The sequence below is a fragment of the Drosophila suzukii genome (genome assembly GCF_043229965.1).
Source record: "Drosophila suzukii chromosome 2 unlocalized genomic scaffold, CBGP_Dsuzu_IsoJpt1.0 scf_2c, whole genome shotgun sequence".
Taxonomy (NCBI): Eukaryota; Metazoa; Arthropoda; class Insecta; order Diptera; family Drosophilidae; genus Drosophila; species Drosophila suzukii.
Genome location: NW_027255896.1, coordinates 16,429,140 through 16,569,986, shown reverse-complemented (window position 1 = coordinate 16,569,986; position 140,847 = coordinate 16,429,140). Strand labels below are relative to the sequence as shown.

General features: G+C 42.2%; 1 protein-coding gene and 5 long non-coding RNA genes across 29 annotated transcripts; 3 read left to right on the top strand and 3 right to left on the bottom strand.

Annotated features, from left to right (window-relative positions):
• Window positions 1–20,708: 20,708 nt before the first annotated feature.
• On the bottom strand, window positions 20,709–93,131 carry LOC139354217 (uncharacterized). 23 transcript variants are annotated; one of them, XR_011605357.1, is made up of 20 exons: window positions 64,666–64,835; window positions 63,665–64,605; window positions 60,010–61,282; window positions 59,802–59,944; window positions 58,954–59,738; window positions 38,214–39,388; window positions 35,140–35,284; window positions 34,913–35,083; window positions 34,064–34,852; window positions 31,612–31,756; window positions 31,385–31,555; window positions 30,541–31,329; window positions 28,073–28,217; window positions 27,846–28,016; window positions 26,997–27,785; window positions 24,438–24,582; window positions 24,211–24,381; window positions 22,556–24,150; window positions 22,329–22,499; window positions 20,709–22,268 (listed from the first exon to the last, which is right to left on the bottom strand). It is a non-coding gene; the product is annotated as an uncharacterized lncRNA (long non-coding RNA). The 23 variants fall into 23 exon arrangements; XR_011605341.1 differs by lacking the exons at window positions 63,665–64,605; window positions 64,666–64,835 and adding an exon at window positions 61,343–62,433 and having other exon boundaries at window positions 20,709–21,574; window positions 21,635–22,268; XR_011605347.1 differs by lacking the exons at window positions 63,665–64,605; window positions 64,666–64,835 and adding an exon at window positions 61,343–62,429 and having other exon boundaries at window positions 58,954–59,118; window positions 59,163–59,738.
• On the bottom strand, window positions 46,153–50,363 carry LOC139354216 (uncharacterized). Of its 2 annotated transcripts, none has more exons than XM_070998466.1 (2): window positions 48,558–50,363; window positions 46,153–48,499 (listed from the first exon to the last, which is right to left on the bottom strand). In XM_070998466.1, the coding sequence occupies exon 1, from the start codon at window positions 49,913–49,915 to the stop codon at window positions 48,971–48,973; it is 945 nt and encodes a 314-aa protein (XP_070854567.1). In that variant the 5' UTR covers window positions 49,916–50,363; the 3' UTR covers window positions 46,153–48,499; window positions 48,558–48,970. The 2 variants fall into 2 exon arrangements, with proteins under 2 accessions (XP_070854567.1, XP_070854566.1); XM_070998465.1 differs by having other exon boundaries at window positions 46,383–48,502.
• Window positions 65,119–66,847, top strand: LOC139354219 (uncharacterized). The gene is made up of 3 exons (XR_011605363.1): window positions 65,119–66,470; window positions 66,537–66,626; window positions 66,681–66,847. It is a non-coding gene; the product is annotated as an uncharacterized lncRNA (long non-coding RNA).
• LOC139354218 (uncharacterized) lies at window positions 72,216–73,532 on the top strand. Its single transcript, XR_011605361.1, has 2 exons — window positions 72,216–73,049; window positions 73,106–73,532. It is a non-coding gene; the product is annotated as an uncharacterized lncRNA (long non-coding RNA).
• A 7,101-nt stretch (window positions 93,132–100,232) lies between the features above and the next one.
• Window positions 100,233–104,356, top strand: LOC139354181 (uncharacterized). The gene is made up of 2 exons (XR_011605268.1): window positions 100,233–104,208; window positions 104,262–104,356. It is a non-coding gene; the product is annotated as an uncharacterized lncRNA (long non-coding RNA).
• Window positions 104,357–112,454: 8,098 nt separating this feature from the next.
• LOC136117685 (uncharacterized) lies at window positions 112,455–114,012 on the bottom strand. Its single transcript, XR_011605362.1, has 2 exons — window positions 113,588–114,012; window positions 112,455–113,532 (listed from the first exon to the last, which is right to left on the bottom strand). It is a non-coding gene; the product is annotated as an uncharacterized lncRNA (long non-coding RNA).
• Between the last annotated feature and the right edge of the window lie 26,835 nt (window positions 114,013–140,847).

The following is a 140,847-nucleotide window of genomic DNA, read 5'->3' as shown; positions in this document are numbered from 1 at the left end:
AGACAGACAGACAGACAGACAGACAGACAGACAGACAGACAGACAGACAGACAGACAGACAGACAGACAGACAGACAGACAGACAGACAGACAGACAGACAGACAGACAGACAGACAGACAGACAGACAGACAGACAGACAGACAGACAGACAGACAGACAGACAGACAGACAGACAGACAGACAGACAGACAGACAGACAGACAGACAGACAGACAGACAGACAGACAGACAGACAGACAGACAGACAGACAGACAGACAGACAGACAGACAGACAGACAGACAGACAGACAGACAGACAGACAGACAGACAGACAGACAGACAGACAGACAGACAGACAGACAGACAGACAGACAGACAGACAGACAGACAGACAGACAGACAGACAGACAGACAGACAGACAGACAGACAGACAGACAGACAGACAGACAGACAGACAGACAGACAGACAGACAGACAGACAGACAGACAGACAGACAGACAGACAGACAGACAGACAGACAGACAGACAGACAGACAGACAGACAGACAGACAGACAGACAGACAGACAGACAGACAGACAGACAGACAGACAGACAGACAGACAGACAGACAGACAGACAGACAGACAGACAGACAGACAGACAGACAGACAGACAGACAGACAGACAGACAGACAGACAGACAGACAGACAGACAGACAGACAGACAGACAGACAGACAGACAGACAGACAGACAGACAGACAGACAGACAGACAGACAGACAGACAGACAGACAGACAGACAGACAGACAGACAGACAGACAGACAGACAGACAGACAGACAGACAGACAGACAGACAGACAGACAGACAGACAGACAGACAGACAGACAGACAGACAGACAGACAGACAGACAGACAGACAGACAGACAGACAGACAGACAGACAGACAGACAGACAGACAGACAGACAGACAGACAGACAGACAGACAGACAGACAGACAGACAGACAGACAGACAGACAGACAGACAGACAGACAGACAGACAGACAGACAGACAGACAGACAGACAGACAGACAGACAGACAGACAGACAGACAGACAGACAGACAGACAGACAGACAGACAGACAGACAGACAGACAGACAGACAGACAGACAGACAGACAGACAGACAGACAGACAGACAGACAGACAGACAGACAGACAGACAGACAGACAGACAGACAGACAGACAGACAGACAGACAGACAGACAGACAGACAGACAGACAGACAGACAGACAGACAGACAGACAGACAGACAGACAGACAGACAGACAGACAGACAGACAGACAGACAGACAGACAGACAGACAGACAGACAGACAGACAGACAGACAGACAGACAGACAGACAGACAGACAGACAGACAGACAGACAGACAGACAGACAGACAGACAGACAGACAGACAGACAGACAGACAGACAGACAGACAGACAGACAGACAGACAGACAGACAGACAGACAGACAGACAGACAGACAGACAGACAGACAGACAGACAGACAGACAGACAGACAGACAGACAGACAGACAGACAGACAGACAGACAGACAGACAGACAGACAGACAGACAGACAGACAGACAGACAGACAGACAGACAGACAGACAGACAGACAGACAGACAGACAGACAGACAGACAGACAGACAGACAGACAGACAGACAGACAGACAGACAGACAGACAGACAGACAGACAGACAGACAGACAGACAGACAGACAGACAGACAGACAGACAGACAGACAGACAGACAGACAGACAGACAGACAGACAGACAGACAGACAGACAGACAGACAGACAGACAGACAGACAGACAGACAGACAGACAGACAGACAGACAGACAGACAGACAGACAGACAGACAGACAGACAGACAGACAGACAGACAGACAGACAGACAGACAGACAGACAGACAGACAGACAGACAGACAGACAGACAGACAGACAGACAGACAGACAGACAGACAGACAGACAGACAGACAGACAGACAGACAGACAGACAGACAGACAGACAGACAGACAGACAGACAGACAGACAGACAGACAGACAGACAGACAGACAGACAGACAGACAGACAGACAGACAGACAGACAGACAGACAGACAGACAGACAGACAGACAGACAGACAGACAGACAGACAGACAGACAGACAGACAGACAGACAGACAGACAGACAGACAGACAGACAGACAGACAGACAGACAGACAGACAGACAGACAGACAGACAGACAGACAGACAGACAGACAGACAGACAGACAGACAGACAGACAGACAGACAGACAGACAGACAGACAGACAGACAGACAGACAGACAGACAGACAGACAGACAGACAGACAGACAGACAGACAGACAGACAGACAGACAGACAGACAGACAGACAGACAGACAGACAGACAGACAGACAGACAGACAGACAGACAGACAGACAGACAGACAGACAGACAGACAGACAGACAGACAGACAGACAGACAGACAGACAGACAGACAGACAGACAGACAGACAGACAGACAGACAGACAGACAGACAGACAGACAGACAGACAGACAGACAGACAGACAGACAGACAGACAGACAGACAGACAGACAGACAGACAGACAGACAGACAGACAGACAGACAGACAGACAGACAGACAGACAGACAGACAGACAGACAGACAGACAGACAGACAGACAGACAGACAGACAGACAGACAGACAGACAGACAGACAGACAGACAGACAGACAGACAGACAGACAGACAGACAGACAGACAGACAGACAGACAGACAGACAGACAGACAGACAGACAGACAGACAGACAGACAGACAGACAGACAGACAGACAGACAGACAGACAGACAGACAGACAGACAGACAGACAGACAGACAGACAGACAGACAGACAGACAGACAGACAGACAGACAGACAGACAGACAGACAGACAGACAGACAGACAGACAGACAGACAGACAGACAGACAGACAGACAGACAGACAGACAGACAGACAGACAGACAGACAGACAGACAGACAGACAGACAGACAGACAGACAGACAGACAGACAGACAGACAGACAGACAGACAGACAGACAGACAGACAGACAGACAGACAGACAGACAGACAGACAGACAGACAGACAGACAGACAGACAGACAGACAGACAGACAGACAGACAGACAGACAGACAGACAGACAGACAGACAGACAGACAGACAGACAGACAGACAGACAGACAGACAGACAGACAGACAGACAGACAGACAGACAGACAGACAGACAGACAGACAGACAGACAGACAGACAGACAGACAGACAGACAGACAGACAGACAGACAGACAGACAGACAGACAGACAGACAGACAGACAGACAGACAGACAGACAGACAGACAGACAGACAGACAGACAGACAGACAGACAGACAGACAGACAGACAGACAGACAGACAGACAGACAGACAGACAGACAGACAGACAGACAGACAGACAGACAGACAGACAGACAGACAGACAGACAGACAGACAGACAGACAGACAGACAGACAGACAGACAGACAGACAGACAGACAGACAGACAGACAGACAGACAGACAGACAGACAGACAGACAGACAGACAGACAGACAGACAGACAGACAGACAGACAGACAGACAGACAGACAGACAGACAGACAGACAGACAGACAGACAGACAGACAGACAGACAGACAGACAGACAGACAGACAGACAGACAGACAGACAGACAGACAGACAGACAGACAGACAGACAGACAGACAGACAGACAGACAGACAGACAGACAGACAGACAGACAGACAGACAGACAGACAGACAGACAGACAGACAGACAGACAGACAGACAGACAGACAGACAGACAGACAGACAGACAGACAGACAGACAGACAGACAGACAGACAGACAGACAGACAGACAGACAGACAGACAGACAGACAGACAGACAGACAGACAGACAGACAGACAGACAGACAGACAGACAGACAGACAGACAGACAGACAGACAGACAGACAGACAGACAGACAGACAGACAGACAGACAGACAGACAGACAGACAGACAGACAGACAGACAGACAGACAGACAGACAGACAGACAGACAGACAGACAGACAGACAGACAGACAGACAGACAGACAGACAGACAGACAGACAGACAGACAGACAGACAGACAGACAGACAGACAGACAGACAGACAGACAGACAGACAGACAGACAGACAGACAGACAGACAGACAGACAGACAGACAGACAGACAGACAGACAGACAGACAGACAGACAGACAGACAGACAGACAGACAGACAGACAGACAGACAGACAGACAGACAGACAGACAGACAGACAGACAGACAGACAGACAGACAGACAGACAGACAGACAGACAGACAGACAGACAGACAGACAGACAGACAGACAGACAGACAGACAGACAGACAGACAGACAGACAGACAGACAGACAGACAGACAGACAGACAGACAGACAGACAGACAGACAGACAGACAGACAGACAGACAGACAGACAGACAGACAGACAGACAGACAGACAGACAGACAGACAGACAGACAGACAGACAGACAGACAGACAGACAGACAGACAGACAGACAGACAGACAGACAGACAGACAGACAGACAGACAGACAGACAGACAGACAGACAGACAGACAGACAGACAGACAGACAGACAGACAGACAGACAGACAGACAGACAGACAGACAGACAGACAGACAGACAGACAGACAGACAGACAGACAGACAGACAGACAGACAGACAGACAGACAGACAGACAGACAGACAGACAGACAGACAGACAGACAGACAGACAGACAGACAGACAGACAGACAGACAGACAGACAGACAGACAGACAGACAGACAGACAGACAGACAGACAGACAGACAGACAGACAGACAGACAGACAGACAGACAGACAGACAGACAGACAGACAGACAGACAGACAGACAGACAGACAGACAGACAGACAGACAGACAGACAGACAGACAGACAGACAGACAGACAGACAGACAGACAGACAGACAGACAGACAGACAGACAGACAGACAGACAGACAGACAGACAGACAGACAGACAGACAGACAGACAGACAGACAGACAGACAGACAGACAGACAGACAGACAGACAGACAGACAGACAGACAGACAGACAGACAGACAGACAGACAGACAGACAGACAGACAGACAGACAGACAGACAGACAGACAGACAGACAGACAGACAGACAGACAGACAGACAGACAGACAGACAGACAGACAGACAGACAGACAGACAGACAGACAGACAGACAGACAGACAGACAGACAGACAGACAGACAGACAGACAGACAGACAGACAGACAGACAGACAGACAGACAGACAGACAGACAGACAGACAGACAGACAGACAGACAGACAGACAGACAGACAGACAGACAGACAGACAGACAGACAGACAGACAGACAGACAGACAGACAGACAGACAGACAGACAGACAGACAGACAGACAGACAGACAGACAGACAGACAGACAGACAGACAGACAGACAGACAGACAGACAGACAGACAGACAGACAGACAGACAGACAGACAGACAGACAGACAGACAGACAGACAGACAGACAGACAGACAGACAGACAGACAGACAGACAGACAGACAGACAGACAGACAGACAGACAGACAGACAGACAGACAGACAGACAGACAGACAGACAGACAGACAGACAGACAGACAGACAGACAGACAGACAGACAGACAGACAGACAGACAGACAGACAGACAGACAGACAGACAGACAGACAGACAGACAGACAGACAGACAGACAGACAGACAGACAGACAGACAGACAGACAGACAGACAGACAGACAGACAGACAGACAGACAGACAGACAGACAGACAGACAGACAGACAGACAGACAGACAGACAGACAGACAGACAGACAGACAGACAGACAGACAGACAGACAGACAGACAGACAGACAGACAGACAGACAGACAGACAGACAGACAGACAGACAGACAGACAGACAGACAGACAGACAGACAGACAGACAGACAGACAGACAGACAGACAGACAGACAGACAGACAGACAGACAGACAGACAGACAGACAGACAGACAGACAGACAGACAGACAGACAGACAGACAGACAGACAGACAGACAGACAGACAGACAGACAGACAGACAGACAGACAGACAGACAGACAGACAGACAGACAGACAGACAGACAGACAGACAGACAGACAGACAGACAGACAGACAGACAGACAGACAGACAGACAGACAGACAGACAGACAGACAGACAGACAGACAGACAGACAGACAGACAGACAGACAGACAGACAGACAGACAGACAGACAGACAGACAGACAGACAGACAGACAGACAGACAGACAGACAGACAGACAGACAGACAGACAGACAGACAGACAGACAGACAGACAGACAGACAGACAGACAGACAGACAGACAGACAGACAGACAGACAGACAGACAGACAGACAGACAGACAGACAGACAGACAGACAGACAGACAGACAGACAGACAGACAGACAGACAGACAGACAGACAGACAGACAGACAGACAGACAGACAGACAGACAGACAGACAGACAGACAGACAGACAGACAGACAGACAGACAGACAGACAGACAGACAGACAGACAGACAGACAGACAGACAGACAGACAGACAGACAGACAGACAGACAGACAGACAGACAGACAGACAGACAGACAGACAGACAGACAGACAGACAGACAGACAGACAGACAGACAGACAGACAGACAGACAGACAGACAGACAGACAGACAGACAGACAGACAGACAGACAGACAGACAGACAGACAGACAGACAGACAGACAGACAGACAGACAGACAGACAGACAGACAGACAGACAGACAGACAGACAGACAGACAGACAGACAGACAGACAGACAGACAGACAGACAGACAGACAGACAGACAGACAGACAGACAGACAGACAGACAGACAGACAGACAGACAGACAGACAGACAGACAGACAGACAGACAGACAGACAGACAGACAGACAGACAGACAGACAGACAGACAGACAGACAGACAGACAGACAGACAGACAGACAGACAGACAGACAGACAGACAGACAGACAGACAGACAGACAGACAGACAGACAGACAGACAGACAGACAGACAGACAGACAGACAGACAGACAGACAGACAGACAGACAGACAGACAGACAGACAGACAGACAGACAGACAGACAGACAGACAGACAGACAGACAGACAGACAGACAGACAGACAGACAGACAGACAGACAGACAGACAGACAGACAGACAGACAGACAGACAGACAGACAGACAGACAGACAGACAGACAGACAGACAGACAGACAGACAGACAGACAGACAGACAGACAGACAGACAGACAGACAGACAGACAGACAGACAGACAGACAGACAGACAGACAGACAGACAGACAGACAGACAGACAGACAGACAGACAGACAGACAGACAGACAGACAGACAGACAGACAGACAGACAGACAGACAGACAGACAGACAGACAGACAGACAGACAGACAGACAGACAGACAGACAGACAGACAGACAGACAGACAGACAGACAGACAGACAGACAGACAGACAGACAGACAGACAGACAGACAGACAGACAGACAGACAGACAGACAGACAGACAGACAGACAGACAGACAGACAGACAGACAGACAGACAGACAGACAGACAGACAGACAGACAGACAGACAGACAGACAGACAGACAGACAGACAGACAGACAGACAGACAGACAGACAGACAGACAGACAGACAGACAGACAGACAGACAGACAGACAGACAGACAGACAGACAGACAGACAGACAGACAGACAGACAGACAGACAGACAGACAGACAGACAGACAGACAGACAGACAGACAGACAGACAGACAGACAGACAGACAGACAGACAGACAGACAGACAGACAGACAGACAGACAGACAGACAGACAGACAGACAGACAGACAGACAGACAGACAGACAGACAGACAGACAGACAGACAGACAGACAGACAGACAGACAGACAGACAGACAGACAGACAGACAGACAGACAGACAGACAGACAGACAGACAGACAGACAGACAGACAGACAGACAGACAGACAGACAGACAGACAGACAGACAGACAGACAGACAGACAGACAGACAGACAGACAGACAGACAGACAGACAGACAGACAGACAGACAGACAGACAGACAGACAGACAGACAGACAGACAGACAGACAGACAGACAGACAGACAGACAGACAGACAGACAGACAGACAGACAGACAGACAGACAGACAGACAGACAGACAGACAGACAGACAGACAGACAGACAGACAGACAGACAGACAGACAGACAGACAGACAGACAGACAGACAGACAGACAGACAGACAGACAGACAGACAGACAGACAGACAGACAGACAGACAGACAGACAGACAGACAGACAGACAGACAGACAGACAGACAGACAGACAGACAGACAGACAGACAGACAGACAGACAGACAGACAGACAGACAGACAGACAGACAGACAGACAGACAGACAGACAGACAGACAGACAGACAGACAGACAGACAGACAGACAGACAGACAGACAGACAGACAGACAGACAGACAGACAGACAGACAGACAGACAGACAGACAGACAGACAGACAGACAGACAGACAGACAGACAGACAGACAGACAGACAGACAGACAGACAGACAGACAGACAGACAGACAGACAGACAGACAGACAGACAGACAGACAGACAGACAGACAGACAGACAGACAGACAGACAGACAGACAGACAGACAGACAGACAGACAGACAGACAGACAGACAGACAGACAGACAGACAGACAGACAGACAGACAGACAGACAGACAGACAGACAGACAGACAGACAGACAGACAGACAGACAGACAGACAGACAGACAGACAGACAGACAGACAGACAGACAGACAGACAGACAGACAGACAGACAGACAGACAGACAGACAGACAGACAGACAGACAGACAGACAGACAGACAGACAGACAGACAGACAGACAGACAGACAGACAGACAGACAGACAGACAGACAGACAGACAGACAGACAGACAGACAGACAGACAGACAGACAGACAGACAGACAGACAGACAGACAGACAGACAGACAGACAGACAGACAGACAGACAGACAGACAGACAGACAGACAGACAGACAGACAGACAGACAGACAGACAGACAGACAGACAGACAGACAGACAGACAGACAGACAGACAGACAGACAGACAGACAGACAGACAGACAGACAGACAGACAGACAGACAGACAGACAGACAGACAGACAGACAGACAGACAGACAGACAGACAGACAGACAGACAGACAGACAGACAGACAGACAGACAGACAGACAGACAGACAGACAGACAGACAGACAGACAGACAGACAGACAGACAGACAGACAGACAGACAGACAGACAGACAGACAGACAGACAGACAGACAGACAGACAGACAGACAGACAGACAGACAGACAGACAGACAGACAGACAGACAGACAGACAGACAGACAGACAGACAGACAGACAGACAGACAGACAGACAGACAGACAGACAGACAGACAGACAGACAGACAGACAGACAGACAGACAGACAGACAGACAGACAGACAGACAGACAGACAGACAGACAGACAGACAGACAGACAGACAGACAGACAGACAGACAGACAGACAGACAGACAGACAGACAGACAGACAGACAGACAGACAGACAGACAGACAGACAGACAGACAGACAGACAGACAGACAGACAGACAGACAGACAGACAGACAGACAGACAGACAGACAGACAGACAGACAGACAGACAGACAGACAGACAGACAGACAGACAGACAGACAGACAGACAGACAGACAGACAGACAGACAGACAGACAGACAGACAGACAGACAGACAGACAGACAGACAGACAGACAGACAGACAGACAGACAGACAGACAGACAGACAGACAGACAGACAGACAGACAGACAGACAGACAGACAGACAGACAGACAGACAGACAGACAGACAGACAGACAGACAGACAGACAGACAGACAGACAGACAGACAGACAGACAGACAGACAGACAGACAGACAGACAGACAGACAGACAGACAGACAGACAGACAGACAGACAGACAGACAGACAGACAGACAGACAGACAGACAGACAGACAGACAGACAGACAGACAGACAGACAGACAGACAGACAGACAGACAGACAGACAGACAGACAGACAGACAGACAGACAGACAGACAGACAGACAGACAGACAGACAGACAGACAGACAGACAGACAGACAGACAGACAGACAGACAGACAGACAGACAGACAGACAGACAGACAGACAGACAGACAGACAGACAGACAGACAGACAGACAGACAGACAGACAGACAGACAGACAGACAGACAGACAGACAGACAGACAGACAGACAGACAGACAGACAGACAGACAGACAGACAGACAGACAGACAGACAGACAGACAGACAGACAGACAGACAGACAGACAGACAGACAGACAGACAGACAGACAGACAGACAGACAGACAGACAGACAGACAGACAGACAGACAGACAGACAGACAGACAGACAGACAGACAGACAGACAGACAGACAGACAGACAGACAGACAGACAGACAGACAGACAGACAGACAGACAGACAGACAGACAGACAGACAGACAGACAGACAGACAGACAGACAGACAGACAGACAGACAGACAGACAGACAGACAGACAGACAGACAGACAGACAGACAGACAGACAGACAGACAGACAGACAGACAGACAGACAGACAGACAGACAGACAGACAGACAGACAGACAGACAGACAGACAGACAGACAGACAGACAGACAGACAGACAGACAGACAGACAGACAGACAGACAGACAGACAGACAGACAGACAGACAGACAGACAGACAGACAGACAGACAGACAGACAGACAGACAGACAGACAGACAGACAGACAGACAGACAGACAGACAGACAGACAGACAGACAGACAGACAGACAGACAGACAGACAGACAGACAGACAGACAGACAGACAGACAGACAGACAGACAGACAGACAGACAGACAGACAGACAGACAGACAGACAGACAGACAGACAGACAGACAGACAGACAGACAGACAGACAGACAGACAGACAGACAGACAGACAGACAGACAGACAGACAGACAGACAGACAGACAGACAGACAGACAGACAGACAGACAGACAGACAGACAGACAGACAGACAGACAGACAGACAGACAGACAGACAGACAGACAGACAGACAGACAGACAGACAGACAGACAGACAGACAGACAGACAGACAGACAGACAGACAGACAGACAGACAGACAGACAGACAGACAGACAGACAGACAGACAGACAGACAGACAGACAGACAGACAGACAGACAGACAGACAGACAGACAGACAGACAGACAGACAGACAGACAGACAGACAGACAGACAGACAGACAGACAGACAGACAGACAGACAGACAGACAGACAGACAGACAGACAGACAGACAGACAGACAGACAGACAGACAGACAGACAGACAGACAGACAGACAGACAGACAGACAGACAGACAGACAGACAGACAGACAGACAGACAGACAGACAGACAGACAGACAGACAGACAGACAGACAGACAGACAGACAGACAGACAGACAGACAGACAGACAGACAGACAGACAGACAGACAGACAGACAGACAGACAGACAGACAGACAGACAGACAGACAGACAGACAGACAGACAGACAGACAGACAGACAGACAGACAGACAGACAGACAGACAGACAGACAGACAGACAGACAGACAGACAGACAGACAGACAGACAGACAGACAGACAGACAGACAGACAGACAGACAGACAGACAGACAGACAGACAGACAGACAGACAGACAGACAGACAGACAGACAGACAGACAGACAGACAGACAGACAGACAGACAGACAGACAGACAGACAGACAGACAGACAGACAGACAGACAGACAGACAGACAGACAGACAGACAGACAGACAGACAGACAGACAGACAGACAGACAGACAGACAGACAGACAGACAGACAGACAGACAGACAGACAGACAGACAGACAGACAGACAGACAGACAGACAGACAGACAGACAGACAGACAGACAGACAGACAGACAGACAGACAGACAGACAGACAGACAGACAGACAGACAGACAGACAGACAGACAGACAGACAGACAGACAGACAGACAGACAGACAGACAGACAGACAGACAGACAGACAGACAGACAGACAGACAGACAGACAGACAGACAGACAGACAGACAGACAGACAGACAGACAGACAGACAGACAGACAGACAGACAGACAGACAGACAGACAGACAGACAGACAGACAGACAGACAGACAGACAGACAGACAGACAGACAGACAGACAGACAGACAGACAGACAGACAGACAGACAGACAGACAGACAGACAGACAGACAGACAGACAGACAGACAGACAGACAGACAGACAGACAGACAGACAGACAGACAGACAGACAGACAGACAGACAGACAGACAGACAGACAGACAGACAGACAGACAGACAGACAGACAGACAGACAGACAGACAGACAGACAGACAGACAGACAGACAGACAGACAGACAGACAGACAGACAGACAGACAGACAGACAGACAGACAGACAGACAGACAGACAGACAGACAGACAGACAGACAGACAGACAGACAGACAGACAGACAGACAGACAGACAGACAGACAGACAGACAGACAGACAGACAGACAGACAGACAGACAGACAGACAGACAGACAGACAGACAGACAGACAGACAGACAGACAGACAGACAGACAGACAGACAGACAGACAGACAGACAGACAGACAGACAGACAGACAGACAGACAGACAGACAGACAGACAGACAGACAGACAGACAGACAGACAGACAGACAGACAGACAGACAGACAGACAGACAGACAGACAGACAGACAGACAGACAGACAGACAGACAGACAGACAGACAGACAGACAGACAGACAGACAGACAGACAGACAGACAGACAGACAGACAGACAGACAGACAGACAGACAGACAGACAGACAGACAGACAGACAGACAGACAGACAGACAGACAGACAGACAGACAGACAGACAGACAGACAGACAGACAGACAGACAGACAGACAGACAGACAGACAGACAGACAGACAGACAGACAGACAGACAGACAGACAGACAGACAGACAGACAGACAGACAGACAGACAGACAGACAGACAGACAGACAGACAGACAGACAGACAGACAGACAGACAGACAGACAGACAGACAGACAGACAGACAGACAGACAGACAGACAGACAGACAGACAGACAGACAGACAGACAGACAGACAGACAGACAGACAGACAGACAGACAGACAGACAGACAGACAGACAGACAGACAGACAGACAGACAGACAGACAGACAGACAGACAGACAGACAGACAGACAGACAGACAGACAGACAGACAGACAGACAGACAGACAGACAGACAGACAGACAGACAGACAGACAGACAGACAGACAGACAGACAGACAGACAGACAGACAGACAGACAGACAGACAGACAGACAGACAGACAGACAGACAGACAGACAGACAGACAGACAGACAGACAGACAGACAGACAGACAGACAGACAGACAGACAGACAGACAGACAGACAGACAGACAGACAGACAGACAGACAGACAGACAGACAGACAGACAGACAGACAGACAGACAGACAGACAGACAGACAGACAGACAGACAGACAGACAGACAGACAGACAGACAGACAGACAGACAGACAGACAGACAGACAGACAGACAGACAGACAGACAGACAGACAGACAGACAGACAGACAGACAGACAGACAGACAGACAGACAGACAGACAGACAGACAGACAGACAGACAGACAGACAGACAGACAGACAGACAGACAGACAGACAGACAGACAGACAGACAGACAGACAGACAGACAGACAGACAGACAGACAGACAGACAGACAGACAGACAGACAGACAGACAGACAGACAGACAGACAGACAGACAGACAGACAGACAGACAGACAGACAGACAGACAGACAGACAGACAGACAGACAGACAGACAGACAGACAGACAGACAGACAGACAGACAGACAGACAGACAGACAGACAGACAGACAGACAGACAGACAGACAGACAGACAGACAGACAGACAGACAGACAGACAGACAGACAGACAGACAGACAGACAGACAGACAGACAGACAGACAGACAGACAGACAGACAGACAGACAGACAGACAGACAGACAGACAGACAGACAGACAGACAGACAGACAGACAGACAGACAGACAGACAGACAGACAGACAGACAGACAGACAGACAGACAGACAGACAGACAGACAGACAGACAGACAGACAGACAGACAGACAGACAGACAGACAGACAGACAGACAGACAGACAGACAGACAGACAGACAGACAGACAGACAGACAGACAGACAGACAGACAGACAGACAGACAGACAGACAGACAGACAGACAGACAGACAGACAGACAGACAGACAGACAGACAGACAGACAGACAGACCTATCGATTAATCCAAAAAAAAATTTGCCACGCCCACTCTAACGCCCATAACGCTTAAATCTGTATACCGCCGGTAGGTGGAGCACTTTAATCTCGCTTTGCTGCTTGCATATCTCCATTTAGCTGAGTAACGGGTATCTGATAGTCGAGGTACTCGACTATAGCGTTCTCCCTTGATTTTATTATACCAGTTACTCGTAGAGTAAAAAGGTATACTAGATTCGTCGGAAAGTATGTAACAGGCAGAAGGAAGCGTTTCCGACCCCATAAAGTATATATATTCTTGATCAGGATCACTAGCCGAGTCGATCTAGCCATGTCCGTCTGTCCGTCTGTCCGTCTGTCTGTCCGGATGAACGCTGAGATCTCGGAAACTATGAGAGCTAGGGTATTGAGATTTGGTGTGAAGATTCCTGAGCTTCTTACGCAGCGCAAGTTTATTTCAGTAGAACGCCACGCCAACTCTAACGCCCACAAACCGCCCGAAACTGTAACTCCTTCAGTTTTGATGCTAGATAGAAAATTTTAACTGAAATGTATTGTTCTCATCAATACCTATCGATTGACCTAAAAAAAAGTTTGCCACGCCCACTTAAACGCCCACAAAGCGCGAAAACCTGTGACGCCCACAATTTGCATGCTAGATAAAAAATTTTAACTGAAATGTATTGGTTTCGTCAATACCTATCGATTAATCCAAAAATAAATTTGCCACGCCCACTCTAACGCCCATAACGCTTAAATCTGTCTACCGCCGGTAGGTGGCGCATTTTAATCTCGCTTTGCTGCTTACAAATCTCCATTTCCCTTTGAGTAACGGGTATCTGATAGTCGAGGTACTCGACTATAGCGTTCTTCCTTGTTATTTTTAATTTTTATGGCGCTGCGCAAGAAGCTCTGGAATCTGCATGATAAATCCCAATATTCTAGCTCTTATAGTTTCCGAGATTGCAGCGTTGATCCGACGGACATGGCTAGATCGACTCGGCTCGACTCAAACTTTTTTTTGGGTCCATCGGGTATTGATGAGAACAATACATTTCAGTTAAAATGTTTATTCTACCATCGAAACTGTAGGAGCCACAGTTTTGGCGGCTTGTGTGCGTTAGAGTGGGCGTAGCACCCTGCTGAATCAAACTTGCGCTGCGCAAGAAGCTCAAGAATCTGCATGCCAAATCCCAATATCCTAGCTCTTATAGTATCCGAAATTGCAGAGTTCATCCGACGGACATGGCTAGATCGACTCGGCTGGTGATCCTGATTAAGAATATATATACTTTATGGGTTCGAAACAAATTCCTTCTACCTGTTACATACTTTCCGACGAATCTAGTATACCATTTTACTCTGCGAGTAACGGGTTTAAAAGGGGTTGCAGGTATTTGCTGGTATGCCTTGGGATCGTGAAAAGCACATTTTAAAACCACTTTGTCAAAATGTATAACAGAGGAATTGCAAAAAAAGAATATTGTAAAAAAAATTAATAGAATTTTGGAACAGTTCGGGGTCGTCTATTGTACCAATTTATACTTATTGTAAAATGATTAAAATGAGAAATGGTACATATGGTATTTTGTTAGTATGCGGTCACACTTAACGTCTTGGCTATATCCATATGCCAGAGAGGATGAAAATTATGAGCGCTACAGGTTTAGGCGGCTTGTGGGCGTGGCCTATTTGGGAAACAAACTTGCGCTTCGCACAAGGCTACGGAATCTTTAATCTGAAGTTTCAATTCTCTATCTTTGATAGTTTCCGAGATATCCGCGTTCATAGTTGAGATTTTTTGAAGTTTGTGGGCGTTAAAGGGGGCGTGGCAAACTTTTATTTTGGGTCCACCGAAAGAAATTGATAAGAGCAATACATTTCAGTTAAAATGCTTATTCTACCATCGAAACTGTAGGAGCCACAGTTTTGGGCGGCTTGTGTGCGTTAGAGTGGGCGTGACACCCAGTTGAAACAAACTTGCGCTGCGCAAGAAGCTCAGGAATCTGCATGCCAAATCCCAATATCCTAGCTCTTACAGTTTCCGAGATTGCAGCGTTCATCCGACGGACAGACAGACGAACAGACGGACATGGCTATATTGACTCGGCTGGTGATCCTGATTAAGAATATATATACTATATGGGTTCGAAACAAATTCCTTCTACCTGTTACATACTTTCCGACGAATCTAGTACACCACTTTACTCTGCGAGTAACGGGTTTAAAAGGGCTTGCAGGTATTTGCTGGTATGCCTTGGGATCGTGAAAAGCACATTTTAAAACCACTTTGTCAAAATGTATAACAGAGGAATTGCAAAAAAAGAATATTGTAAAAAAAATTAATAGAATTTTGGAGCAGTTTGGGGTCGTCTATTGTACCAATTTATACTTATTGTAAAATGATTAAAATGAGAAATGGTACATATGGTATTTTGAAGTATGCGGTCAAACTTAACGTCTTAGCTATATCCATATGCCAGAGAGGATGAAAATTATGAGAGCTACAGGTTTAGGCGGCTTGTGGGCGTCGCATATTTGGGAAACAAACTTTCGCTGCGCACAAGGCTACGGAATCTTTAATCTGAAGTCCCAATTCTCTATCTTTGATAGTTTCCGAGATATCCGCGTTCATACTTGCGATTTTTTTAAGTTTGTGTGCTTTAAAGGGGGCGTGGCAAACTTTTTTTTTGGGTCCATAGAGAGGTATTGATGAGAACAATACATTTCAGTTAAAATGTTTATTCTACCATCGAAACTATGGGAGCCACAGTTTTGGGCGGCTTGTGTGCGTTAGAGTGGGCGTGACACCCAGTTGAAACAAACTTGCGCTGCGCAAGAAGCTCAGGAATCTGCATGCCAAATCCCAATATCCTAGCTCTTATAGTATCCGAAATTGCTGAGTTCATCCGACGGACATGGCTAGATCGACTCGGCTGGTGATCCTGATTAAGAATATATATACTTTATGGGTTCGAAACAAATTCCTTCTACCTGTAACATACTTTCCGATGAATCTAGTATACCATTTTACTCTGCGAGTAACGGGTTTAAAAGGGCTTGCAGGTATTTGCTGGTATGCCTTGGGATCGTGAAAAGCACATTTTAAAACCACTTTGTCAAAATGTATAACAGAGTGTTGGGGCGGTGCGGCTTGATCGATGAAATAATTGAAGCCCCAAGATTGAGTGGTACGCATAAAATTACGCGGGTACTTTTGGGTTTTTACGCGACGTGCGTAGGTGTTTATTAGCACACTTTGAAACATTAACTGCTTAAGCCTAACTTAACTTAAGGGAGAGATGGAGAGGGAGAGCGGACGGCAGTGCGAGCGCGCGAGATATAGAAATCTGGATAAAACTGCCGCTCGACACTGCCTCCTGAAATTAAACGCCCTTTTGGCGTGAACATTCTCCCCCCCCTTGCGAGGACACCCGTAGCAAGAACCTCAGGTTAGTAGGCTCAGGAATATGTTGGAAGTGTAGATCGGTCGTCCGTATGTAGGAGAGTGTGGTGGGCCTTTCCACACTTGTGGCAGTGATGACCACTGCGGCAGGAGTCCTTGGAATGATTGTGAGCCAAGCAATTGGAGCAGTACTTCTGGATATGTACTTCCTGAAGCCGATTCTGGGGGCTTAGCCGTAGAAAGTGGTGGCACTTCCGTAGAGGATGGATCTTTTGGCAGACTCGGCATTGGTAGGATTTAATACCTCGAGTACGTCTGCCATCCAAGGCGGGGTATGGAACCCAATATTCGGATGGAGTATTCTTAGGAGGAACTTTTTGTACGGAAACTTGCGTTGAATAGGACGAAATGATGTGTGGAACTGAGGCGGATACTGGCCTTGGAGGGTCGGATGGAATCGTCGGAGTAGTAGGACCGCTGTTTCGATGCAGCAATGTGTGATGCCGATCTTGGCAAGTGAGACAGTTGTGAGCGCTTGTGCAATCCCGGAATTGATGGCTACTTGCAAAGCAATTGGAGCACAACTGCTTCCTTTGGATATAGGCTAAGCGATCTTCTACCGTCATCTGTAGGAAGCGTGGACATATACGCACGGGGTGGTTCTTCTTCGAACACAGATCGCAGCCTTTGGTTATCGGAACTAACCTTGTGTTGAAGGAATTTATTTTTGGAAATTCTGCCTCTCGATTTGTGTCTTTGGACTGGACGTGGTGGAAATTGGCAGATCGGAAGCTATCGACGGCCTCAAGAGTTAGATGGCGCTCCGTCAAATATGAATCAAGCTCAAGCCACGTAGGAATTTCGGCTTTATTTTGGATGGATTGCTCCCATAATGAGAGAGTGAGCTTTGGTAGTTTTGTCGAGCACATATAAACCAGGATAGGGTCCCAATTCTCAATATTAACACCGGAAAATTTTAAGGAAGTTAAGCAACCTTGAAAAGTGCGTTGAAGTTCCTTTAAGGCTGCTCCCGACTCCTGTGCTATGGATTGCACATTGAAAAGTGTTTTCAAGTGACTGTTTACCTGCAATCTCTTATTTTCGAAACGCTCAGTTAGGTTATTGCAGGCTGAGCGAAAGCCATCATTGGTGAGTGGGGATCTTGAAACTATGGAATGAGCTTCGCCACTTGTTTTTGAATTTAAGTGGAATAATTTTTCAACGGGCTTTAGACTCGGATTGTCTATGTATATTGCCGTGAAAAGGTCCCGGAAAGTCGGCCAGCGAAGATAATCGCCAGAGAAAAGCTCTGTGTCGATAGGAGGGAGCCGACAGCCATAAGACGTGAAATTTTGGGACGGAGTTACTGGAGCTCGAGGTATTTGGGAGAAGCCCTTTTGGATTTGTTCCATCAGCTGCGCGGCAAATATTTCGTAAGTGGAGTACGTTTGGTAATACTTGGACTTTAGTATGGATTTTGTGTCTGCGGCGCTCTCGCCTGCAGCTATAATGCAGTCGGAGCATATGTCGTATGCTGCCTTTACCGATTGCCACAAGGAATGGAGGTGATCGCGTCGGATGTTACAGGCGGATAACGTTGGTGTAGGAGCACCTGGAGCGTTCACAGTGGCCTCAAAGTGGATCAGACAGTCAGCTGTGGCCATAAATCGGGTTAAAGCGGATTTTACTGATGTTGCCATGACGTTAAATAATTTCGAATTTTAATTCAGATGTAAGGAAACGGATTGGAATCAAATTGGAATTTAGGAACCAATTAAGATTGTAAATATATACGGTCACACTGTAGGATAGGCAGAGTCAATAAATATTTATTGTATCGGATTGTCGGACTTATGTAAAGAATTACGGACTTTAATATTGTATGTTTGGAAGGAACATTTATTGTGAGCTCTTGACCCACTGTGCACTGGCGAAGGTATCGATATACGTATGTATGTGTGTACATATGTGGATTGCGAGTAGCAGAATAACGTTGCGGGAATGGGAAAGACTTCGCTTATGTTTGTATGTCGGTGCGTTTGTTTGTCACCTGCACAACTAAATTGCAAACGATTTGCTGGAGTAAATTTGTGGAATTTGTAACTTTGTTCTTAATATTGGAAATAGATTAGCCGTATTTGTAGGTCGAGAAAAGTAGTTGGAGTGGACTGTATTAGAAAGAGTAGTTAGAGTGGACTGTATTAGAATATTTATGTAAATATACACACGCAGCTGGAACACAGTAAAAAATAAAGAGTGCAAATCTTAAGGAAAAATTTTATGACCGGGAATTTTTTACTGCGGCTGAGTTATATTTTACACACGATTGGAATTGAAAATATATTTGACAAATATTTTCGTTGAATAGTAGCACTGAAATATTTACTGGAATTGTTTCAAGTGTCCAACTGTGGGCAAAGGAAACTGGAATATTGTCGGGCACAAGTAACGGAATTGAAATACATATATTAAATGCCGTTGCGTCGGATTAATCTCTTTTGGATTTAGACAATATCTCATACAGAAAGTTAGTCGAAATAGGGTTCGAAAAACTGGCTGGGTTTTGGGTTTTTACGCGACGTGCGTAGGTGTTTATTAGCACACTTTGAAACATGAACTGCTTAAGCCTAACTTAACTTAAGCGCTCCAGAGCAGAGCGGAGACTTAAGGGAGAGATGGAGAGGGAGAGCAGACGGCAGTGCGAGCGCGCGAGATATAGAAATCTGGATAAAACTGCCGCTCGACACTGCCTCCTGAAATTAAACGCCCTTTTGGCGTGAACACAGAGGAATTGCAAAAAAAGAATATTGTAAAAAAAATTAATAGAATTTTGGAGCAGTTTGGGGTCGTCTATTGTACCAATTTATACTTATTGTAAAATGATTAAAATGAGAAATGGTACATATGGTATTTTGTTAGTATGCGGTCACACTTAACGTCTTGGCTATATCAATATGCCAGAGAGGATGAAAATTATGATCGCTACAGGTTTAGGCGGCTTGTGGGCGTGGCCTATTTGGGAAACAAACTTGCGCTTCGCACAAGGCTACGGAATCTTTAATCTGAAGTCCCAATTCTCCATCTTTGATAGTTTCCGAGATATCCGCGTTCATATTTGAGATTTTTTGAAGTTTGTGGGCGTTAAAGGGGGCGTGGCAAACTTTTATTTTGGGTCCACCGAAAGAAATTGATAAGAGCAATACATTTCAGTTAAAATGTTTATTCTACCATCGAAACTGTAGGAGCCACAGTTTTGGGCGGCTTGTGTGCGTTAGAGTGGGCGTAGCACCCTGCTGAATCAAACTTGCGCTGCGCAAGAAGCTCAAGAATCTGCATGCCAAATCCCAATATCGTAGCTCTTATAGTATCCGAAATTGCAGAGTTCATCCGACGGACATGGCTAGATCGACTCGGCTGGTGATCCTGATTAAGAATATATATACTTTATGGGTTCGAAACAAATTCCTTCTACCTGTTACATACTTTCCGACGAATCTAGTATACCACTTTACTCTGCGAGTAACGGGTTTAAAAGGGCTTGCAGGTATTTGCTGGTATGCCTTGGGATCGTGAAAAGCACATTTTAAAACCACTTTGTCAAAATGTATAACAGAGGAATTGCAAAAAAAGAATATTGTAAAAAAAATTAATAGAATTTTGGAGCAGTTTGGGGTCGTCTATTGTACCAATTTATACTTATTGTAAAATGATTAAAATGAGAAATGGTACATATGGTATTTTGTTAGTATGCGGTCACACTTAACGTCTTGGCTATATCCATATGCCAGAGGGGATGAAAATTATGAGCGCTACAGGTTTAGGCGGCTTGTGGGCGTGGCATATTTGGGAAACAAACTTTCGCTGCGCACAAGGCCACGGAATCTTTAATCTGAAGTCCCAATTCTCTATCTTTGATAGTTTCCGAGATATCCGCGTTCATATTTGAGATTTTTTGAAGTTTGTGGGCGTTAAAGGGGGCGTGGAAAACTTTTTTTGGGTCCATCGGGTAGTGATGAGAACAATACACTTCAGTTAAAATGTTTGTTCTAGGTCTTATAGTTGCCGAAATTGCAGAGTTCATCCGATGGACATGGCTAGATCGACTCGGCTGGTGATCCTGATTAAGAATATATATACTTTATGGGTTCGAAACAGATTCCTTCTACCTGTTACATACTTTCCGACGAATCTAGTATACCAATTGTTCCTTAGCGGGCGCCCTATTTTCTTCCTCCCTATAGAAGCCAGAGGGTCCCCCAGCTCCGCCTAAGCTGCCAAGTAGCTGGTGGTGGTGATGTCCGGAGTCCTAATGGAGAGGTCGTCGGAGATCGTATTACTGGTGGTTCTGCTAAAAAGATACTTATATTTGTACAACGCAACCAAATTCTTTTGGCCAGATCTTACTTTCTTTTCGAGGACGCGCCCGGCAGGATGTCCATGTAGAGATTTGAGTCCCACTCGGCATGTTCCTTCCCACTGGGATTCTCTAGTGGATCTCCAACAGCACTTCACCTATTTTGCGAATTTGACCCTTTTGCGGAATTGCTTCCTGTCGGTTAAATCCCACAATAAAGGGCATAAGCTTGGATTTGGCGTCATATTTCATCTGTACTTTTTTTTATTATACCCGTTACTCGTAGAGTAAAAAGGTATACTAGATTCGTCGGATAGTATGTAACAGGCAGAAGGAAGCGTTTCCGACCCCATAAAGTATATATATTCTTGATCAGGATCACTAGCCGGTTTAGGCGGCTTGTGGGCGTCGCATATTTGGGAAACAAACTTTCGCTACGCACAAGGCTACGGAATCTTTAATCTGAAGTCCCAATTCTCTATCTTTGATAGTTTCCGAGATATCCGCGTTCATACTTGCGATTTTTTGAAGTTTGTGTGCTTTAAAGGGGGCGTGGCAAACTTTTTTTTTGGGTCCATCGAGAGGTATTGATGAGAACAATACATTTCAGTTAAAATGTTTATTCTACCATCGAAACTATGGGAGCCACAGTTTTGGGCGGCTTGTGTGCGTTAGAGTGGGCGTGACACCCAGTTGAATCAAACTTGCGCTGCGCAAGAAGCTCAGGAATCTGCATGCCAAATCCCAATATCCTAGCTCTTATAGTATCCGAAATTGCAGAGTTCATCCGACGGACATGGCTAGATCGACTCGGCTGGTGATCCTGATTAAGAATATATATACTTTATGGGTTCGAAACAAATTCCTTCTACCTGTAACATACTTTCCGATGAATCTAGTATACCATTTTACTCTGCGAGTAACGGGTTTAAAAGGGCTTGCAGGTATTTGCTGGTATGCCTTGGGATCGTAAAAAGCACATTTTAAAACCACTTTGTCAAAATGTATAACAGAGGAATTGCAAAAAAAGAATATTGTAAAAAAAATTAATAGAATTTTGGAGCAGTTTGGGGTCGTCTATTGTACCAATTTATACTTATTGTAAAATGATTAAAATGAGAAATGGTACATATGGTATTTTGTTAGTATGCGGTCACACTTAACGTCTTGGCTATATCAATATGCCAGAGAGGATGAAAATTATGAGCGCTACAGGTTTAGGCGGCTTGTGGGCGTGGCATATTTGCGAAACAAACTTGCGCTTCGCACAAGGCTACGGAATCTTTAATCTGAAGTCCCAATTCTCCATCTTTGATAGTTTCCGAGATATCCGCGTTCATATTTGAGATTTTTTGAAGTTTGTGGGCGTTAAAGGGGGCGTGGAAAACTTTTTTTGGGTCCATCGGGTAGTGATGAGAACAATACATTTCAGTTAAAATGTTTGTTCTAGCTTCGAAACTGTGCGAGCCACAGTTTTGGGCGGCTTGTGTGCGTTAGAGTGGGCGTGGCACCCTGCTGAATCAAACTTGCGCTGCGCAAGAAGCTCAGGAATCTGCATGTCAAATCCCAGTATCCTAGGTCTTATAGTTGCCGAAATTGCAGAGTTCATCCGACGGACATGGCTAGATCGACTCGGCTGGTGATCCTGATTAAGAATATATATACTTTATGGGTTCGAAACAGATTCCTTCTACCTGTTACATACTTTCCGACGAATCTAGTATACCAATTGTTCCTTAGCGGGCGCCCTATTTTCCTCCTCCCTATAGAAGCCAGAGGGTCCCCCAGCTCCGCCTAAGCTGCCAAGTAGCTGGTGGTGGTGATGTCCGGAGTCCTAATGGAGAGGTCGTCGGAGATCGTATTACTGGTGGTTCTGCTAAAAAGATACTTATATTTGTACAACGCAACCAAATTCTTTTGGCCAGATCTTACTTTCTTTTCGAGGACGCGCCCGGCAGGATGTCCATGTAGAGATTTGAGTCCCACTCGGCATGTTCCTTCCCACTGGGATTCTCTAGTGGATCTCCAACAGCACTTCACCTATTTTGCGAATTTGACCCTTTTGCGGAATTGCTTCCTGTCGGTTAAATCCCACAATAAAGGGCATAAGCTTGGATTTGGCGTCATATTTCATCTGTACTTTTTTTTATTATACCCGTTACTCGTAGAGTAAAAAGGTATACTAGATTCGTCGGATAGTATGTAACAGGCAGAAGGAAGCGTTTCCGACCCCATAAAGTATATATATTCTTGATCAGGATCACTAGCCGAGTCCGGATGAACGCTGAGATCTCGGAAACTATGAGAGCTAGGGTATTGAGATTTGGTGTAAAGATTCCTGAGCTTCTTACGCAGCGCAAGTTTATTTCAGTAGACTGCCACGCCCACACTAACGCCCACAAACCGCCGAAACTTTAACTCCTACAGTTTTGATGCTAGATAAAAAATTTTAACTGATATGTATTGTTCTCATCAATACCTATCGATTGACCTAAAAAAAAATTGCCACGCCCACTTAAACGCCCACAAACCGCGAAAACCTGTGACGCCCACAATTTGCATGCTAGATTAATTTTAACTGAAATGTATTGGTGTTGTCAATACCTATCGATTGATCCAAATATAAATTTGCCACGCCCACTCTAACGCCCATAACGCTTAAATCTGTCTACCGCCGGTAGGTGGCGCACTTTAATCTCGCTTTGTTGCTTGCATATCTCCATTTCCCTTTGAGTAACGGGTATCTGATAGTCGAGGTACTCGACTATAGCGTTCTTCCTTGTTTTTATTTTTATTTTTTATTGCGCTGCGCAAGAAGCTCTGGAATCTGCATGATAAATCCCAATATTCTAGCTCTTATAGTTTCCGAGATTGCAGCGTTGATCCGACGGACATGCCTAGATCGACTCGGCTGGTGATCCTGATTAAGAATATATATACTTTATGGGGTCGGAAACGCTTCCTTCTGCCTGTTACATACTTTCCGACGAATCTAGTATACCATTTTAATCTGCGAGTAACGGGTATAAAAGGGCTTGCAGGTATTTGCTGGTATGCCTTGGGATCGTGAATAGCACATTTAAAAACCACTTTGGGGTCGTCTATTGTACCAATTTATACTTATTGTAAAATGGATAAAATAAGAATGGTACATGTGGTATTTGTTAGTATGCGGTCACACTTAACGTCTTGGTTATATCCATATGCCAGAGAGGATGCAAATTATGGGCGCTACAGGTTTAGGCGGCTTGTGGGCGTGGCACATTTGCGAAACAAACTTGCGCTGCGCACAAGGCTACGGAATCTTTAATCTGAAGTCCCAATTCTCTATCTTTGATAGTTTCCGAGATATCCGCGTTCATACTTGCGATTTTTAAAGCTTGTGGGCGTTAAAGGGGCGTGGCAAACTTTTTTTGGGTCCATCGGGTATTGATGAGAACAATACATTTCAGTTAAAATGTTTATTCTAGCATCGAAACTGCGAGTAACGGGTATAAAAGGGTTTGCAGGTATTTGCTGGTATGCCTTGGGATCGTTAAAGCCTAGTACTCAGATCGGCTAAGAGTTTCACTAGTCGAAAAATCTTATTCTTTGTAGTGTGACCGAAGTTTTCAAAGTTCACCCGCAATGCATATAGCATGGTTTTACTGTCAAGCAGCTGGGTTTGTTGCCAAACGGAAAAGAAATCAATTGGAGAAATTTAAAAAGGAGGAGTCTGCTGGTACACAAAAAAATTTAAATAAAAACAAGGAAGAACGCTATAGTCGAGTACCTCGACTATCAGATACCCGTTACTCAAAGGGAAATGGAGATTTGTAAGCAGCAAAGCGAGATTAAAATGCGCCACCTACCGGCGGTAGACAGATTTAAGCGTTATGGGCGTTAGAGTGGGCGTGGCAAATTTATTTTTGGTTCAATCGATAGGTATTGACGACACCAATACATTTCAGTTAAAATTTTTTATCTAGCATGCAAGTTGTGGGCGTCACAGGTTTTCGCGGTTTGTGGGCGTTTAAGTGGGCGTGGCAAACTTTTTTTTAATTCAATCGATAGGTATTGATGAGAACAATACATTTCAGTTAAAATTTTCTATCTAGCATCAAAACTGTAGGAGTTACAGTTTTGGGCGGTTTGTGGGCGTTAGAGTGGGCGTGGCAGTCTACTGAAATAAACTTGCGCTGCGTAAGAAGCTCAGGAATCTGTACGCCAAATCTCAATAGCCTAGCTCTCATAGTTTCCGAGATCTCAGCGTTCATCCGGACAGACAGACGGACATGGCTAGATCGACTCGGCTAGTGATCCTGATCAAGAATATATATACTTTATGGGGTCGGAAACGCTTCCTTCTGCCTGTTACATACTTTCCGACGAATCTAGTATACCCTTTTACTCTACGAGTAACGGGTATAGTTAATAGAATTTTGGAGCAGTTTGGGGTCGTCTATTGTACCAATTTATACTTATTGTAAAATGTTGAAATAAGACTCGTACATGTGGTATTTTGTTAGAATGCGGTCACACTTAACGTCTTGGTTATATCCATATGCCAGAGAGGATGAAAATTATGGGCGCTACAGGTTTAGGCGGCTTGTGGGCGTGGCATATTTGCGAAACAAACTTGCGCTGCGCACAAGGCTACTGAATCTTTAATCTGAAGTCCCAATTCTCTATCTTTGATAGTTTCCGAGATATCCGCGTTCATACTTCCGATTTTTGAAGTTTGTGGGCGTTAAAGGGGCGTGGCAAACTTTTTTTTTGGGTCCATCGGGTATTGATGAGAACAATACATTTCAGTTAAAATGTTTATTCTAGCTTCGAAACTGTTGGAGCCACAGTTTTGGGCGGCTTGTGTGCGTTAGAGTGGGCGTGGCACCCTGCTGAAACAAACTTGCGCTGCTCAAGAAGCTCAGGAATCTGCAAGCCAAATCCCAATATCCTAGCTCTTATAGTTTCCGAGACTGCAGCGTTAATCCGACGGACATGGCTAGATCGACTCGGCTCGACTCAAACTTTTTTTTGGGTCCATCGGGTATTGATGAGAACAATACATTTCAGTTAAAATGTTTATTCTAGCTTCGAAACTGTGGGAGCCACAGTTTTGGGCGGCTTGTGTGCGTTAGAGTGGGCGTGGCACCCTGCTGAAACAAACTTGCGCTGCTCAAGAACCTCAAGAATCTGCATGCCAAATCCCAATATCCTAGCTCGTACTGTTTCCGAAATTGCAGAGTTCATCCGACGGACAGGCAGACGGACATGGCTAGATCGACTCGGCTGGTGATCCTGATTAAGAATATATATACTTTATGGGTTCGAAACAGATTCCTTCTACCTGTTACATACTTTCCGACGAATCTAGTATACCAATTGTTCCTTAGCGGGCGCCCTATTTTCCTCCTCCCTATAGAAGCCAGAGGGTCCCCCAGCTCCGCCTAAGCTGCCAAGTAGCTGGTGGTGGTGATGTCCGGAGTCCTAATGGAGAGGTCGTCGGAGATCGTATTACTGGTGGTTCTGCTAAAAAGATACTTCTATTAGTAAAACGCAACCAAATTCTTTTGGCCAGATCTTACTTTCTTTTCGAGGACGCGCCCGGCAGGATGTCCATGTAGAGATTTGAGTCCCACTCGGCATGTTCCTTCCCACTGGGATTCTCTAGTGGATCTCCAACAGCACTTCACCTATTTTGCGAATTTGACCCTTTTGCGGAATTGCTTCCTGTCGGTTAAATCCCACAATAAAGGGCATAAGCTTGGATTTGGCGTCATATTTCATCTGTACTTTTTATACCCGTTACTCGTAGAGTAAAAGGGTATACTAGATTCGTCGGAAAGTATGTAACAGGCAGAAGGAAGCGTTTCCGACCCCATAAAGTATATATATTCTTGATCAGGATCACTAGCCGAGTCGATCTAGCCATGTCCGTCTGTCCGTCTGTCCGTCTGTCCGGATGAACGCTGTAATCTCGGAAACTATGGGAGCTAGGCTATTGAGATTTGGCGTGCAGATTCCTGATCTTCCTACGCAGCGCAAGTTTGTTTCAGTAGACTGCCACGCCCACTCTAACGCCCACAAACCGCCCAAAACTGTGGCTCCTACAGTTTTGATGCTAGATAGAAAATTTTAACTGAAATGTATTGGTCTCGTCAATACCTATCGATTAATCCAAAAAAAAATTTGCCACGCCCACTCTAACGCCCATAACGCTTAAATCTGTCTACCGCCGGTAGGTGGCGCACTTTAATCTCGCTTTGTTGCTTGCATATCTCCATTTCCCTTTGAGTAACGGGTATCTGATAGTCGAGGTACTCGACTATAGCGTTCTTCCTTGTTTTTATTTTTATTTTTTATTGCGCTGCGCAAGAAGCTCTGGAATCTGCATGATAAATCCCAATATTCTAGCTCTTATAGTTTCCGAGATTGCAGCGTTGATCCGGACATGCCTAGATCGACTCGGCTGGTGATCCTGATTAAGAATATATATACTTTATGGGGTCGGAAACGCTTCCTTCTGCCTGTTACATACTTTTCGACGAATCTAGTATACCATTTTAATCTGCGAGTAACGGGTATAAAAGGGCTTGCAGGTATTTGCTGGTATGCCTTGGGATCGTGAATAGCACATTTAAAAACCACTTTGGGGTCGTCTATTGTACCAATTTATACTTATTGTAAAATGGATAAAATAAGAATGGTACATGTGGTATTTGTTAGTATGCGGTCACACTTAACGTCTTGGTTATATCCATATGCCAGAGAGGATGCAAATTATGGGCGCTACAGGTTTAGGCGGCTTGTGGGCGTGGCATATTTGCGAAACAAACTTGCGCTGCGCACAAGGCTACTGAATCTTTAATCTGAAGTCCCAATTCTCTATCTTTGATAGTTTCCGAGATATCCGCGTTCATACTTCCGATTTTTGAAGTTTGTGGGCGTTAAAGGGGCGTGGCAAACTTTTTTTTTGGGTCCATCGGGTATTGATGAGAACAATACATTTCAGTTAAAATGTTTATTCTAGCATCGAAACTGCGAGTAACGGGTATAAAAGGGTTTGCAGGTATTTGCTGGTATGCCTTGGGATCGTTAAAGCCTAGTACTCAGATCGGCTAAGAGTTTCACTAGTCGAAAAATCTTATTCTTTGTAGTGTGACCGAAGTTTTCAAAGTTCACCCGCAATGCATATAGCATGGTTTTACTGTCAAGCAGCTGGGTTTGTTGCCAAACGGAAAAGAAATCAATTGGAGAAATTTAAAAAGGAGGAGTCTGCTGGTACACAAAAAAATTTAAATAAAAACAAGGAAGAACGCTATAGTCGAGTACCTCGACTATCAGATACCCGTTACTCAAAGGGAAATGGAGATTTGTAAGCAGCAAAGCGAGATTAAAATGCGCCACCTACCGGCGGTAGACAGATTTAAGCGTTATGGGCGTTAGAGTTTTATTTATTTTTATTTATTTTTGGATTAATCGATAGGTATTGACGACACCAATACATTTCAGTTAAAATTTTTTATCTAGCATGCAAATTGTGGGCGTCACAGGTTTTCGCGGTTTGTGGGCGTTTAAGTGGGCGTGGCAAACTTTTTTTTAATTCAATCGATAGGTATTGATGAGAACAATACATTTCAGTTAAAATTTTCTATCTAGCATCAAAACTGTAGGAGTTACAGTTTTGGGCGGTTTGTGGGCGTTAGAGTGGGCGTGGCAGTCTACTGAAATAAACTTGCGCTGCGTAAGAAGCTCAGGAATCTGTACGCCAAATCTCAATAGCCTAGCTCTCATAGTTTCCGAGATCTCAGCGTTCATCCGGACAGACAGACGGACATGGCTAGATCGACTCGGCTAGTGATCCTGATCAAGAATATATATACTTTATGGGGTCGGAAACGCTTCCTTCTGCCTGTTACATACTTTCCGACGAATCTAGTATACCCTTTTACTCTACGAGTAACGGGTATAATTAAAAGAATTTTGGAGCAGTTTGGGGTCGTCTATTGTACCAATTTATACTTATTGTAAAATGTTGAAATAAGACTCGTACATGTGGTATTTTGTTAGAATGCGGTCACACTTAACGTCTTGGTTATATCCATATGCCAGAGAGGATGAAAATTATGGGCGCTACAGGTTTAGGCGGCTTGTGGGCGTGGCATATTTGCGAAACAAACTTGCGCTGCGCACAAGGCTACTGAATCTTTAATCTGAAGTCCCAATTCTCTATCTTTAATAGTTTCCGAGATATCCGCGTTCATACTTCCGATTTTTGAAGTTTGTGGGCGTTAAAGGGGCGTGGCAAACTTTTTTTTTGGGTCCATCGGGTATTGATGAGAACAATACATTTCAGTTAAAATGTTTATTCTAGCTTCGAAACTGTTGGAGCCACAGTTTTGGGCGGCTTGTGTGCGTTAGAGTGGGCGTGGCACCCTGCTGAAACAAACTTGCGCTGCTCAAGAAGCTCAGGAATCTGCAAGCCAAATCCCAATATCCTAGCTCTTATAGTTTCCGAGACTGCAGCGTTAATCCGACGGACATGGCTAGATCGACTCGGCTCGACTCAAACTTTTTTTTGGGTCCATCGGGTATTGATGAGAACAATACATTTCAGTTAAAATGTTTATTCTAGCTTCGAAACTGTGGGAGCCACAGTTTTGGGCGGCTTGTGTGCGTTAGAGTGGGCGTGGCACCCTGCTGAAACAAACTTGCGCTGCTCAAGAACCTCAAGAATCTGCATGCCAAATCCCAATATCCTAGCTCGTACTGTTTCCGAAATTGCAGAGTTCATCCGACGGACAGGCAGACGGACATGGCTAGATCGACTCGGCTGGTGATCCTGATTAAGAATATATATACTTTATGGAAACAGATTCCTTCTACCTGTTACATACTTTCCGACGAATCTAGTATACCAATTGTTCCTTAGCGGGCGCCCTATTTTCCTCCTCCCTATAGAAGCCAGAGGGTCCCCCAGCTCCGCCTAAGCTGCCAAGTAGCTGGTGGTGGTGATGTCCGGAGTCCTAATGGAGAGGTCGTCGGAGATCATATTACTGGTGGTTCTGCTAAAAAGATACTTCTATTAGTAAAACGCAACCAAATTCTTTTGGCCAGATCTTACTTTCTTTTCGAGGACGCGCCCGGCAGGATGTCCATGTAGAGATTTGAGTCCCACTCGGCATGTTCCTTCCCACTGGGATTCTCTAGTGGATCTCCAACAGCACTTCACCTATTTTGCGAATTTGACCCTTTTGCGGAATTGCTTCCTGTCGGTTAAATCCCACAATAAAGGGCATAAGCTTGGATTTGGCGTCATATTTCATCTGTACTTTTTATACCCGTTACTCGTAGAGTAAAAGGGTATACTAGATTCGTCGGAAAGTATGTAACAGGCAGAAGGAAGCGTTTCCGACCCCATAAAGTATATATATTCTTGATCAGGATCACTAGCCGAGTCGATCTAGCCATGTCCGTCTGTCCGGATGAACGCTGTAATCTCGGAAACTATGGGAGCTAGGCTATTGAGATTTGGCGTGCAGATTCCTGATCTTCCTACGCAGCGCAAGTTTGTTTCAGTAGACTGCCACGCCCACTCTAACGCCCACAAACCGCCCAAAACTGTGGCTCCTACAGTTTTGATGCTAGATAGAAAATTTTAACTGAAATGTATTGGTCTCGTCAATACCTATCGATTAATCCAAAAAAAAATTTGCCACGCCCACTCTAACGCCCATAACGCTTAAATCTGTCTACCGCCGGTAGGTGGCGCACTTTAATCTCGCTTTGTTGCTTGCATATCTCCATTTCCCTTTGAGTAACGGGTATCTGATAGTCGAGGTACTCGACTATAGCGTTCTTCCTTGTTTTTATTTTTATTTTTTATTGCGCTGCGCAAGAAGCTCTGGAATCTGCATGATAAATCCCAATATTCTAGCTCTTATAGTTTCCGAGATTGCAGCGTTGATCCGGACATGCCTAGATCGACTCGGCTGGTGATCCTGATTAAGAATATATATACTTTATGGGGTCGGAAACGCTTCCTTCTGCCTGTTACATACTTTTCGACGAATCTAGTATACCATTTTAATCTGCGAGTAACGGGTATAAAAGGGCTTGCAGGTATTTGCTGGTATGCCTTGGGATCGTGAATAGCACATTTAAAAACCACTTTGGGGTCGTCTATTGTACCAATTTATACTTATTGTAAAATGGATAAAATAAGAATGGTACATGTGGTATTTGTTAGTATGCGGTCACACTTAACGTCTTGGTTATATCCATATGCCAGAGAGGATGCAAATTATGGGCGCTACAGGTTTAGGCGGCTTGTGGGCGTGGCATATTTGCGAAACAAACTTGCGCTGCGCACAAGGCTACTGAATCTTTAATCTGAAGTCCCAATTCTCTATCTTTGATAGTTTCCGAGATATCCGCGTTCATACTTCCGATTTTTGAAGTTTGTGGGCGTTAAAGGGGCGTGGCAAACTTTTTTTTTGGGTCCATCGGGTATTGATGAGAACAATACATTTCAGTTAAAATGTTTATTCTAGCATCGAAACTGCGAGTAACGGGTATAAAAGGGTTTGCAGGTATTTGCTGGTATGCCTTGGGATCGTTAAAGCCTAGTACTCAGATCGGCTAAGAGTTTCACTAGTCGAAAAATCTTATTCTTTGTAGTGTGACCGAAGTTTTCAAAGTTCACCCGCAATGCATATAGCATGGTTTTACTGTCAAGCAGCTGGGTTTGTTGCCAAACGGAAAAGAAATCAATTGGAGAAATTTAAAAAGGAGGAGTCTGCTGGTACACAAAAAAATTTAAATAAAAACAAGGAAGAACGCTATAGCCGAGTACCTCGACTATCAGATACCCGTTACTCAAAGGGAAATGGAGATTTGTAAGCAGCAAAGCGAGATTAAAATGCGCCACCTACCGGCGGTAGACAGATTTAAGCGTTATGGGCGTTAGAGTTTTATTTATTTTTATTTATTTTTGGATTAATCGATAGGTATTGACGACACCAATACATTTCAGTTAAAATTTTTTATCTAGCATGCAAATTGTGGGCGTCACAGGTTTTCGCGGTTTGTGGGCGTTTAAGTGGGCGTGGCAAACTTTTTTTTAATTCAATCGATAGGTATTGATGAGAACAATACATTTCAGTTAAAATTTTCTATCTAGCATCAAAACTGTAGGAGTTACAGTTTTGGGCGGTTTGTGGGCGTTAGAGTGGGCGTGGCAGTCTACTGAAATAAACTTGCGCTGCGTAAGAAGCTCAGGAATCTGTACGCCAAATCTCAATAGCCTAGCTCTCATAGTTTCCGAGATCTCAGCGTTCATCCGGACAGACAGACGGACATGGCTAGATCGACTCGGCTAGTGATCCTGATCAAGAATATATATACTTTATGGGGTCGGAAACGCTTCCTTCTGCCTGTTACATACTTTCCGACGAATCTAGTATACCCTTTTACTCTACGAGTAACGGGTATAATTAAAAGAATTTTGGAGCAGTTTAGGATCGTCTATTGTACCAATTTATACTTATTGTAAAATGTTGAAATAAGAATCGTACATGTGGTATTTTGTTAGAATGCGGTCACACTTAACGTCTTGGTTATATCCATATTCCAGAGAGGATGAAAATTATGGGCGCTACAGGTTTAGGCGGCTTGTGGGCGTGGCATATTTGCGAAACAAACTTGCGCTGCGCACAAGGCTACTGAATCTTTAATCTGAAGTCCCAATTCTCTATCTTTGATAGTTTCCGAGATATCCGCGTTCATACTTCCGATTTTTGAAGTTTGTGGGCGTTAAAGGGGCGTGGCAAACTTTTTTTTTGGGTCCATCGGGTATTGATGAGAACAATACATTTCAGTTAAAATGTTTATTCTAGCTTCGAAACTGTGGGAGCCACAGTTTTGGGCGGCTTGTGTGCGTTAGAGTGGGCGTGGCACCCTGCTGAAACAAACTTGCGCTGCTCAAGAAGCTCAGGAATCTGCAAGCCAAATCCCAATATCCTAGCTCTTATAGTTTCCGAGACTGCAGCGTTAATCCGACGGACATGGCTAGATCGACTCGGCTCGACTCAAACTTTTTTTTGGGTCCATCGGGTATTGATGAGAACAATACATTTCAGTTAAAATGTTTATTCTAGCTTCGAAACTGTGGGAGCCACAGTTTTGGGCGGCTTGTGTGCGTTAGAGTGGGCGTGGCACCCTGCTGAAACAAACTTGCGCTGCTCAAGAACCTCAAGAATCTGCATGCCAAATCCCAATATCCTAGCTCGTACTGTTTCCGAAATTGCAGAGTTCATCCGACGGACAGGCAGACGGACATGGCTAGATCGACTCGGCTGGTGATCCTGATTAAGAATATATATACTTTATGGGTTCGAAACAGATTCCTTCTACCTGTTACATACTTTCCGACGAATCTAGTATACCAATTGTTCCTTAGCGGGCGCCCTATTTTCCTCCTCCCTATAGAAGCCAGAGGGTCCCCCAGCTCCGCCTAAGCTGCCAAGTAGCTGGTGGTGGTGATGTCCGGAGTCCTAATGGAGAGGTCGTCGGAGATCGTATTACTGGTGGTTCTGCTAAAAAGATACTTCTATTAGTAAAACGCAACCAAATTCTTTTGGCCAGATCTTACTTTCTTTTCGAGGACGCGCCCGGCAGGATGTCCATGTAGAGATTTGAGTCCCACTCGGCATGTTCCTTCCCACTGGGATTCTCTAGTGGATCTCCAACAGCACTTCACCTATTTTGCGAATTTGACCCTTTTGCGGAATTGCTTCCTGTCGGTTAAATCCCACAATAAAGGGCATAAGCTTGGATTTGGCGTCATATTTCATCTGTACTTTTTATACCCGTTACTCGTAGAGTAAAAGGGTATACTAGATTCGTCGGAAAGTATGTAACAGGCAGATGGAAGCGTTTCTGACCCCATAAAGTATATATATTCTTGATCAGGATCACTAGCCGAGTCGATCTAGCCATGTCCGTCTGTCCGGATGAACGCTGTAATCTCGGAAACTATGGGAGCTAGGCTACTGAGATTTGGCGTGCAGATTCCTGATCTTCCTACGCAGCGCAAGTTTGTTTCAGTAGACTGCCACGCCCACTCTAACGCCCACAAACCGCCCAAAACTGTGGCTCCTACAGTTTTGATGCTAGATAGAAAATTTTAACTGAAATGTATTGTTCTCAACAATACCTATCGATTGACCTAAAAAAAAGTTTGCCACGCCCACTTAAACGCCCACAAACCGCGAAAGCCTGTGACGCCCACAATTTGCATGCTAGATAAGAAATTTTAACTGAAATGTATTGGTGTCGTCAATACCTATCGATTGATCCAAAAATAAATTCCACGCCCACTCTAACGCCTATAACGCTTAAATCTGTCTACCGCCGGTAGGTGGCGCATTTTAATCTCGCTTTGCTGCTTGCATATCTCCATTTCCCTTTGAGTAACGGGTATCTGATAGTCGAGGTACTCGACTATAGCGTTCTTCCTTGTTTTTATTATACCCGTTACTCGTAGAGTAAAAAGGTAAACTAGATTCGTCGGAAAGTATGTAACAGGCAGAAGGAAGCGTTTCCGACCCCATAAAGTATATATATTCTTGATCAGGATCACTAGCCGAGTCGATCTAGCCATGTCCGTCTGTCCGTCTGTCCGTCTGTCTGTCCGGATGAACGCTGAGATCTCGGAAACTATGAGAGCTAGGGTATTGAGATTTGGTGTGAAGATTCCTGAGCTTCTTACGCAGCGCAAGTTTATTTCAGTAGAACGCCACGCCCACTCTAACGCCCACAAACCGCCCGAAACTGTAACTCCTTCAGTTTTGATGCTAGATAGAAAATTTTAACTGAAATGTATTGTTCTCATCAATACCTATCGATTGACCTAAAAAAAAGTTTGCCACGCCCACTTAAACGCCCACAAACCGCGAAAACCTGTGACGCCCACAATTTGCATGCCAAATAAAAAATATTAACTGAAATGTATTGGTGTCGTCAATACCTATCGATTGATCCAAAAATAAATTTTCCACGCCCACTCTAACGCCCATAACGCTTAAATCTGTCTACCGCCGGTAGGTGGCGCATTTTAATCTCGCTTTGCTGCTTACAAATCTCCATTTCCCTTTGAGTAACGGGTATCTGATAGTCGAGGTACTCGACTATAGCGTTCTTCCTTGTTATTTTTATTTTTTATGGCGCTGCGCAAGAAGCTCTGGAATCTGCATGATAAATCCCAATATTCTAGCTCTTATAGTTTCCGAGATTGCAGCGTTGATCCGACGGACATGGCTAGATCGACTCGGCTCGACTCAAACTTTTTTTTGGGTCTATCGGGTATTGATGAGAACAATACATTTCAGTTAAAATGTTTATTCTAGCATCGAAACTGTGGGAGCCACAGTTTTGGGCGGCTTGTGTGCGTTAGAGTGGGCGTGGCACCCTGCTGAAACAAACTTGCGCTGCTCAAGAAGCTCAGGAATCTGCAAGCCAAATCCCAATATCCTAGCTCTTATAGTTTCCGAGACTGCAGCCTTAATCCGACGGACATGGCTAGATCGACTCGGCTGGTGATCCTGATTAAGAATATATATACCTTATGGGGTTGAAACAGATTCCTTCTAGCTGTTACATACTTTCCGACGAATCTAGTATACCATTTTTATCTGCGAGTAACGGGTATAAAAGGGCTTACAGGTATTTGCTGGTATGCCTTGGGATCGTGAATAGCACATTTAAAAACCACTTTGTCAAAATTTATAACAGAGAAATTGCAAAAAAAGAATATTGTAAAAAAAATTAATAGAATTTTGGAGCAGTTTGGGGTCGTCTATTGTACCAATTTATACTTATTGTAAAATGTTGAAATAAGAATCGTACATGTGGTATTTTGTTAGTATGCGGTCACACTTAACGTCTTGGTTATATCCATATGCCAGAGAGGATGAAAATTATGGGCGCTACAGGTTTAGGCGGCTTGTGGGCGTGGCATATTTGCGAAACAAACTTGCGCTGCGCACAAGGCTACTGAATCTTTAATCTGAAGTCCCAATTCTCTATCTTTGATAGTTTCCGAGATATCCGCGTTCATACTTCCGATTTTTGAAGTTTGTGGGCGTTAAAGGGGCGTGGCAAACTTTTTTTTTGGGTCCATCGGGTATTGATGAGAACAATACATTTCAGTTAAAATGTTTATTCTAGCTTCGAAACTGTGGGAGCCACAGTTTTGGGCGGCTTGTGTGCGTTAGAGTGGGCGTGGCACCCTGCTGAAACAAACTTGCGCTGCTCAAGAAGCTCAGGAATCTGCAAGCCAAATCCCAATATCCTAGCTCTTATAGTTTCCGAGACTGCAGCGTTAATCCGACGGACATGGCTAAATCGACTCGGCTGGTGATCCAGATTAAGAATATATATACTTTATGGGGTTGAAACAGATTCCTTCTACCTGTTACATACTTTCCGACGAATCTAGTATACCATTTTTATCTGCGAGTAACGGGTATAAAAGGGCTTGCAGGTATTTGCTGGTATGCCTTGGGATCGTGAATAGCACATTTAGAAACCACTATGTCAAAACTTATAACAGAGAAATTGCAAAAAAAGAATATTGTAAAAAAAATTAATAGAATTTTGGAGCAGTTGGGGTCGTCTATTGTACCAATTTATACTTATTGTAAAATGTTGAAATAAGAATGGTACATGTGGTATTTTGTTAGAATGCGGTCACACTTAACGTCTTGGTTATATCCATATGCCAGAGAGGATGAAAATTATGGGCGCTACAGGTTTAGGCGGCTTGTGGGCGTGGCATATTTGCGAAACAAACTTGCGCTGCGCACAAGGCTACTGAATCTTTAATCTGAAGTCCCAATTCTCTATATTTGATAGTTTCCGAGATATCCGAGTTCATACTTCCGATTTTTGAAGTTTGTGGGCGTTAAAGGGGCGTGGCAAACTTTTTTTTGGGTCCATCGGGTATTGATGAGAACAATACATTTCAGTTAAAATGTTTATTCTTGCTTCGAAACTGTGGGAGCCACAGTTTTGGGCGGCTTGTGTGCGTTAGAGTGGGCGTGGCACCCTGCTGAAACAAACTTGCGCTGCTCAAGAAGCTCAAGAATCTGCATGCCAAATCCTAATATCCTAGCTCGTACTGTTTCCGAAATTGCAGAGTTCATCCGACGGACAGGCAGACGGACATGGCTAGATCGACTCGGCTGGTGATCCTGATGAAGAATATATATACTTTATGGGTTCGAAACAGATTCCTTCTACCTGTTACATACTTTCCGACGAATCTACTATACCCTTTTACTCTGCGAGTAACGGGTATTAAAGGGCTTGTAGGTATTTCCTGGTATGCCTTGGGATCGTGAACAGCACATTTTAAAACCACTTTGTCAAAATTTATAACAGAGAAATTACAAATAAAAGAATATTGTAAAAACAATTAATGGAATTTTGGAAAAGTTTGGGGTCGTCTATTATACCAATTTATACTTATTGTGAAATGATTAAAATAAGAAATGGTACATGTGGTATTTTGTTAGTATGCGGTCACACTTAACGTCTTGGTTATATCCATATGCCAGAGAGGATGAAAATTATGGGCGCTACAGGTTTAGGCGGCTTGTGGGCGTGGCATATTTGCGAAACAAACTTGCGCTGCCCACAAGGCTACTGAATCTTTAATCTGAAGTCCCAATTCTCTATCTTTGATAGTTTCCGAGATATCAGCGTTCATATTTGCGATGATCCTGATCAAGATTATATAAGATAAAGATCGGAGGGTTTTTCCCGCGTAGTCCTGCGTCTGCGCTGTACATCTCTGTGTCCTGCTGCTTCTCCTGATGTATCTCGTCCTAGACCAGGTGCTGGAACGACGATTAGGTTGGCGGTAAACTTTACCGCTATAGCTGGCCTTAAGCTCAGTCAATAATAAAAGATATATTTTAACGGCTTTGCCGGAGTATGTAATTTATTCAGACAAGTGTATTGTCGTATTGTTCGTACAAGACTGACAATCAGAGTTTACAATAGGAACCTTAAAGCCAAGCAGCAATGCATCACCGACTCAGCATTCCATACAGCGCAGCACTCCACTTCGAATATGAAGTGTCAGCATATCACTGTTGGTCGTTCTTAGCGCAGAGCGCTGAACTCGAATGTGGCGCATCAGCATTACTCAGGAAAGCTTATTGATAACTAGAGTTATACATTGTGCAATATTATACTTGACTTTTGGAAAGGCTATTAATATATGAATTATGTTTTCGGACTGAAGGACTCTTATTTTGGAAACTTCTATCAAACTAACTATTGGAATGTCTTGTTCGATTAGTGATTTCAAATCAGCGTGATCAAGAATAGTAGAATAGTATTTTGCCAAAGTAATAGTGAGAATTAAATTTTGAATTTCTGTGCTTAGCATCCTATTTCTTACCAAAAGTGCTTTGAATAGATGTGGGGTGTCAACCAAATCGTTCTTACGGGCTTTTATAATATTGTTGATGGTGTCCGTTAGTTTGTTTATCTGTTTCTGAGTTTCGGAATTTATGGCAATCTGTCTAGAATTGGAATCTACTAGTTGCGCCTCGGTGATTCTGATCTTCAAGAAATCTGCTGCATCAGGTGTGCCTGCAACCACATTTAGTGCAGTACCCAAGAAGTCTAAGCTTTTAGCAACTCTATGGTGTATTTTGAGAACGGACACAAGGGTTCTTAGATGGTCTGTATCGACGTCTTTTACGGTTGCTTTTTCACCGTAGCCCTCAGGATTAGCTCTACCGTATCATTGACTTTCTTGTCCAGCTTTAAACATCTAGCGATTTCTGCCAATCGGTCAAAAAGATATCAATGTGCAACTTTTCGCCGGTGCAACTTGGGATAGGTGTTACCCCGAGCTCTTGTCTTTTAGGGTGCCTGTCATAATTTGCTTTGGTACAGACTCGGCAGTTTGTAACCACTTCCTTGGCTACCTTGTTCATATTAGGAAAATAATAGTCGCGAAGGACTTGTTTCACATTTTCCTTTACCGCTTTGTGCGCACGATTGTGCTCAGCTGTGATAAGCTCTATCTGATCATTTTTATCAGTTTTATCTTGCACGAAATTTTTGCAGTACCGAAATTGGGTGTTCGGGAAGTGGGAGATTAGCTCGTGCTGAAAACTTGCTAAATTAGGCAGGTCGCAGTGCACAGCGTTAACGACGTCTGTGTTCACGTGCTCTTTAAGAGAATTTAAAATGCTGCCTTTGTCGGTGAAATTGATAAAATGACGAGTTTTGCTGCGAAACATCACCAGATTCCGATTTAACGGGAAACGTGCTTCTTCAAGAACAATCTGGTTCCTAAACCGGCTTAGTGGTTTGTCGGTAGCCTCGATTGTGTAGGTCAGAGAGATTTCGCTGTGAACGGTCGCAGCGTCCGACTTAGGCTCATCTTGCAGAGCGTTAAGATTTTGTCTGGACAAGGCATCAGCAACAATATTTTCTTTGCCTGGTTTGTAGAAAACTTTGGCATTGTGCTGGTCTATGTATGTTTCTTGTCAGCTACCGCGAATGTGAGCGGCTGGTGATCAGTGAAAATGTTAATTTCCCTGGCCCCATACAGAAAATTCTGAAATGTTCCCAAAGCCCAAACAATTGCTAACAATTCTCTTTCATTAGTTGCAAAGTTTAACTCTGCCTGTTTTAGTGTACGGGAAATCATTGTTATTGGTCTACCCTCTTGAGATAGTATCGCGCCAATGCCGCTAGCCGAGGCATCAGTAGTAAGGTCAAAAGGCTTTTTAAAATCTGGGTACATAAGTACAACATCTTCTGATGCCAAAATGTTGCGAAGTCGCTCGAACGCATTACGTTGCGTTTCATTGAACTCGACAAAGATTTTTTTGACATGTGTTTACTGACCGAACCATTTTCGCCTTTTAGTATATATGTTATTGGCCGAGCTATAGCGGCAAGGTCCTTAATAAAAACCCTGTAGTAACTTGCAAGTCCTATGTGTGGGAGTCAGTATTTTCGGCTAAGTTGGCATTCCTAGTTAAGACATTACCCATGGTAATTAACATAGATAGCCCAGACGCAACCCTTCAGTAGCAAGGATCCGATCCTCGCTAGAATACCAAGAATACCAGTTTTATGGATTTTGGGGATTTTGGGCATCCTACATCCACTCTAGACGCCATGATTTCCTCCTCTTTGTCGCAAGCTTCTTCCGAGATCGGTTCGTTCCCTGCAAAAAGTGCTATAATTTTCAAACCCGTTCGCATCCACACATCCGCGTGTGAAACTGTAGGAATTTTGGTTGAGCAGTACGACCTGTTATCACTCCCAATATTGGTGGTAAGATTATTCGACGATTAATGTAATTCCCGGAAAACAGCAGTGACCAGAGACACGTGCAAATTCTCGGAATTGACAGAAGTTTTACAGTCCTCCCTCTGCGCACAGCAAGGAGCAGGTGCCGCGTGCAGCGATTCATCAGCGGAACCATACATTTCTTCAGCGCCAGGCCATAATCGCCATTTGGGGATTCTAATACCGCACACCGCGTGAAAGGAATCTGTCTTCTTTGCCACACCTGGATTAATTTCATCATCGGCAAACCATAAGCGGCTTCAAGGATCGCCGCAGTCAACCCGCGTGAGGTTTTGACCTTGCCAAGTCCGCACGACGATCTACAAGTCAGATCACGTTGCAGTTCGGGCGAAAAACGCACCGGCGCCGATTCGGCGTAATTCAGGCACGACAGCGGGGGCGGACACCGCATCCCAATTGGAATTTGAGTTCCAATTCTGGTTTCCAATTAATTTTGGCCGGGACTGCCAACTCGTTTTTGTATCGCTAAAGCGATTGTAGTTTAATTTTCTTATTCTAAATATTTGTACGACGAGTTTCTAATTTAATTTACGATTCCTATTTAGCTATTATACTTGCGTGTGTGCTTACGACATAGTATGACATATATACACCTATTAAATTATCCTACAGCGCACATCGATCGTCATCAGGCCTGCTGACTTCGTTGGAGAGTTCGTAAGTACGGCATAGCCGTAAATCATTTACATTCCTACATATATATTCATTCTTGTCTGAGCCCGCGCACTTTTGGTACCAATATATACATGTAATTTTTCCACATTCGCGTGTTGATATAAATATTAAATAAGAATCGTTTGCACTTATATAATTTAACGTAATCCGCCTAAGTGATTTCATGTAATTTTTTAATAAGCTTGCCGCATATCGATAAAATATGTAATCAGTTTCGTGATAATTTAACGTAAACAAAATATCCATTTCTTTTCCTATTTGATAATCTTGTACTGACACTCGATCATATAGAGAGTCTTTTGGCGTAAAGAACGCTTAGGCTTAAGGCTTTAGTGTTAGGATTTGTAGTATTAAGAACCATGAGCCATATTATCGTATTTGCCGTATTAAATGAAATTTAAGATGAATTAATTTGTGATCTTTTGAGGGCACCTTAGAGGATGTAGCGCAGCGGTTGTTTTAAGGGTGGAGTCTAATGAGACTTCACAGGTAGGGTGGCCAATAACATCTGGGCCTCCGTCTTCGATAGGGACAGTCTCTCGTCCGAATCTTAGCCGATGGGTTAAAAATCCTTATCGTTACCGTCTCTCTGTCTACTATTGTTAGTTCTGTGACACTCTTGTTTCATCTTAACACAAACCCACACCCATCTCCCTGAGCAGGCCGGTCAAAGCGTAGACAGAGGTGTTAGGGTGGACAACGCTCATAGAGTGTGTTCGTTACATATGAAAGATCTGACACTGTACACATTTTTGGGTTCAGGGTATTTTCGAATGGCTTTTACCTTTTGAGGGTCGGATTTTGCTCCGTCCTTGCTTACAATGAAGCCTAGGTATTCTTCGCTGTCTTTGAAGAAACTAGTCTTCTCTTGGCTTACTCTCATGTTAGCATCGATAAGACACTTGAGTACAGCATCGATGTGGCGAACATGGTCTGCCTCATTGTTTGAAAAAATTATGACGTCATTTATATAGACGTAGCATATTTTTCCAATATGTTCCCTGAGAACATCGTCCAACGCCCTTTGAAAAATGCTGCTTGCATTTTTTAGGATGAAGGGCAGATGGCAAAATTCGTATTTGCCGCTGTTAACTGAGAATGATGTCTTTTCGCAATCGTGCTCTGCCAGGTAAATCTGGTGATACCCTGATTTTAAATCTAGGGTAGTAAAAAATTGCGCTTTCCCAAGGTTCGCTAGAATCATGGGAATGCTGGGCATTGGGTAACGGTCTGGAATAGTCTGTTCGTTCAGTTTCCTGAAATCGATGACTAACCACTTCTTCGGGTTACCATAGTCGTCAGTACCTTTCTTGTCAACAACCCAAGTTGGACTGTTGTAGGGCGACCTCGAGGGCCTGATAATGCCATCTTTTAGCATTTGTTTGACTTCACTGTTCACAAAGTCGGAAACGCCCATAAGGTTTGGGTAGGCTCTGGAGTTCGTTTGTTATTGTCTGAATTGTGGCAATAACTGCGGTGTTAAAAGGGAGAGCTTCGTTGGCTGATGAAAAAGCTTTTTTTCTTTTTAGTATCATACTCCTAAACTCTTTCTTAACGGAGGTAGGAACCACGATGTCATTAACATCGGTGAAATTTACGTCAGCGCAGTTATGATACTGAAGTTTTTCGGAGGGGCCCTTATATTCCAGAACGTTTTTTTCTAAGTTCAGCTTAACCCCGGCCTGTGTTAACAAGTCGAAGCCTATGATAGCGTCGAACGAGCTGAGAGTGTCTAATAAAAAAAATGGTGACGTGTGCTTGAAAATGTTCATAAAGCACTTTTGCTTAATTTCGGTAGAACCGTGAATCGAATTCACCGAAAACGTTTTGGTGACTGGTTAGCTCCTTTATGGGCTTGACATAATTTTTTGCCGCACCAGTGTCTGTAAACATTTTTAATGTTCTTCCAGCCAACCGTCGCACGATGAACGGCAACCGGGAGTGTTCCCTAAAAAATGAACTGAGTCGTCATCCGGAGCGAACTCGTTGTCACTTTCAATTTCCTCAACTTCCTCCTTTGCCGCCTTTTCGTAGTTAGCTTTATCTTCTTTTGAGTCCTCTTGAACTACATAATTGAGTCGCTGGCGTCTTGGGCCTGTCGCACGATCGGACGAGTTTCGTCGCTTCGCGGCGTTGGAGTCATTAGATTTACGTTTGCTGTACTCGGTACGCTGCTTAAACTTAGAGGAGGAATCAATCTCCATAGGTTGTGGGGCCTGCGATTGGTTGTCCCTGTTAGTCTGCTCTTGAGAGTTGCCCTTTGGGCGCTTGACAAAATGGGGGTTTCTATCCTGATTTTGGTCTTCTTTGTTATACCTGCCTGGCTTGCCATAGAAACGGCCCGCGCTTCCACAGCCTTAGCGTAGGAGTTTGCAAACATGCTTCTCTCAATACTAGACTCTGCCTCTCTAGCCAGAGCCAGCGCAGAAGGGAGGTCTTTAAGCTGTGCTGGAAAGACGACGGATCTGGGAGATTTCTTTAAACCCGAAATAAAAGCATGCAAGGCGTCGGCTCTAACTTCTGAGTTGAGCAAATCGGCACCCTCTTGTTCGTGCGTCATGACAATTTTATTGGTTACTAGCGTTAGTTTCTTTTCGACTTCGTCATAGTATTGCATTAAAGGCATGTCGCCTTGCCTGACCATTTCTAGCCCCTGTCTTAGTAAGCGCAGAGATGTCTTGTCCGAGTAGGTGCAATCTAATCTGGCCAATATGGCATCAAAATTCAACACTGTGTTGTGTGAGACAAGTAAGGCTCCTGCTGTGCCTCTGATTTTGTTTCTTATGATGGCGACAGCTTGGTAGTGGGTACTGCTGCCATTGTAAGGCTTGAACAACTCATATGCGTAAATGGCTGATTGCCTCCAAGCTACATATTCATCCTGAGTGCCTGTGAACTCAGGGACGGACTTGATTATGTCTAGCGGAATGTCGCAATTGACCTCTGGTCTAACTGATATTTTTTCATAGGTGACAATTTGAGGTGTTTCCACCTGTAAATTTTCGACCTGAGTGACTAAAGCGTTAATATGGGCCTGTAACATTGTCAATAGGGGTTTGTATCTGATTGGGATCCATGACGTTCTCTGAATGGGCACCAGCTAATGGTTGGTTAACCTCCCAACTGTCGTCGCTGTCGTATTCAACTTTAACGTCCCTATAGGAACCTGCCCAACTCATTGGCTGTTGGCTGGCACCACACAAATATTTTATTGTCGATCGCAACTGATCGGTCGAATAGCGAGCTTTGGTTGCGCAAGAGATTGACTAAGAGGTCACTTAATTTCTTTGGATAAGCACAAAAAAAACATTTGCTTTGGTGAAAGTATGCAAAGCAAGAAAAATTAAAAAAGATTATTTGGGTACGCAATGGAAAAAAATTTTACTGGCAAAAGTATGCAATAAAATAATTTTCTACTGACAAAAGTATGCAACGCAGAAAAAATTTCCTGACAAAAGTATGCAATGAAAATTTTCTACTGACAAAAGTATGCAATATATTTATTACTCTGCAAATATAGTTTTTTGTTTTATGATCACGATAAATTTTATCACCACTCGAGCTTACATGATCCAATTAACAATGTTCGAAACTGAAGTTGGGCGCCAGATAAAGATCGGAGGGTTTGTCCCGCGTAGTCCTGCGTCTGCGCTGTTCAGCTCTGTGTCGTGCTGCTTCTCCTGATGTATCTCGTCCTAGGCCAGGTGCTGGAACGACGATTAGGTTGGCGGTAAACTTTACCGTTATTGCTGGCCTTAAGCTCAGTCAATAATAAAAGATATATTTTAGCGGCTTTGCCGTAGTATGTAATTTATTCAGATAAGTTTATTGTCGTTGTTGATGCATTATATTAATTTGAATTTGATATGTTGATGTTATGTCATTGTGTTATGTAAGAAAAATACAAAACTGTTATGGAAATCTCGCATGTATCACCGAATGAAAGACGGTCACTCTAGTCGGCAAAAAGAGACGCCACTTGCATAAAAAAAAAATTCTTGAAGTACACGAGTTGACGAGCGCAAAAGCTCAAATATATTGCAAAAGATCCAAAAATAAGTGATCAGCATATAACAGGTGTTTTCTTCAAACGAATCTTTCGACGACTACAACGACAGTGTCTTGTCGGTATTTAATCGGTATAACCCTTACCAGGTAATTACCCCAACAAATGGTCCTTCTTAGCCTCCTGAACGGCACATGGATTACGCGAAACTAGAGCGCAATTTCATCAGCCAAAATTTGCAAGTGTATGTACTACCGAGCGTGATCTCGGACATGCACAGAACAGTTGTCACACATACATTGACGACTAGTGTGTGTGTACCTGTAAAATTTGGAACTGGACAAACACAACCTCAAAAAGATGCCTAAGACACGTCTCAAGAAGCAGAAGAATGACGACAATACGCCCAGGGAAATAGAGGACACGCCGCGACCAGGCACCTCTGCGGCGAATCTACTGGAGATTTCAATGGCAACGGTTATGCGAGGGGCAGCATCAACGCAGAAAGTTCCAGAAAGGTTGTAACGAACACACTCTATGAGCGTTGTCCACCCTAACACCTCTGTCTACGCTTTGACCGGCCTGCTCAGGGAGATGGGTGTGGGTTTGTGTTAAGATGAAACAAGAGTGTCACAGAACTAACAATAGTAGACAGAGAGACGGTAACGATAAGGATTTTTAACCTATCGGCTAAGATTCGGACGAGAGACTGTACCTATCGAAGACGGAGGCCCAGATGTTATTGGCCACCTTCTATACCCACCCTACCTGTGAAGTCTCATTAGACTCCACCCTTAAAACAACCGCTGCGCTACATCCTCTAAGGTGCCCTCAAAAGATCACAAATTAGATCATCTTAAATTTCATTTAATACGGCAAACACGATAATATGGTTCATGGTTCTTAATACTACAAATCCTAACACTAAAGCCTTAGAACTAAGCGTTCTTTACGCCAAAAGACTCTCTATATGATCGAGTGTCAGTACAAGATTATCAAATAAGAAAAGAAATGGATATTTTGTTTACGTTAAATTATTACGAAACTGATTACATATTTTATCGATATGCGGCAAGCTTATTCAAAAATTACAGGAAATCACTTAGGCGGATTACGTTAAATTATATAAGTGCAAACGATTCTTATTTAATATTTATATCAATACGCGAATGTGGAAAAATTAAATGTATATATTGGTATCAAAAGTGTTCGGGCTCAGACAAGAATGAATATATATGTAGGAATGTAAATGATTTACGGCTATGCCGTACTTACGAACTCTCCAACGAAGTCAGCAGGCCTGATGACGATCGATGTGCGCTGTAGGATAATTTAATTTAAGTGTATATATGTCATACTATGTCGTAAGCACACACGCAAGTATAAAAGCTAAATAGGAATCGTAAATTAAATTAGAAACTTGTCGTACAAATATTTAGAATAAGAAAATTAACTACAATCGCTTTAGCGATACAAAAACGAGTTGGCAGTCCCGGCCAAAATTAACTGGAAGCAGAATTGGAACTGAAATTCTAATTGGGATGCGGCGTCCGCCTCCGATGTCTTGTCCGAATTACGCCGAATCGGCGCCGGTGCGTTTTTCGCCCGAACTGCAACTTGATCTGACTTGTAGATCGTGGTGCGGGCTTGGCAAGGTCAAAACCTCACGGGGGTTCACTGCGGCGATCCTTGAAGCCGCTTATGGTTTGCCGATGATGAAATTAATCCAGGTGTGGCAAAGAAGACAGATTCCTTTCACGCGGTGTGCGGTATAAGAATCCCAAATGGCGATTATGGCCTGGCGCTGAAGAAATGTATGGTTCCGCTGATGAATCGCTGCACGCGGCATCTGCTCCTTGCTGTGCGCAGAGGGAGGACTGTAAAACTTCCGTCAATTCCGAGAATTTGCACGTGTCTCTGGTCACTGCTGTTTTCCGGGAATTACCATTAGATTTTTCCAATATATCGTCGAATAATCTTACCACCAATATTGGGAGTGATAACAGGTCGTACTGCTCAACCAAAATTCCTAGAATTTCACACGCGGATGTGTGGATGCGAACGGGTTTGAAAATTATAGCACTTTTTGCAGAGAACGAACCGATCTCGGGAGAAGCTTGCGACAAAGAGGAGGAAATCATGGCGTCTAGAGTGGATGTAGGATGCACAAAATCCCCAAAATCCATAAAACTGGTATTTTTGGTATTCTAGCGAGGATCGGATTCTTGCTACTGAAGGGTTGCATCTGGGCTATTTATGTTAATTACCATGGGTAATGTCTTGACTAGGAATGCCAACTTGGCCGAAAATACTGACTCCCACAACCACAGTTTTGATTTTTAGTCCCTGTGACTAATAATAAAAACTGAAAAAGGAGTCAGGAGAAGTCAACGCTTTAAAATTTAGTGCCGCGATAAAATTCTTCGTGGCGGTCACACGCCTTACGCAAAGCTTCCAAAGAAGGGGTGTCAACATGCAGTAACTCAAGTTTCAAGTCTGGCTTAAGATTGTGGCGCACTTCGCTGGCTAGCTCACTATCATGCATGGGTTCTCGGAGGGAATTAGCTATGATAAGCATTGCGTCAAGAAAGTCGTCAAAACTTTCGTTTGAACCCTGCTTACGACGACGCATGGCACTTTTTATTTCACGGTCTGATCTCTGATCTGAGTATCTCTCCTTTAAACGTCTGCATAATACATGCCAGTTCATGTCATCTACCGACCTATGAACACGCCAGTAAAAGGATAGAGCAGGACCTGCAAATAGCAAATTTGCAAACTGCGACAACAAATCGAAATTTCCGTTTAGGCTTTGTGTAGTGAGACAGTTTACTCGGTATATAAAATCCTCAATTGCGATGTCGTCAGCTGACCCACTGAATTTGATTCGCCAGTTGGAAATCACATTTGAAATTCTGTCAGGACGATCCAAAGAAAGCTCGCTGCGATCGCTTCGCACATCCGGAGAGTTCCCAACTCGCTGACTGTTTTGACCCTGATTGTTCTGGAAATCGACTTGTCCTGAATTGTTATGGAATTCGTGCTGCGTATTGTTATCCACAAACGTAGACCTATTCAATTGGCTAAACATCTGAGTCATTTTGTCTGTGATTGTATCTGTCATGGTTACTTGAAATGTTCTCTGGTTCTCTAACATGCTTTTTTGAAATGCTCGCATTTGATTCGCAAGACTTTGCTGATCTGGGTCTTCGGTTACATCTGAGTCAATAGTTTGCCTATTGTCTTGCTGGGGATTCAAGTTGCCATTCTGAGGGACGATAATAATGTTGTGATTATCGGCGTTACGAGACCTAGATCTGGTCATCATTCGATTTTGCATACCGGAATTCTGATTAGATACCGTCTGGGACTGAGAACATGGTTGAGAGCAATTCGAAAACTACTCCATTGCAGAGCGTGCACGTCACTGAGTCATCATCACCTAGAGAAACTAGGTTCTCGTTGCTGTGCCTAACCGACATTTTTAAAACCTAACTAAACAACCAACTAATCTCAAAAACTTAAAAAGAGAAATGGAAGATATACGATATGCGATAGAAATATACGATATGCGATAGATATGTACGATATGCGATAGAAGTATACGATAATCATTCAACAATGACAAGACGAGAAAGATCCTTGAGAAATACGGAATTCGGTAGTATCATAAAAATACGAGGGGCTTATCCTGAGGAGTAATGTAGCAGCAGGTTGATTTTCGTTCGATAGGTACTAATTATTAACTGAAAATGTTTGCGGAATTAATTATATAAAAATAGAATTTTGAGGTCTAACCAATCAAAAGAGGGACAGTCGAATTTTTCCAGCTAGAACAAATCTCGATTTTAATTGGATAGAAGATGTGGTTTGAAAACTGAAAACTTGGTAAAGAACCGACCTTAAATCAGAACTAAAATTCCGAAGTATCAAATAATCAAAATGGAATGTTTTTAACTATAATGTCCGAGTATGACCGAACTGATAGAAAAAACATGTAACAAAAGTATAACATTTCTGCTGGTATGGCTCCGAATCTATCCAGAGTACCATCAAATCCAAGTCAAAAATGAAATACTAACTGAAACTACAATTTTACAAAATTGGATGGATTGAAATATTTTCGGGAAGCTCGGCTGTCAAACGACAGATGCCTGATCAGGCATCGGGCTTGCCCCATTGTTGGGCGCCATTTAATTCTGTAACGAACACACTCTATGAGCGTTGTCCACCCTAACACCTCTGTCTACGCTTTGACCGGCCTGCTCAGGGAGATGGGTGTGGGTTTGTGTTAAGATGAAACAAGAGTGTCACAGAACTAACAATAGTAGACAGAGAGACGGTAACGATAAGGATTTTTAACCTATCGGCTAAGATTCGGACGAGAGACTGTACCTATCGAAGACGGAGGCCCAGATGTTATTGGCCACCTTCTATACCCACCCTACCTGTGAAGTCTCATTAGACTCCACCCTTAAAACAACCGCTGCGCTACATCCTCTAAGGTGCCCTCAAAAGATCACAAATTAGATCATCTTAAATTTCATTTAATACGGCAAACACGATAATATGGTTCATGGTTCTTAATACTACAAATCCTAACACTAAAGCCTTAGAACTAAGCGTTCTTTACGCCAAAAGACTCTCTATATGATCGAGTGTCAGTACAAGATTATCAAATAAGAAAAGAAATGGATATTTTGTTTACGTTAAATTATTACGAAACTGATTACATATTTTATCGATATGCGGCAAGCTTATTCAAAAATTACAGGAAATCACTTAGGCGGATTACGTTAAATTATATAAGTGCAAACGATTCTTATTTAATATTTATATCAATACGCGAATGTGGAAAAATTACATGTATATATTGGTATCAAAAGTGTTCGGGCTCAGACAAGAATGAATATATATGTAGGAATGTAAATGATTTACGGCTATGCCGTACTTACGAACTCTCCAACGAAGTCAGCAGGCCTGATGACGATCGATGTGCGCTGTAGGATAATTTAATTTAAGTGTATATATGTCATACTATGTCGTAAGCACACACGCAAGTATAAAAGCTAAATAGGAATCGTAAATTAAATTAGAAACTTGTCGTACAAATATTTAGAATAAGAAAATTAACTACAATCGCTTTAGCGATACAAAAACGAGTTGGCAGTCCCGGCCAAAATTAACTGGAAGCAGAATTGGAACTGAAATTCCAATTGGGATGCGGCGTCCGCCTCCGATGTCTTGTCCGAATTACGCCGAATCGGCGCCGGTGCGTTTTTCGCCCGAACTGCAACTTGATCTGACTTGTAGATCGTGGTGCGGGCTTGGCAAGGTCAAAACCTCACGGGGGTTCACTGCGGCGATCCTTGAAGCCGCTTATGGTTTGCCGATGATGAAATTAATCCAGGTGTGGCAAAGAAGACAGATTCCTTTCACGCGGTGTGCGGTATAAGAATCCCAAATGGCGATTATGGCCTGGCGCTGAAGAAATGTATGGTTCCGCTGATGAATCGCTGCACGCGGCATCTGCTCCTTGCTGTGCGCAGAGGGAGGACTGTAAAACTTCCGTCAATTCCGAGAATTTGCACGTGTCTCTGGTCACTGCTGTTTTCCGGGAATTACCATTAGATTTTTCCAATATATCGTCGAATAATCTTACCACCAATATTGGGAGTGATAACAGGTCGTACTGCTCAACCAAAATTCCTAGAATTTCACACGCGGATGTGTGGATGCGAACGGGTTTGAAAATTATAGCACTTTTTGCAGAGAACGAACCGATCTCGGGAGAAGCTTGCGACAAAGAGGAGGAAATCATGGCGTCTAGAGTGGATGTAGGATGCACAAAATCCCCAAAATCCATAAAACTGGTATTTTTGGTATTCTAGCGAGGATCGGATTCTTGCTACTGAAGGGTTGCATCTGGGCTATTTATGTTAATTACCATGGGTAATGTCTTGACTAGGAATGCCAACTTGGCCGAAAATACTGACTCCCACAAGGTGGGACGAAGAAACACAGTCTAACCGGAGCCACCAATCTCAACGATCCGTTAAAGCCCAAAAACTTAAACTTCAAATGGAGCATCTACAGAAGCAACAAGAGCTGAAAGCTAAACGGATGCAGCTTGAGTTCGAGGAGAAACAGTTGGAACTGGAGATGCAGATGCAAATGACAGAAATTGAAGAAGACAACAGAAGCCAAGACGACCAAGATGACAACATCGGCGATGAGTACAACAACGGCACCAGGACACGTGAGTGGGTTAAGTCTTCTCAACGAAAGCAAACAGATCAGCCTGATGACATCAATTCAAATGCCATTGTTAGTTTTATGGCTAGGCAAACAATTAAACAGGAACTTCCCTTATTCAGTGGTGACCCTTTAGAATGGCCAATTTTTATTGCCGAGTATGAGAACAGTTCTCAAGTGTGTAAATTCACCGACTACGAAAACATCAATCGCTTGCGAAAAGCACTGACAGGTCGAGCCAAAGAATGTGTACAGTCACTTCTATTACTGCCACAAAATGTAAATGAGATAATTGACATATTTAGAAATCGATTCGGAGACTGTAGTCATGTCGTGAAAATGATGATAGATAAAATTCGAGCTTTTCCTGTAATGAAAGAGGATAAATATGACAGACTCATCACTTTTTATGATATGATTACAAATTTCATTCAAACTTTACTGTCCTTCAATGATATTAATCAGATTCGTAACAATTTGCTGTTTGAGGAAATTCTAGAAAAAATTCAGGTTTCTCAAAGAATCTCATTCATAAAACATTTTCAAAAAATAAAGTCTGACAATCCGAAGATTATACTATTTCACGAGTGGTTAGGTCAAACCATAAAAGCAGCGACATTGCTCGGATTCGGTCAAAATAAATCAAAAGACACAACACTAACAGTCTCAAGTCCAGTCAAGACATTTGAAAAATCCAAATACTATTGTAACTATTGTAAGTCTACTGATCATCACATAACAGATTGTCCAAAATTTAAATCCTTGAGTGTCGACAAGCGTTGGGAATTCACATCTCACAATAAGTTATGTATATCTTGTCTGGGTAGAAATCACATTATGAAAGACTGCAAACGTAAAAAGACTTGTAGGGCAGAAAATTGTAAGTTTAACCACAATTTTTTGTTGCATAAAGACAAAGACAACACAGCAAGCGCTTCCCTTGATATGCCTAGTAATCCTGACCAAAACAAGACAATTCCCGACATGAACTGCAACATTAATTTCAATTGTAACAAAGTATTACTAAAGGTCATTCCAGTCACACTAATAGGTCCACAAAAAGCAATCGAGACATACGCTTTACTTGACGAATCCTCGACAATTTCATTGATCGATGAACAACTAGCGACTGACCTACAACTAGAAGGACCGACTAGTCCTTTAAAGATGTAGTGGACAAATAACGAGGTATATGAACAAGCGAACTCAAAGGTAGTTAGTGTGGGTATCCGAGGTAAGGAACAGACTTCCAAAGTATTTACTCTTCGAAAAGTTAAGACCGTATCATGGTTAAATCTACCCCTTCAAACCCTTTCAATAAGCGACATGTCTGAGACCTACGAGTTTTTGAAAGACTTTTCCTTTTGTTCCTACCAAAACGCGCAAGACAATTGGTCAATCATAGTATCTCGGAAATTGAAATATCAATCATTTCAAGGACCTGTCGCTAGCAAAACGGCGCTGGGTTGGGTTGTACATGGAACAGTGGGAATGATTAGAGAAATTCCAGATAGAAATTATTCATGCCATGTATTTAATTGCGTAGGTTACGACAACCCTAACGATGACCTGGACATTCTACACAATCTGGTTAAATCCTATTGGTCCATTGAGAATGAGTTATTAACACCTCATAACTTTCCGACATCACTTGACTACAGAAGATGTTTGGAAATTGTTGACAAAACCCTCAAACGAATCGATGACAGATTTCAATGTGGTCTATTTTGGAAAAGTGACAACATTAAACTACCTGAAAGTTACAAAAATGCATACTCTAGATTGTTGTTATGCGAAAGAAAAATGGACAAAAACCCGGAGTACGGAAAAAAATATAAACAAACCTTTGACTCCTACATACAAAATGGGTATATGAGGAAATTGACTTCTGCTGAGAAAACTAATATCCCTCCCTTGACCTACTATTTGTTCTAAATAGCAACAAGCCAGACAAACTTAGAATAGTTTTCGACGCTGCCTCCAAAAGCCATGGTTATTGTCTTAATGATTTCCTTTTGCCAGGTCCAGATCTATATAGCCAATTGTCAACAGTTCTAATGAATTTTCGAGAACACAAAATTGCATTTGTCGGAGATATCAAAGAGATGTTTCTCCAAATAAAAGTACAGGAGTCAGACCGTTGCGCACAAAGAATCCTATGGCGAGGCGACAACCGAAAATCCGAACCGGACGTGTACGAAATACAAGTTATATTTTTTGGCGCTAAATGTAGCCCAAGTATCGCCCAACAGGTCAGAAACAGAAACGCCTTAGATTTTCAAAATGACTATGACCAAGCCTGTAAGGACATAATAACAAAACATTACATGGATGACTATTTGGGTGGAGCTCCAGACATTAGTACAGCCGTAAAATTAATTAAGGACGTAACATATGTACACAAGGCAGGTGGATTCGACATGCGAAATTGGATATCTAATTCTCCAGAAGTTTTAAATCAGATAACAGACAACACTCCATCGAAACAAGTCACAGAAAAGAATTTAACCGAAGAGAGAGTTCTAGGTTTGATTTGGGATCATAAAAAAGACATATTCACATACAATTTAAAGTTTTCTAAGTCTTATTTTGAACTTCTTAACAATCTCAGACGACCAACTAAGCGAGAAATATTAAAAATAGCTATGTCCATTTTTGATCCCTTAGGGTTTCTTTCAAACCTTTTGATATCAAATAAAACCCTTCTACAAGCCATTTGGGATAGCGGAATCCATTGGGACGACTACATTACAGACGATCAATTTCAAATATGGAAGGCATTGTGTAACAGCTTAAATAAAATAAACGATTTTTACATTCCAAGGCAGTTGACTACACTTAGCATAAGTCATTGTAATGTTCAGTTACATATATTTTGCGATGCATCAAAATACGCATACGCATCTTGCGCGTACCTACGCTTCCAGTGTAACAGCGAAATAGAAACCACCCTGATTTCAGCTAAGTCGCGAGTAGCGCCACTTAAACCAATGTCAATTCCTAGACTAGAGCTTCAAGGAACCTTACTAGGAGCTAGGCTAAGCAAAGCTATTAAAGAAACGCTCAATCTCAGAATAGACTCAACTTTCATGTGGACAGATTCCGAGATAGTCTTATTCTGGCTGAAAACGAGCAGCAAAAGGTTCAAGACTTTTGTGGCTCAGCGCTTGGGAGAGATACAAGAATTGACAAATTCAAGTGAATGGCGACATGTACCCTCAAAACTGAACCCCGCTGATAAAGCAACAAAGATCTCATCCTTTGACTTCTCATCAAATGAGTTATGGCTGACAGGACCGCCATTCCTTAGAAAAAATCAAGATCAGTGGCCATTGCGTAAAATCCCTCTAAGTCCAGACAGTTCTGATGCTAGCGATAAATAGTTCGTAAATCTCACTACCATTCAAAAGCAGTCATTTATATTACCGGACGTCTCAAGGTTCTCCAATTGGATGAGATTCTTAAGAACAACAGCCTGGGTTTTGAGATACTTGACAAAGCTAAGACCAAATTTGAGAATATCTATCAATAATGAGCTAACAGCCACAGAACTTTTCAAAGCGGAAAAATAAATCTTTCTTAGCATACAACAAGACAGTTATTATCAGGAAATTGGAAAACTTAAATGTAATGAACCTGTATCAACTTCAAGCAGTCTGCATAGTCTACCCCTATTTTTCTCTAGCGATAATCTGTTAAGACTCAGAGGCAGACTAAATAATTTAAGTGAATTAAATAAATTACTCGTTCAGTACTATCACGTCGAAAATTGTCATATGGGAACCGAAACTGTAATTGCCAACATCCGCCAAAGGTTTTGGATTACAAAATGTAGAAGTACAGTAAAGAACATCATTCGAAATTGTCAGCAATGTAAAAACAAAAAAGCCAGGCCGCAACCACCTCTAATGGGTCAGCTTCCAAGTTGCCGTATAAAGGCAACCGAAAGAGCCTTTTTGAAAGTAGGTATTGATTATTTTGGGCCTATAGAAGTTACACAAAATAGAAGCCATGTAAAGCGTTACGGTGTTATTTTCACATGCATGACAACACGAGCAGTTCATCTTGAGATTGCTGAAGACCTATCCTGCAATGCGTTTATGCATGTATTTAGACAATTTGGTTGTAGGCGAGGATTTCCGACAGAATTATATTCAGACAACGGAACCAATTTCAGACGCGCTGACAAGGACATAAAAGAAATCATAGAACAGTGGCCAAATGACAAGTTTACTCAGTTTTTAACCACGAAAGGTTGCACTTGGTACTTTAACCCGCCATTGTCCCCTCACATGGGAGGAGCTTGGGAGAGGCTCATACAGTCAGTCAAGAAATATTTAGGAGTTCTACTAAAAGAGAGATATCCTAGAGAGTACACTTTGAAAACTTTGTTTTGTGAGATGTAGTTTATGATTAACAGTAGACCACTTTTGATTGTTCCTTCAGACTCCATGTCGGAACCATTAACGCCAAATGACTTGTTAATTGGTTCTAATTATCGCGAATCCTTTTACACTAACACCAATGATGGTGATTTGAGACTGTTAAATATGTGGAAATCGTCACAAAGACTTGCAGACATTTTTTGGTTGAAATGCAAAAAAGAATATAGACAATTTTAACTATGTAGTCGTAAATGGACAAAAGACAGTAATGTTTTAAAAGAAGGTGATGTAGTTTTGATAATGGAATCCGACCTTCCTAGAAATGTTTGGCCAAAAGGCATAATTGTCAAAACGTATCCATCAAATGATGGGCGTGTGAGAATTGTTGATGTAAAAATTAAAGACCATATTTATAAGAGACCTGCTGTAAAAATAATTAAACTAGATGTAAGAACAGATACATTGTAAACTCTAAGTATTGCCGTTGTCTGTACTTAATTTTTCACGACTCCAATACTTGGGCGGAGGATGTTGATGCATTATATTAATTTGAATTTGATATGTTGATGTTATGTCATTGTGTTATGTAAGAAAAATACAAAACTGTTATGGAAATCTCGCATGTATCACCGAATGAAAGACGGTCACTCTAGTCGGCAAAAAGAGACGACACTTGCATAAAAAAAAAAAAAATTCTTGAAGTACACAAGTTGACGAGCGCAAAAGCTCAAATATATTGCAAAAGATCCAAAAATAAGTGATCAGCATATAACAGGTGTTTTCTAGAAGTCGGTCTTTCGAGCCCCATAATCCTTAATCGGTATAACCCTTACCAGGTAATTACCCCAACAGTCGTATTGTGTAGCGTGTAACGGTTGCATGAAATCGGGAATCTGCAGTTGCCGGGCACGCTATTAGGGTCCGGCACTCGCTCGTCGGCTTTGGGGGTGGAGGTCTTGCGCCTACAGATTCGCGTACTGACTACACATTATTATCACTAAGATCAGATATAAGCGTGCTAGCGACAAGAGAGAATAGTAAACTGAAACCGGAAGAGAACGATAAATAAATTCAGGAATAAGTATTATATAGGGACAGAAAAGTTTTGGAGAAAGTTAGCTATGCGAATCCACGGATGGTATTGTGGTCGCGTATGGCCCTCCCAACCTATGATCACCACCTTAAAGCATGGCTTCGGTGACCCCTTTGATACCCTACGATTGAGTAATCATCAGCTTAGTTCAGTTCAATGTTATTTATAGATCCATGGTTTTATTTCTGTTCGAAAAGCTAATTAGTTCTCCGTGGATAGCTCTACAAGTCATATATAATATTTATAAAAAGAACATAGTGTATTTGAAAAAAAAGGCATAGGAAGATAATATTCATGATATAACAATGTATTTTACTAAATATAAATTTTAGCTTAAAGAAATAGTTTTCCTTTAGTTTTAGGTATTCTGTATTATTTTTTTCTCTAAAAACTTCTTCAAGGGACTTTCTCTAAAATTTATCAATTCATGTCTTTAGGACTTAATAGTAGGCGATCGTAATTTATGTTGAACTTCTTTTGAAAATCGCAAATTAATTCATAGAGAATGCAAATAACTCAAGGTATTTTAATTAATTAATTGTTTTTAGATCGGGGTTTATGTTCAAATTAGTTTCGTTCACTTTACGGATCGGCGAGAAATGTGAATAAAGTAATATATATAAGTGATTAGTAAGTGTGACTCACGGCATTTCCTCCAACGTTGAAGATCGATCTCCGGACGGGATGGGTTGGCTGTAATCTAAAGGGTAGCGATATTTCTCGCCATGTAGAATTTAAAGGGCAAATAAACATTTCTCTCATATCTCTTAGACGCGCGAACGAAATTTCTCATTTAAACCTAAAAAAAATCTAGCTCTTCTTAAATTAAATTAATGCTTCTCGGCGTGCATTACCTCTTTTAACCCGAGTGACTTGTTAATTTCTTTCAATTTGTCAAATATAACTATCGCTTTACATGGCGTTGCCACTTGAGGCTTTACGAAAAATTATTGTTTGCTTTATGGTTTACATATCTTTGATTTCATTGATTTTCTTTTCACATTAATTCTTAAATTCGGTTTCTCAAAGCGCGTTAATTATATAAAAGGGTTAGAACTGATCCAATACGAAAGAGTTTTTATCTCCATTAAGGCTAAACCCGGTTGGCTAGTGTGCCATGCTAGGTTAAGGCCGTTCACACACGCGGCGCTTTTACAACAAAAACTGGTTTAAATCCCCAAATCTGCGGCAGCGATATTCCACTCGGGAACCTCCCAGACGGCTACGCGCACCCCTTAAAACTCGGCTGGTGTACGGATGCGCGGCATGACGGGCATCGGAACAGCATATATAATTGAATTAAATTGCCATCGGTCCTCTTTATATAAACTGCTCTTCTTGGTCGGCACTACATGACCCGTAGATAGGTAGATAGTAGATAGGGGTACTTCAGGGCACAAATCTCTCCAAATCATTCCTCGCGGGCCAACCTGACGCGGGCCAACCTGAAGTTAATTACAGATTTGGCGACATGGGTGTCTAAAAAACCATACCTGACGATTGGGCCCCGAGATTTGATTTTGGCCTTCTTGAGGTGGTAAATCCTCCAGTAAATTGGCCGAATCAATAAGATGCGCCTTTGGCGGCAACTTGTGGCAGCATTGGCTGGGTTTTCCACCACGAATTTTAAAAATACCTGTTGTGAAATTTTGTTGGAGGTTAAACACACACCAATTTCTAAACAAATGCACTTGCATTTACTTTAAACTTTCTTCGCTGGCTAGCTTTTATAGCTGGCAGCTACACTGAGTTCTAAACACCACTTAGAATACTGGATGCCACTCAAAAATACTGGATGCCACTCAAAAAATATATATTTCGGACTTTTAGTCTTTTAATTGAAATTTAAATTTTGAGCTGCTGGCACGTCCGCTTCTCTCGCAGGTTAAAATAAGAAGAACTTAACCGGAATCGGCTGGATACCAGCGAGGCTTTTGGCGGAAACATATATCATGTGACGACCGACAGGTGTCAAAACTAGAACTTTCCAAGACCTCCCTGGCTCAGCTGTTCAAAACTATCGATATACCGAATAGCCGAGACAGGTGGCCACACTAGGTCAAGCTTTGGGTTAAGCGGGTCCTATATAGTAGGCTTTCAGGCTGAACCTAGGTTCGCCAGTCGCTACAGGCGCCGTTACAATTGTTCGTACAAGACTGACAATCAGAGTTTACAATAGGAAACGTAAAGCCAAGCAGCAATGCATCACGCCACAAAGTCATGGTCGGCAAGCCGACTCAGCATTCCATACAGCGCAGCTCTCCACTTCGAATATGAAGTGTCAGCATATCACTGTTGGTAGTTCTTAGCGCAGAGCGCTGAACTCAAATGTGGCGCATCAGCATTACTCAGGAAAGCTAATTGATAACTAGAGTAATACATTGTGCAATATTATACTTAGTTGTTAACTTATACACCTTGTGGGGTCAAAACAGATTCCTTCTACCTGTTACATACTTTCCGACGAATCTAGTATACCCTTTCACTCTGCGAGTAACGGTTATAAAAGGGTATGCAGGTATTTGCTGGTATGCCTTGGGATCGTGAACAGCACATTTTAAAACCACTTTGTCAAAATTTATAACAGAGATATGGCAAATTAAGAATATTGTAAAAAAAATTAATAGAATTTTGGAGAAGTTTGGGGTCGTCTATTGTATTTATTTATACTTATTGTAAAATGATTAGAATAAGAAATGGTACATGTGCAATTTTGTTAGTATGCGGTCACACTTAACGTCTTGTCTATATCTATATGCCAGAGAGTATGAAAATTATGGGCGCTACAGGTTTAGGCGGCTTGTGGGCGTGGCATATTTGCGAAAAAAAACTTGCGCTGCGTACAAGGCTACGGAATCTTTAATCTGAAGTCCCAATTCTCTATCTTTGATAGTTTCCGAGATATCCACGTTCATATTTGCGATTTTTTGAAACTTGTGGGCGAGTTGTAGGCGTTTGAGTGGGTCCGACGAATCTAGAATATTTTAAAAAGAATTAATGGAATTTTGGAGCAGTTTGGGGTCGTCTATTGTACCAATTTATACTTATTGTAAAATGATTAAAATGAGAAATGGTACATGTGGTATTTTGTTAGTATGCGGTCACACTTGACGTCTTGGCTATATCCATATGCCAGAGAGGATGAATATTATGGGCGCTACAGGTTTAGGCGGCGTATAGGCGTGGCATATTTGCGAAACCAAACTTGCTCTGCGCACAAGGCTACGGAATCTTTAACCTGAAGTCTCAATTCACTATCTTTGATAGTTTCCGGGATATCCGCGTTCATACTTGCGATTTTTTGAAACTTGTGGGCGAATTGTAGGCGTTTGAGTGGGTGTGGCATATTCGCGTATCAAACTTGCTACGGAATCTAAATCTGAAATCCCAATTCTGTCTTTGATAGTTTCCAAGATATCCGCGTTCATATTTGCGATTTTTGAAGTTTGTGGGCGTTAAAGGGGGCGTGGCAAACTTTTTTTGGGTCCATCGGGTAGTGGTGAGAACAATACATTTCAATTAAAATGTTTATTCTAGCATCGAAACTGTGGGAGCCACAGTTTTGGGCGGCTTGTGTGCGCCGTCTTTCCCGCTCCACCGCAATTCAGCTCCGAGTCCCAATAGGCATATTGGACCTTGAAGAAGTGGGAGCCGGATTGGGAACGGGGTTGATCCGCTGATGCTGCAGGAAGTCGCCCAGCATCCTGGCAGTGGCTGGCTAAGGCTTCTCCAACTGTTCCTTAGCGGGCGCTCAATTTTCCTCCACCCTATAGAAGCCAGCGGGTCTTTCAGCTGCGCTTAAGCTGCCAAGTAGCTGGTGGTGGTGTACGTAGTACTAATGGAGAGGTCGTCGGAGATCTCTTTCTTTGCGAGGAGACGCCCGGCAGGATGTCCATGTAGAGTGCCAAGTCCCACTCGGCATCTCCTCCAGCACTTCAACTATTCTGCGGATTCGCCCCTGTTGTTATGCTTCCTGTCGGTGAAATCCCACAATAAATGGCAACTGCTTGGATTAGGCGTTCTATTTCATCTGCACTGACTTCCTGCATCCCATTTTGAAGTTTTCCTTTCATTTTTAATATTTAGTTTCCACATCGCCTTTGCACGAACACCGCCAAAGATTAAATTTCTTATTCTTTGGGCCGCGTCTAACGGCGATCATCGAAAATTCACTCGCGAAATCTGGTATTTTGTCTGGTATTTCCTTAGCTCATCTGAGTACCGCGCTCAAAAACAGACCCAACGAAAACCTTTAGCCGCCTGTTTGCCTCTCGCTCACTCCTATGGTTAGCTCGCGGTTTTCGTCGATCTGAGTACTAGGCTTATATCCATATGCCAGAGAGTATGAAAATTGTGGGCGCTACAGGTTTAGCCGGCTTGTGGACGTGGCATATTTGCGAAAAAAAACGTGCGCTGCGTACAAGGCTACGGAATCTTTAATCTGAAGTCTTAATTCTCTATCGTTGATAGTTTCCGAGATATCCGCGTTCAAATTTGCGATTTTTTGAAACTTGTGGGCGATTTGTAGGCGTTAGACCGGGTGTGGCATATTTGCGTAACAAACTTGCGGTGTGTGCAGGGCTACGGAATCTAAATCTGAAATCCCAATTCTTTGTCTTTGATAGTTTCCAAGATATCCGCGTTCATATTTGCGATTTTTTGAAGTTTGTGGGCGTTAAAGGGGGCGTGGCAAACTTTTTGTGGGTCCATCGGGTAGTGATGAGAACAATACATTTCAATTAAAATGTTTATTCTAGCATCGAAACTGTGGGAGCCACAGTTTTGGGCGGATTGTGTGCGTTAGAGTGGGCTTGGCACCCTGCTGATATAGTTTCCGAGAGGATGAAAATTATGGGCGCTACAGGTTTAGGTGGCTTGTGGGCGTGGCATTTTTGCAAAACAAACTAGCGCTGCGTACAAGGCTACGGAATCTTTAATCTGAAGTCCCAACTCTCTATCTTTGAAAGTTTCCGAGATATCCGCGTTCATACTTTGGATTTTTTGAAGTTTGTGGGCGTTAAAGGGGGCGTGGCAAACTTTTTTTTGGGTCCATCGGGTATTGATGAGATCAATACATTTCAGTTAAAATGTTTATTCTAGCATCGAAACTGTGGGAGCCACAGTTTTCGGCGGCTTGTGTGCGTTAGAGTGGGCGTGGCACCCTGCTGAAACAAACTTGCGGTGCGCAAGAAGCTTATGAATCTGCACGCCAAATCCCAATATCCTAGCTCATATAGTTTTCGAGATCTCAGCGTTCACCCGACGGACAGACAGACGGACATGGCGATATTGACTCGGCTAGTGATCCTGATCAAGAATATATATACTTTATGGGGTCGAAACAGATTCCTTATACCTGTTACATACTTTCCGACGAATCTAGTATACCCTTTTACTCTGCGAGTAACGGGTATAACGGGTATGCCAAATCCCAATATCCTAGCTCTTATAGTTTCCGAGATCTCAGCACTAATCCGACGGATTAAGAATATAAGTACTTTATGGGGTCGAAACAGATTCCTTCTACCTGTTACATACTTTCCGACGAATCTAGTATACCCTTTTACTCTGCGAGTAACGGGTATAAAAGGGCTTGCAGGTATTTGCTTGTATGCCTTGGGATCGTGAAAAGCACATTTTAAAACCACTGTCAAAATTTATAACAGAGAAATTGCAAAAAAAGAATATTGTAAAAAAATTAATAGAATTTTGGAGCAGTTTGGGGTCGTCTATTGTACCAATTTATACTTTTTGTAAAATGATTAAAAAAAGAATGGTACATGTGGTATTTTGTTAGTATGCGGTCACACTTAACGTCTTGGTAATATCCATATGCCAGAGAGGATGAAAATTATGGGCGCTACAGGCTTAGGCGGCGTGTAGGCGTGGCATATTTGCGAAACAAACTTGCGCTGCGCACAAGGCTACGGAATCTTTAATCTGAAGTCCCAATTGTATATCTTTGATAGTTTCCGAGATATCCGCGTTCATACTTGCGATTTTTTGAAGTTTGTGGGCGTTAAAGGGGGCGTGGCAAACTTTTTTTTTGGTCCATCGGGTATTGATAAGATCAATACATTTCAGTTACAATGTTTATTCTAGCATCGAAACTGTGGGAGCCACAGTTTTGGGCGGCTTGTGTGCGTTAGAGTGGGTGTGGCACTCTGCTGAAACAAACTTGCGCTGCACAAGAAGCTCAGGAATCTGCATGCCAAATCCCAATATCCTAGCTCTTATAGTATCCGAAATTGCAGAGTTCATCCGACGGACATGGCTAGATCGACTCGGCTGGTGATCCTGATTAAGAATATATATACTTTATGGGTTCGAAACAAATTCCTTCTACCTGTTACATACTTTCCGACGAATCTAGTATACCATTTTACTCTGCGAGTAACGGGTTTAAAAGGGCTTGCAGGTATGTGCTGGTATGCCTTGGGATCGTGAAAAGCACATTTTAAAACCACTTTGTCAAAATGTATAACAGAGAAATTGCAAAAAAATAATATTGTAATAAAAATTAATAGAATTTTGGAGCAGTTTGGGGTCGTCTATTGTACCAATTATACTTTTTGTAAAATGATTAAAATAAGAATGGTACATGTGGTATTTTGTTAGTAAGCGGTCACACTTAACGTCTTGGTTATATCCATATGCCATAGAGGATGAAAATTATGGGCGCTACAGGTTTAGGCGGCTTGTGGGCGTGGCATATTTGCGAAAAAAACTTGCGCTGCGTACAAGGCTACGGAATCTTTAATCTGAAGTCCCAATTCTCTATCTTTGATAGTTTCCGAGAAATCCGAGATATCAGAGTATGAAAATTGTGGGCGCTACAGGTTTAGGCGGCATATTTGCGAAAAAACTTGCGCTGCGTACAATATTACGTAATCTTTAATCTGAAGTCCCAATTCTCTATCTTTGATAGTTTCCGAGATATCCGCGTTCATACTTGCGATTTTTTGAAGTTTGTGGGCGTTACAGGGGGCGTGGCAAACTTTTTTTTGGGTCCATCGGGTATTGATGAGATCAATACATTTCAGTTAAAATGTTTGTTCTAGCATCGAAACTGTGGGAGCCACAGTTTTGGGCGGCTTGTATGTGTTAGAGTGGGCGTGGCACTCTGCTGAAACAAACTTGTGCTGCACAAGAAGCTCAGGAATCTGCATGCCAAATCCCAATATCCTTGCTCTTATAGTTTCCGAGATCTCAGCGTTCATCCGACGGACAGACGGACATGGCTAGATCGACTCGGCTGGTGATCCTGATTAAGAATATATATTCTTTATGGGTTCGAAACAGATTCCTTCTACCTGTTACATACTTTCCGACGAATCTAGTATACCCTTTTACTCTGCGAGCAACGGGTATAAAAGGGCCCTTCAGTTCTGCAGTAGGGACGCGGTGACATGGCTCAAGGCAAAAAGCTTTTTTTGTGCCTAAAACGCTGTGCCGCTGTTGACGTCAGCAGAGCAGTCGGCGCAGAGTAGAAGACTGCCCACGAAAACGATCGTGCAACAAAGAGAGGCAGATATTCGGATATTTCCCTCTCTTTCTTGTCTTATAATCTGCCTGCACTCCGCGCTCGCAGAGACAAATTTCGGCTGGTCCGTTATTTTTTTTTGCGTCTCTCCGTTGTGTTCGGCTAGCGACTAATATTTCGGCGGAAAAATTTTCGTGGAGAAGCGACATGTGAATGCCCTAATATTTTAGGAGCATTATTGTGTATCGAAAAAAACAACTAATATTGTTTTATAAAAGTAAACTATTTGATTATAGTAAAATTTAGTAAATTGAATTTACTTATAATGTTATATTTACTTATTATACATTCTTATTACAATATAATTTTATAGATAAGTTATAGAAATTTAGTCCGTTAAAATTGATTTAAGTATTTAAAACATTTAAGTATTAACATTAAAAAAAAATCGTATTGTATTTTTTACTCAAGAAGTAAAAACTATATAGTCGGATATATTTCACTTTAGAAAGGGTATAGGTGCAGTGGCACGCGCCAACTGCGAAGAGAAAACAAAAGAAATCTAGTAAAGGGGTGAGAAGACTTGGTGCATTCTGTTTGAGTGATTGAAAGGGAAGCATCAATTTTAATGGTGCGCAGCAGAGTTACTTTAATCGTTTAGTTAATATAATAAAGTCAGGTAAGTGCTACATTAAGTTTAAGATGTTGTGCATTGATCTTAGTTTAAAGTACGTAAATTTTGAAGGTATTCAATGGGTTCCGTTAGCCGAAAGTGGATGACGAAATGTTTTGTGCCAATAAAAATCCTGCAAACGGTTAAACACAGCTATAAAAGGTAAATATACAATTAAACAAATAAAACGCATTTTTTAAACATATGTTTTTTCAGGAGCGTTGGCCAAGGATTCAGAGGACCCGGACAAAGGTTTAAGAACGGCGATGTCTAACGTTAAAAATAAGCTTACGAAGCAAAAAAACAGAAACAATAATTGTACAATTTTTGAAAATCTAAATAGTACCATATAATTAAAATGAATTAAAATGAAATGAATTAAATTCTATTTTTTTTTATTGAAAACTCAAGGAAAAATTCTGATTTTCACAAGTGATTCACTTGGGACGTGTGCCTTGCAAGTGATTTCACAAGTGAAAACTCAAGGAAAAATTCTGATTTTCCCAAGTGTTTCACTTGGGACGTGTCCCTTGCAAGTGATTTCACAAGTGAAAACTCAAGGAAAAATTCTGATTTTCCCAAGTGATTCACTTGGGACGAGTCACCGGCACGTGACAGGCCATACGAAAAATGAGTATAAGGAACAAGTGAAATCCCGTAGGACTTCGAAAAATTTTCATTTGAATTTTCACTTGTGAAAATGCGGACATCCCATACAATTTTCTATATGGAGCGTCACTTGTTCTTCACTTGTGCACGAGGACATGTCCCAGGTGATTCCCAAGGTGATTCACAAGTGAAACTTTTTTTTTGGAACTGAAGGGGGTTTGCAGGTATTTGCTGGTATTCCTTGGGATCGTGAAAAGCACATTTTAAAACCACTTTGTCAAAATGTATAACAGAGAAATTGCAAGAAAAGAATATTGTAAAAAAAATGAATAGAACTTTGGTCGTCTATTGTACCAATTTATACTTATTGTAAAATGATTAAAAATAAGAATGGTACATGTGGTATTTTGTTAGTATGCGGCTACACTTAACGTCTTGGTTATAGCCTAGTACTCAGATCAGCTAAGAGTTTCACTTGTCGAAAAATCGTATTCTTTGTAGTGTGACCGAAGTTTTCAAAGTTCACCCGCAATGCATGTAGCATGGTCTTACTGTCAAGCAGTTTGGTTTGAAATTGAAATTTAAAAAGGAGGAGTCTGCTGGTACACAATTAAATAAAAATAAAAATAAATGGAATGTTCAACGAATGTTTTTATACCCGTTACTCGTAGAGTAAAAGGGTATACTAGATTCGTCGAAAAGTATGTAACAGGCAGGAGGAAGCGTTTCCGACCCCATACAGTATATATATTCTTAATCAGGATCACTAGCCGAGTCGATCTAGCCATGTCCGTCTGTCCGTCTGTCTGTCCGGATGAACGCTGAGATCTCGGAAACTATGAGAGCTAGGCTATTGAGATTTGGCGTACAGATTCCTGAGCTTCTTACGCAGTTTGTTTCAGTAGACTGCCACGCCCACTCTAACGCCCACAAACCGCCCACAACTGTAACTCCTACAGTTTTGATGCTAGAAAGAAACTTTTAACTGAAATGTATTGTTCTCATCAATACTTATCGATTGACTTAAAAAAAGTTTGCCACGCCCACTTAAACGCCCACAAACCGCGAAAACCTGTGACGCCCACAATTTGCATGCTAGATAAAAAATTGTAACTGAAATGTATTGGTGTCGTCAATACCTATCGATTGATCCAAAAATAAATTTGCCACGCCCACTCTAACGCCCATAACTCTTCAATCTGTCTACCGCCGGTAGGTGGCGCATTTTAATCTCGCTTTGCTGCTTGCATATCTCTATTTCCCTTTGAGTAACGGGTATCTGATAGTCGAGGTACTCGACTATAGCGTTCTTCCTTGTTTTTATCTAAATTAGTAGTTAAAAGTTTTCTTCTCGTCCCACGGATGCTGCGCCGTCTTTCCCGCTACACCGCAGTTCAGCTCCGAGTCCCAATAGGCATATTGGACCTTGAGGAAGTGGGAGCCGGATTGGGAACGGGGTTGATCCGCTGATGCTGCAGGAAGACGCCCAGCATCCTGGCAGTGGCTGGCTAAGGCTTCTCCAACTGTTCCTTAGCGGGCGCTCAATTTTCCTCCTCCCTATAGAAGCCAGCGGGTCTTTCAGCTGCGCTTAAGCTGCCAAGTAGCTGGTGGTGGTGGTGTGCGGAGTACTAATGGAGAGGTCGTCGGAGATCTCTTTCTTTGCGGGGAGACGCCCGGCAGGATGTCCATGTAGAGTGCCAAGTCCCACTCGGCATATTCCTTCCCACTGGGATTCTCTAGTGGATCTCCTCCAGCACTTCAACTATTCTGCGGATTTGCCCCTGTTGTTTTGCTTCCTGTCGGTGAAATCCCACAATAAATGGCAACTGCTTGGATTAGGCGTTCTATTTCATCTGCACTGACCTCCTGCATCCCATTTTGGGGTTTTCCTTTCATTTTTAATATTTAGTTTCCACATCGCCTTTGCACGAACACCGCCAAAGACTAAATTTCTTATTCTTTGGGCCGCGTCTAACGGCGATCATCGAAAATTCACTCGCGAAATCAGGTATTTTGTCTGGTATTTCCTTAGCTCATCTGAGTACCGCGCTCAAAAACAGACCCAACGAAAACCTTTAGCCGCCTGTTTGCCTCTCGCTCACTCCTATGGTTAGCTCGCGGTTTTCGTCGATCTGAGTACTAGGCTTATATCCATTTGCCAGAGAGTATGAAAATTGTGGGCGCTACAGGTTTAGCCGGCTTGTGGACGTGGCATATTTGCGAAAAAAAACGTGCGCTGCGTACAAGGCTACGGAATCTTTAATCTGAAGTCTTAATTCTCTATCGTTGATAGTTTCCGAGATATCCGCGTTCAAATTTGCGATTTTTTGAAACTTGTGGGCGATTTGTAGGCGTTAGACCGGGTGTGGCATATTTGCGTAACAAACTTGCGGTGTGTACAGGGCTACGGAATCTAAATCTGAAATCCCAATTCTTTGTCTTTGATAGTTTCCAAGATATCCGCGTTCATATTTGCGATTTTTTGAAGTTTGTGGGCGTTAAAGGGGGCGTGGCAAACTTTTTTTGAGTCCATCGGGTAGTGATGAGAACAATACATTTCAATTAAAATGTTTATTCTAGCATCGAAACTGTGGGAGCCACAGTTTTGGGCGGATTGTGTGCGTTAGAGTGGGCGTGGCACCCTGCTGATATAGTTTCCGAGAGGATGAAAATTATGGGCGCTACAGGTTTAGGTGGCTTGTGGGCGTGGCATATTTGCGAAACAAACTAGCGCTGCGTACAAGGCTACGGAATCTTTAATCTGAAGTCCCAACTCTCTATCTTTGAAAGTTTCCGAGATATCGGCGTTCATACTTGGGATTTTTTGAAGTTTGTGGGCGTTAAAGGGGGCGTGGCAAACTTTTTTTTGGGTCCATCGGGTATTGATGAGATCAATACATTTCAGTTAAAATGTTTATTCTAGCATCGAAACTGTGGGAGCCACAGTTTTGGGCGGCTTGTGTGCGTTAGAGTGGGCTTGGCACCCTGCTGAAACAAACTTGCGGTGCGCAAGAAGCTTAGGAATCTGCACGCCAAATCCCAATATCCTAGCTCATATAGTTTTCGAGATCTCAGCGTTCACCCGACGGACAGACAGACGGACATGGCGATATTGACTCGGCTAGTGATCCTGATGAAGAATATATATACTTTATGGGGTCGAAACAGATTCCTTATACCTGTTACATACTTTCCGACGAATCTAGTATACCCTTTTACTCTGCGAGTAACGGGTATAACGGGTATGCCAAATCCCAATATCCTAGCTCTTATAGTTTCCGAGATCTCAGCGCTAATCCGACGGATTAAGAATATAAGTACTTTATGGGGTCGAAACAGATTCCTTCTACCTGTTACATACTTTCCGACGAATCTAGTATACCCTTTTACTCTGCGAGTAACGGGTATAAAAGGGCTTGCAGGTATTTGCTTGTATGCCTTGGGATCGTGAAAAGCACATTTTAAAACCACTTTGTCAAAATTTATAACAGAGAAATTGCAAAAAAAGAATATTGTAAAAAAATTAATAGAATTTTGGAGCAGTTTGGGGTCGTCTATTGTACCAATTTATACTTTTTGTAAAATGATTAAAAAAGAATGGTACATGTGGTATTTTGTTAGTATGCGGTCACACTTTACGTCTTGGTTATATCCATTTGCCAGAGAGTATGAAAATTGTGGGCGCTACAGGTTTAGCCGGCTTGTGGACGTGGCATATTTGCGAAAAAAAACGTGCGCTGCGTACAAGGCTACGGAATCTTTAATCTGAAGTCTTAATTCTCTATCGTTGATAGTTTCCGAGATATCCGCGTTCAAATTTGCGATTTTTTGAATTTTGTGGGCGATTTGTAGGCGTTAGACCGGGTGTGGCATATTTGCGTAACAAACTTGCGGTGTGTACAGGGCTACGGAATCTAAATCTGAAATCCCAATTCTTTGTCTTTGATAGTTTCCAAGATATCCGCGTTCATATTTGCGATTTTTTGAAGTTTGTGGGCGTTAAAGGGGGCGTGGCAAACTTTTTTTGAGTCCATCGGGTAGTGATGAGAACAATACATTTCAATTAAAATGTTTATTCTAGCATCGAAACTGTGGGAGCCACAGTTTTGGGCGGATTGTGTGCGTTAGAGTGGGCGTGGCACCCTGCTGATATAGTTTCCGAGAGGATGAAAATTATGGGCGCTACAGGTTTAGGTGGCTTGTGGGCGTGGCATATTTGCGAAACAAACTAGCGCTGCGTACAAGGCTACGGAATCTTTAATCTGAAGTCCCAACTCTCTATCTTTGAAAGTTTCCGAGATATCGGCGTTCATACTTGGGATTTTTTGAAGTTTGTGGGCGTTAAAGGGGGCGTGGCAAACTTTTTTTTGGGTCCATCGGGTATTGATGAGATCAATACATTTCAGTTAAAATGTTTATTCTAGCATCGAAACTGTGGGAGCCACAGTTTTGGGCGGCTTGTGTGCGTTAGAGTGGGCTTGGCACCCTGCTGAAACAAACTTGCGGTGCGCAAGAAGCTTAGGAATCTGCACGCCAAATCCCAATATCCTAGCTCATATAGTTTTCGAGATCTCAGCGTTCACCCGACGGACAGACAGACGGACATGGCGATATTGACTCGGCTAGTGATCCTGATGAAGAATATATATACTTTATGGGGTCGAAACAGATTCCTTATACCTGTTACATACTTTCCGACGAATCTAGTATACCCTTTTACTCTGCGAGTAACGGGTATAACGGGTATGCCAAATCCCAATATCCTAGCTCTTATAGTTTCCGAGATCTCAGCGCTAATCCGACGGTTTAAGAATATAAGTACTTTATGGGGTCGAAACAGATTCCTTCTACCTGTTACATACTTTCCGACGAATCTAGTATACCCTTTTACTCTGCGAGTAACGGGTATAAAAGGGCTTGCAGTTATTTGCTTGTATGCCTTGGGATCGTGAAAAGCACATTTTAAAACCACTTTGTCAAAATTTATAACAGAGAAATTGCAAAAAAATAATATTGTAAAAAAATTAATAGAATTTTGGAGCAGTTTGGGGTCGTCTATTGTACCAATTTATACTTTTTGTAAAATGATTAAAAAAAGAATGGTACATGTGGTATTTTGTTAGTATGCGGTCACACTTAACGTCTTGGTTATATCCATATGCCAGAGAGGATGAAAATTATGGGCGCTACAGGTTTAGGCGGCGTGTAGGCGTGGCATATTTGCGAAACAAACTTGCGCTGCGCACAAGGCTACGGAATCTTTAATCTGAAGTCCCAATTGTATATCTTTGATAGTTTCCGAGATATCCGCGTTCATACTTGCGATTTTTTGAAGTTTGTGGGCGTTAAAGGGGGCGTGGCAAACTTTTTTTTTGGTCCATCGGGTATTGATAAGATCAATACATTTCAGTTACAATGTTTATTCTAGCATCGAAACTGTGGGAGCCACAGTTTTGGGCGGCTTGTGTGCGTTAGAGTGGGTGTGGCACTCTGCTGAAACAAACTTGCGCTGCACAAGAAGCTCAGGAATCTGCATGCCAAATCCCAATATCCTAGCTCTTATAGTATCCGAAATTGCAGAGTTCATCCGACGGACATGGCTAGATCGACTCGGCTAGTGATCCTGATCAAGAATATATATACTTTGTGGGGTCGGACACGCTTCCTTCTGCCTGTTACATACTTTCCGACGAATCTAGTATACCCTTTTACTCTACGAGTAGCGGGTATAAAAATGAAAGGAAAACCCCAAAATAGGATGCAGGAGTTCAGTGCAGATGAAATAGAACGCCTAATCCAAGCAGTTGCCTTCTATTGTGGGATTTCACCGACAGGAAGCAAAACAACAGGGGCAAATCCGCAGAATAGTTGAAGTGCTGGAGGAGATCCACTAGAGAATCCCAGTGGGAAGGAACATGCCGAGTGCGACTTCGATCTCTACATGGACATCCTGCCGGGCGTGTCCTCGCAAAGAAAGTAAGATCTGGCCAAAAGAATTTGGTCGCGTTGTACCAATAGAAGTATCTTTTTAGCAGAACCACCAGTAATACGATCTCCGACGACCTCTCCATTAGGACTCCGGACACCCGCTGGCTTCTATAGCGAGGAGGAAAATAGGGCGCCCGCTAAGGAACAGTTGGAGAAGCCATAGCCAGCCACTGCCAGGATGCTGGGCGACTTCCTGCAGCATCAGCGGATCAACCCCGTTCCCAATCCGGCTCCCACTTCCTCAAGGTCCAATATGCCTATTGGGACTCGGAGCTGAACTGCGGTGGAGCGGGAAAGAAGGCGCAGCATCCGTGGGACGAGAAGGAAGCTTTAAACTACTAATTTAAATAAAAACAAGGAAGAACGATATAGTCGAGTACCTCGACTATCAGATACCCGTTACTCAGCTAAATGGAGATATGCAAGCAGCAAAGCGAGATTAAAATGCGCCACCTACCGGCGGTAGACAGATTTAAGCGTTATGGGCGTTAGAGTGGGCAAATTTATTTTTGGATAAATCGATAGGTATTGACGATACCAATACATTTCAGTTAAAATTTTTTATGTAGCATGCAAATTGTGGGCGTCACAGGTTTTCGCGGTGTGTGGGCGTATAAGTGGGCGTGGCAAATTTTTTTTAGGTCAATCGATAGGTATTGATGAGAACAATACATTTCAGTTAAAATTTTTTATCTAGCATCAAAACTGTTGGAGTTACAGTTTTGGGCGGTTTGTGGGCGTTAGAGTGGGCGTGGCAGTCTACTGAAACAAACTTGCGCTGCGTAAGAAGCTCAGGAATCTGTACGCCAAATCTCAATAGCCTAGCTCTCATAGTTTCCGAGATCTCAGCGTTCATCCGGACAGACAGACGGACAGACGGACATGGCTAGATCGACTCGGCTAGTGATCCTGATCAAGAATATATATACTTTATGGGGTCGGAAACGCTTCCTTCTGCCTGTTACATACTTTCCGACGAATCTAGTATACCCTTTTACTCTACGAGTAACGGGTATAAAAACATTCGTTGAACATTCCATTTATTATATATATATATATTATATATTATATTTACGCCCACAAACCGCGAAAACCTGTGACGCCCACAATTTGCATGCTAGATAAAAAATTTTAACTGAAATGTATTGGTGTCGTCAATACCTATCGATTGATCCAAAAATAAATTTGCCACGCCCACTCTAACGCCCATAACGCTTAAATCTGTCTACCGCCGGTAGGTGGCGCATTTTAATCTCGCTTTGCTGCTTACAAATCTCCATTTCCCTTTGAGTAACGGGTATCTGATAGTCGAGGTACTCGACTATAGCGTTCTTCCTTGTTTTTATTTAAATTTGTTTGTGTACCAGCAGACTCCTCCTTTTTAAATTTCTCCAATTGATTTCTTTTCCGTTTGGCAACAAACCCAGCTGCTTGACAGTAAAACCATGCTATATGCATTGCGGGTGAACTTTGAAAACATCGGTCACACTACAAAGAATAAGATTTTTCGACTAGTGAAACTCTTAGCCGATCTGAGTACTAGGCTGTAACGATCCCAAGGCATACCAGCAAATACCTGCAAACCCTTTTATACCCGTTACTCGCAGTTTCGATGCTAGAATAAACATTTTAACTGAAATGTATTGTTCTCATCAATACCCGATGGACCCAAAAAAAGTTTGCCACGCCCCTTTAACGCCCACAAGCTTTAAAAATCGCAACTATGAACGCGGATATTTCGGAAACTATCAAAGATAGAGAATTGGGACTTCAGATTAAAGATTCCGTAGCCTTGTGCGCAGCGCAAGTTTGTTTCGCAAATGTGCCACGCCCACAAGCCGCCTAAACCTGTAGCGCCCATAATTTGCATCCTCTCTGGCATATGGATATAACCAAGACGTTAAGTGTGACCGCATACTAACAAATTTTTCTTGGACGTTGATGCACTATGGTCAGTACAAACAAGTGGCCCTACGACACCAAGCAAAGCTTGTTACGCGCGGAGCCCATCACCGTTTTGGGCGAGTAAACATAATCGCGGACAAAGAAAAAGACAATGTAACAATAGACAATTAAAAATACAGGTCAATACGAATAGACAAAATACATCAAGTAAAACTAATTAGTTACTAGGGAGGATAATATTATTGATTTAAAGATAGGAAGTGAGTCAGTAGTAGATATTAGATGATATAGTCTATTATAATCATTGCAAAGTACTCTAAAAGGTTTATGCATTGCGTAATTAGAGATACAGTGATTCAATACTAAAGGAATATAGTTTCTAGTAAATCTATTTGGCACATTAAAATGCAGGCGACCCAGTAACTCGGGACTCTCTACATCACCATGAATAAGATTTCTAATAAACGTAATACCAAGCATAGTTCTACGGTTAGCTAACGATGGTAAGTTAATTAGAAGTAGTCTACTAGAGTAGGATGGTAGTATTAGGCTTGTATCCCAGTTAAGTCTCCGTAAGGCAAATATTAAGAAGTTTTTTTGCACAGACTCAATCCGGTCTATATGCACCCCATATTGGGGACTCCAAACAGGAGCGCAGTACTCAAGAATTGGTCGGACTAATGAAATAAACAAGGTCTTTGTGACATAGGGATCATCGAATTCCTTCGACCACCTTTTGATAAATGCAAGCACGCCCCTGGCTTTATTTACCATAGTAGTAATGTGATCGGAAAATTTTAAGTCTAGGATCCATGTAGACTCCAAGGTCGTCAGCATGCGTTATCCTATCTAACGCACAACCACTCAAAGTATACGTTGAGTAGTGGGGGCTGACACGAAAAAAGGTCATTAGTTTACACTTAGAACCATTTAAATTCAATTCATTATCCATGCACCATGTTTGAAATGCATTTAGATCCGATTGTAAAGCTAAACTTTGTGCGGGGTCATTATATTGCAGGCACAACTTAACGTCATCTGCGTACATAAGAACCCGTGACTTCGTTAAGACTAATGGAAGGTTATTTATAAATAATGTAAACAGGAGCGGACCGAGATGGCTTCCTTGTGGTACACCGGAAGTAACTCGGATTAGGGATGACAAAGAGTTTTTAAAAATGACCCTTTGAGTCCTATCATTCAAATAACTTAAAATCCACCTAAGAAGATCACCTGAAAACCCTAAAAGGTCAAATTTCCGGACTAAAATCGGGTGACTTACAGAATCAAACGCCTTACTAAAATCAGTGTAGACCACATCAGTCTGACGATTCTTTCTAAAACCTCCTATAACAAATGAAGTAAACTCCAAAAGGTTGGTTGTCGTTGACCTACGTTTTATAAATCCGTGTTGACAAGAGGAAATAAGGGACCTACAACTGTGTTGTAAATGAGGCGTAATAATGTTCTCAAAGAGCTTCGGTATAGCTGATAGCTTTGAAATACCTCTGTAATTACATGCGTTCAATTTACTCCCTTTTTTATGAAACGGGATAACAAACGATTCCTTCCATCTGTGTGGGATATCGGATGTTTCTAAAGACAAAGTAAACAGTTTGTGCAATGGTCTACACAAAGTCTCAGCGCAATACCTAAGCACACATCCAGGGACTCCGTCAGGACCCGGAGAGTAGACTGGTTTGACCCTTTGCAATTCTAAAAGAAGTGAGCTTTTACTTATAACAGGACAACAAATAAAGTTTGATTTAGGAATGACATATGGGTAAGACTGATCTGGAGGAATTGATGTTGAATAGGTGGTTTGAAAAAACTGTGCAAAAAGATCGGCTATGGCTTGATCAGTGCTAGCAGCCGAATTTTCAAATTTAAGTGATGATGGGTAACTAGAAGATTTACGCTTTGTGTTAACAAAATTATAAAACTGTTTTGGATCCAGTGTAAACTGGGTCTTGCAACGAGCTAAATAGTTTTTATAACACTGAGCGTTAAGCACGGTGAAATCGGACCGAGCACTTAAGTATCGGGAAAAGGCAGCTTGTGAACCTGAAGCTCTAAACTTTTTGTAGAGTCTAGACTTTACATTTTTAAGTCGTGCCAGCTCTTTGTTAAACCACGGAGGTTGGTTTGAAATTTTAGGATAATACGTAGGAACGCATGTATCAAAAACTTCGTTTAATATGTTATAAAATATATTAACCGCTTCATTTATATTAGTACTTAAGTACAGATTGGACCAATCCGAGCAAGCTATAAGGCTATTAATGAGTGCAAAGTTCGCTTTACGAAAGCAGGGGATGCGTTTAGCTATTTTTTCAGATACTTCATACACTTTTGTACCCGTGTCGATAGTCAGCTCTAGCGTTGGGTGATAAGGGTCTTCTGGTAAAGTAATTGCAGAGGTTCTAGCTATGCAGACACAATCTGGACTGGAAACAAAGCATAGATCCAGTAATCGTCCTAAGAAATTTAATACATGATTTACTTGAGACAATGAAATATCAAGCAAACCGTCAAGAAAATCATGCTGCGTTGAAGGTAACAATATATTTGAGGTTTCGACGGTGGACCATGTCGCCCTAGGTATATTAAAGTCACCTAAAACTATTAACTGATCCCTATCTGATAGTTTACTTGAAATAAACTGGATAGCGGACAGATGATTCGCATATGTCGGGAATTCCGATGATGGCGGAATATATGAACATACCCGGAAGGGATAGTTTTATACACAGAAATTCAATGTCATTTATTTCGTCGGACGTTATTACTTCAGACGTTAATTCTGAGTCAACTGCAATTAAAACTCCACCTCCACGTCGGGACGGACGATCAAGCCTGTAAGTTGTGTACTTACTTGGAAAAACTTCGGAACTTAGAACTTCCGGTTTTAACCAGGTTTCAGTAAAAACAATAACATGGGAAGACAAGGAAAAACTATCAGTATACAATTTGGTCAACTTACTTTGTAAACCTCTTGTATTCTGATAATAAAGCTGAAGAAAAGAATCTAGTTTTTTGAGATAGATGAGGATGTAGATGTGGATGGCTCTTTAAAGGGATTTCCAACTTCCTTTGAACGAATTTTCTTTTTTTAGGTTCGTACTCTTTAACAAAAATGCCAACAGGCCAAAAATTGGCTGAGCACATAGTTGCAAAATGAGCACAGGGAACACCGATCTTAAAAGATGATACTTCCCTAGCATATGGAAAATTAAATCGTTCAACCTTTAGATCATCAATCTGAACTTTGTTACGGATATAGGCCGTAATGTCCAGCGATGAAAGGTCAGGATTTAGCCGAGAAACAAAAATTTGTTTCCGCTGCGGTACACAGGTGACTGTTTTAGGTACCACGAATGTGACAGGTTTAGGTACTACCGCATTTACGGCTGCACTACCAGTTTCATTCGGTACTCCGGACGTTAAGTCAACATGCGGCGTTGGAATTATTAAAGTATTGCTTATAGCAGATTTTTCGGGCGTCTCATGCGGCAAAATCTCGCGTCCTTTGCATTCGGAAACCGAATCTTTTTTAGCTTTCGATCTCAGTACCATTTGTGCGGCGGCTGAGATCGACTGCTGTGCTGCAGACCCCGGATCGCCAGAGAGAGTTACACTAGCGGCTACCGTGGGTTGTCTATCGACCGCGATCTTTTTACGCTTAGGAGAATCGGGCTCAGATAGCATACGGCTAGTGAGCTGCGACTCAAGCGCCACAAGCAGATCCGTATTTTTACGGCTGTTCCGGACTAATTCCGTAACAGTGCTTTTTGTAAGCCGCCTTATAGAGAGTGCCTGGGTTTCATAAGCAATGCATTCATCACAATAGTAGCGCAAGCCACTTCTCATGTCGATTGCATCGCGTACCAGGCCCGAATAGCCAAGGAATTTTGCATGAAAAATATTCTCACACGAATGGCACGGAATGCTCTGTTGTCCAGCCGAAATTAACGACTTGCATTTCTTTAAATTGCAGACAGCCATTATCGCGATATTCCGAACCACAGTGCCAAGAGAATAAAGCTACGCAAGTAAAAGAGAGAGTTAGAGAGCGGGAGAGAATGAGCGGGAGTAAGTAAGCTGGGGGAGCGTAAGTTTTAGATGTTCCAAAAACAAAGTTATAAGCGGGAGTGCGGGAGAGCGGGTAACTACCGTTTAGACACTTACCGCTCCAAACAGCGTTTGGAAGAAAAGAAGAAGGCAATTAGAAAAAAACTATAACAACAAACACTGCACAGAGATTAGACGTGCAAACTAATTTTGTTAATTTAAACACAAAACAATCACTATGCACTCGCGAAGCGAACGGATGTTGTTAGGGACATAAAAAGTAATATAGACGTATGAAAATATAAATTAAACCCCGATGGTTTATGGACAAAAAGAACAAAAATTCGGAGCGCAAGACAAAAACACGACCGTTCACTGAAAGTTCTAAGGGAGAAAGTACCACATGTACCATTCTTATTTTATCCATTTTACAATAAGTATAAATTGGTACAATAGACGACCCCAAAGTGGTTTTTAAATGTGCTATTCACGATCCCAAGGCATACCAGCAAATACCTGCAAGCCCTTTTATACCCGTTACTCGCAGATTAAAATGGTATACTAGATTCGTCGGAAAGTATGTAACAGGCAGAAGGAAGCGTTTCCGACCCCATAAAGTATATATATTCTTAATCAGGATCACCAGCCGAGTCGATCTAGGCATGTCCGTCGGATCAACGCTGCAATCTCGGAAACTATAAGAGCTAGAATATTGGGATTTATCATGCAGATTCCAGAGCTTCTTGCGCAGCGCAATAAAAAATAAAAATAAAAACAAGGAAGAACGCTATAGTCGAGTACCTCGACTATCAGATACCCGTTACTCAAAGGGAAATGGAGATATGCAAGCAACAAAGCGAGATTAAAATGCGCCACCTACCGGCGGTAGACAGATTTAAGCGTTATGGGCGTTAGAGTGGGCGTGGCAAATTTATTTTTGGATCAATCGATAGGTATTGACAACACCAATACATTTCAGTTAAAATTTATCTAGCATGCAAATTGTGGGCGTCACAGGTTTTCGCGGTTTGTGGGCGTTTAAGTGGGCGTGGCAAACTTTTTTTTAGGTCAATTGATAGGTATTGATGAGAACAATACATATCAGTTAAAATTTTTTATCTAGCATCAAAACTGTAGGAGTTAAAGTTTAGGCGGTTTGTGGGCGTTAGTGTGGGCGTGGCAGTCTACTGAAATAAACTTGCGCTGCGTAAGAAGCTCAGGAATCTTTACACCAAATCTCAATACCCTAGCTCTCATAGTTTCCGAGATCTCAGCGTTCATCCGGACTCGGCTAGTGATCCTGATCAAGAATATATATACTTTATGGGGTCGGAAACGCTTCCTTCTGCCTGTTACATACTATCCGACGAATCTAGTATACCTTTTTACTCTACGAGTAACGGGTATAATAAAAAAAAGTACAGATGAAATATGACGCCAAATCCAAGCTTATGCCCTTTATTGTGGGATTTAACCGACAGGAAGCAATTCCGCAAAAGGGTCAAATTCGCAAAATAGGTGAAGTGCTGTTGGAGATCCACTAGAGAATCCCAGTGGGAAGGAATATGCCGAGTGGGACTCAAATCTCTACATGGACATCCTGCCGGGCGCGTCCTCGCAAAGAAAGTAAGATCTGGCCAAAAGAATTTGGTTGCGTTGTACAAATATAAGTATCTTTTTAGCAGAACCACCAGTAATACGATCTCCGACGACCTCTCCATTAGGACTCCGGACATCACCACCACCAGCTACTTGGCAGCTTAGGCGGAGCTGGGGGACCCTCTGGCTTCTATAGGGAGGAGGAAAATAGGGCGCCCGCTAAGGAACAATTGGAGAAGCCATAGCCAGCCACTGCCAGGATGCTGGGCGACTTCCTGCAGCATCAGCGGATCAACCCCGTTCCCAATCCGGCTCCCACTTCCTCAAGGTCCAATATGCCCATTGAGACTCGGAGCTGGACTGCGGTGGAGCGGGAAAGATGGTGAAGCATCCGTGGGAAAAGGAAGCTTTAAACTACTAATTTACATAAATAAAAACATTCGTTGAACATTCCATTTATTTTTATTTTAATTTAATTGTGTACCAGCAGACTCCTCCTTTTTAAATTTAAATTTCAAACCCAACTGCTTGACAGTAAGACCATGCTACATGCATTGCGGGTGAACTTTGAAAACTTCGGTCACACTACAAAGAATAAGATTTTTCGACTAGTGAAACTCTTAGCCGATCTGAGTACTAGGCTTAATCCTAAGCTTTTCTTTTCTTTTGTAAACTTATCAGTTTTTATTTAAAGTTTTTAAATTTGGTTGCGGTTTTTTGCTCTTCTTGATCGGCGTCGCTTATTTGTAGTGTGCCCGTTCATTATTATTTACAATATCTCTTAAAACTAAATCGATTAATACTAGATTGCACTAAATATACTAAATAACATTATGCACTGGAATTACACAGCTTACATTCGGCCAATCCTGACTCTAGATCGACCTCGATCTTTACATATTTACTAACTACATAGTCAACTACAAGAATTAATTGTTTTCGTTCACGTTTGCACCCAAGGTTTAAGTCTGGCGGCTTCAAGAATGCCCTTGTAAGGAAGTTGGGTGAGCTGGCACTCTTCTATGTCGGTGACTTCATATCTATCATTCGGGAATACACGGTTGATTTTATAAGGACCACGATATTTCGGCGAGAATTTCTTACAAGATCCTGGAGTAACATCAACATTTCGGATAGCTACAAAATCGTTAACCTTATAACGGGGGTGTGCCTTATGTTTCAAAGCATATCGAAACTCATTCTGCTCTTGTGACCGTTTTATATTTTCACTAGCTTTTATCCTTTCGAAGGTAACATCACGCGGGTTAGAAAGGCTAAACTTCTCCTCAAGATACTCGGATAATTCGTCTACAATAGGTCCCCGTTGGTTGCTACCAAAAAGCAAAATACTAGGAGTCTTTCCGGTACTCTTCTGAACGAAATTATTGATTGCAAATTCAACTCGGTTGACCAACTTGTACCAATCGGATTGATTCAATGGTTCGGATAATTTACCTAACATCGGGGTTAACACTCGGTTTATGCGTTCCACCTGACCATTCGCCTGGGGGGCAGCGGTAGCAACTTTAATGTGCTCTATATTTCGCTCACTTAGGAAACTAGAAAACTCAAATGATGTAAAACAAGTACCACGATTCGAAATAATTCGTCGTGGTCGGCTATAATACTCAAAATATTTCAAAAGACTGGAATTAACTTCTTTGGTACTGGTAGAATTAACCGGGTACAATTTCACGAACTTGGTAAAAGCATCGATAGCAACTAACAGGTGTTTTCTTTTCGAATTGATGCACGGCAACGGACCCAAATGGTCAATGTGAACGGTATCAAACGGAATTGGGGCTTTCGGAATGCTATGAAGGGTACGGTCATGGACACTTTTAGGTACTGAATGCAGGATACACGGCAAAAAATTGCGGATAAAGGATTCGACTTTGCTTCTCAACAACGGAAACCAATACTTATCTTTCAGGTCATCAACACACTTATCAACACCAAGATGACCCAACTTTTCATGACATAATCTGATCAACTGTTCTTGTATTTGAGTTGGAGCATACAAACATAACCTTCCGGCATCATTCTTTCTATAAATTATTCCATCAATAAGTTCAAAACAACCAACGGCTTCTCTTTCTAATTTATCACGGAGTTTGACAATTTCCGGATCCCTAATCTGCTCGGTCTGTAAGAGTAAATCTATATCCCCAGGGGTAGCTCCAACTACATTTACTACGGTATCCATATTTACATCGCACGGAAGAGACGGTTTATACGCTTCACACAGATTTACGGAACTTTCGGGAATAGCTATCGCGAGACGATTAACGAGGTCTAACTGGTTTACGGAGTCACACGGACCTAACGGTTTTTCATTATCGTACGGGCTCGAGGATCTAACGGTCTTACGCGGAACTATCGGATTCATATGGCTAACGGATTCACGCCGATCTATCGGTTTCAAAGGATTGTACGGGTATATCGGTTCTAAAACACTATCATGAAGGGATTTCGGCTTAGTCGGAAGCACACACGGATCGCAAATTTCATCTATCACGGTATCTAACAATTTGGTTTGTCGACTCAAGGCATCAACGTGCGTCATACTAGCACCGGGTCTATGTACAATAGAGTAGTTATAATTTTCCAATTCTAAGGACCATCGTGCAATACGGGGATTTATGGATTTCTTACTTAACGTCTGAACAAGAGAATTACAATCGGTAACGATACGGAACGGCTTGTGTTCTAAATACACACGGAAACGCCGGAGAGAATATATTATCGCAAGGGTCTCAAGCTCAAAACTATGATAACGGGATTCGGCGGCAGTCGCTTTACGGGAATAGAAAAAGACCGGATGTAACTTGCCATCATCTTGGCGCTGCATCAGCACAGCTCCAAACCCGTGGGAGCTCGCATCGGTATGCAGTTCGGTTTCGCTATTAGGGTTAAATAAGGAAAGAACGGGCGGACTTGACAATGCTTTCTTTAAGCTAGTAAAAGCTTCCAATTCCAGTTTTCCCATCGGGAACGGACCTCCATTTTTAAGCAGATCAGACAACGGTTTAGCAATACGTGAAAATGACGGAACAAACTTACGAAAGTATGAGAATAAGCCTAAACAAGAATGAAGGGACTTACAATTTAGAGGTTCAGGGTATTCACGAATGGCCTTTAGGTCTGTCTCGTTTGGAAGAATACCATTCGTACAGACATTGTATCCTAAATAATCAATGCGGTTTTTTAGGAATACACTTTTCTTGTAATTAATTTCAAGACGGTTTTCATTAAGACGGTCTAGTAATTTGGAAAGTAAAACAAGATGTTCTTCTACCGTACAAGTCGCCAGGATGATGTCATCCATATAAACATAAACCTGACGATTACGTATCATTTCATGGAGTACGTTGGAAATAAATCGTTGAAAAACGGCAGGGCCATTTTTTAGACCGAAAGGCATACGCAGGTATTCATAGTGTCCGTCAGGTGTTATAAATGCGGTGTATTTCACGGACTCGGGGTCCATACCGATTTGGTGGAATCCACTCTTTAAATCTACAACTGAAAAAACCTTTTTACTTTCGAGATATTCTAAGCAATCTTCGATCAATGGGGACGGAAAGTTATCTCTAATTGTTAATTTATTTAACGCTCGGTAATCGATGCACATGCGGATTTCTCCATTCTTTTTCTTGACAAGGACTATGGGAGATGCATATGGGGACTGACTAGATCTAATAATATTACTGGCTAACAACTCGGCAACTGTTTTATTAACAACGTCTCTCTCTAAGTATGAAAATCTTCTCGGTGCACTATAAAACGGTGTAGAATCAGTTAATCGTATGCTCATTAAACATTTAAGCGACCCGTACGCGTTAGTTATATTATCCGAGTAATGCTTTATGATACTACTACATTCCTCAGCTGAAGAAACACCAAAATCGCGGCCTATATCTACATTATCAAGGTCAATAGACATAGCTCCACAAATGCTTTTCATATCAGAAAGCCAATCCGCGAGAGAATCATCAGGAACCAAGGGTGCATTCGGGTTTACAGAATCAATACTTAGTTTAAAGGGTTGCGTTTTGTCTAAAATTAATCTATTATTTATATCGCTAAGCAAGGATGCACAGAATGATTCATTAACGAAAGCAATACGATTATTTATTGAAATTAAATTTGATTCATTTCTTTCATGATTTCTTTTCACAAAAAGTTTAATATTGAGTAACTTAAGGGCGTCTCTGCCAAGGAGAAGCGCTGTAGGTAAGATGAGATCGGGAATAACGTATACTTCTAAATCGTGATACTTTTTCTCGAACAAAATTGAACAGGGTACTTTTCCGTACGTTGGTATTGATGTGCCACCAATTCCGCGAAAGGGACTTTTCTTTAGCTGATGATCTTTATTTAAATATGGATAGTATGACTTTCCCAAAAAGCTTATTGGGCTTCCGGTATCTAACAAAGCAAAAACATCTTTAATATCGGTGCATCCTGCTAAACTACTTAATCTTAAAATTACTAACTGAATAAACGGCTTTTCATCCATGGTTTCTTCAGCTTCTGGCAAGGTAAAGCCCACGGTGCGCTTGGGACACTGACGGTGCATATGGCCCACTTCAAAACAGATGAAGCATCCGTTGTCCGGTCTTTTCGGCTTCTTGCAATATTTGGCGGTGTGCCCCATTTGTCGGCAGTTGTAGCATCTAGTGTCTTTCGGAATTACGGCTCCTGGGCGAGGGATCATGGTGACGGCTTTACGATTGGACTCCAGACGTACAGACTGGAATCGCATTAACTTTTGACGTAGCTCATCCAACGTGATACAATAGTAGAGTGGAGCAGCGCGTCCACTGTGGTCCTCTAGTCCATCGACGATGTACTTCACGACGTCTACTTCATCAAAGTTGCCTTGCTGGGCGATATTACGCATTGCTATGAAATACTGCATCAAGCTCTCGGACTTCCCAATTGTGCGTTTTTGCAGTTGTTTCGCAATTTCCTGGTTTGACATTCTGTTTCCAAAAACTTGGGTGAGCGTGGCGCTCATTTCTGGCCAGGAAGACACCTTTTCGTACAGCATGTATTGCTTAGCTGATCCTCGGAGAAGACGGGTGCCAATAGATAGGCATTGTGTAACGCTTAGTTTATGAACCTCGGCAGCTTTTTCCAATTCACGGATCCAAACCTGGACCGACAGGTTGTCGTCTCCTGAAAACTCCGGGATCATGACCTCCACATCCTTCAGATCGACTTGATGTATGGAAGCATTCGCTGTAGTCATGCCTTCCAATTCGGCGACTATCAATTTGAGTTCGGCTAGCTTCTTTCTAGCGGTGTACAGTTCCATCATCTGATTGATTTCCGACGTTTCGCGAGCCATTGAGCGAATGTTCTGCTCAATCGGTTCTTGCCTCGACATGTTCATAACGCTTTGCTGCGAACTTCCAGAAGGTTCCAATAACGGCGCCATTTGCAATTTCTCACGGTCTTCGATCAGCGTTAGCATGCGGTTTGCAAGCTTCGGTGTGCTCGGGGAATCCTGCTCCTCATCTTGACCCTGGATCTCTGTGTCCTCGGCGTCCTCGATGTTAGCCTCCAGATTCCTTGCACGGTTTAACGCAGCACGGAGTTGGTAAATTGTTGCATCAGCCCCGAACATGATGCCCTTCTCGGAAAGGAGCTCCAGCAGCTCGTCTTTGGACATCTTAACAACCTCACTGTATGATAACATTGCGCAACATTTGGGCAAACCCCACACCTGATTTGTAAACTTATCAGTTTTTATTTAAAGTTTTTAAATTTGGTTGCGCTTTTTTGCTCTTCTTGATCGGCGTCGCTTATTTGTAGTGTGCCCGTTCATTATTATTTACAATATCTCTTAAAACTAAATCGATTAATACTAGATTGCACTAAATATACTAAATAACATTATGCACTGGAATTACACAGCTTACACTTTCGTCAATTCTAAATGGAAATCTAGCTGCTTCCCTCCCTCTCTCTTTCTCAATAATAATGTAGCTTCAGATGATAATGATATTTGCAACTTATTCGCAGACTTTTTTCAATCCACATATACGAAATGCAATAATGTCATTAATAAAGATTATCTATACCCACTACCTCATTTTAACTCTATCTTCAAACCAGTGATTGATGTATCTGATGTTCTTCAGAGTCTTAATACTCTCAAGCTCTCATTTTCACCGGGTCCTGATAGAATACCAAGTTGTATACTTAGGAATTGTTCATCTTATCTTGCTCTTCCCTTAACATTGATATTTAATCTGTCCCTAAGTCAATGTAGATTTCCATTCATATGGAAGGAATCCTTTATTATCCCATTGTTTAAAAAAGGGAACAAGTCCGATATCTCAAACTATCGCGGTATTGCTAAACTCAGTTCTATTCCTAAACTTTTTGAAAAAATTATTACCTGTCAGTTGCAGCACCATTGCAGGTCTATTATTTCACCTTGTCAGCGTGGCTTCACTAGATGTCGCTCTACTTCTACAAACCTACTTGAATTTACGTCTTTAATTACTAGAGGTTTTCTGACACATCATCAAACTGATGTGATTTATACCGATTTCTCTAAAGCTTTTGATTCAGTGAACCATAGGATTCTTATTTATAAATTGTCCCTTTTAGGTTTTCCACCCAACCTACTAGAGTGGATACTTTCCTACCTTTCTAATAGAACTCAAATGGTCTGTTTTAATAATAAAATTTCCAAAATAAGTAATGTTACTTCTGGAGTGCCACAGGGTAGCCACCTGGGACCTTTACTTTTTGGCTTAATGATTAATGATCTACCTTATGTCATAAAATCGTCAACTGTTTTGATGTATGCAGATGATGTCAAGCTATGTTTGTCCATGTGTTTACCTAATTCATATAATGACCTTCAATTAGATCTTAATTGTTTGTATACGTGGTGCATGATTAACATGTTGAATTTGAACTATTCTAAATGTAACTTTATGACCTTTTATCGTTGTAATCCATCTCTGTATTCTTATTCTATCGGAAATAACGCCCTTGAACGTATTTTTTCTGTTCAGGATCTTGGCGTTCTATTTGATCATAAACTTAGTTTTAAAGACCATATATCTACTATAACTAACAAAGCCAGAAGTCTCCTGGCATTTATGAAGCGCTGCTCAAGGGAGTTTGATGATCCATACACAACAAAGCTTTTGTTTGTTTCTCTTGTTCGTCCGTCAATGGAATATTGCTCGTGTATATGGTCACCTCAAATTAGCTGTTACCAAAATATGTTAGAGTCCGTTCAAATACAATTCCTTTTATTTGCTTTGAGAGTTTTAAACTGGGACACAGGAAGTCGATTGCCCTCTTATCATGTGAGACTTACCAACCCTGAACCATCTTAGAAAGTGTCATGGGGTTATGTTTTTGCACAAATTAATTAATGGTGATGTCGACTCTCCCTTCCTTCTTAGTTCCCTCAACTGGAATGTACCCTGTAGAACAGTTCGTCGTTTTCGTGCGTTGTCCCTGCCACTTTGTAGATCCAATTATGCCCTTCATGATCTTTTTCGGGTTTTTTATTTATTGTTGAACGTTGATGCACTAAGAGCAGTACAAACAAGTGACACCAAGCACGTGCTTGTTACGCGCTGGCCCATTTTTATTTCGGGCAAATACGGTTCGCGAGGAAGGTACATAGAACAAATAAAGACAGGTCAAAACATAGATCAACAAGATTAAAGCAAATGAGCTAAGATTTTAGTTTTTAGTACAGGGATAGAAGTTGAGGAACAAATTAAATGATACAGGTTGTTATAATTATTAGAAAGAACGCGAAAGGGCTCATGCTGACTAAAATTAGATGAACATCGTGGCAAGTTAATAGGATGGTAGTTTCGCATTAGTCTAACAGGAACATTGAAACTTAGGCGGCTTACCAAATCTACAGAATCAATATCGCCTCTGATAAGATTATTCATAAAAATAGTACCAAGCATAATTCTACGGCTTACTAGAGTAGGCAAATTAATTAATAGCAATCTACTCGAGTTCTTACTCGAGGCAACCTGACGTTTTGATCCCAGTTCAAACCACGTAAGGCAAAAAGAAGAAATTGTTTCTGTACGGACTCTATACGGTCAATGTGCACTTGATACTGAGGACTCCAAACGGAAGAACAGTATTCTAAATTAGGTCGGACAAGTGAGGTAAATAATAATTTGGTAGTGTATGGATCATCAAATTCTTTAGACCAACGCTTTATAAACCCAAGAACACTCATAGCTTTATTTACAGTAGAGGTTATGTGGGAGTCAAATTTAAGTTTAGGATCTAGGAGAACACCTAAATCGTTTACTGAGTATATTCGGTCCAAGGACATGTTCTGAAGAGAGTAACTCATGAACGTTGGCGTACCCCTATAAAAAGTCATAACGTTGCATTTAAGATAGTTTAAATTCAAAAGGTTGTACTGACACCATTCCTGGAATCTATTTAAGTCTGACTGCAAGCAGAAACCAGATTCAATGTTATTATATGAAAAACAAAGCTTAACATCATCAGCATACATTAGTACACGAGAGTGATTTACGATAGAAGGAAGATCATTTATAAACAGAGTAAACAGCAAAGGGCCTAAATGACTGCCCTGAGGCACTCCAGATGTCACGTTGATCATCTTGGAAACAGCGTTTTTGAATAAATCCCTCTGAGATCTACCATTCAAATAACTTGAAATCCAAGTTAACAGATTATTCGGAAACCCAAGCAGATCTAATTTGAATAAAAGAAGAGAGTGGTTAACAGAGGCAAAGGCTTTACTAAAATCTGTATATATAACGTCCGTCTGTAATTTTTTGTTAAATCCATCTAGTACATAAGATGTCAATTCGAGAAGGTTAGTGGTGGTCGATCTACGCTTAACAAAACCATGTTGACACGGCGATATTAAAGAGGAGCACAAATGTTGCAACTGAGAGGTAATAATGCGTTCAAATGTTTTAGGAATTGCAGACAATTTGGAGATTCCTCTATAGTTCTGAGCATTAACCTTCGCACCCTTTTTGTGGAGTGGAATAATAAAAGAATCTTTCCAGATAGTAGGAAAAACAGATGATGAGATAGACAAATTAAAAAGTTTAAGAATGGGTTTACAAATAGTTCGGGCACAAAACTTAAGAACACACCCAGGGAGTCCATCTGGCCCCGGAGAATAGGTTGGCGTTATAGTTTCTAAATCCCTTAAGAGAGAACTCTCGGTGATTACAGGAGAAAAAATACAATTTGCCCTGTTTAAGTGATTAGGGTAGCTAGAATTAGACCATGAAACAGAACTATAAGTAGATTGGAAGAATTCAGCAAATAAATCTGCAATTTCGGGATCCGTAGATGCCTCAATAGAGTTTAATCGTACGGATGATGGCAATGCTGAAGACTTTCGCTTAGCATTGACAAAGTTATAAAATTTCCTCGGATCCTTTGAAAATTCAAATTTACATTGGTTCAAATACATGGAATAGCAATGAGTGTTAAGTACATTAAAATTAGTACGAGCCACCACATATCTTGAAAAATCGGATGGCCTACCCGACTTTTTGTACTTTTTATAGAAGTTTGTTTTTAGGTTTCTAAGTCTTTGCAACTGATTGGTAAACCAAGGTGGCCTGTCTAACTTAGGAGGAAAACTGTCAGGAACACATTCACTGAAAAAAGAGTTTAGGACACTATAAAATAGTTCCGTAGCACTTTCAATATCCAATTATATAAATTTGTCCAGTTAAATTGTGAAATCAAGTTGTTGAGTTTACTAAAGTCACATTTACGAAAGCATCTACATTTATTTGGAGAAAGTGAAGGAGAGAGGGTATCAACGCTGGGAAGACAAATTGTAAGTTCTAATGTGGGATGATACTGGTCTTCAGGCACAACTAGTGGGTCAATTCTAGATACAGTGACTTCAGACGGATCTAAAACAAATACTAGATCTAATTGTCTGTTTAGTGAATTACGTATAAAGCTAACTTGCTGTAATGATAATTCTAACAGACCGGCAACGAAGTCATGGTCAGATAAAGGGGTAGAGACAAGTGAGTCAGTGGAAAGGGACCAAGAAATGTCAGGGAGATTGAAATCACCCAAAACAATTAAAAGATCCCTTTCGGAAATATGAGATAAAACAGTTTTTATTGCAGACGAATGTTGCTCATAAATTGTTAAGTCGGATCCAGGTGGAATATAAGAACAAGTTACATAAATAGAAAAAGGTTTCAAAGAAACTTTAACACCAACGAATTCTATGTCATTGGGATTAAGAAAGTATATTCTCTCCGATGATAAAGTAGAGGTAACGGCAACCAGCACCCCACCCCCCCTACGAGGAGAGCGATCAGTTCTATACGTATTAAAATTTTTAGACAGAACTTCGGAGTCTGATATCTCCGGTTTCAGCCAAGTCTCAGTAAAGGCCAGAATGTCTTCAGAAAAGGCAGAGGAGTCAGCATAAAGCTTAGGTAGTTTCATATTGAGTCCCCTAACATTTTGATAGGCCAAAAATAAGCTGCTCAGTTTTTTGGCGCAGGTACAGTCGTGGAAGGCCTATTATTAGTTCTCCGTCTGTTTGGAACAAATTCTTTAATGACCAATTCATCATTAAGCCAAAAACTTTTAGAATTTAGTACATTAAATACTTCCGGAGGAGCAGATATTTTAAATGAAGATATCATACGAACATATGGAAATTTAAACTTCTCCACTGTGATGTTTTGAGATGGGAATTCCTGTTGTATAAATTCCAAAACATCTGCAGATGTGGTTTCAGGTGTTAAACGAGACACAAATAATTGCTTCCTATATGGAACAACCGAGAGGCTCTTTCTTCCACCATTTGCAATCTGAACATCGTTCGTCTGATTACCAAGACTAGGGACTCCTATAGAGCTAACTTCACCAGTAGGCACAGAAAGCTGCATAGGGTTTGACCCCTTAGTCTGACTAGCAGAAACAGGGACTCCTCCAGAGCTTTTGGTACCTATGGGTACTGCTGTCAGAGAAACTTTAGGTCCCCCAGACCCAGTAGATGCCGACATAGCTGCCGTTACCGATCGGGTACAAATATTTGGAGCTAAGTTGGGATTTGGAACTGATGCCTTTACGGGAGCAGATTTTGAAAGAGCGGTCTTTTTGCGTTTAGGTGACCCTACTGACATTTTTTTATTATCAAGGTCCGCCTTAAACTCATTAAAATCAGCAACTACGCTCATAAGCTTATCAAAAAGTTTCATAAAACGATCATTGGTCAGCGCAACATAGCCATCCAAATCACGGTCTATTTCAACGCAAGAGGCACAAGTCCACGAAAAACCAACACGCAGATCAATAAAATCTTTTACTCTGCCAACAAGTCCAGTACATTTTGGATGAATGACTGTATTGCAGAGACGACAATAAATAAAAACATCATTAGGTGACGATCCAAACCACAATCTATCTTGGAACAAAAAAGAGCCATTTTTACGTATTTAAATTTAAGAAAAAAAGTTGTTTATAAAACCAAAGTATCAAAAGAATTATAAATACCTCACTTAATTTGACACTGGGATCAAACAATAAAAATGTAGACACACAAAAACACAAAAGTATAAGAGCGCGAAGAGACTGCGAAAGCGAGAGAGCGCGACAGAGTGGCTGTCGACTGAGCGTGGCTTGCGAAACACAAACAAAATATACACGACAACAGTTGCGACGACAAGAAACGGGAGAGAGATTACAAGAGAGAGAGATTACAGATTATGGGAAACAACAACAAAAGCTATTGAAACAAATGCACCGCAGCTTACAGAAGTTACAATAACAAAATGCACAGGTTAAAAACAGAGTTAGGTTTTGTTAAAATTGCTACAATAAAATAGACAATTAAACGATTAGACGATTTAAAACACAAGCACGGCTGGTTATGTTGGACTAAGACACAAATCAAGGCACCAGTAACACAGATATTAATGACAAATTGACAAAAATCACAGAGCACAAGATAAACACAACCGGTCACAAGCGACGCTAAATCGAAATTCTTTTGTGACGACTATAATGCACTGTGTCACGTCTTACTGTTTGATAGCCCTAATGCAACTAATTATGATAAACTTATGTATTTTCTATCTTCCAATAATTTGCAAATTTCTATGTTACTAGCCATTCTATTTGAGCATGTATTTTAAACTGTCTATTGTTATGTCGTCTATTTCATGTCCGCGATTTCGTTTTCTTGCCCAAATCGGTTTAGGGCTCCGCCCGTAACAAGCATTGCTTGGTGTCGTAAGGGCCACTTGTTTGTACTGACCATAGTGCATCAACGTCCAAGAATATAAAAAAAAGCACTTTGTCAAAGCTTATAACAGAGAAATTGAAAAAAAAGAATATTGTAAAAAAAATTAATGGAATTTTGGAGCAGTTTGGGGTCGTCTATTGTACCAATTTATACTTATTGTAAAATGATTAAAATAAGAAATGGTACATGTGGTATTTTGTTAGTATGCGGTCACACTCAACGTCTTGGTTATATCCATATGCCAGAGAGTATGAAAACGGAATCTTTAATCTGAAGTCCCAATTCTCTATCTTTGATAGTTTCCGAGATATCCGTGTTCATATTTGCGATATTTTGAAGTTTGTGGGCGTTAAAGGGGGCGTGGTATGGTATTTGCTGGTATGCCTTGGGATCGTGAACAGCACATTTTAAAACCACTTTGTCAAAATTTATAACAGAGAAATTGCAAAAAAAAAGAATATTGTAAAAAAATTAATGGAATTTTGGAGCAGTTTGGGGTCGTCTATTGTACCAATTTATACTTATTGTAAAATGATTAAAATAAGAAATGGTACATGTGGTATTTTGCTAGTATTCGGTTACACTTAATGTCTTGGTTATATCCATATGCCAGAGAGTATGAAAATTGTGGGCGCTATAGGTTTAGGCGGCTTGTGGGCGTGGCATATTCTCGTAACAATCTTGCGGTGCGTACAGGGCTACGGAATCTAAATCTGAAATCCCAATTCTCTGTCTTTGATAGTTTTCAAGATATCCGCGTTCATATTTGCGATTTTTTGAAATTTGTGGGCGTTAAAGGGGGCGTGGCAAACTTTTATTTTGGGTCCATCGAAAGGTATTGATGAGAACAATACATTTCAGTTAAAATGTATATTCTACCATCGAAACTGTTGGAGCCACCGTTTTGGGCGCCTTGTGTGCGTTAGAGTGGGCGTAGCCCCCTGCTGAAACAAACTTGCGCTGCGCAAGAAGCTCAGGAATCTGCATGCCAAAACCCAATACCCTAGCTCTTATAGTTTCCGAGATCACAGCGTTCATCCGTCGGACAGACTGTCAGACGGACATGTCTAGATTGACTCGGCTAGTGATCCTGATCAAGAATATATGTACTTTGTGGGGCAAAACAGATTCCTTCCACCCTTTTACATACTTTCCGACGAATCTAGTATATAAAAAAATATAAAAGGGCTTGCAGGTATTTGTGGGTATGCCTTGGGATCGTGAAAAGCACATTTTAAAACCACTATGTCAAAATTTATAACAGAGAAATTGCAAAATAAGAATGTTGTACAACAAATTAATGGAATTTTGGAGCAATTTGGGGTCGTCTGTTGTACCATTTATACTTATTGTAAAATGATTAAAATAAGAAATGGTACATGTGGTATTTTGTTAGTATGCGGTCACACTTAGGGTCTTGGTTATATCCATATGCCAGAGAGTATGAAAATTGTGGGCGCTACAGGCTTAGGCGGCTTGTGGGCGTGGCATATTTGCGAAACAAACTTGCGCTGCGTACAAGGCTACGGAATCTTTAATCTGAAGTACCGATTCTCTATCTTTGATAAATTCCGAGATATCCGCGTGAATACCTGCGATTTTTGAAACTTGTGGGCGATTTTTAGGCGTTAGAGTGGGTGTGGCATATTCGCGTAACAAACTTGCGGTGCGTACAAGGCTACGGAATCTAAATCTGAAATCCCAATTCTCTGTCTTTGATAGTTTTCGAGATATGCGCGTTCATATTTGCGATTTTTTAAAGTTTGTGGGCGTTAAAGGGGGCGTGGCAAACTTATTTTTGGGTACTTCGGGTATTGATGAGAACAATACATTTCAATTAAAATGTTTATTCTTCCATCTTATTCCCTGCTAAAACAAACTTGCGCTGCGCAAGAAGCTCAAGAATCTGCATGCCAAATCCCAATATCCTAGCTCGTACAGTTTCCGAAATTGCAGAGTCCATCCGACGGACAGGCAGACGGACATTGCTAGATCGACTTGGCTGGTGATCCTGATTAAGAATATATATACTTTATGCGTTCGAAACAGATTCCTTCTACCTGTTACATACTTTCCGACGAATCTAGTATACCCTTTTACTCTGCGAGTAACGGGTATAAAAGGGCTTGCAGGTATTTGCTGGTATGCCTTGTGATCGTGAAAAGCACATTTTAAAACCACTTTGTCAAAATGTATAACAGAGAAATTGCAAAAAAAGAATATTGTTAAATAAATTAATGGACATTTGGAGCAGTTTGGGGTCGTCTATTGTACCAATTTATACTTATTGTAAAATGGTTAAAATAAGAAATGGTACATGTGGTATTTTGTCAGTATGCGGTCACACTCAACGTCTTGGTTATATCAATATGCCAGAGAGTATGAAAATTGTGGGCGCTACAGGCCTAGGCGGCTTGTGGGCGTGGCATATTTGCGAAACAAACTTGCGCTGCGTACAGGGCTACGGAATCTTTAATCTGAAGTCCCAATTCTCTATCTTTGATAGTTTCCGAGATATCCGCGTTCATACCTGCGATTTTTTAAACTAGTGGGAGATTTGTAGGCGATAGAGTGGGTGTGGCATATTCGCGTAACAAACTTGCGGTGCGTACAGGGCAACGGAATCTAAATCTGAAATCCCAATTCTCTGTCTTTAATAGTTTCCAAGATATCTGCGTTCATAGTTGCGATTGTTTTTAAGTTTGTGGGCGTTTAGGGGGGCGTGCCAAAATTTTATTTTGGATCCATCGAAAGGTTTTGATGAGAACAATACATTTCAGTTAAAATGTTTATTCTACCATCGAAACTGTTTTGGGCGGCTTGTGTGCGTTAGAGTGGGCGTGGCACCCTGCTGAAACAAACTTGCGCTGCGCAAGAAGCTCAGGAATCTGCATGCAAAATCCCAATACCCTAGCTGTTATAGTTTCCGAGATCACAGCGTTCATTCGACGGAAGACAGACAGGCAGACGGACATGGCTAGATTGACTCGGCTAGTGATCCTGATCAAGAATATATATACTTTGTAAGTGCGCGTGTACCAGTAATGTATCTGGGTTTCGGATAGCCTGGACCAGCACCTATGGTTGCTTAGCAACAATGTTTTTGCGGATGCTTAGCAACATGTCTCTTAAGAACATCTGGGAGAAACAAGGCAACATGCTGCGCTCCTAGTAGGTCCGGAAAAACTGTGGCTGTGTGGGTTGCTAGGAGAGACTGATCGAGAATAAGGAGAAAAAGATTTTCGCGCCTCTCTGTGGGCAAACGGCGGAGTGGTGGAATCGCGGTTTGGTGGCGTTTGCAGGGGGTATAAAAGGCGGTCCGCTGGCGTCAGCCGCTCATAGCAAGTGAGACTCTAAGTGCAATTTCAAGTGGGTGAAAGTGAAAAAGTTGTGGTTTTTCAAATGCTAATTTGCACCTTTTGCAGCTTAGACATTTCGAACTTAATCCCGTGAGGAGTGATTCAAGCCCCTTGCAACAGCAGTGGCTCAAAGGGTGAGTTAGGCATTTCCTCCCAGTTTGGGTTTAACTTTGACTTTGTGGCGCAGCGGCAAGCGACAGCGACGCGGAAGAGCGATCTTGGAGCACCACGACGAGTATTGCCAAAGAGGGTAGCTCTACCACGGCGGCGAGCCTGGATTGTGGCAACCACACCCAAGAGTTGGCGCAAGCAAACCACGGCCACCTTCTAAGCGCCAATCAACAAAGAGAATTGCACAGGCGCATTTGTTTGTTTAGCGCAAGCGTTTTTTTTGGATCAGCCGCCAGCGGCAAGGCCGTATCGAGGTTTTCCCTCAAACGCGGCGTTCCACAGGGCAGCACACTGTGCTTTTCCTTAATGTGATGAAAACACTGAAATCCACCAATTAATATTCCTGACCACCTGAAGAAGGTCAACATGATTAGTTAAATGCACTTTATTTTTATTGTCATTATTTTTATTTAAACCTGAGTCCAATAACTCCAAGAAACACAAAAGAACAGTCGGTCATATAGACGAACAAAACGAACAACAAAGATTATGCGCGAGGTTTGTTAGGAGGGCGATATTTTCCAATATATTCACAGGTGCGGCAACCTCTTTGGAAGCGCTTTCATCGGAGGATGCGGCACAACTTTACGTGAGTTAAACTTTTATTTAATTTAAACACCTAAACGCGAACGGCGAAATATTCGCAAAAAAAAACCCCGCAGGGCAAACTAGAGCGCACCGTCGCAAAGAAACGCGAGAAGTAAATGAAAAGAAGATAAGAACGTAGTCGCCCGCTAGCATCCCTCCCTTTCCCCCTTACCACCACTTGGGCGCACAAGCAGCGGCGTCAGAGCTCGCTAGCAGTCGCGCATGCGCGCCTGGTATCGCATCCCGGCCATTGCCGAGGGATTTTTATGTTTGTAGTTTTGGTTCTATCAGATCCACAAATGCTTTTGTTGTTTTGATTTAATTTGCTTTGATATATTCTGCGTGTAGTTTCTTTTGGCAGCGCTGACTGCAGTCGCTGCGCGACAAATTTACGATTTGCGAATGCAATCCAGGGCTCAATTAAAGCTTTAAAATATTGTTTAATTAAATGTTATTTTATTTGTATTTTTTTTTATTTAACGTCCCGTTTATGTTTTAAGATTTATTTGTTCATCTATGCTAATGTTTATATGTTTAATGTTTCACTTTACAGTTAGGCAATAAATTATAATGATTTTCTAAGAGATTTTGTAGTTGAACTCGGGCTGGGGCAGCACCGGTAGGAATGTGGAAGGGGCCGTGGGAAGAGGTCTCCCCAGGATGTAACGGCTATAGGTAGGGTGGGCATTGACCACAACAACATCAGTGGTCATGTTTGAATGTGTGTGTGCATATGAGGTGTCAGTTCGTAGTTTGTTCATCTATGCTAATGTTTATATGTTTAATGTTTCACTTTACAGTTAGGCAATAAATTATAATGATTTTCTAAGAGATTTTGTAGTTGAACTCGGGCTGGGGCAGCACCGGTAGGAATGTGGAAGGGGCCGTGGGAAGAGGTCTCCCCAGGATGTAACGGCTATAGGTAGGGTGGGCATTGACCACAACAACATCAGTGGTCATGTTTGAATGTGTGTGTGCATATGAGGTGTCAGTTCGTAGTTTCGTTATCTCCGGTTGTAGTTGTGTCTTACAGTGCATGTCTATGTGTATCTGTGGGGCATATTTTGTCGCAGCACGCTAATTTTAAGATAGGCTGACAACATTAAGGCATTTTTCGGTGCAACACTATACCATCCCCTCAAGCCGACGAGCGCAGCCGAAACATAAGAGCGTGCGTTGCATCGAAAGTTTTTCCAGCTGCCATTGTAAACGTTGTTCATTACAGATGTATAGTTGTTAGTTTATTTTTGGCGCCCAACGTTAAGGCCTTATTTATTAATTAACTTAAGAAACTTAAGAAAGAACAGTTGGTAATTTTGTTAGTGAGTCTCGTCTCACTAACAAAATTACGAACTGTTCTTTCTTCAACCATTTCTTTTTCAAGAGTGATTAAAGACCTATTGGAATTCAGTACATGAAATTCTCGAATTTTGTACTTGACCATAAGCATCTTTAGGTCCAATATTTAAATTGCCTGGAATTTCTGTCGAAAACTCCCGAGCTTTTCACAGTACCTAGCAAATTCAACTGCAAGATATGATTCGTGAAATTTGATCCTATGTTCCAGAACTGGGATTAACCACTTAAATCGGGTAGAGTGCAATGTTTGACGGAAACAGTATCTGTGATAGATGACTGGCCTCAAGCACACAGCTTTACTTGACTAAATTTTCCCCTCGTGAATTTGTCACACACATTCAAGACACACATTTTTCCGGTAGCTAAGCTAGGCTACGAGTTCAACTTTATGTTTTTGATTGTCGGTTTTAAAAGTTTTTGTGAGATTTCTTATGTTTTATGTTAATTCATCAAATTTAAATCTATTTACCCATTAATTACAATACTATTTGCCCAATTTATACTTTTATATTATTACCTTTTAAAAACACATATATTTAGAAATTGTCTTCATTAATTTTTTTTAACCCTTATATATCCATCATATTATAATTATTTAGTATCATTATATTTTCAAAATGGGACTAGAACGGGATGATAACCCACCTCCAGGGCCAGGAAAAGGCAACTGCCCCTTGTGTAATAGTTCTATAAAATCAGAAGAGGAATCCTATAAAACCCCATGCAAACACACTTTTCACAAAAATTGCATTAGAACTCATTTTGCGGCCAATCCCAGATGCCCCATTTGCAACTTTGTCTGCGTCACCAAAGTGCTTTCAAAGACTCCAGGTCAGATGGACGGAAACGGTTTGTCGACAGCAGATAGGGAAACTCCAGGATGCTCAAACGCATCTCAAGCCAGTACAAACCAGCCCACAATTCAAGGTCAGCTGCAAGTCATGCAAAACAACATTCTCTCAGCACTGACTGAAAAACTTAATCAGTTAATTGAGGCCAATGTAGAAAATTGCTTGCGACGCTTTAACTCGGCACCCGCCAGCCACAATTCCAATCCCGACAATAGAGTGAGACAACCCGATACCGAGACATGGCAGGGTAATCATTCCAATAATTCTTCCTTTGAGAGAAATTCAGGAAGTCTATCTTCGGAACTCTTAAGGCGGCCGGATAAGGTTGGTCCGATTATGAACGGTTGGAAATTAAAATTTTCGGGTACGGGTTTGTCAGTAGATAATTTCATTTATCAGGTGGATGCCATGACAAATGAAACCCTAGACGGAAATTTTGAGCTAATGTGCAAGAATGTCTCTTCACTTTTTGAAGGGAAGGCGAAGGATTTCTTTTGGAGACACCACAAAACGGTTAGGCAAATAAATTGGGAATCTTTATGTTCAGCTTTGCGTAAGCAGTATAAGGATGACAGGGATGACGGAGACATTGAAGAGTTAATAAGGCAAAGGAAGCAGGAAAACAATGAATCTTTTGATAGTTTCTTCAATGCCATCAATGTCTTTCTCGATGAAATGGAAAGGCCCTTGTCAAATAGCAAGTTGGTGAGGATTTTGAGGAATAATTTGAGACCAGAAATTCGCCATGAAATCCTAAATGTTGACATATCCTGTGTATCACACCTGCGTGAAGTATGTCGCAAAAGGGAATCATTTTTAGAAGATGTCAAGCGATCTCATGGATACGCTAAGAGGGTCCCGTTCAAGAAAGATGTGGCAGAATTAGATGAGGATTTTGGCACAGAAGAAGTCAGTGAAGTAGAAATTAATGGAGAAATAGAGGCGCTGAACGTGGTCTGCTGGAATTGCCATAAAGAAGGGCATATTTATAAAAATTGCTTAGTCGAAAAACAACGACTGTTTTGCTTTGGATGCGGTTTGGCGAACACTCTTAGGCCTAAATGTGCAAGGTGCTTGTCAAAAAACCGCTCAGGGAGCACGCAGATGCAGCCACACAAACAGAAGCTTTTGCGTGCTCAGCAGCAGCCACCATCCCCAAACCGTCCCCAATCTCCAGCTTAGATTCCGGCGAAAGCGAAAACGTTGGGAGTCCTACAGAGGCGCAATACGATTCTAGCTCAGGACAATCAGATGAGGAATTTGACTCATCTCAGTCCGAAGGCAATGAATTCGAAGAAGATGGATTTGAAAATGATGAAGCAGATTTCGATGAGGCTACAAAAACTAAGTCCCGTAGCGCTCAACGAATGCAAGGCTTTTGGAATGAGATAAGGCAATTGAGAGGGCATATTCGGGAAATAAACTCTATACAAGATTGTTCCCAGGATCCGCGTCCATTTGTGGCAGTGCTGTTACTTCAGCGACTCGTAAAAGGGCTTTTGGATTCGGGAGCGGCTGTTAGCTGCTTAGGAGGCAGCTTAGCTCAGCAGTTTTTAGAAGAGGGCATACCATTCAAAAAAATACATTCCAAAGTGAGCACTGCTGACGGAAATAGGCAAGAAATTGTGGGAAAAGTTTGTCTTCCAGTGGTCTACGACCGAAGGACTGAAGATATAGATATATACATTGTCCCCACGCTAAAACAAGATTTATATTTAGGGATCGATTTTTGGCGCAAATTTGACTTGCTGCCGAATTTACCAAATGTGTCCGAATTAAATGTGAAAGCTATAGAGCATGACTTATCGGAGGCAGAGAAAAAGCAGCTATCAAACGTGGTAAATTTGTTTCCGTCGTTTGCTTACGAAGGGCTGGGTAAGACCAACTTAATTTCCCATTCGATTGATGTAGGTCCGGCTAAACCTGTGAAGCAGAGGCATTATCCTGTGTCTCCCGCGATGGAAAAGTTAATTTATGCGGAAATAGACCGAATGATTGAGTTGGGAGTGATAGAAGAATCTGATAGTTCGTGGTCTTCGCCCTTAGTCATAGTGCAGAAGCCAGGAAAATTTCGTCTCTGTCTGGATAGCAGGAAGGTAAATGCACTTACTGAAAAGGATGCCTATCCACTTCCACAGATTAGCGGGATACTTAGTCGATTGCCGAAAGCCGAATTTATAACCAGCCTCGATTTAAAAGACGCTTATTGGCAGGTTCCCTTGGAGGTAGATTCGAGGGACAAGACAGCTTTTACGGTGCCAGGACGACCGCTTTACCATTTTAAAGTTATGCCATTTGGGCTTTGTAACGCCACGCAAACCATGTCCAGACTAATGGACAAAGTTATACCTCCTCAGCTGCGTAACGAAGTATTTGTCTACTTAGATGATTTGCTAATTGTCTCAGACTCTTTGGAAAAGCATCTCGAGGTTTTACGTGAGGTAGCGTTTCACATAAAGCGAGCTGGACTTACGATTAACATCGGAAAAAGCGAGTTTTGCTCCAAAAGGGTGAAATACCTGGGGCATATAGTGGGAGATGGCGGAATCCGAATGGATCCAGAGAAGATAGCCGCCATTACTGAGTTTCCCGTGCCCAAGACTCTCAGGTCTTTGAGGAGCTTCTTAGGACTATGCGGATGGTATCGGAAATTTATAGGCAACTTTGCGGCATTGACGGCTCCGCTGACGGATCTGCTTACTCCAAAGCGAAAATTCGCATTTACGGAACAAGCTTTAAAGGCGTTTGAGGACTTGAAGACAAGGTTAACCGAAGCCCCTATTCTTAAAAGTGCTGATTTTTCAAAACCTTTTTTATACATTGCGATGCCAGCAAAACAGGAGTTGGAGGGGTCTTGGTTCAGCTTTCTGATGAAGGAGATGAATGTCCCATCGCTTTTGTTTCCAAGAAATTAAAAAGGCCCAACAAAATTACTCGGTAACGGAACATTAGCAGCTAATGTTTGTTTAAAAAATTTTCGGGCATATGTCGAAGGACACGATTTTACCATAATCACGGACCATGCTTCGTTGAAATGGTTAATGTCTCAGACAGATTTAAGCTCAAGGTTGGCAAGATGGGCGTTGAAGTTGCAGAGCTACTCTTTCAAGATTGAACACAGGCGTGGAAAGTTGAATGTCGTCCCGGATGTCCTTTCTAGGGTACACGAGGAAGAAGTAGAAGAGCTAAACTGCTTGGACGAAAGGCTAGTTGATGTGGAGTCTAGGCATTTTAACTCTCCCGAATATTTGGACTTGATTGCACGAATTGAAGACTGCAAGGATCGGCTTCCGGATGTAAAAGTCCAGGATGGTAGGGTCTTTAGACGAACCGAGCACGCAGTGGGCGAGCCGGTCCACGACAAGTATAATTGGAAGCTGTGGATTCCGAAAGAGGCAGTGGCTGAGATCCTTAAAAAAGAGCATGATGACCCTTTAGCAGCTCATGGGGGAATTCACAAAACTATTGAGCGAATTCGGCAGTTCTATTTCTGGCCAGGTCTAGTTCCGGATGTTAAGAAATATGTGAACTCGTGTCAGACATGTAAGGCTTCTAAAGCACCCAATTATCCGCTACGTCCCCCACTAGCCAAACCGTCAGAATCAGAACGATTTTTCCAGAAGCTCTATATAGATTTTCTGGGACCTTACCCTAGATCTCGAAATGGAAACATTGGCATATTTATAGTCCTTGATCATTTGTCCAAATTTGTGTTTTTGCAACCTGTGAAGAAGATTACTGCGGACAGACAGAGTTGTTTCACGTTTTTGGCGTTCCGGAGGTTATAATCTCGGACAATGGCTCTCAGTTTCGGTCACAGACATTCAAGAAACTTTTAGATGAATATAATGTCTCGCACTCTTTTACGGCAGTGCATGCTCCGCAAGGGAATGCTGCAGAACGAGTAAATCGTTCGGTGGTTGCGGCTATTCGCTCGTATGTCAAGGGAGACCAGAAGGATTGGGACAAGTATTTGTCACATATATGCTGAGCTTTGAGATCAGCAGTACATTCCAGTGTAGGGTCCAGTCCGTACTATATGGCGTTTGGTCAGCAAATGATTACCTCGGGAACCTCTTACACGCTTCTACGGAAGTTGAATTTATTAGAAGATCGCTCTTTGAACCTGATTCAAAAGGACTCTCTTGAAGTAGTTCGCAGTCGAGCCTGGGAAATTATGCAACAACAGTACGAGGATAATGAGCAGCATTATAATCTAAGGGCTAGAGTAGTGAACTTTGTCGAAGGTCAAGAAGTTTTCCGCAGGAATTTTAAGCAAAGTAATTTTGCCGAGGGCTACAACGCCAAGCTTGCCCCAAGAGTAAGGAAAAAGTTGGGTGACACTTACTATGCTCTGGAAGACATGCAGGGAAAATTTTTGGGCAAATATCATGCCAAAGACATACGGCAATAACTGGCTACACGCGGGATCAGTCCTGGTTACTCTGTGATCCCCAGTCTGATTTTGGCAGGGGGTATTTGTAAGTGCGCGTGTACCAGTAATGTATCTGGGTTTCGGATAGCCTGGACCAGCACCTATGGTTGCTTAGCAACAATGTTTTTGCGGATGCTTAGCAACATGTCTCTTAAGAACATCTGGGAGAAACAAGGCAACATGCTGCGCTCCTAGTAGGTCCGGAAAAACTGTGGCTGTGTGAGTTGCTAGGAGAGACTGATCGAGAATAAGGAGAAAAAGATTTTCGCGCCTCTCTGTGGGCAAACGGCGGAGTGGTGGAATCGCGGTTTGGTGGCGTCTTGCAGGGGGTATAAAAGGCGGTCCGCTGGCGTCAGCCGCTCATAGCAAGTGAGACTCTAAGTGCAATTTCAAGTGGGTGAAAGTGAAAAAGTTGTGGTTTTTCAAATGCTAATTTGCACCTTTTGCAGCTTAGACATTTCGAACTTAATCCCGTGAGGAGTGATTCAAGCCCCTTGCAACAGCAGTGGCTCAAAGGGTGAGTTAGGCATTTCCTCCCAGTTTGGGTTTAACTTTGACTTTGTGGCGCAGCGGCAAGCGACAGCGACGCGGAAGAGCGATCTCGGAGCACCACGACGAGTATTGCCAAAGAGGGTAGCTCTACCACGGCGGCGAGCCTGGATTGTGGCAACCACACCCAAGAGTTGGCGCAAGCAAACCACGGCGCTTCTAAGCGCCAATCAACAAAGAGAATTGCACAGGCGCATTTGTTTGTTTAGCGCAAGCGTTTTTTTTTGGATCAGCCGCCAGCGGCAAGGCCGTATCGAGGTTTTCCCTCAAACGCGGCGTTCCACAGGGCAGCACACTGTGCTTTTCCTTAATGTGATGAAAACACTGAAATCCACCAATTAATATTCCTGACCACCTGAAGAAGGTCAACATGATTAGTTAAATGCACTTTATTTTTATTGTCATTATTTTTATTTAAACCTGAGTCCAATAACTCCAAGAAACACAAAAGAACAGTCGGTCATATAGACGAACAAAACGAACAACAAAGATTATGCGCGAGGTTTGTTAGGAGGGCGATATTTTCCAATATATTCACAGGTGCGGCAACCTCTTTGGAATCGCTTTCATCGGAGGATGCGGCACAACTTTACGTGAGTTAAACTTTCATTTAATTTAAACACCTAAACGCGAACGGCGAAATATTCGCAAAAAAAAACCCCGCAGGGCAAACTAGAGCGCACCGTCGCAAAGAAACGCGAGAAGTAAATGAAAAGAAGATAAGAACGTAGTCGCCCGCTAGCATCCCTCCCTTTCCCCCTTACCACCACTTGGGCGCACAAGCAGCGGCGTCAGAGCTCGCTAGCAGTCGCGCATGCGCGCCTGGTATCGCATCCCGGCCATTGCCGAGGGATTTTTATGTTTGTAGTTTTGGTTCTATCAGATCCACAAATGCTTTTGTTGTTTTGATTTAATTTGCTTTGATATATTCTGCGTGTAGTTTCTTTTGGCAGCGCTGACTGCAGTCGCTGCGCGACAAATTTACGATTTGCATATGCAATCCAGGGCTCAATTAAAGCTTTAAAATATTGTTTAATTAAATGTTATTTTTTTGTATTTTTTTTATTTAACGTCCCGTTTATGTTTTAAGATTTATTTGTTCATCTATGCTAATGTTTATATGTTTAATGTTTCACTTTACAGTTAGGCAATAAATTATAATGATTTTCTAAGAGATTTTGTAGTTGAACTCGGGCTGGGGCAGCACCGGTAGGAATGTGGAAGGGGCCGTGGGAAGAGGTCTCCCCAGGATGTAACGGCTATAGGTAGGGTGGGCATTGACCACAACAACATCAGTGGTCATGTTTGAATGTGTGTGTGCATATGAGGTGTCAGTTCGTAGTTTCGTTATCTCCGGTTGTAGTTGTGTCTTACAGTGCATGTCTATGTGTATCTGTGGGGCATATTTTGTCGCAGCACGCTAATTTTAAGATAGGCTGACAACATTAAGGCATTTTTCGGTGCAACACTATACCATCCCCTCAAGCCGACGAGCGCAGCCGAAACATAAGAGCGTGCGTTGCATCGAAAGTTTTTCCAGCTGCCATTGTAAACGTTGTTCATTACAACTTTTTGCGGTCAAAACAGATTCTTTCTACCTGTTACATACTTTTCGACGAATCTAGTATACCCTTTTACTCTGCGAGTAACGGGTATAAAAGGGCTTGCAGGTATTTGCTGGTATGCCTTGGGATCGTGAAAAGCACATTTTAAAACCACTTTGTCAAAACATATAACAGAGAAATTGCAAGAATTAGAATATTGTACAAAAAATTAATGGAATTTTGGAGCAGTTTGGGGTCGTCTATTGTACCAATTTATACTTATTGTAAAATGGTTAAAATAAGAAATGGTACATGTGGTATTTTAGTTAGTATGCGGTCACACTTAAGGTCTTGGTTATATCCATATGCCAGAGAGTATGAAAATTGTGGGCTACGGAATCTTTAATCTGAAGTCCCAATTCTCTATCTTTGATAGTTTCCGAGATATCCGCGTTCATACCTGCGATTTTTTAAACTAGTGGGCGATTTGTAGGCGTTAGAGTGGGTGTGGCATACTCGCGTAACAAACTTGCGTTGCGTACAGGGCTACGGAATCTAAATCTGAAATCCCAATTCTCTGTCTTTGATAGTTTCCGAGGTATCCGCGTTCATATTTGCGATTTTTTGAAGTTTGTGGGCGTTAAAGGGGGCGTGGCAAACTTATTTTTTGGGTCCTTCGGGTATTGATGAGAACAATATATTTCAATTAAAATGTTTATTCTACCATCGAAACTGTGGGAGCCACAGTTTTGGGCGGCTTGTGTGCGTTAGAGTGGGCGTGGCACCCTGCTGAGACAAACTTGCGCTGCGCAAGAAGCTCAAGAATCTGCATGCCAAATCCCAATATCCTAGCTCGTACAGTTTCCGAAATTGCAGAGCTCATCCGACGGACAGGCAGACGGACATGGCTAGATCTACTCGGCTGGTGATCCTGATTAAGAATATATATACTTTATGGGTTCGAAACAGATTCCTTCTACCTGTTACATACTTTCCGACGAATCTAGTATACCCTTTTACTCTGCGAGTAACGGGTATTAAAGGGCTTGCAGGTATTTGCTGGTATGCCTTGGGATCGGGAAAATCACATTTTAAAACCACTTTGTCAAAATTTATAACAGAGAAATTGCAAAAAAATAATATTGTAAAATAAATTAATGAAATTTTGGAGCAGTTTGGGGTCGTCTATCGTACCAATTTATACTTATTGTAAAATGATTAAAATAAGAAATGGTACATGTGGTATTTTGTCAGTATGCGGTCACACTTAAGGTCTTGGTTATATCCATATGCCTTATGCGGCTTGTGGGCGTGGCATATTTGCGAAAAAACTTGCGCTGCGTACAAGGCTACGGAATCTTTAATCTGAAGTCCCAATTCTCTATCTTTGATAGTTTCCGAGATATCCGCGTTCATATTTGCGTTTTTTTGAAGCTTGTGGGCGATTTGTAGGCGTTAGAGTGGGTGTGGCATATTCGCGTAACAAACTTGCGGTGCGTACAGGGCTACGGAATCTAAATCTGAAATCCCAATTCCCTGTCTGTAATAGTTTCCAAGATAAATGCGTTCATATTTGCGATTTTTTTAAGTTTGTGGGCGTTTAGGGGGGCGTGCCAAAATTTTATTTTGGATCCATCGAAAGGTATTGATGAGAACAATACATTTCAGTTAAAATGTTTATTCTACCATCGAAACTGTTTTGGGCGGCTTGTGTGCGTTAGAGTGGGCGTGGCACCCTGCTGAAACAAACTTGCGCTGCGCAAGAAGCTCAGGAATCTGCATGCAAAATCCCAATACCCTAGCTCTTATAGTTTCCGAGATCACAGCGTTCATTCGACGGAAAGACGGACAGACAGACGGACATGGCTAGATTGACTCGGCTAATGATCCTAATCAAGAATATATATACTTTTTGCGGTCAAAACAGATTCCTTCTACCTGTTACATACTTTTCGACGAATCTAGTATACTCTGCGAGTAACGGGTATAAAAGGGCTTGCAGGTATGCCTTGGGATCGTGAAAAGCACATTTTAAAACCACTTTGTCAAAATTTATAACAGAGAAATTGCAAAAGAAGAATATTGTAAAATAAATTAATGGAATTTTGGAGCAGTTTGGGGTCGTCTATTGTACCAATTTATACTTATTGTAAAAAGATTAAAATAAGAAATTGTACATGTGGTATTTTGTTAGTATGCGGTCACACTTTACGTCTTGGTTGTATCCATATGCCAGAGAGTTTGAAAACTGTGGGCGCTACAGGGTTAGGCGGCTTGTGGGCGTGGCATATTTGTGAAAAAAAACTTGCGCTGCGTACAAGGCTACGGAATCTTTAATCTAAAGTCCCAAATCTCTATCTTTGATAGTTTCCGAGATATCCGCGTTCATACCTGCGATTTTTTGAAGTTTGTGGGCGTTTGTGTAGCTTGGTATGGTATTTGCTGGTATACCTTGGGATCGCGAACAGCACAATTTAAAACCACTTTGTCAAAATTTATAACAGAGAAATTGCGAAAAAAGAATATTGTAAAATAAATTTATGGAATTTTGGAGCAGTTTGGTGTCGCCTATTGTACCAATTTATACTTATTGTAAAACGATTAAAATAAGAAATGGCACATGTGGTATTTTGTTAGTATTCGGTCACACTTAACGTCTTGTTTATATCCATATGCCAGAGAGTATGAAAATTGTGGGCGCTACAGGTTTAGGCGGCTTGTGGGCGTGAAATATTTGCGAAACAAACTTGCGCTGCGTACAAGGCTACGGAATCTTTAATCTGGAGTCCCAATTCTCTATAATTGATAGTTTCCGAGATATCCGCGTTCATATTTGCGATTTTTTGAAGTTTGTGGGAGTTAAAGGGGGCGTGGCAAACTTATTCAATTAAAATGTTTAATTTACCATCGAAACTGTGGGAGCCACAGTTTTGGGCGGCTTGTGTGCGTTAGAGTGGGCGTGGCACCCTGCTGAAACAAACTTGCGCTGCGCAAGAAGCTCAAGAATCTGCTTGCCAAATCCCAATATCCTAGCTCGTACAGTTTCCGAAATTGCAGAGCTCATCCGACGGACAGGCAGACGGACATGGCTAGATCGACTCGGCTGGTGATCCTGATTAAGAATATATATACTTTATGGGTTCGAAACAGATTCCTTCTACCTGTTACATACTTTCCGACGAATCTAGTATACCCTTTTACTCTGCGAGTAACGGGTATTAAAGGGCTTGCAGGTATTTGCTGGTATGCCTTGGGATCGTGAAAATCACATTTTAAAACCACTTTGTCAAAATTTATAACAGAGAAATTGCAAAAAAAGAATATTGTAAAATAAATTAATGAAATTTTGGAGCAGTTTGGGGTCGTCTATTGTACCAATTTATACTTATAGTAAAATGATTAAAATAAAAATGGTATATGTGGTATTTTGTTAGTATGCGGTCACACTTTACGTCTTGGTTATATCCATATGCCAGAGAGTTTGAAAAGTGTGGGCGCTACAGGGTTAGGCGGCTTGTGGGCGTGGTATATTTGTGAAAAAAACTTGCGCTGCGTACAAGGCTACGGAATCTTTAATCTGAAGTCCCAATTCTCTATCTTTGATAGTTTCCGAGATATCCGCGTTCATATTTGCGATTTTTTGAAGTTTGTGGGCGTTAAAGGGGGCGTGGTATGGTATTTGCTGGTATGCCTTGGGATCGCGAACAGCACATTTTAAAACCACTTTGTCAAAATTTATAACAGAGAAATTGCGAAAAAAGAATATTGTAATGTAAGCTGTGTGATTCCAGTGCATAATGTTATTTAGTATATTTAGTGCAATCTAGTATTAATCGATTTAGTTTTAAGAGATATTGTAAATTATAATGAACGGGCACACTACAAATAAGCGACGCCGATCAAGAAGAGCAAAAAAGCGCAACCAAATTTAAAAACTTTAAATAAAGACTGATAAGTTTACAAATCAGGTGTGGGGTTTGCCCAAATGTTGCGCAATGTTATCATACAGTGAGGTTGTTAAGATGTCCAAAGACGAGCTGCTGGAGCTCCTTTCCGAGAAGGGCATCATGTTCGGGACTGATGCAACAATTTACCAACTCCGTGCTGCGTTAAACCGTGCAAGGAATCTGGAGGCTAACATCGAGGACGCCGAGGACACAGAGATCCAGGGTCAAGATGAGGAGCAGGATTCCCCGAGCACACCGAAGCTTGCAAACCGCATGCTAACGCTGATCGAAGACCGTGACAAATTGCAAATGGCCGACGCTGTGGCGCCGTTATTGGAACCTTCTGGAAGTTCGCAGCAAACCGTTATGAACATGTCGAGGCAAGAACAGATTGAGCAGAACATTCGCTCAATGGCTCGCGAAACGTCGGAAATCAATCAGATGATGGAACTGTACACCGCTAGAAAGAAGCTAGCCGAACTCAAATTGATAGTCGCCGAATTGGAAGGCATGACTACAGCGAATGCTTCCATACATCAAGTCGATCTGAAGGATGTGGAGGCCATGATCCCGGAGTTTTCAGGAGACGACAACCTGTCGGTCCAGGTTTGGATCCGTGAATTGGAAAAAGCTGCCGAGGTTCATAAACTAAGCGTTACACAATGCCTATCTATTGGCACCCGTCTTCTCCGAGGATCAGCTAAGCAATACATGCTGTACGAAAAGGTGTCTTCCTGTCCAGAAATGAGCGCCACGCTCACCCAAGTTTTTGGAAACAGAATGTCAAACCAGGAAATTGCGAAACAACTGCAAAAACGCACAATTGGGAAGTCCGAGACCTTGATGCAGTATTTCATAACAATGCGTAATATCGCCCAGCAAGGCAACTTTGATGAAGTAGACGTCGTGAAGTACATCGTCGATGGACTAGAGGAACACAGTGGACGCGCTGCTCCACTCTACTATTGTATCACGTTGGATGAGCTACGTCAAAAGTTAATGCGATTCCAGTCTGTACGTCTGGAGTCCAATCGTAAAGCCGTCACCATGATCCCTCGCCCAGGAGCCGTAATTCCAAAAGACACTAGATGCTACAACTGCCGACAAATGGGGCACACCGCCAAAGATTACAAGAAGCCGAAAAGACCGGACAACGGATGCTTCATCTGTTTTGAAGTGGGCCATATGCACCGTCAGTGTCCCAAGCGCACCGTGGGCTTTACCTTGCCAGAAGCTGAAGAAACCATGGATGAAAAGCCGTTTATTCAGTTAGTAATTTTAAGATTAAGATGTTTTTGCTTTGTTAGATACCGGAAGCCCAATAAGCTTTTTGGGAAAGTCATACTATCCATATTTAAATAAAGATCATCAGCTAAAGAAAAGTCCCTTTCGCGGAATTGGTGGCACATCAATACCAACGTACGGAAAAGTACCCTGTTCAATTTTGTTCGAGAAAAAGTATCACGATTTAGAAGTATACGTTATTCACGATCTCATCTTACCTACAGCGCTTCTCCTTGGCAGAGACGCCCTTAAGTTACTCAATATTAAACTTTTTGTGAAAAGAAATCATGAAAGAAATGAATCAAATTTAATTTCAATAAATAATCGTATTGCTTTCGTTAATGAATCATTCTGTGCATCCTTGCTTAGCGATATAAATAATAGATTAATTTTAGACAAAACGCAACCCTTTAAACTAAGTATTGATTCTGTAAGCCCGAATGCACCCTTGGTTCCTGATGATTCTCTCGCGGATTGGCTTTCTGATATGAAAAGCATTTGTGGAGCTATGTCTATTGACCTTGATAATGTAGATATAGGCCGCGATTTTGGTGTTTCTTCAGCTGAGGAATGTAGTAGTATCATAAAGCATTACTCGGATAATATAACTAACGCGTACGGGTCGCCTAAATGTTTAATGAGCATACGATTAACTGATTCTACACCGTTTCATAGTGCACCGAGAAGATTTTCATACTTAGAGAGAGACGTTGTTAATAAAACAGTTGCCGTGTTGTTAGCCAGTAATATTATTAGACCTAGTCAGTCCCCTTATGCATCTCCCATAGTCCTTGTCAAGAAAAAGAATGGAGAAATCCGCATGTACATCGATTACCGAGCGTTAAATAAATTAACAATTAGAGATAACTTTCCGTCCCCATTGATCGAAGATTGCTTAGAATATCTCGAAAGTAAAAAGGTTTTTTCAGTTGTAGATTTAAAGAGTGGATTCCACCAAATCGGTATGGACCCCGATTCCGTGAAATACACCGCATTTATAACACCTGACGGACACTATGAATACCTGCGTATGCCTTTCGGTCTAAAAAATGGCCCTGCCGTTTATGTCAGGTTTATGTTTATATGGATGACATCATCCTGGCGACTTTGTAACGAACACACTCTATGAGCGTTGTCCACCCTAACACCTCTGTCTACGCTTTGACCGGCCTGCTCAGGGAGATGGGTGTGGGCTTGTGTTAAGATGAAACAAGAGTGTCACAGAACTAACAATAGTAGACAGAGAGACGGTAACGATAAGGATTTTTAACCCATCGGCTAAGATTCGGACGAGAGACTGTCCCTATCGAAGACGGAGGCCCAGATGTTATTGGCCACCTTCTATACCCACCCTACCTGTGAAGTCACATTAGACTCCACCCTTAAAACAACCGCTGCGCTACATCCTCTAAGGTGCCCTCAAAAGATCACAACTTAGATCATCTTAAATTTCATTTAATACGGCAAACACGATAATATGGTTCATGGTTCTTAATACTACAAATCCTAACACTAAAGCCTTAAGACTAAGCGTTCTATACGCCAACAGACTCTCTATATGATCGAGTGTCAGTACAAGATTATCAAATAGGAAAAGAAATGGATATTTTGTTTACGTTAAATTATTACGAAACTGATTACATATTTTATCGATATGCGGTAAGCTTATTCAAAAATTACAGGAAATCACTTAGGCGGATTACGTTAAATTATATAATTGCAAACGATTCTTATTTAATATTTATATCAATACGCGAATGTGGAAAAATTACATGTATATGTTGGTACCAAAAGTGCGTTGGCTCAGACAAGAATGAATATATATGTAGGAATGTAAATGATTTACGGCTATGCCGTACTTACGAACTCTCCAACGAAGTCAGCAGGCCTGATGACGATCGATGTGCGCTGTAGGATAATTTAATTTAGGTGTATATATGTCATACTATGTCGTAAGCACACACGCAAGTATAAAAGCTAAATAGGAATCGTAAATTAAATTAGAAACTCGTCGTACAAATATTTAAAATAAGAAAATTAAACTACAATCGCTTTAGCGATACAAAAACGAGTTGGCAGTCCCGGCCAAAATTAACTGGAAGCCAGAATTGGAACTCAAATTCCAATTGGGATGCGGCGTCCGCCTCCGCTGTCTTGCCCGAATTACGCCGAATCGGCGCCGGTGCGTTTTTCGCCCGAACTGCAACGTGATCTGACTTGTAGATCGTCGTGCGGACTTGGCAAGGTCAAAACCTCACGGGGGTTCACTGCGGCGATCCTTGAAGCCGCTTATGGTTTGCCGATGATGAAATTAATCCAGGTGTGGCAAAGAAGACAGATTCCTTTCACGCGGTGTGCGGTATAAGAATCCCAAATGGCGATTATGGCCTGGCGCTGAAGAAATGTATGGTTCCGCTGATGAATCGCTGCACGCGGCATCTGCTCCTTGCTGTGCGCAGAGGGAGGACTGTAAAACTTCTGTCAATTCCGAGAATTTGCACGTGGGTTTGGTCACTGCTGTTTTCCGGGAATTACAATTAGATTTTTCCAATATATCGTCGAATAATCTTACCACCAATATTGGGAGTGATAAGAGGTCGTACTGCTCAACCAAAATTCCTAGAATTTCACACGCGGATGTGTGGATGCGAACGGGTTTGAAAATTATAGCACTTTTTGCAGGGAACGAACCGATCTCGGGAGAAGCTTTCGACAAAGAGGAGGAAATCATGGCGTCTAGAGTGGATGTAGGATGCACAAAATCCCCAAAATCCACAAAAATGGTATTTTTGGTATTCTAGCGAGGATCGGATTCTTGCTACTGAAGGGTTGCATCTGGGCTATTTATGTTAATTACCATGGGTAATGTCTTGACTAGGAATGCCAACTTGGCCGAAAATACTGACTCCCACAACTTGTACGGTAGAAGAACATCTTGTTTTACTTTCCAAATTATTAGACCGTCTTAATGAAAACCGTCTTGAAATTAATTACAAGAAAAGTGTATTCCTAAAAAACCGCATTGATTATTTAGGATACAATGTCTGTACGAATGGTATTCTTCCAAACGAGACAGACATAAAGGCCATTCGTGAATACCCTGAACCTCTGAATTGTAAGTCCCTTCATTCTTGTTTAGGCTTATTCTCATACTTCCGTAAGTTTGTTCCGTCATTTTCACGTATTGCTAAACCGTTGTCTGATCTGCTTAAAAATTGAGGTCCGTTCCCGATGGGAAAACTGGAAATGGAAGCTTTTACTAGCCTAAAGAAAGCATTGTCAAGTCCGCCCGTTCTTTCCTTATTTAACCCTAATAGCGAAACCGAACTGCATACCGATGCGAGCTCCCACGGGTTTGGAGCTGTGCTGATGCAGCGCCAAGATGATGGCAAGTTACATCCGGTCTTTTTCTACTCCCGTAAAGCGACTGCCGCCGAATCCCGTTATCATAGTTGAGCTTGAGACCCTTGCGATAATATATTCTCTCCGGCGTTTCCGTGTGTATTTAGAACACAAGCCGTTCCGTATCGTTACCGATTGTAATTCTCTTGTTCAGACGTTAAGTAAGAAATCCATAAATCCCCGTATTGCACGATGGTCCTTAGAATTGGAAAATTATATCTACTCTATTGTACATAGACCCGGTGCTAGTATGACGCACGTTGATGCCTTGAGTCGACAAACCGAATTGTTAGATACCGTGATAGATAAAATTTGCGATCCGTGTGTGCTTCCGACTAAGCCGAAATCCCTTCATGATAGTGTTTTAGAACCGATATACCCGTACAATCCTTTGAAACCGATAGATACGTGTGAATCCGTTAGCCGTATAAATCCGATAGATCCGCGTGAATCCGTTAGCCATATGAATCCGATAGATCCGCGGAAGACCGTTAGATCCTCGAGCCCGTACGATAATGAAAAACCGCTAGGTCCGTGTGACTCCGTAAACCAGTTAGATCTCGTTAATCGTCTCGCGATAGCTATTCCCGAAAGTTCCGTAAATCTGTGTGAAGCGTATAAACCGTCTCTTCCGTGCGATGTAAATATGGATACCGTACTAAATGTAGTTGGAGCTACCCCTGGGGATATAGATTTACTCTTACAGACCGAGCAGATTAGGGATCCGGAAATTGTCAAACTCCGTGATAAATTAGAAAGAGAAGCCGTTGGTTGTTTTGAACTTATTGATGGAATAATTTATAGAAAGAATGATGCCGGAAGGTTATGTTTGTATGCTCCAACTCAAATACAAGAACAGTTGATCAGATTATGTCATGAAAAGTTGGGTCATCTTGGTGTTGATAAGTGTGTTGATGACCTGAAAGATAAGTATTGGTTTCCGTTGTTGAGAAGCAAAGTCGAATCCTTTATCCGCAATTTTTTGCCGTGTATCCTGCATTCAGTACCTAAAAGTGTCCATGACCGTACCCTTCATAGCATTCCGAAAGCCCCAATTCCGTTTGATACCGTTCACATTGACCATTTGGGTCCGTTGCCGTGCATCAATTCGAAAAGAAAACACCTGTTAGTTGCTATCGATGCTTTTACCAAGTTCGTGAAATTGTACCCGGTTAATTCTACCAGTACCAAAGAAGTTAATTCCAGTCTTTTGAAATATTTTGAGTATTATAGCCGACCACGACGAATTATTTCGAATCGTGGTACTTGTTTTACATCATTTGAGTTTTCTAGTTTCCTAAGTGAGCGAAATATAGAGCACATTAAAGTTGCTACCGCTGCCCCCCAGGCGAATGGTCAGGTGGAACGCATAAACCGAGTGTTAACCCCGATGTTAGGTAAATTATCCGAACCATTGAATCAATCCGATTGGTACAAGTTGGTCAACCGAGTTGAATTTGCAATCAATAATTTCGTTCAGAAGAGTACCGGAAAGACTCCTAGTATTTTGCTTTTTGGTAGCAACCAACGGGGACCTATTGTAGACGAATTATCCGAGTATCTTGAGGAGAAGTTTAGCCTTTCTAACCCGCGTGATGTTACCTTCGAAAGGATAAAAGCTAGTGAAAATATAAAACGGTCACAAGAGCAGAATGAGTTTCGATATGCTTTGAAACATAAGGCACACCCCCGTTATAAGGTTAACGATTTTGTAGCTATCCGAAATGTTGATGTTACTCCAGGATCTTGTAAGAAATTCTCGCCGAAATATCGTGGTCCTTATAAAATCAACCGTGTATTCCCGAATGATAGATATGAAGTCACCGACATAGAAGAGTGCCAGCTCACCCAACTTCCTTACAAGGGCATTCTTGAAGCCGCCAGACTTAAACCTTGGGTGCAAACGTGAACGAAAACAATTAATTCTTGTAGTTGACTATGTAGTTAGTAAATATGTAAAGATCGAGGTCGATCTAGAGTCAGGATTGGCCGAATGTAAGCTGTGTAATTCCAGTGCATAATGTTATTTAGTATATTTAGTGCAATCTAGTATTAATCGATTTAGTTTTAAGAGATATTGTAAATAATAATGAACGGGCACACTAAAAATAAGCGACGCCGATCAAGAAGAGCAAAAGAGCGCAACCAAATTTAAAAACTTTAAATAAAAACTGATAAGTTTACAGTAAAATAAATTAATGAAATTTTGGAGCAGTTTGGGGTCTCCTATTGTACCAATTTATACTTATTGTAAAATGATTAAAATAAGAAATGGTACATGTGATATTTTGTTAGTATTCGGTCATACTTAACGTCTTGGTTATATCCATATGCCAGAGAGTATGAAAATTGTGGGCGCTACAGGCTTAGGCGGCTTATGGGCGTGACATATTTGCGAAACAAACTTGCGCTGCGTACAAGGCTACGGAATCTTTAATCTGGAGTCCGAATTCTCTATAATTGATAGTTTCCGAGATATCCGCGTTCATATTTGCGATTTTTAGAAGTTTGTTGGCGTTAAAGGGGCGTGGCAAACTTTTTTTTTGGGTCCTTCGGGTATTCTTGAGAACAGTATATTTCAATTAAAATGTTTACTCTACCATCGAATCTGTGGGAGCCACAGTTTTGGGCGGCTTGTGTGCGTTAGAGTGGGCGTGGCACCCTGCTGAGACAAACTTGCGCTGCGCAAGAAGCTCAGGAATCTGCATGCCAAATCCCAATATCCTAGCTCGTACAGTTTCCGAAATTGCAGAATTCATCCGACGGACAGGCAGACGGGCATGGCTAGATCGACTCGGCTGGTGATCCTGATTAAGAATATATATACTTTATGGGTTCGAAACAGATTCCTGCTCTTTTGGAGCAGTTTGGGGTCGTCTATTGTACCAATTTATACTTATTGTAAAATGATTAAAATAAAAATGGTACATGTGGTATTTTGTTAGTATGCGGTCACACTTTACGTCTTGGTTATATCCATAAGCCAGAGAGTTTGAAAATTGTGGGCGCTACAGGGTTAGGCGGCTTGTGGGTGTGGCATATTCGCGTAACAAACTTGCGGTGCGTACAAGGCAACGGAATCTTTAATCCGGAGTCCCAATTCTCTATAATTGATAGTTTCCGAGATATCCGCGTTCATATTTGCGATTTTTTGAAGTTTGTGGGCGTTTAAGGTGGCGTGGAAAACTTTTATTTTGGGTCCACCGAAAGGTATTGATAACAACAATACATTTCAGTTAAAATGTTTATTCTACCATCGAAACTGCAGGAGCCACCGGTTTGGGCGGTTTGTGTGCGTTAGACTGGGCGTGGCACCCTGCTGAAACAAACTTGCGCTGCGCAAGAAGCTCAGGAATCTGCATGGCAAATCCCAATACCCTAGCTCTTTTAGTTTCCGAGATCACAGCGTTCATCCGACGGACAGACGGACATGGCTAGATGAACTCGGCTAGTGATCCTGATCAAGAATATATATACTTTATGGGGTCAAAACAGATTCCTTCTACCTGTTACATACTTTCCGACGAATCTAGTATACCCTTTTACTCTGCGAATAACGGGTATAAAAGGTCTTCAAGGTATTTGCTGGTATGCCTTGGGATCGTGAAAAGCACATTTTAAAACCACTTTGTAAAAATGTATAAAGCCTAGTACTCAGATCGACGAAAACCGCGAGCTAACCATAGGAGTGAGCGAGAGGCAAATGCGCGGCTAACGCTTTTCGTCGGGTCTGTTTTTCAGCGCGGTACTCAGATGAGCTAAGGAAATACCAGAAAAAATACCAGTATTGCGAGTGAATTTTCGATGAACGTCGTTAGCCGCGGCCCAAAGAATAGGAAATTTAATCTTTGGCGGTGTTCGTGCAAAGGCGATGTGGAAACTAAAAATTAAAAATGGAAGGAAAACCCCAAAATCGAATCCAGAAGGTCAGAGCAGATGAAATAGGACGCCAAATCCAAGCTTATGCCCTTTATTGCGGGATTTCACCGACAGGAAGCAATTCCACAAAAGGGGCAAATTCGCAGAGTAGTTGAAGTGCTGGAGGAGATCCACTAGAGAATCCCAGTGGGAAGGAACATGCCGAGTGGGACTTCGATCTCTACATGGACATCCTGCCGGGCGTGTCCTCGCAAAGAAATTAAGATCTGGCCAAAAGAATTTGGTCGCGTTGTACCAATAGAAGTATCTTTTTAGCAGAACCACCACTAATACGATCTCCGACGACCTCTCCATTAGGACTCCGGACACCCGCTGGCTTCTATAGCGAGGAGGAAAATAGGGCGCCCGCTAAGGAACAGTTGGAGAAGCCATAGCCAGCCACAGCCAGGATGCTGGGCGACTTCCTGCAGCATCAGCGGATCAACCCCGTTCCTAATCCGGCTCCCACTTCCTCAAGGTCCATTATGCCCATTGAGACTCGGAGCTGGACTGCGGTGGAGCGGGAAAGATGGCGAAGCATCCGTGGGAAAAGGAAGCTTTAAACTACTAATTTACATAAATAAAAACATTCGTTGAACATTCCATTTATTTTTATTTTAATTTAATTGTGTACCAGCAGACTCCTCCTTTTTAAATTTAAATTTCAAACCCAACTGCTTGACAGTAAGACCATGCTACATGCATTGCGGGTGAACTTTGAAAACTTCGGTCACACTACAAAGAATAAGATTTTTCGACTAGTGAAACTCTTAGCCGATCTGAGTACTAGGCTTAACAGAGAAATTGCAACAAAAAGGAAATTGTAAAAAAAATTAATGGAATTTTGGAGCAGTTTGGGGTCGTCTATTGTACCAATTTATACTTATTGTAAAATGACTAATATAAGAAATGGTACATGAGGTATTTTGTTAGTATTCGGTCACACTTAACGTTTTGGTTATATCCATATGGCAGAGAGTATGAAAATTGTGGGCGCTACAGGTTTAGGCGGCTTGTGGGCGTGACACATTTGCGAAACAAACTTGCGCTGCGTACAAGGCTACGGAATTTTTAATCTGGAGTCCCAATTCTCTATAATTGATAGTTTCCGAGATATCCGCGTTCATATTTGCGATTTTTTGAAGTTTGTGGGCGTTTAAGGGGGCGTGGCAAACTTTTTTTGGGTCCTTCGGGTATTCTTGAGAACAGTACATTTCAATTAAAATGTTTACTCTACCATCGAATCTGTGGAAGCGTTAGAGTGGGCGTGGCACCCTGCTGAAATAAACTTGCGCTGCGCAAGAAGCTCAGGAATCTGCATGCCAAATCCCAATACTCTAGCTCTTTTAGTTTCCGAGATCACAGCGTTCATCCGACGGACAGACGGACATGGCTAGATGGACTCGGCTAGTGATCCTGATCAAGAATATATATACTTTATGTGTTCGAAACAGATTCCTTCTACCTGTTACATACTTTCCGACGAATCTAGTATACCCTTTTACTCTACGAGTAAGGGGTATTAAAGGGCTTGTAGGTATTTGCTGGTATGCCTTGGGATCGTGAAAAGCACATTTTAAAACCACTTTGTAAAAATGTATAACAGAGAAATTGCAAAAAAAAGAATATTGTAAACAAAATTAATGTAATTTTGGAGCAGTTTGGGGTCGTCTATTGTACCAATTTATACTTATTGTAAAACGATTAAAATAAGAAATGGTACATGTGGTATTTTGTTAGTATTCGGGCACACTTAACGTCTTGGATATATCCATATGCCAGAGAGTATGAAAATTGTGGGCGCTACAGGTTTAGGCGGCTTGTGGGCGTGACATATTTGCGAAACAAACTTGCGGTGCGTACAAGGCTACGGAATCTTTAATCTGGAGTCCGAATTCTCTATAATTGATAGTTTCCGAGATATCCGCGTTCATATTTGCGATTTTTTAAAGTCAAACTTATTTTTTGGGTCCTTCGGGTATTGATGAGAACAATACATTTCAATTAAAATGTTTATTTTACCATCGAAACTGTGGGAGCCACAGTTTTGGGCGGCTTTTGTGCGTTAGAGTGGGCGTGGCAGCCTGCTGAAACAAACTTGCGCTGCGCAAGAAGCTCAAGAATCTGCATGCCAAATCCCAAAACCCTAGCTCGTACAGTTTCCGAAATTGCAGAGCTCATCCGACGGACAGGCAGACGGACATGGCTAGATCGACTCGGCTGGTGATCCTGATTAAGAATATATATACTTTATGGGTTCGAAACATATTCCTTCTACCTGTTACATACTTTCCGACGAATCTAGTATACCCTTTTACTCTGCGAGTAACGGGTATTAAAGGGCTTGCAGGTATTTGCTGGTATGCCTTGGGATCGTGAAAATCACATTTTAAAACCACTTTGTCAAAATTTATAACAGAGAAATTGCAAAAAAAGAATATTGTAAAATAAATTAATGAAATTTTGGAGCAGTTTGGGGTCGTCTATCGTACCAATTTATACTTATTGTAAAATGATTAAAATAAGAAATGGTACATGTGGTATTTTGTTAGTATTCGGTCACACTTAACGTCTTGGTTATATCCATATGCCAGAGAGTATGAAAATTGTGGGCGCTACAGGCTTAGGCGGCTTGTGGGCGTGGCATATTTGCGAAACAAACTTGCGCTGCGTACAAGGCTACGGAATCTTTAATCTGAAGTCCCAATTCTCTACCTTTGGTAGTTTCCGAGATATCCGCGTTCATATTTGCGATATTTTAAAGTTTGTGGGCGTTAAAGGGGGCGTGGTATTTGCTGGTATGTTTTGGGATCGCGAACAGCACATTTTAAAACCACTTTGTCAAAATTTATAACAGAGAAATTGCAAAAAAAGTATATTTAAAAAAAAATTAATGGAATTTTGGAGCAGTTTGGGGTCGCCTATTGTACCAATTTATACTTATTGTAAAATGATTAAAATAAAAATGGTACATGTGGTATTTTGTTAGTATGCGGTCACACTTTACGTCTTGGTTATATCCATATGCCAGAGAGTATGAAAATTGTGGGCGCTACAGGCTTAGGCGGCTTGTGGGCGTGGCATATTTGCGAAACAAACTTGCGCTGCGTACAAGGCTACGGAATCTTTAATCTGAAGTCCCAATTCTCTACCTTTGGTAGTTTCCGAGATATCCGCGTTCATATTTGCGATATTTTTAAGTTTGTGGGCGTTAAAGGGGGCGTGGTATTTGCTGGTATGTTTTGAGATCGCGAACAGCACATTTTAAAACCACTTTGTCAAAATTTATAACAGAGAAATTGCAAAAAAAGTATATTGTAAAATAAATTAATGGAATTTTGGAGCAGTTTGGGGTCGCCTATTGTACCAATTTATACTTATTGTAAAATGATTAAAATAAAAATGGTACATGTGGTATTTTGTTAGTATGCGGTCACACTTTACGTCTTGGTTATATCCATATGCCAGAGAGTATGAAAATTGTGGGCGCTATAGGCTTAGGCGGCTTGTGGGCGTGGCATATTTGTGAAAGAAACTTGCGCTGCGTACAAGGCTACGGAATCTTTAATCTGATGTCCCAATTCTCTATCTTTGACAATTTCCGAGATATCCGCGTTCATATTTGCGATATTTTTAAGTTTGTGGGCGTTAAAGGGGGCGTGGTATTTGCTGGTATGTTTTGGGATCGCGAACAGCACATTTTAAAACCACTTTGTCAAAATTTATAACAGAGAAATTGCGAAAAAAGAATATTGTAAAAAAAATGAATGGAATTTTGGAGCAGTTTGGGGTCGCCTATTGTACCAATTTATACTTATTGTAAAATGATTAAAATAGGAAATGGTACATTTGGTATTTTGTTAGTATGCGGTCACACTTAACGTCTTGGATATATCCATATGCCAGAGAGTATGAAAATTGTGGGCGCTACAGGTTTAGGCGGCTTGTGGGCGTGACATATTTGCGAAACAAACTTGCGGTGCGTACAAGGCTACGGAATCTTTAATCTGGAGTCCGAATTCTCTATAATTGATAGTTTCCGAGATATCCGCGTTCATATTTGCGATTTTTTAAAGTCAAACTTATTTTTTGGGTCCTTCGGGTATTGATGAGAACAATACATTTCAATTAAAATGTTTATTTTACCATCGAAACTGTGGGAGCCACAGTTTTGGGCGGCTTTTGTGCGTTAGAGTGGGCGTGGCAGCCTGCTGAAACAAACTTGCGCTGCGCAAGAAGCTCAAGAATCTGCATGCCAAATCCCAATACCCTAGCTCGTACAGTTTCCGAAATTGCAGAGCTCATCCGACGGACAGGCAGACGGACATGGCTAGATCGACTCGGCTGGTGATCCTGATTAAGAATATATATACTTTATGGGTTCGAAACATATTCCTTCTACCTGTTACATACTTTCCGACGAATCTAGTATACCCTTTTACTCTGCGAGTAACGGGTATTAAAGGGCTTGCAGGTATTTGCTGGTATGCCTTGGGATCGTGAAAATCACATTTTAAAACCACTTTGTCAAAATTTATAACAGAGAAATTGCAAAAAAAGAATATTGTAAAATAAATTAATGAAATTTTGGAGCAGTTTGGGGTCGTCTATCGTACCAATTTATACTTATTGTAAAATGATTAAAATAAGAAATGGTACATGTGGTATTTTGTTAGTATTCGGTCACACTTAACGTCTTGGTTATATCCATATGCCAGAGAGTATGAAAATTGTGGGCGCTACAGGCTTAGGCGGCTTGTGGGCGTGGCATATTTGCGAAACAAACTTGCGCTGCGTACAAGGCTACGGAATCTTTAATCTGAAGTCCCAATTCTCTATCTTTGGTAGTTTCCGAGATATCCGCGTTCATATTTGCGATATTTTAAAGTTTGTGGGCGTTAAAGGGGGCGTGGTATTTGCTGGTATGTTTTGGGATCGCGAACAGCACATTTTAAAACCACTTTGTCAAAATTTATAACAGAGAAATTGCAAAAAAAGTATATTTAAAAAAAATTAATGGAATTTTGGAGCAGTTTGGGGTCGCCTATTGTACCAATTTATACTTATTGTAAAATGATTAAAATAAGAAATGGTACATGTGGTATTTTGTTAGTATGCGGTCACACTTAACGTCTTGGTTATATCCATATGCCAGAGAGTATGAAAATTGTGGGGGCTACAAGTATAGGCGGCTTGTGGGCGTGGCATATTTGTGAAAGAAACTTGCGCTGCGTACAAGGCTACGGAATCTTTAATCTGAAGTCCCAATTCTCTATCTGTTCGTACCCAAAGGTGCTCAACATGACCACACCCAACAAATCAAGCAGTAGCCAAGTTGGGAACAGTACCATGCTCTCAGTAGCACTCACTGCAGACTAACTCACCGTCTCACCGACTCATCGGCTCACTGACCCGCCAATGCGGTCGTCACATGTTGCAGTGTCAGTACCAGGCGTATAGTAGCACCCACTGCATATGAGAATTGCTGATCAGCATATTATATGTCTCACTAACTCACCGTCTCACTGACTCAACGGCACACTGACGCGTCAACGCAGTCAGCACATGTTGCAGTTTTAGCTGAGCCAACTGCACCATAATCATAATTCCCTGACCTACTTTAGAATATAGCTTATTTCACAAATCATTACACTAAGCTTCCGTGTTCCAAGTAGTATATAAACATGATCCAAATGAAGAATAAAACAGTTATCAACGCATCTCATAACTCCGCGGTTCTACTTCCTACCTCTGGGAATAGGGCTCGTAGTACACTATCTCCACTAGCAGCTAACCTACGTTAGCTCAACCTCAGCGCAGTTCCGCATCGCCTGTGGTCCGGCAATGCAGTAACCATCGTTACCATTGCCGCGACGCGAACGTCCTGCCAGCAAAGCGTCCCCGTGCCAGCGACAAGTGCTCATTACCCCCTTGTCCCGCGGTGTGACCCGGAAGTGTCTACTTCGGTTAGGCACAAACACTATCTTTGACAGTTTCCGAGATATCCGCGTTCACATTTACGATTTTTTTAAACTTGTGGGCGATTTGTAAGCGTTAGAGTGGGTGTGGCATATTCGCGTAACAAACTTGCGGTGCGTAGAGGGCTACTGAATCTAAATCTGAAAACCCAATTCTCTGTCTTTGATAGTTTCCAAGATATCCGCGTTCATACTTGCGATTTCTTGAAGTTTGTGGGCGTTTAAGGGGCCGTGGTTAACTGTTTTTTTGGGTCCATCGAAAGGTATTGATGAGAACAATACATTTCAGTTAAAATGTTTATTCTAGCATCGAAACGGTGGGAGCCACAGATTGGGCCGGCTTGTGTGCGTTAGAGTTGGCGTGGCACCCTGCTGAAACAAACTTGCGCTGCGCAAGAAGCTCAAGAATTTGCAAGCCAAATCCCAATATCCCAGCTCGTACAGTTTCCGAAATTGCAGGGTTCATCCGACGGACAGGCAGACGGACATGGCTAGATCGACTTGGCTGGTGATCCTGATTAAGAATATATATACTTTATGGGTTCGAAACAGATTCCTTCTACCTGTTACATACTTTCCGACGAATCTAGTATACCCTTTTACTCTGCGAGTAACGGGTATTAAAGGGCTTGCAGGTATTTGCTGGTATGCCTTGGGATCGTGAAAATCACATTTTAAAACCACTTTGTCAAAATTTATAACAGAGAAATTGCAAAAAAAGAATATTGTAAAAAAATTTATGGAATTTTGGAGCAGTTTGGGGTCGTCTATTGTACCAATTTATACTTATTGTAAAATGATTAAAATAAGAAATGGTACATGCGGTATTTTGTTAGTATGCGGTCACACTTAACGTCTTGGCTATATCCATATGCCAGAGAGGATGAAAATTATGGGCGCTACAGCTTTAGGCGGCTTGTGGGCGTGGCATATTTGCGAAACAAACTTGCGCTGCGGACAAGGCTACGCAATCTTTAATCTGAAGTCCCAATTCTCTATCTTTGATAGTTTCCAAGATATCCAAACTTGCGGTGCGAACAGGGCTACGGAATCTAAATCTGAAATCAGAATTCTCTGTCTTTTATAGTTTCCAAGATATCCGCCTTCATATTTGCCATTTTTTTAAGTTTGTGGGCATTAAACTTGGCAAACTTTTTACTCTGCGAGTAACGGGTATAAAAAGGTATGCAGGTATTTGCTGGTATGCCTTGGGATCGTGAACGGCACATTTTTATAACAGAGAAATGGCAAAAAATGAATCTTGTAAAAAAGAAATAATCAAATTTCGGAGCAGTTTGGAGTCGTCTATTGTTCCAATTTATTCTTATTGTAAAATAATTAAAATATATAATGGTACATGTGATATTTTGTTAGTATGTGGTCACACTTAATGTCTTGGTTATATCCATATGCCAGAGAGGATGAAAATTGTGGGCGCCACAGGTTTAGGCGGCTTGTGGGCGTTAGAGTGGGCGTTTCATCTACGCGTAACAAACTTGTGCTGCGTAGAAGGCTACGAAACCTAAATCTGAAATCCCAATTCTCAATCTTTGATAGTTTCCAGATATTCGCGTTCATATTTGCGATTTTTTGAAGCTTGTGGGCTTTAAAGTGGGCGTGGAAAATTTTTTTTGGGTCAATCGTAGGTATTGATGAGATCAATACATTTCAGTTACAATTTTTATCCTACCGTCAAAACTGTTGGAGCCACGGATTTGGGCGGTTTGTGGGCGTGAGAGTGGGCGTGGCACCCTGCTGACACAAACTTGTGGGGCGTGGCAAACTTTTTTTGAGTCAATCGTAGGTATTGATGAGAACAATACATTTCAGTTACAATTTTTATCCTACCGTAAAAACTGCGGGAGCCCCAGCTTTGGGCGGTTTGTGGGCGTGAGAGTGGGCGTGGCACCCTGCTGACACAAACTTGCGCTGAGCAAGAAGATCAGGAATCTGCATGCCAAGTGACAATAGCATAGCTCTTATAGTTTCCGAGATCTCAGCGTTCACCCAACGGAAAGACAGACTGACAGACGGGCATGGCTAGATCGACTCGGCTAATGATCCTGACCAAGAATATATATTCTTTATGGGGTCGGAAACGCTTCCATCTACCTGTTTCATACTTTCCGACGAATCTAGTATACCCTTTTTCTCTACGAGTAACGGGTATAAGAATGTATACAGTTATTTGCTGGTATGCCTTATGATCGTGAACAGCACATTTTAAAACCACTTTGTCAAAATTTATAACAGAGTGAAACCTTGAAGCCTTGATGATCGCCATATCCCCAGTAGCAACGTTCTTCCTCTCCGTATTCCACTTAAGGGGCTGTTGAAGTGTAGTTAGCTACTCCTGATGCCATCTCTTGCATTGATGCCATCCTTGTAGCATTGCCTGGACATTTTGCCAGTAATCCTGCCGGTTAACTGCTACGTGGCCAAGATCGCCCTCTGGGACTGATGTATAGGGCTTCCAATCAGCAGGTGTGCCGGTGACAGGTAGGAAACCTCGATGTCTGTCGTAGCGAAGAGTGGGCGTGCATTGACGACGGACTCAGTTTGAGTGAGAAGGGTGTGTATTTGCTAAAATGTGAGCATGGAATTCCCGATGACGCAGATGTAGCTTTACGGAGCTAACAACTGCGTGTGGTGGTCTAAAACTTCATTTGATACCTTCGCTGGACAACGCTTGGGTTACTTGAGTTTTATGCTGCTGCGACAGGATGACCATATACATATCGTCTAACACTTTCTTTGCTCCCACAAGGTTGCGACCGTTGTCGCTGAAGATGTGGGTACACTTGCCTCGACGGGAGATAAAACGGCGAAGTGCAGCGAGAAATGTCTCCGTACTGAGATCTGTAGCCAACTCCAAGTGAATTGCAGAGGTCACTAGGCAGACGAATAGACAACGTATCCCTTTTCTTTTTGTGAATTCCTTCCCTTGTGCACTTTAAGTAGAAACGGTCCGGTATAGTTGCACCCAGTATTTTCAAATGGGTATGCTTGACGTACCCGAACAGCTGGCAAGTCCGCCATGAATTGATCAGTTGTTTTGTGGCGTTAGCGAATACATTTGTGACTAGCGTGTGTAAGCTTGCGAATCATGTTGCGTGAGCCAACTATCCAATATTGTTGGCGAACGATGACGAAAAGTGCTGTCACACCTGGATGAAGATGTATCCTGTGTTCGTATTCCAAATAAACAGGGAAATTCGATGATTTTTCGGCAGAAAAATTTGATCCTTAACATCCTCCGGTAGTAGCGAGTTTGATAAGCGCCCATCTACACGAAGCAGGCTGTTTTGCAACTTTGAAGCAAGCAGATCGTTGCGGTGTAGCCAACGTGGAACCTTCCACCACAGCTCGTAACTCATGAGATTGGCTACTAACATTCCCCTCGATGCGCAGTCGTCAGGGTTATCCTTTCAGCCAACGTGATGCCATGCCCCGCGTGGTATAAAATCCAAGATCTCCGAAGTTCGGTTGGCGTTAAAGATCGTCAGCTTTGATGGAGAACAGCTCGGAGAAGGCGAGTGAGTAATAGCGCACCACATAGTTCCAGCCGAGGAAGACTTTGTTGCTTAAGTGGCGCAACGCGTGTTTTAGCTGCCACAAGAGACACCAAGCAGGTGCCGTTTGCATTGCCCACACGGCTGCATACGACAGCGCCATACGCCTTTATAGATGTGTCTGAAAGTCCATTCTATATTTCCTGATTCGTTGTGTACATAACGTGGAATCCTTAAGTGTGTTATGTGGTTGATATCGTCACGACAGCCACCACTCAGCAAGCTTCGGTGGGAGTTTTAAAGATCAGTCCAGGTCAAGAAGGCAGAGTTCTTGGAAAAGGATCTTGAACTGTACTACAGGAAAGGACGTCTTCTTCGGGATTCCATTGCATTCCTAAAACTTTAACAGCACTGGTCATTGGGAGCTCGTCTTCCCTGGTGCGGCTGCTGTTAGACAACCATTTTCCAAGCTCAAGCTTAGCCTTGGACATCAGCTTGATAAGTTCGTCACGGAGGCTGAGTAATTCGTCTTCAGTTTCAGCGCCGTAAAAGTCCTCTAGCACAATTTTTGAGGCTACGGAAAACTCATCCTGGTGATCTCGCGCTAGTTTTCTCAGTACTCTGACAGCAAGAAACGGTGCACAGCTTGTTGCATAGGTGACTGTGCAAAGTTGAAAGTGTTGAAGAGAATCGTGGGGAGCGTCTCCCCATATCATCCCTTGAATGTTGCGGTGCTCAGAGGCTACTCAGATCTGGCGAAACATTTTGACTATGTCCACCGAAAACACAAACTTGTGCATTCGGAAACGAAGGCATACATGAAACAGGTTCCGTTGAATTTTTGGTCCGATATGTAAGGCGTCATTTAGATGACCCGTCAGATACCACGCGCAGCTTCTTTCCTAGAACTGGGGGGTGTGGCATGTACAACATTTTGGCTGATGAATTGCATTCTTCTGACCCCAGCATACGTTTTGAGGAGTTAAATAACTCCCCACAAGTAGAAGCGGCAACAGATGGCCGGCCGCTTACCAGATACGCGGCGAATTCGCGTCATAACGGCGCGGCGAAGAGAGTTTGGAGACTTGGATGGAGAACGAGAGAGTTTGGAGACCAAGGATAGAGAGCGAGAGAGTCTGGAGACCAAGGATGGAGCTCGAGAGATAATGGAGACTTCGCGGGCAAGGCAAGAGTGCCGTGTGCAAAAGCGGATAACGGGACTCCACCGGACTTTGGACTCTCCCGTGAACTTTGGACCGGGAGAAGAAGTGCCACATCTCGGCAGTGGAGCGGCACACAGGCGTGCCACAAGCTTCACGGAAATCAGCGGGACGGTAGCAGTGGGCGGAGCATCGATCGGAAGCGGTACGTGAAGGACAAGTGGGTCAACCAGGAGGCACGGACTTTGGACCCGGAGTGGAGAGATCCAGCGGGCCATGCGCAAAAGGGAAATAACGGCCCTATATAAGGCCGCAGAGCGCTGGCAGCTGGATCAGTCGATCACAATGAGTCAAACCGTCAAGATTACTCAGATAGCAAAGTGAACAATCAAACAACCAGATAATCTACAAGGGAGCAACAGCAAGTCGAGTCGCCAGAGAAGCAGCGCCGTCCCGGACCAAAAGCAAAATGGTGAGGCTAGGGTGGAACGTTCGTTTACACTAGGTGTGGAAGCGAAGTAAAGCGCGAGGCAGCTTCCTGGCGTTCCGCCTTGACTGTCCGCGCGGGCGGAGCGGAAACCCCAGTGGGACCATCCGGGAAAGAGCAAGGGACAGGCGGCGGTGTGTCGAAAGGAACGATCCTTGAGTCTGAGAACAGTGACGCTTCCCTAAGCCCGTACGAGTAGTAGGGAAAGACGGGTTCTGGGACAATTAGCACATTAATGGCCCCCGGCCCCCCCTCCCCCCTCATTAGCGTATGCGGGTTCTGGGACAATTAGCATAATCCAATAAATTAACTGATTTTAATGGGCTTTGAAGTCATAAAACTGTCACGATCATGTCTATAAAGAGTATACTTAATTGCCCCCATCGCCCCCACATCCCCATGTGACAATATTGATCATGTATCCTTCCTTTCATTATGTGTAATTAATAGTCAGGTGAGAAAGGTGCACGTGAGAAAGGTCGCACAACCATAGTATCCAAAGGTTGTTATCTTAGAGGAACATATCCGATCATGTTGGGGAAAGGTGTGATCACGTACCCTTTTGCCTCATTATCACAGGTGTTGCTGTGCACGTGTGAAAGGTCGCACACCCAAAGTATTCAAAGATGGTTATCTTAGAGGAACATGTCCGATCATGTTGGGGAATAATGTTTCCTATGATTGTAAAACTAATTTAGAAATCAAAAGAACCCCAATACAATTAATCTCACAAGTTAATGATTCTCAGATGTGGAATATTTTCAAATACACATTTTTGTTTCCGCCCCAGAACGTTTAACTGGTAAATTGTCTAAGATTCTCTCCTTTCCACAAATGGGTCATAAACATGTCATAAAAGGGATTCAAGCAAGAGCTACCCGAACATGCGCACCTGTCAATTACCTGACCGCAATAAAAGGGACACATGCACAACCCAGAAGGCGCACGCTCATTGACAAGATCATGGGCCTCACGCCAACGACCTCATACGAGCTCATACGACGTTCCCATAATAGGGGTTGAAATCACGACCGCGCAACAACTCGCAAGTAGCCGACATATCTCAGTCAAGGAAATATTTTCCATTCTCCGAACCTGTAATTTTAACTCGAAATAAAAAGTCAGAAGTTTATTTTGGTACTGCGAACATGTTTTATTATGTTATTTAATCATTTTCATTCTTTTTTCTAGATTATAGTATTAATTCATAATGTTGATTGCTTCCTTTTTGTAATCCGAAATTCGATGGCATACACAAGTATCAACTCCCTCAGTGGCTGCATCTTTGCTCCACACGCAGGTGTCCATATGATTTCCATGAATAGATGTTTTTATATTACCTCGTTCACATTCAAAGAGTTTTGATTGTATGAACTGGAGCCGTACATAGTGTGCATTGAACAGAATTCCGTCAAATACTTTCAAAAAGTTATTTATTTTAACTGAATGCATGTTGTCTATCTAAGTCAACAATCTCGTCTTACCCTTTTAAATATGCTTACACGATTTATAAGGAAATTTCTTCTGGTTTTCATCTTCTTCTTTCACCCAAAAATATGCATTCTCGAAATTCAACAAATGAAAAATCTTTGATTTTTCCTCTTCTTTTACCCAAAAATGTGCATTCTCGAAATTCAACAAATGAAAATCTTTGTTTTTTCCCAAACTCGAAATGATTTTTTCCAAACTGTCCCCTATTGGCTACCTGAGTATGATGGTGTGTCTAAAAAATGACCTTTCCTTTCCCACCTGCAGCAAAGTATGTGCGACCTCTTCCAACCAACACTCTCCTTTATTCTATGATTTTGTGTCTCCTTTATCGATTTGATGGTGTCCTATTGGTTACACTTGTATCAAATATTTTTCAAAATCAATACTTCTCATCTCTTCTAACCAATGAACAGTCGATGTAACCTACTAGAATTGCCTATATTGTTTTCGAATTTAAAAAAATCTTAAGTATGCATCTCTCATCTTCAATATTATCGTTCACGCCCACTTCAAACACTATAAATGATCGAGGACAATAGTTAGTCTTCCAAAAATAGTCTTGAAGTGGGATACTCTGCTACGTCAAATACAACTTAAGTAAAAAGTGAAAAAGTGATCGTGAAAAAAGAATTTTAACAAAACGAATAAAATAAAATGAATATCCAAAATCAGTTTTGCCAATCCTGCAAGTGTTTCTTACTAAAGAATAAGTGGGCAAATCATGTCCGTTCGGAGTTGCATAAGCGAAATGCAACTCAACCCCTTGACGGAAGAGTTAAAAAAATTTCTAAGGGATTCAAGGGAAGAATACTACATTACATGTATGTAAACGATGGATCGGACTTGATCTTACCTGAGAGTTTCTTGAGTGAAGCTGGATTGTCCCTGCTACCTCATCTCAGCATTCTGTTAGAAAGTTATACTTCAGCAAAAGTCAACTTTGAACTGTTTGCAGAGTATATACTTTTTAAAGATGAATCTGAAGAAATTGATATGAAAAGTTTTCAAAGTAAAATGACGATCATGAACAAAGATTCTGACTTAGAAAATATCTTCCATGAACATACCATGGAAATAATTTCAAAAACACAAGAATTTCAAGAGAGAGATAGTGGATGGTCTCTTATAAAATTGATTCGCTTGGAAATGAATGTGAATCATTATACACCGATGGCTGGTTCATCTTTCATACCACTACCTCGTTTCCTTTTAACGAAAAAAGCAATAGTTAACGTTTGTAACGAAAATGACCACTATTGTTTTAAATGGGCTTTGATTTCTGCCTTAAAAATTGTTAACAGACCGCAATAATGTTCGGCATATAATATTGATATATCGCTGGAGATAATTCGTATAAGTGATGAAATAATATTAGATTTCACAGGGTTGACTTTCCCCCTTGAAATAAAATGTATAAAAAATTTTTTAAAGAAGAATACTCATATGAGTTTAAACGTATTCGGATATAATGAAGAGACGAGGGAAATAATTGGACCACTTTTTCAATCGGAAGTGGAAAAGCCTCTTCATATCAATATGATGTTTTTGGAAGAAGGTGGAAATGGATATTACATGTACATTAAAAATATTTCAAGGTAAATTCTTTTATTCATTTTTATCTCTTTTAAGCAATTAAATAATTTGTATATATTTCTCTTTCAAAGACTAATGACTGCTCAGAGAGGAAATCAGAAGAGGGCGCAATATTTCTGCAATGTGTGTTTAAATTTTTCCAAAACTGAGGAAGCTGCATTGAAACACAAAACGCTCTGCAGTAAAAAGGTCTCAAAGATGCCACACCCCCAGAATAATACATTGGAATTTACGCAGGTTCAACATCAGCTTCAAGTTCCATTCGTTGTCTACGCGGATTTTGAATGCATTCTGGAACCGAAAAATCTTGAAGTGAGCCCTAAATTATTTAATATTAATGAACATATTCCAATATCATATGCGTATTATATAAAGTGTGCTTTTGATTCTAGACTAGATAAATTTGTTTTAGAAACAGGAAAAAATTCGGGAGTAAGTTTTGTAGATTCATTGAAAAAAAATCTAACTAAATTGAGTGATGACTACTTAAATAAAATAGTTCCTATGAGAATGACTTTGGATGACCAGAAAATATTTGATAATTCATTGAATTGTTCTATTTGTCAGAAAGATTTAGGGACTGATAGGGTTAGAGATCATTGTCATTTCACAGGTCGCTTTAGAGGTGCAGCCCACTCTAAGTGTAACTTGGATTATAAAGTTAACAAATTCATACCAGTATTTTTTCATAATTTTTCAAAATACGACTGTCATTTGTTTATTCCAGAGTTGGGAAAGATTCCCGGTGAAATTTCCGTAATACCCATAAATAAGGAAAACTATATTTCTGTCTCAAAGAAAATAAAAAGTTTAAGTGGAAATAGTTTTGAAATTCGTTTTCTCGATACATATAGATTTATGCCATCAAGTTTAGATTCCCTTGCTTCTAATTTAGTTGACGATCAATTGAACACTGTAAAATCGTTTTTCAGTAATGATATAGAATTTCGACTAATGCGTAAGAAGGGTATATTTCCCTATGAATATTTAGATTCCGCCAGTAGACTCGAGGAAACTTCCCTCCCACCAAGGGAAGCATTCTATAGTAATTTAACGGAAAGGGAATGCTCTCAGGAAGATTATGATCAAGCTCTTAAAGTTTGGTCGCATTTCTCTTGTTCCACTCTTAAAGATTATTTAGAATTATATTAAAACAGATGTTTTTCTTTTAACCGACATTTTTGAAAACTTCCGAAAAATTTGTATGCAAATTTATTCACTTGACCCAGCTCAGTATTTTACGACACCAGGTCTATCTTGGGAGGCAATGTTGAAATCTACAAATATTAAACTTGAATTGCTGACAGATATAGATATGTATAGCCGGCCGCTTACCAGATACGCGGCGAATTCGCGTCATAACGGCGCGGCGAAGAGAGTTTGGAGACTTGGATGGAGAACGAGAGAGTTTGGAGACCAAGGATAGAGAGCGAGAGAGTCTGGAGACCAAGGATGGAGCTCGAGAGATAATGGAGACTTCGCGGGCAAGGCAAGAGTGCCGTGTGCAAAAGCGGATAACGGGACTCCACCGGACTTTGGACTCTCCCGTGAACTTTGGACCGGGAGAAGAAGTGCCACATCTCGGCAGTGGAGCGGCACACAGGCGTGCCACAAGCTTCACGGAAATCAGCGGGACGGTAGCAGTGGGCGGAGCATCGATCGGAAGCGGTACGTGAAGGACAAGTGGGTCAACCAGGAGGCACGGACTTTGGACCCGGAGTGGAGAGATCCAGCGGGCCATGCGCAAAAGGGAAATAACAGCCCTATATAAGGCCGCAGAGCGCTGGCAGCTGGATCAGTCGATCACAATGAGTCAAACCGTCAAGATTACTCAGATAGCAAAGTGAACAATCAAACAACCAGATAATCTACAAGGGAGCAACAGCAAGTCGAGTCGCCAGAGAAGCAGCGCCGTCCCGGACCAAAAGCAAAATGGTGAGGCTAGGGTGGAACGTTCGTTTACACTAGGTGTGGAAGCGAAGTAAAGCGCGAGGCAGCTTCCTGGCGTTCCACCCCAGTGGGACCATCCGGGAAAGAGCAAGGGACAGGCGGCGGTGTGTCGAAAGGAACGATCCTTGAGTCTGAGAACAGTGACGCTTCCCTAAGCCCGTACGAGTAGTAGGGAAAGACGGGTTCTGGGACAATTAGCATATTAATGGCCCCCGGCCCCCCCTCCCCCCTCATTAACGTATGCGGGTTCTGGGACAATTAGCATAATCCAATAAATTAACTGATTTTAATGGGCTTTGAAGTCATAAAAATGTCACGATCATGTCTATAAAGAGTATACTTAATTGCCCCCATCGCCCCCACATCCCCATGTGACAATATTGATCATGTATCCTTCCCCTCATTATGTGCAATTAATAGTCAGGTGAGAAAGGTGCACGTGAGAAAGGTCGCACAACCATAGTATCCAAAGGTTGTTATCTTAGAGGAACATATCCGATCATGTTGGGGAAAGGTGTGATCACGTACCCTTTTGCCTCATTATCACAGGTGTTGCTGTGCACGTGTGAAAGGTCGCACACCCAAAGTATTCAAAGATGGTTATCTTAGAGGAACATGTCCGATCATGTTGGGGAATAATGTTTCCTATGATTGTAAAACTAATTTAGAAATCAAAAGAACCCCAATAAAATTAATCTCACAAGTTAATGATTCTCAGATGTGGAATATTTTCAAATACACATTTTTGTTTCCGCCCCAGAACGTTTAACTGGTAAATTGTCTAAGATTCTCTCCTTTCCACAAATGGGTCATAAACATGTCATAAAAGCGATTCAAGCAAGAGCTACCCGAACATGCGCACCTGTCAATTACCTGACCGCAATAAAAGGGACACATGCACAACCCAGAAGGCGCACGCTTATTGACAAGATCATGGGCCTCACGCCAACGACCTCATACGAGCTCATACGACGTTCCCATAATAGGGGTTGAAATCACGACCGCGCAACAACTCGCAAGTAGCCGACATATCTCAGTCAAGGAAATATTTTCCATTCTCCGAACCTGTAATTATACCCGTTACTCGTAGAGTAAAAGGGTATACTAGATTCGTCGGAAAGTATGTAACAGGCAGAAGGAAGCGTTTCCGACCCCATAAAGTATATATATTCTTGATCAGGATCACTAGCCGAGTCGATCTAGCCATGTCCGTCTGTCCGTCTGTCCGTCTGTCCGTCTGTCTGTCTGTCCGTCTGTCCGTCTGTCTGTCCGGATGAACGCTGAGATCTCGGAAACTATGAGAGCTAGGCTATTGAGATTTGGCGTACAGATTCCTGAGCTTCTTACGCAGCGCAAGTTTGTTTCAGTAGACCGCCACGCCCACTCTAACGCCCACAAACCGCCCAAAACTGTAACTCCTACAGTTTTGATGCTAGATAGAAAATTTTAACTGAAATGTATTGTTCTCATCAATACCTATCGATTGACCCAAAAAAAAGTTTGCCACGCCCACTTAAACGCCAACAAGCTGCGAAAACCTGTGACGCCAACAATTTGCATGCTAGATAAAAAATTTTAACTGATATGTATTGGTGTCGTCAATACCTAACGATTGATCCAAAAATAAATTTGCCACGCCCACTCTAACGCCCATAACGCTTAAATCTGTCTACCGCCGGTAGATGGCGCATTTTAATTTCGCTTTGCTGCTTGCATATCTCCAATTCCCTTTGAGTAACGGGTATCTGATAGTCGAGGTACTCGACTATAGCGTTCTTCCTTGTTTTAACTCGAAATAAAAAGTCAGAAGTTTATTTTGGTACTGCGAACATGTTTTATTATGTTATTTAATCATTTTCATTCTTTTTTCTAGATTATAGTATTAATTCATAATGTTGATTGCTTCCTTTTTGTAGTCCGAAATTCGATGGCATACACAAGTATCAACTCCCTCAGTGGCTGCATCATTGCTCCACACGCAGGTGTCCATATGATTTCCATGAATAGATGTTTTTATATTACCTCGTTCACATTCAAAGAGTTTTGATTGTATGAACTGGAGCCGTACATAGTGTGCATTGAACAGAATTCCGTCAAATACTTTCAAAAAGTTATTTATTTTAACTGAATGCATGTTGTCTATCTAAGTCAACAATCTCGTCTTACCCTTTTAAATATGCTTACACGATTTATAAGGAAATTTCTTCTGGTTTTCATCTTCTTCTTTCACCCAAAAATATGCATTCTCGAAATTCAACAAATGAAAAATCTTTGATTTTTCCTCTTCTTTTACCCAAAAATGTGCATTCTCGAAATTCAACAAATGAAAATCTTTGTTTTTTCCCAAACTCGAAATGATTTTTTCCAAACTGTCCCCTATTGGCTACCTGAGTATGATGGTGTGTCTAAAAAATGACCTTTCCTTTCCCACCTGCAGCAAAGTATGTGCGACCTCTTCCAACCAACACTCTCCTTTATTCTATGATTTTGTGTCTCCTTTATCGATTTGATGGTGTCCTATTGGTTACACTTGTATCAAATATTTTTCAAAATCAATACTTCTCATCTCTTCTAACCAATGAACAGTCGATGTAACCTACTAGAATTGCCTATATTGTTTTCGAATTTAAAAAAATCTTAAGTATGCATCTCTCATCTTCAATATTATCGTTCACGCCCACTTCAAACACTATAAATGATCGAGGACAATAGTTAGTCTTCCAAAAATAGTCTTGAAGTGGGATACTCTGCTACGTCAAATACAACTTAAGTAAAAAGTGAAAAAGTGATCGTGAAAAAAGAATTTTAACAAAACGAATAAAATAAAATGAATATCCAAAATCAGTTTTGCCAATCCTGCAAGTGTTTCTTACTAAAGAATAAGTGGGCAAATCATGTCCGTTCGGAGTTGCATAAGCGAAATGCAACTCAACCCCTTGACGGAAGAGTTAAAAAAATTTCTAAGGGATTCAAGGGAAGAATACTACATTACATGTATGTAAACGATGGATCGGACTTGATCTTACCTGAGAGTTTCTTGAGTGAAGCTGGATTGTCCCTGCTACCTCATCTCAGCATTCTGTTAGAAAGTTATACTTCAGCAAAAGTCAACTTTGAACTGTTTGCAGAGTATATACTTTTTAAAGATGAATCTGAAGAAATTGATATGAAAAGTTTTCAAAGTAAAATGACGATCATGAACAAAGATTCTGACTTAGAAAATATCTTCCATGAACATACCATGGAAATAATTTCAAAAACACAAGAATTTCAAGAGAGAGATAGTGGATGGTCTCTTATAAAATTGATTCGCTTGGAAATGAATGTGAATCATTATACACCGATGGCTGGTTCATCTTTCATACCACTACCTCGTTTCCTTTTAACGAAAAAAGCAATAGTTAACGTTTGTAACGAAAATGACCACTATTGTTTTAAATGGGCTTTGATTTCTGCCTTAAAAATTGTTAACAGACCGCAATAATGTTCGGCATATAATATTGATATATCGCTGGAGATAATTCGTATAAGTGATGAAATAATATTAGATTTCACAGGGTTGACTTTCCCCCTTGAAATAAAATGTATAAAAAATTTTTTAAAGAAGAATACTCATATGAGTTTAAACGTATTCGGATATAATGAAGAGACGAGGGAAATAATTGGACCACTTTTTCAATCGGAAGTGGAAAAGCCTCTTCATATCAATATGATGTTTTTGGAAGAAGGTGGAAATGGATATTACATGTACATTAAAAATATTTCAAGGTAAATTCTTTTATTCATTTTTATCTCTTTTAAGCAATTAAATAATTTGTATATATTTCTCTTTCAAAGACTAATGACTGCTCACAGAGGAAATCAGAAGAGGGCGCAATATTTCTGCAATGTGTGTTTAAATTTTTCCAAAACTGAGGAAGCTGCATTGAAACACAAAACGCTCTGCAGTAAAAAGGTCTCAAAGATGCCACACCCCCAGAATAATACATTGGAATTTACGCAGGTTCAACATCAGCTTCAAGTTCCATTCGTTGTCTACGCGGATTTTGAATGCATTCTGGAACCGAAAAATCTTGAAGTGAGCCCTAAATTATTTAATATTAATGAACATATTCCAATATCATATGCGTATTATATAAAGTGTGCTTTTGATTCTAGACTAGATAAATTTGTTTTAGAAACAGGAAAAAATTCGGGAGTAAGTTTTGTAGATTCATTGAGAAAAAATCTAACTAAATTGAGTGATGACTACTTAAATAAAATAGTTCCTATGAGAATGACTTTGGATGACCAGAAAATATTTGATAATTCATTGAATTGTTCTATTTGTCAGAAAGATTTAGGGACTGATAGGGTTAGAGATCATTGTCATTTCACAGGTCGCTTTAGAGGTGCAGCCCACTCTAAGTGTAACTTGGATTATAAAGTTAACAAATTCATACCAGTATTTTTTCATAATTTTTCAAAATACGACTGTCATTTGTTTATTCAAGAGTTGGGAAAGATTCCCGGTGAAATTTCCGTAATACCCATAAATAAGGAAAACTATATTTCTGTCTCAAAGAAAATAAAAAGTTTAAGTGGAAATAGTTTTGAAATTCGTTTTCTCGATACATATAGATTTATGCCATCAAGTTTAGATTCCCTTGCTTCTAATTTAGTTGACGATCAATTGAACACTGTAAAATCGTTTTTCAGTAATGATATAGAATTTCGACTAATGCGTAAGAAGGGTATATTTCCCTATGAATATTTAGATTCCGCCAGTAGACTCGAGGAAACTTCCCTCCCACCAAGGGAAGCATTCTATAGTAATTTAACGGAAAGGGAATGCTCTCAGGAAGATTATGATCAAGCTCTTAAAGTTTGGTCGCATTTCTCTTGTTCCACTCTTAAAGATTATTTAGAATTATATTAAAACAGATGTTTTTCTTTTAACCGACATTTTTGAAAACTTCCGAAAAATTTGTATGCAAATTTATTCACTTGACCCAGCTCAGTATTTTACGACACCAGGTCTATCTTGGGAGGCAATGTTGAAATCTACAAATATTAAACTTGAATTGCTGACAGATATAGATATGTATAGCCGGCCGCTTACCAGATACGCGGCGAATTCGCGTCATAACGGCGCGGCGAAGAGAGTTTGGAGACTTGGATGGAGAACGAGAGAGTTTGGAGACCAAGGATAGAGAGCGAGAGAGTCTGGAGACCAAGGATGGAGCTCGAGAGATAATGGAGACTTCGCGGGCAAGGCAAGAGTGCCGTGTGCAAAAGCGGATAACGGGACTCCACCGGACTTTGGACTCTCCCGTGAACTTTGGACCGGGAGAAGAAGTGCCACATCTCGGCAGTGGAGCGGCACACAGGCGTGCCACAAGCTTCACGGAAATCAGCGGGACGGTAGCAGTGGGCGGAGCATCGATCGGAAGCGGTACGTGAAGGACAAGTGGGTCAACCAGGAGGCACGGACTTTGGACCCGGAGTGGAGAGATCCAGCGGGCCATGCGCAAAAGGGAAATAACAGCCCTATATAAGGCCGCAGAGCGCTGGCAGCTGGATCAGTCGATCACAATGAGTCAAACCGTCAAGATTACTCAGATAGCAAAGTGAACAATCAAACAACCAGATAATCTACAAGGGAGCAACAGCAAGTCGAGTCGCCAGAGAAGCAGCGCCGTCCCGGACCAAAAGCAAAATGGTGAGGCTAGGGTGGAACGTTCGTTTACACTAGGTGTGGAAGCGAAGTAAAGCGCGAGGCAGCTTCCTGGCGTTCCACCCCAGTGGGACCATCCGGGAAAGAGCAAGGGACAGGCGGCGGTGTGTCGAAAGGAACGATCCTTGAGTCTGAGAACAGTGACGCTTCCCTAAGCCCGTACGAGTAGTAGGGAAAGACGGGTTCTGGGACAATTAGCATATTAATGGCCCCCGGCCCCCCCTCCCCCCTCATTAACGTATGCGGGTTCTGGGACAATTAGCATAATCCAATAAATTAACTGATTTTAATGGGCTTTGAAGTCATAAAAATGTCACGATCATGTCTATAAAGAGTATACTTAATTGCCCCCATCGCCCCCACATCCCCATGTGACAATATTGATCATGTATCCTTCCCCTCATTATGTGCAATTAATAGTCAGGTGAGAAAGGTGCACGTGAGAAAGGTCGCACAACCATAGTATCCAAAGGTTGTTATCTTAGAGGAACATATCCGATCATGTTGGGGAAAGGTGTGATCACGTACCCTTTTGCCTCATTATCACAGGTGTTGCTGTGCACGTGTGAAAGGTCGCACACCCAAAGTATTCAAAGATGGTTATCTTAGAGGAACATGTCCGATC

Excerpts from the sequence above, each read along its gene's own strand:
- LOC139354216 (XM_070998466.1), bottom strand. The coding sequence starts at position 49,915 with ATGCAAAATCGAATGATGACCAGATCTAGGTCTCGTAACGCCGATAAT.